This window comes from Thunnus albacares, chromosome 18 (assembly GCF_914725855.1).
Source record: "Thunnus albacares chromosome 18, fThuAlb1.1, whole genome shotgun sequence".
In the NCBI taxonomy this organism is placed as follows: Eukaryota; Metazoa; Chordata; class Actinopteri; order Scombriformes; family Scombridae; genus Thunnus; species Thunnus albacares.
Genome location: NC_058123.1, coordinates 25,140,955 through 25,285,133, shown reverse-complemented (window position 1 = coordinate 25,285,133; position 144,179 = coordinate 25,140,955). Strand labels below are relative to the sequence as shown.

Below are 144,179 nucleotides of genomic sequence, written 5' to 3'. Positions count from 1 at the left end.
AAATGTAGGAAAAATATGTTTTTCTGTCTTGGTTGACAAATCCATGACTCTTCTGAACTCAAACCTATCTTCTTGTCTTTAAACCTTGTTTTTGGCATCTGGCGTCAAGTTAACAATTTGAATACTTCCACCCATCCCTCCGTTTACCTGTTCCTGTTTTTATCTCTGTTGTTTTCTCTGATTCTGTCTCTGTCTCTGTTTTCTTCCTTCTTCCTCTTTTAACCTCCTCTCTCTCTGTCCGAGGGTGTACACAGAACAGACTGGAAGTCATTTCAGAAAGAAATTAACACAGAAGTCTAATACTCTAATGCTCCCCACACAGCAAATTGGATTCGTGCACTTCACTGACTCTGAGTATCAGTGTGTTGCAGAACACAAAGCCTCCTGCAGCAAGTCAGAAACACAGACTCGGGAGATGGTGGTGCTTCAGCACGGCTAAACTCTCTGGTTTCAGACGGTTTTTGTGCTGCTTTTAGTTGCATGAGAACATACCATACCAGGCTAAAAGTATGTGGACACCTGAACATTACACCCATAAGTATGGCTGTTTTTTTTAAATATTAAAACAAACAAAACAGAAATAATGAATTTCTGTCAAAGTAAAACAAAAGATGTCAAAACTTGTGCCATACATATCAGGAAAATAAACATTAATACAGAGAAGGATACACTTCCTGAGAGATCAGGCTGCACCAAAACACTTATTACATTTCAAAATGAACAACTCTTAACTACCAATTCAGCTGACTCAAACTGACTTTCATAAATTCTCCCTAAAGGAAAAAAAAAATCCTGTTACATCTAAACCTAAATAGGCAGCTCATTTCTCATTTCCCGCCTTATGTGGCTGTAATGTTGTAATGTGTTTCATTACTTTTTTGCCCTGCAGCTCGAATGTTAATTATGTTTGTTAGAAAACCTCTGAGACATTTCTGAAGTCACTGAAAGACATTGTTATTGTTGTTGCAGTTTTGGTTAACCTTACAGGCTTTTAGTGTCTCTGCAAAGACAATCAGTATGCACTGTATGTGCTGTGTTCTGTGTGTTTACATTTCATATTTAAAGCACTTTGAAAGGTGCTAATGAACTCATCTTGCTTCTTCTTAAACAGTATAAACAGTGTTAATCTGCATTTATTTTGATTTATCTTCCATATAAAAGTTCCAGCATTTTGTTTTCTTTTTTAGCACCTTCCTTGCATCTTAACAGACTTGACTGTGTTCATTTTTCTGGCACAATATGAACCAGTTTACAGGATTTTTAAACACTATTCTTATTGCATTTTTAACAAGGACAGGAAACGTGAATGTTTTTCTAATGTAATAATGGATTTAGTATTAATGCATGTCAGACTATGTTGTCAAAGTTAGTAATAAAACTGATCAAAGCAGTAATAAAACTGGATTTGATAAAGTAAGTTACAGAATGTTTTGAATTTTACAAAACTGTAGCCTCTTGAAACTCTGTTTCATCTACACAAACCAAAGTAATTGAAATTTTGCTTTAGGAACTGAACTTTGATTGTAGTGTGTGAAAACACAAAAGCAATACAGCAATGGTTCACTGATCTTTAACTTTAGAGAGAGAACAACTCCGGTCACAACAAAGAACAAGTTCTCAGTCAAGTTGGTAAAAAAAAAATCCTTTAACAACAATGGTACAAATCTGTACTAAATGGATATAGAACTGTGGATGAAGGCATATCACTGCTATTGTTGAATTATGTCTTACTGAAAAAGATTATTTCCATTTGTATATTTGGCTAGAATATTGGAGCCATGTAAAAGGTAGAGAAAAAAGAACTGAGCGCTCAATCAGAGATAAAAAAGAGAGCTAGGTTGTATAGAACTAATATCAACCCAAATTTCCTGTTTTTTTATATCTTATATGGTATTTTACCATATAAATTTTGTGGTACACCATGTTCCTGTGGTAAATTCTTGTGGCATTTTCTTGTGGTACAGGAAATCTAACAAATTAGATTTGTGTGGTATTTTGGGACCTTTATCACAGGACTGTACTGCAGAACATGTAGTAAAGTACAACAGAACATGTGCTAAAGTAGTATTACCTATGGTACATTGCCATAGAATCTATGGTACAGCGCTACAGAACATCTGGTTAAGTACCACAGGACCAGGGGCCTCATTTATAACTGTTGTGTACACACAAAGCAGGGTTTGAAAGATATGTACTTCACTTCTCAGGAAAAGGTTGGGATTTATAAAAACAAACTTGACAGGAGAATGTACACACCTGTGGAGAAACTCTGACACTGTGTCCTAACAGCAAGTGAGCGTCCAACTATCGCATCACATTGGACGTTCTCTGTCCACACTGAATCCATTAAATATGTATATGTATGTATGTATGTATGTATGTATATCAGTTGAATGCTTGACATCACACATCTTATCTTCCCATGTTTGTACTTTCTAAACAGAAAACACATTTTATATTGTGATATTTAGATGCTTCTTTACTGGAAATGACATACAATATAGCCAGTGGGTTATGTAGGATAAGTAGGTTGTTATTAGTGGTGGTCATTTACCTTAATAAGGCTACTCCAGCTTTTTTTTTAGGGTTTTGTACTGAAATGAGGAGGTATCTCTGGTAGAAATAGTAGCAAGGACTAGTGGTCATTAGCCAGCTAGACATTAATAGCCTATTAGCTGCTAATGCGGGGTGTGGGGGCCCTGCTTGTGATGTTGAGGCCGAGGAAGAGCAGTCCTTGTGCACTGCTTTCCCCTTATTTGCCTCACCTGGGGAGAAAAGGGGAGCGTCCCCTCTGACCCAGGTGGGACACCTCTCATGGGTAACAGTGCTAATGTCTGAAACAACCTGTGTGTCAGAAATCTCTTGGAAGTCACGTAATAGTTAGGGCGACGCCCTTTTTTGTAAAAATGTAGCTGTTGCTGTCTCCAGCCAGAGGCAGCGGCACAAACAAGCCAGACACTGTCAAGAATACGGTTGTGGCGAGGAAGCGGAAGCTGCTGGGCAGGCCCTGGATGGCTTGCGCTTGCACTGGACCTGTCCCTGGACTTCTCCCCAGGGCAGCAATGTTATTGACTCTGCTGCTGGTGCTGCTGCTGCTGCTGTTGCTGGGGATGGAGCTGTGAGGCCAGGTGCTCTAACGCCTTCAGTCGTCTCCAGACTCTCAGGCTATAGTGTCTGGATGTCTAGGCCGAAGATTGATTTGGTGGAGAGAGGAGTGTTAATAAGGAGGTGCAGCTCGTGGTCCTTTAGGGGGGACAGGCCCAGCCATGTTGTTCAGTTCCCACCATGCTATGTTCAATTCACCGAAATCCGGTAGAGTCATACTCTCATACTCATACTCTATTCCCCCTCCCTGGCCGTGACGTCACCAAGAGTATAAACACCTGAGACAGTCTCCAAACTTTGATTCCAGCTGTTTCCACAGCTGTGAGGAAGTACTCCCATACGTACGTTAAACTCTAACTAGGCCACACAATCTCAACCTTGCTGGAGACTGCTGTGCAACCTAGTGCTTTTCCTGCAGAAGTGAAGAAGGAAGAAGTGAAGAATCTCGCGGTCAGCCCCGTTGATCAGAACTGAAGCATGATGTAACTCCATGTAGTTCACGTACGCCATCCTGTTCCTCCTTCCTCTCATAGGGTAGTGCCCCATTATTATTAATACACATTAATAATTTTATTGATGTTTAATAATTGATAATTGTCTCTGATAATCATTCATTATTGCTGATAATCAAACCAATCAAATATGTGTATAAAATGAGCCACAAGACATCTGGAATATATTTCAAGAGTTTGAACAGGCTGATACACAAAATGTATGTAGGATTTTTCTTACTTTAGAGGTGTAGTTTGACATTTTGGAAATACAGTTATTCACTTTCTTGGTGGGATTTATGAGATGATTGACAGCACTCTTGTATAAGCTAACTGTTTTCTTATTATTAGCTAACAAAATCTGTTTTGACTGAAAATAACATTAGAGCTGCAGAGAATAAAGGCAAAAAAGTCAAAAAGGGAATACATTTGAACCATATAAAGCATTCAAGTCAAACCACTTTTCAAACCCACGCAGTGGTCATTTTCATTCATCTCAAACCACTTAAGATGAATCATCATGTTGTTGAGAGGGTCATGTCATTAAGAGGTAGTTAGCATACATCAGTGTTTGTCTAACAAAGCACACCAACTTTCATCGTGGAGTCCATCCAGTGACCTTTGAAAGGGTTTCATATGACCAGCAGCTGGATTTAGAGCTCTGATATTAAACCATGAAAGTCAAAGATTGGATTTACGAGGTTTCTGCAGGCATGACGGACACATTATGAACAGCATCTGCATCGCTGCACTTCTGTCGAGCTCCTTAAACAATTTCCCCACAGCTCATTTTTAACCTGCCACACAGCCGTCATCATTTAGCCCCATAATTTCCTAAATTCACGCATAATCAAACAAATTAGCCTTTATGCTAATTTCTTATGACTCAATTATGTTAAAAGCCTGGCTTGAATGACAGTCATAATTACAGTCATAATGCTGGCAGAGATATTACCGGCGAATAATACGGTAATGGATATCAAAGGAGCAGGCTTCATCTGCCATATAAAGACGCTGCTGAGTGGGTTAGCAGGAGTAAATAAACTCTGATGTGTTTGCTGATGAGCTGTTTTTGTCCTACAGCACTGCTGAGACTCCACAGAGGTCAGAGCAACAAACACACTGATGGATGGAAAGAGCTCCAGCTGTTTTTAGAGATTCGATTTCAGCTTTGTGCCCTTATTTGTCTTTTGTCTCTCTGTAAGCTTTTGATAGTGTGATATCTTAAAGATGTTTTTAAAGAAAAGATGCTTTCTTTTCCTTATTACCTGGATGAATGTGATTTCACAAGGTTTTTAATTCATCTCTCTCTCTAAACTTTATTTTAATCATGTGAAATGAATTGTTGACTTTTTGACATGCAAACTCAAGAGGATAAAGATGAATGGAATTTATATTTGTTCTACATTGGAGTGCGTACCATCTCCCTCACTGTAAATTATGTTTACCAATGACAGCTGGAATCAGCATGGAGACAGGCACAACATTAAACTCACGGATTATACAGTAAATCAAGGATTCAAGGAGCTTTCATCACATGCACACCGCAGCATGTACAGTAAAAAGCATCACAAGACAACAAAACAATACGGCTTTTGCCTTGGCATTGATTCTGCAAGTCTCTTGAACTCTTCTAGAGGGATGAACACATTCTTCAAAAAGATATTCCCTCATTGGTGTTTTGATAATGGTGGTAGAGAGCGCTGTCTGACACATCAGTCCAAAATCTCCCATAGGTGTTCAATTGAGTTGAGATCTGGTGACTGTGAAGGCCACAGCATATGATTCACATCATTTTCATACTCATCAAACCATTCAGTGACCCCTTGTGCCCTGTGAATTGGGGCATTGTCATCCTGGAAGAGACCACTCCCATCAGGAAAGAAATGTTTCATCATAGGATAAAGGTGATGACTCAGAACAACTTTGTATTGATTTGCAGTGACTCTTCCCTCTAAGGGGACAAGTGGAGCCAAACCACAAAAAAAAAACAAAATGCCCCCCACAGCATAACAGAGCCACCGGATCTCCTCACTGTAGGGGTCAAGCATTCAGGCCTGTACCAGTTTTTCCTTTAATTTGTCACTCGTCTGTATGTAGATGTGGTGGTGTGTGGTGTCGGACTAAAAAAGTGTTCTGTAATGTTCCTCAGTACTCATACATCAGTAATATAGACCTATGTCTGTTTCAATGTCAATGCATAGGCTATGCCCCCCTTCCCCCCATTCAGATGCATTCCATGGTCCTGAACAACATTAATATTCATTAATGTAACATGTTTCAGACCTGCCTGAGTCACATTAACAGCTGTATTTTGATGGAAATCTCAGTAGATTATGTTATAGATGCAAAATACTAAAGAATTACAAATACATGAAAGTTGGTTTGTGATTGTGGAGAGCTCTAGTGTGTATACATCTCTGTTAATTAAAGACACTTGCTTTTGTGCTTTCGGCAGTTTTCATTACGGACCAATCTGTGTGCTGAAATATGGAGAAAAGCCTGAAACACTGGAAACTGCTCCACTTACTCAATCAAACCCAAAACAAGGGCAAGTTGCACTGTGCTGCAAAACTTTATGGGCATGTTTGCACCAGCATATCATTAGTGCAAAGTCTTTTGTGAATAGGACCTTAAAACAAGGCAGATTGTGGGTGCAAATGCTGTGCAATTCATGGTGCTATTAGAGGGAGCAATCAATTCTTTGTGGATTTGTTGTAGATGTCTTGACCAGCTGGTGCTTTGAGAACTACTTGAGAACTGAAATCACGTTTAATTTTGATTAAGTTTGGCAAAAAGAAAACACTGAGAACTGAGAACGGCCGCCCAATTTAATGGGAGTAAATATAATCAGTTACTTCCCATGGATATTTTGTAGGTCCCACTGAGATACAAAGACATCTCAGTCATTCCTGGAGAAAAGCAGAAGAGGAAACAGCTCTTCTGGCAAACATGTTGATTGATATTTCTGCTTATTACAGCCAGAGTCATCAGGTGGATCCATGTCTGGTTTGTTTTGAAGCCTAGGAAATTGGTTCCAAAATGGGATTTCTGGCATCTAAAAATCAATGTTGAACCTCTTCCACACATGCACTGCAACCCTGAAGTTATACGAACATTACCCAGAAGAGCAGTGTGTGAGAATGCAAATGTCCAAATCAGTTGGACCAGACATTAAACAGACTTTACCCTGCCAGCTCCCTAGTACAAAGTCTCTGTAATGTCCGATTGAGCCAATGTGTGAATACAACAGGTCATTTTCTGGAGAATTCACAGCGAGTGAGTGGGCGTGTTGATGATGTTTCTATCATGCGACTGGCGCAAAACCAGAAGAATACAAACATCCAAGAGTGAAGAAGAAGGGTCGTTTACACGAAGATGCCAACAAAAATGTCTAAATTGAGAGATAATGAGATTTGGGAACTTCTTTCAGTAAGGGCCAATGCCGAAATCGTCAGACAAATTCAAAGAACGCCAAGAGACTCAGTTGTTTATGACCAAATTACGAACCGGCTATGTGGCCGCGCATACTTTTTGAGTCATGTCCTGCCTCCTGCTCGCTCTATTCAGGTGCCACCCTTCGCCTAAACCAAACAGAGTATTTCCAGTAGGTGAGAATGCATCTGACACAGACAATCTTCTGATGTGTGCGACATGTCTGAAAGGGACAATGTCCGTTCCTGATTCTGTGGACATTTTCCGTAGTTCATATGAGAAAAAGCCTTTGGACTCATATAGCTCCAAAACATGAAATCAAATCATATCAAATCAAATCAAATCAAATCAAATCGTAGTTTCTTAAAGGAAAGCAGGAGCCAAGAGTTCATGTTGATAGAATAATGACACTTTAAGAGACCTGGACATTAGATTTCTTCAGGGAATTATTTTTCTTTGTATCAGGATGGATTGATTGTGTTTTGGAAGTTGTTCATTCCCTCCTTGGCTCCTTTGACCCCTCATGTTGGGTTCAGAGGTCAAAACTGAGCACCAAGCTCTTCACTGTAGGGATTTGTTTTCCCTCCATGTTGTTTTCCAGATGTGCATTAGATGTTTGTCTTGTTCGGCATGAACAAACAACAAAACACAAGGGTCCATAACTTTCTATCACTTATTGTTGTGTTGATAAAAGTGCTGCCTTTTCTGTGCAAAGCTCTGAGCGCTATGATAGATGAATCTGGAGCAACTGCAGAGTAATTGCATATTTTAGGGCCCTCAGATGAATTATCCAGCACTGATCCGTCATTATAATACTGAAACTCAGGCCGTCATTTGCAGTGAGGAATGTTGCTCAACACTGGTATTTGCACAGCTGCAGGGGGTCATAAATTATTGCAGAAGACACGCGCACATTAGTTCAACTCTTTCATCACAAGTTCTTAAACAAGGTGCCTTCTCCTCTCTTGCATGTTGTGAAGAAATCTCTCTCTTGCTTTCCCCTTTTACTGTCTACCATTATGATTATTAGTTTCTCTCCTACTTATTCATGCAGGTTTACAATATGTGAGATTTACAGTGTAAAGGGGAATCCACGCCCAGAGGGTGTTTTTGGAGCATTTTAGTCATCCATCAGTCGTCCATTTCAAGGAACAAGACCTCATTACAACAAAACTAAGAGTCTACAGCCAATGTTAGCAGCTCTGTGAGGATGTACTGCACAGACAATGCTAACACCCTGATGTTAAGCAGCCAACTCTAGCACAAAATGGCTAGAGTCAGCCCTGCTAGTGGCTTTTACTTGACATTGTTTGGTCTACAAATGTTTCTCCGCTGGTCAAACATTTGGTCATTGTTGCAATGACCAGCAGATGTTTTGACTTGTCATGGCAGGAAATGTACAAGTGTTACAAATAACATTAATGATGGCTCAGTTCTATTCAAGTGTCCCAGTAAGCCATGACAGTGTGACAGTGACCCTGAAACTGAAGTAGCTAAATGGCAGTAAGCCATTGATTAATTTTATTACAAATAATACATTTATTTACATCTGTGCTTTTCTACTGTGACATGTGGCTTGCTGATATTCAGCTGTTTTTATAGTGTTCTCATATGCTCCCCAACATAATGAAGACCCGTGTGATGATCTTGCTGTTTAATTTGCACGTTGATATGTCACACCTGTCACATACATGGATGACCACGGAATCAGAAAGAATAATCAGAGACAGGCATGTAAATCTTTTCTTACAAAATCTGAAAGAGTTAATTTTGTCGAGTTCACAAGAAGAAAAAAAAAATTGTTTACTTGAGTAAATAAAAATTTTTTTCATAAAGATGGAGGCTTCCGTAGCACTTTTACATTGCTTCTGGTGTAAATTTCAGGTGAGGATGAATAACCATGTGCAGATGTGTAAACCAGTTATGGTTATAAATCTGAGCACACATATTGGCACAGAAGTCAACATTATACACTGGAAGTGTATGTAAGTGTCTGAATTGATGCATGTGTGTGATGCGCCTAATGTCTCTCTGTCTCTCTTAACGACTCCTCACTCTCGTTCTGAGCAGGATATGGATCACTGCTGTTACCCGCTCTGCTGCCGCTGTTCAGTGGCTGATAACTCTGTCCAATTAGATCACAGAAGCTGCTCACACTCACCGCCTCAGCTCGCATCTGAGGGTGACAAATATGACAATTACCCAAAGCACCGGGCGCTGCTGTTCATTCCTTATTAGAGAATCAATCAGGACCAGGAGTGCTGGGCCCCGAGGCACCCAGGGAAGAAAGACTGGGGGTTATTCTCCATGCCAGCTCCAGGTTTTTAAGAGTTGAAAGTGCTTGTTGCCGTTATGTAAAAACAAGGTCATATAACTGAGGTGTTTTCATACTCCACTCTACTTCAAACTTTGCATCATCATTTGGATCTTTGATTCTAGCTACAACCCCAGTGTGCAGTTTAAAATACATAAACATGAAATGGGACTTTACAGTACAAATACACCAGTATCTTGATAATCAAAAACATTTTGGACAAAATTGTTTGGGAGATACGTAGGATATATATGATATACCACCATACAGATATTGTAAATATACAGCTAAACAATAAATCAGTCAGAAGCATTACATATTTCAGCTTTAATGTGAAGAAAAGTAGGGTTTAAATGTGTCCAAGAATTAGTTCCTGGTTAAGTGTTTGTAAATGAAAGTGTAGTGATTTAAATGGAGACTACAGACACTCAGCAGTTTATATATGATAATTACACAGTTAGGGGGGCGAACACTTGTTTTTGTAAATTTTGAATCTAATTTCACACATCTAGTTATTTTATTTGTTTTTGCATAGTCAGTATTAAATTGGTTAGCAAATAATTTGTTGTTTTTTCAAATGATAAGATACTGTAGTTTAGCCAGCCAGCATACCTATATATGTGGCCCTGTTTGTCTTTTATTGAGATCATTTTTGTTTATGTCAGTTGTTCAGTTCAGTTTGCTGTATTCAGTTTTGTTTTGTTGACTTCTTTTGGGGTAAAATTCAGTTGCAATGTTTTTCTCATTTGTGCAGTATATTAAAAACCCACTTTTTTGACATCTATAACCTGCATCTTTGTGCCTACCTGCCTACCTGCATGTACAGCACAATTCATTTATCCTCATGAAATAGATGGTGTTGGATGCCCAGTTGCATAGCAACTACTTGTGCTGTTGATTATCAGGCAACAGTTAATTCAAGAGAAATATCTGTATCATCAATCAATAGCTTCTCTCACAACTGACTGATGACCATGCCTCATCTCTTTTGTGGAGCAGTTTATACTGCTGTAGAGGAGAGTTTTATAAAATTTAAAGATCCCCTCTGGACATGTTTTAAGATAAAATAAAAATAAAAATACTCTGCTTTGAATAATAATTTGTGTTCAATATGGATTTTCCACAAAAAGTTCAGTTAACTAGTTAAAATTTCTTTAAATTACATCTACTCCTCCCTGACTGAAAAATTCAGAATCTGTAAATATGCACATATTGTTCATTTCAAAAGTTTAACTGCTGGACACCAGATGTCTCCTACTTCACTGTAAAGTCCATTCTCAGTGTTTGTACACTGGAGGCTTCAAGTTTCCACATCACATTTGTGTAAGTTGCATACTGACCCATGATTGGCTCCAACCTAGTTCTGATGTCATAAATCATGTTCACAGGTACACACCTTAAACCTAGATTTATACCACTTAGCACCTTAGCCAATCAGAATTAAGTATTCTCTGTGGCCATGTTATAATGATTATTAGTATTTTAAAACATGTAACTAGATACATTTTATGTACTTTTAGTACATTGGTCATAGTGTTTTAATTTCTTACAATAGTCTTTGTTATTTTTTTACAACCCATGTACAGTTGTTAAAACGAGTGGACAACAGGCTGCTGAAAGTCAAACTTTATTTCCAGGCCTCTGAAGACATATAATGGCTCCAACAGAAAGCTTGAAATGATTAAAACTACAACCAGCTGAAGCCAAGACTATAGAGGTCAAAGCCACAGAGCTCAGATAATAGCTAGTATTTCTGTAATATTTATAAGTGAGTCTGGCAGAAAGTTTACTTTGTCATTGAGACTGCAGCAGCACGAGTAGGAAGGAGAAGTCACTGAGTAGGAGATACTGGATGGTATGAAGTGAAGTATTTCTCAAAGAGATAAAATTTCCTAATTTGACATCAGCAAACACAGAAATCACATTAATTCTGATTCGATTCAAAACATATGAAACACAACATGAAGTTCCACCTGCAGTAGAGACCTTGACCAGTCTTCATTACTCAGTGAGCTGTGAGTTGGATAAACAACTCCACATGTTGCTCTTCAGTTCAGGCCTGTAAATGGATTTGTGTATGCTGCTCGGAATTCTCTTAACAAAGATTAGATGTCCAGAACAAACATGGATTGAAATAGGGCTATTGGAATAACACATCCTTAATCTGCCACTGCACTTATGCTTTGTAATAGACATTTGTTCTTTTCTCTTGTATGTTGTTTTTTAGTCACATTTTATGCTTTTGATAAAGCTGCTTTATGTCCCTGAAAACTTTCTCATAGTGAGATACTCCTTAATTGTATACAGAAATATCAAGGCCTCAAGCTCTCACATACAATCTATTACAACCACTTCATTATTCTTTATTATCAGTTACCTTTGCTCTGTAATGTGGTCTATGGGTCTGTTGCTGAATGACATGTCTGTGCATCACAATTTTAGTTTAAAAGGATACAGGATAAAACTGAAATACAGGAGACACATACTAAGAGCAAGATTCAGTACCTATCAAATGTTTCAGTATTTTTTATTATTTGTAAAATAACCCTAAAATATAATTCAAAAATGCATAAATCAGGAAAAATGTGTTGAAAAACAATGTCACCACAAGGTCCATTTAGTCGGAAATTCCCACTAAATTCCTTCCGTAACACAGTATGCTGTAGGCGATTACCTTCAGGCCACAACCTGGCTGGCTCATCCCCATTGAAATGGAAACTTATACCCTCATGTTATTGTCTTAAGATTATGTTATACTGTCTTTATTGCCAAAGGCACATTTTAAGACTTTGTGCTCTCTGCTTCTCGTGTGAAAATGTTCCCAACAGGTATCATCAGAGGTGAACTGTGGGACTTGGTCAAGGCAACTTTTATTTCTCATTAGACAGAGGCAGAGAGGGAAAGTCCGAGGAGGAAAGGCAGTTAAGGATTCAGCCTTCAACTCTTACTACTCAGCAGAGACTGCAAGAATCACCCTAGAGTTACGGTGAATTAATTAAAAATACCTGTTAGGGTGAGGAATACAGGATGAATGTGATGCATGCGGCTGAATGTACAAATACTGACGCTGAACTTCATACAGTATCTCCTCAGCCTAGCAAACTGGGAGATCTGCATTTGCCAATGTGAACTGGTTATTGTAATAAAACTCTGAGAGACGACTTGCTCTCTGTAAATTTATTTTGAAATTTCCATGTCACATATGCCTACTGAAGTGGAGCCAGTGGAGCAGAATCTGGCAAATCCAACGGGTCTGCTAAATAATTGTGTGATTTGTGTTTCTCAGTTCTTGGAATTTGAATAATTTACAACTCTAAGAGCACACACACACACACACACACACACACACACATACTTACCAGTTCTGGTCCAGTCTCTCTGTGGTTTGTGGAGATGCACTGTGGCACAAAGTTTCAGCATCAGGAATGATTATACTTGTGAATGTCTACACAGTTATTGCCAATTTTGTCATCAACAGCAGGTGGACTTCCCTTCTCCTGTGGCACACTTTTTTTTTTTTTTTTTTAATTGAACAATTTCTTTTTAACTTCTGCTACTGTTTTGATATATGGCAAAAAAAAAACATCTAGCAGTGTGTGGGAGCTGAGTGTTGTTGCTTGGACTCTCCAGTGCACCACTTAGATAAGTAAAGGTCACTTTTACAGTTAAACAAAGCACTTCAGCAGCTATTCGGCGAAGTTAATGTCAGGAGGGAGAAAATTCAGGAAGTAATGTTCTCTCTTTTCCCATGCTGCTGCAATGCACTTCCATCTCTCAAATATAATTTAGTTTTACAGTTTTGTTCACCTCATAACTACTGTGATTATGGCTGAACCATTACTGCCATTGTCATCACGATCATCAACATCAACACCTGATTTGATTTGAAGCCTGTTGCCTGCTGGGGAACCTGATTATGTTGCTATATTTGTTAGAGGAAGTGATGAGGAGCCACTATTCACTGACATTCATTTATTTTAGATGCACATTCAATGTCATTCACTTACATGTTCTGCTCAGTAGCCAGTTTTTTGTCTCTGTAGCAGTTATGTTATGTCATCTAACAATGCTTCAGAATAGACTGCTGAGTGTTAGATGATGTTAAATTGTTGTGGACATTTCTCTGTTTAACCCATCGGGTGGGAGGACAACCTGTTGCGGCTGAACACAACACAGAAAATCACAAACTATTGGAGGAGATTACTGCCGAGGCCTACCGTTGGGCCCATGGCGTCTCAGTCCGAGATCTCCAGCATCAAATCTGAGCTGCTATCCCTTGAGAACATAATAAATTACCTTCTCCAATGGCAAATGCAGCTCAAAGTCCAATTAGAAGCTCTGGAGCCTTCATGGCATGATGAACCGTGCTGTTTGGAGCCTCTAAACAACTACTGGGCCGATGTTGTGAAGGGTAAGAGTTGGATATCTCTCCCTCTCTTTGATCCAAGAGGCAACATCAATATCCTGCCTCTCTCAAACTCCTTTGCACCATTAGCTGAGCTCGCTGGTAGCCTGACTTAAGCCAGCAGACCCACTGTGCACAACTGGAGGGCTGCGCTGCAAGTGAATACACTCAGCACCCACTACCAACTCTGCCAGCTCCCATTTGGCATCCCCAGAGGGCAAGAAGAGCCTTCACCTTTTTGGGCAAGCTACAGAAGTGACCCCTGATACCAACTGTACTATTCTGGTCTGGGGCTCGCAGACTGCTGTGCCTGCAGTGGACACACCTGTGGTCATTACTGGGAATGGTATTACAAAGAATGCTGTCCCCAGTCTTGATGGGACTCCTGTGAAACTTGCCATCTACAGTAGAGGCTGTGCAGATGGGGAACCTGAGTTTCTCTTATTTGGGGTCTCCATTGTCAGGTTTGTGGAAATTCCAATAACTGCTGGCCTGGTGCCAGATTCTGAACGTGATTAAACTCATTCCTGTTCTTATTGACATCCACCTGCCCATACTATTATTGTTCATGTGGGCACAAAAGATATTAGACTTAAGCAGTCATTTAAGCTCCGACAGGACTACGAGACACCAACTGATACTATTCACAGCTTTGGAAAGCTCTGTATTCTATCAGGCCCAATTACATCTCAGAGTAAAAGTTGTGAGAATTTCAGTCGTCTCCCCAGTGCCCACCAATGACTATTGAACTTTTGTATTGCCACTGGAATTGGGTTTGTTAATAATTTCGACTATTTCTGGACCCGAAATAACCTGTACAAGAGAGATACTCTTCATCCAAACCACAGAGGCACCACGACTGCTCATTAAAAACATTGTTCTCCATTTGCAGTCCCTATGATGTGTTGGGAGGATAGGTAGTACCAGTAATATCCCCCATCCCAATGACCAACAGACTGTATCTCTATCCCATCCCAAGGTGTGCAATCTCATTTTACTACACAGAAAACTGTACACAGGTCAGCCAACCATCAGAATCTCACTCAGATTAACACCTCTCTCTCACAGACTGCAGTCTAATCTACTGGGCTGAATGAGACAACTTTAAAACTTGCTTTATTAAATGTAAGATCTTCAGCAGGAAAGGCTGAGCTGGTTAGTGACCTAATTAGAAATCATAAGCTGGATATATTACTTTTAACTGAAATTTGGCTGGACTTTAGTGGTAGTTTTACACTAACAGAGGCATCACTGCTGAATTTTAACTTTTTACATGTTTTTAGGTCTGATAGGAGAGGTGGAGGTGTAGCAACACTCTTCTCTGATATGTTTTTATGCAGGCAACTCACTTTTGGTGAGTGCACTTCATTCAAATTATCTCACACTGACACTGAAATGCACAACTCCTGTCGTATTAATCATAGTGTATTGACCGACAAAAACAACCAGCACTTTTATTGATGAATTCAATGACCTGTTGTCCCAAACTCCCTTAGATTTTGATTTTATATTGATTTCTGGTGACTTTAACATCCATGTAGACAACACTGGAGACTATTTTCTAACAACCTGCTAGAGGCCTTTCTCTCAGCATGTAACTGGACCCACTCATAACCTAGGCCATACCTTAGACTTAATTATGTCCAAAGGAGTTAATGTCCTTTCTATGTCAACACTTGATGTTGTTTTATCAGACCATTACTGCATCTTTTTCAAAATCAATCTTGATACCCTAAGGGTCAACTCTGTCAAAACTGTCCAGAAACAGTACTTGCCTGCTAACTCAGCTGATATTTACTGGTTTGGGAGCCCTACGGTGGCCCCTTAGGGCTCTCAGCAGCTGCTCTGTTTGCTGTGACAGAAAAGTAGTAACTAATGGTAAGATTATGACAAAGTAATGATGAGCTACTTATAAACATATTTATTTGTTGGTTTACTTAACAAGGACATCACTGTTACATACAGCTCCATCCACAGTTCCATCTGTGCGCTACTCTGGTTTATTACTGTGCCATCTGGCCATTCTTAAGTGTCTTTAAAAATGTGCCATTATCCATTATACAGCTCTTGATTTTAGTTATTTTGGGAACCACTTGTTAAGTTATAGCTCAATCCTTATTAGTTTTTAACTCATTCCATGGTGACCTCACACAGTTTTGAGTATCTTATTGTTGAATATTAACAGATGAACAGTTTCATATGCATTTTACACAAGTGAGGCATAAATCAGGAAGTACATTCATATACTCAATAGGCCTTTTATGTTTGTTCCTGTAAAACATGAGTGAGCCAGCATGTACAATATCAGGACCCTGAAACTAAAGAAGCTAAATGGAATTCAGCCATCATTCATTTTATTATTTACACCTGTGCTTTTCCTATTCTGTCAATATGTCTTCCACAAAAAAGGCCTGCTGGTTTTCCACTTTTCCTCTCCTCTCTTTTCCATTGTTAAGTGTTAAAAAAGACTGAAAATATCTTTCACTCACTCTATTTTTGCATTTAAGAATATGATTTTTGTGGCTGCTCATATAATGGCAGTATTTTCTCTGGCAATACTAAGAACCAGCTGGAAAGGTCATTGAAAGCAATATCCTTGATTAACGGCAGATATAATATCCTCAATAGATGTAATGTCCATAGTTTTACTCCAGGTCAGTCTTGGGTATTTATGCAGAATGTAGGTATTATTCTTGTATTTCATATTCAAGTTATTAAGTTAAGTTAAAGTGATTAATATTCTCATCTCAAGCATCATAGTCATGTTTATAGCCCTTTAATCATTGTTTATTATGTCTAGACTTAACTGAAAACATGCTTTCTCATCAGCTGACACTTTTGACTGGCATTCACATGGACACATTATTTTCCTCTCAGGAATTCTCCCCTCCTGGCGACCTGGAGTGTCTCCTCCATGCTCACCGGATGACTGATACCCGATCCCGTCCAGGAACCTTCAAGATCTTCTTCCCAGCCAAAACGAACGCCCTGTTTAATGAATAAATAACGGTTCAGCCCCATATGCTGGATCACAGGCAAACATGTTTTGAGTTAGTTCTCCGCATGAAAAGGCGACACAGATACTGCTGGGGAAATACGATGAGAGCAGGAATAACATTTACGGGGCATATCATAGCAAGTTTGGTCGAGCTCTCGTTCACATTAAGACAAAAGGGAAGGGTGTGTGTATTTGCTGTGGAACCAAACTGGGAGGACCGGGATCAGTTCAAATGGACAGTAACAGTGCAGGAAGTGGTCACTCGTGGAGGGACGGATGATGACTTACAGACGTTCACAGTATACTACTCCATGTTTAAAAAAACAATAAAAGCAATAAAAAAAAAGCACCTAAAAAGACATGTTTCATATTTATATTTATTTTTATCATTGCTGTTCAGTGAAAATTATATTTCTCCAGATTTTAAATATAATTTAAACTCTTTAAAAACCTGTTCGATTATTTCAAAATTACATTGTGACCAAGCTTAAAGCAGTTGACATTTTGTAGATGCATGGTTTCCACAGGATAGGGAAGATCTGCATCAAAGTGTTTCACTCTGAGATGAGATTTCCACCATTTGAAAAGCACACTAAGATTTCTGAAATTACTGCTAGTAGCAAAATAAATGTAATAAACTTTATTCTGAAGAAATGACAGATACCATACTGTAGGTAGTAAATTTATTGAGTGTTCTGGTTTGTTTACCTTGACATTTTATAGTTTTACTGCCTTCCTTAAAATCAAAATTAACAAGTAATGGTCTAGCCACTTTGTTAGGACATAAACTCGAGTTTGGAAAAGTTGTTTGGCTGCTTCATTCCTGTTCACTGTCCATCTGTTTTCAGTTTTCTGTTGTCTCTTTAATCCATAGACGGCACTTGTTACTTTCAGATGTGACAGTTATGGCCCCTTCCCAATCCATGATGTGCTTCTCTCTTTTGTAATGATCTCAGATTATTGGTTTTCTCAGCTGACTATGCTCATGTGTTCACCAAATGTCTCCTTGTTATGTTCTCTTTTTTGTGATCCAAAGCCTGTGTCTCATACTGTATTGCAAAATAAAGCAAGAGATCTCTTCCAGTAGCCTACTTCTGCCCTCACATGTATGACACCCTGGACATCACAACACCACCTGTGACACTTCTTAGGAAGAAGGTAGAGCTACAAGGGAAACTGTCAGGGTAAACCAGAAATTATGCTAATGTGTCAGCAAGAAACACCTCTCAAGCTGTGAACACCACAAAAATGTGGTGGCAAGAGGTATGACCAAATTAAACAGAGTAAAAGGGAAGTTAAATGTCCATCTAACTGTGCTCTTTACTTTCAAACATTTTAGTTCAATACTGTGTCTCCTTCAGGTAAGTCTTTTGTGGTTGAAAAATGTATTTTTCTTAGTTTTCAGGAGCCTTCCAGACATTTGGCTGTCAAGATAAAAACGTATCATACATTTCCAGTGTGCTGAGTGACAAACTTGATTTGTTTAGATGTCTATGTATTGGATATATGTATGTGTTTTGGAACAGAAGTCTTGAGGTGCTCAGATGAAATATTTTGTTTGGTTGAGGAGGTTCATGCATGAGCAGAAGCCCCTGGGGCCCTCTCACTCAGTCGGCCGTGCTCCTCATGTCACGACCCTGCTGTGACCCTCATCACTTCTCACTTCCCGCTCCGCATTTTCCCACCGACATAATGACACACTCCTGATGGCCTCCCAGGCCTTTCTGATATGACCGCTGCCACCTTATTTAATCTAAACTCTGCTGCGAGCCATAGGTCAAAGTCGTTTCAAAGATGTTTTCCTAGTTGTACTTTTCAAAATAAACTCTTCCTCTCTGTTTTAGTGATACACTGAGGAGAATAAAAAGGAAGGCTTGTTCTCAAATAAAAATGAAGTGTTAAAGCTTAGACATTGTTTAAACTGCAGGTGAAGTATGTTTATAGGTCAGTGCAGAGGTTCCTTTTGGAGTGACAACCTTGTCAAATAAACATCACGCTAAGTGTTAGCGCTTGTTCCCTCATTTCCCCACAAAAGTCAAACATGCCATGGTCATATTTTATGCTACTAGCATGCACCTCTCTGGAGAGTTTGTCGCACATGTTTAACCGAATTTTAATGACCACTCATGAAACATATTTCCTGGAACAAAATGCTGAATAAGAACCCTTGTTTTAATGAAGTAGTGTATAATTTAAATGCCTGAGAAATTGCATCCTTAACCATAAAGCAAAGAGAGAAAATCTCAAGAGATGCACATAATATTTCCCCAGATATGCTTTTAAGGCTATCATACATCTGTGAGTAATGTGCTGCCTCCACAGGGTCTATCAAAGCGATTCTAAGGACTTTTTTCCCCACAATATTTATTGCCTCTTTGCATTATTCATAACACTGGTGACATGTTGAAATAAATAAATAAAAGTGTAGTCCTTGTAGATGTTATCATACATGTTCTTATTCTGTACCTGCATAATATCATGGCTGCAGGGTCAACTTAAAGGACATCTCCCCCCTCTTCTGTTTTTAGCCACACAAGCGGCATGGCTCTGGGGATGCTGGTCTGTCTCTCAGTCAGGCTTGCACATTGGTCCAGATTGAAATAAATTCATCTAGCGCTGTGAAATATCTCCACATCTACCATATGAACTGGCACAACATTTTGTGCAGACATTCATGGTTTGCTACTGATGAGTGCAAATTAATTTGGTGATCCTCTGACTCCTCCTTCAAATGAAGATGATTTAGTCTACTTACAAACATTTTGCGTGAAACTTATTTTTAGTTAATTGATTCACCGATTTTTGTTTTGCCATGGTACTGTTTATTGTTTATAGGTTATTTAGCCTAATTTGCCTGTTGCCTTGTGTGACAGGTAGAGCTGTACCTGTATAGTAGGGGCACGATTCAACTCAGTACTACACAGGGTTTACCTGAAAGGGGTTGTGGCCTAGAGTTACCTCTGTGCTTCTGCTTATATGCAATAACACCTAACCGCTTCCCTTAATCACTTCCCCGACAGTTGTAGGAATAAGTTGCTCCTACTCTGGAAAACAACCTCTTTAAAGTCAGCGCTGAAACTATTCTCAGCGAATCATGTTCAATTCAAAATAAAAATAAAAGTAAAATTAGTCTTACTCCTCTCAATCTAACTCTCACCAGTGAGACACAAATAATCTATTACCCATATCACACAACAGAGTTGAATACGTACTTTAGACACCTCCTTTATCATATAACAACAGTGTATACAACACCATGGCGCATCATGTTTCACAGGTAGAGTCTGGTGAAGTGTCCGTACATGAAACCACAAGTGTAATAAACAGTTTGCAGTGCTATTATCGTCTTCTTGCCCAGCGTCTGTGATAGAGTCTCGAGTGGCAGGAAACAATAGGCCACTCACAGTCTGCACTGAAGAATGTCCGTAGCTCGTCATTGTGGATGCAGGGGGAGAGAGAAAGAAAACGTCCACACTATCACTGTCCTTGTCCCAGCCGTGCATTTGCTGAATAAAATAAAATGGAAAAAACGTGCAACCGAAACACGAGCACGAACCGACAAACTACTACTGCTCTCTTCACCGTGCTAGCGACACAGCTTAACCATGGCTAACAGAAGCTAACAGTCCATGTACTCTTCCGAAAGTGGTTCCTCCTCCTCTTCTCACAAATACGAGTTGACCGCACTAGCAGGCACTTTGGAGTGCAAATACTGCGATTACACACAACAAACCTGACTGTACACTCAAAAGCGGCTTGAACAACATTTTACTCTGTTCATCAGCAGCAGGGGCTCCATACACAGCCGCATCAACACGCTGTCATCTACTCTCTTTTTTCCCCAACACACACACACATACTCAGTTCACCTGAGCTTCCCCCAGCAACTGACTGGCTGCGGGCTTAGACCTGCACTCAGCCATGATCATGAGGAATGTGCCTTAAAGGGAGGGTGCATGAGCATAAAAGGGGAATAAAAAAAATGTCTTTTTAATTTCCTCTATCACTTATTCTAAAATGTCTTTTTAATGTCTTCCATCACTTATTCTAAGTGTCTGGCCACATTCCCCCCATCTAAACCCTGCCACATCAGAGACTTCTCCACAACACCGGGGGAACACATTCCACCTCCAAATCTGGAAGAAAACATTCATTAAGAAAAGAAAATAACATTAACACGTTATACAATCAGTCAAACATACACCCACATACACATGCTACCTGGTAACAATCTTTATACCTAGTGGGGATCTGGCCCATCCTCCCTGACCACCTGACCATCACCCTCTTTAGAGTCATTGCTTCCTCCTGAGCTGTCTTCCATTTGGAGGAGGATAATTCCAGCAGAGTGATGTTAGCATCACTCTCACTGATGGCTGCCAGGAAAGCTTACTGTTACATTTCCGGAAGCTCCTTCAGCTGTTTGTATCTCTCATGACTCAGACTGTTGAGTTGTCTGTCTCTGTCATGCAGAGACTGCTATGTGGAGGACAGACACGACTTCGTGGCGTCCAGCTCCTGGCGTGTCTCGTCCAAAGCCCCCATCAGCCCCTCCAATTGCAATAGAATGTGGATATTCATCAGTCAGGGCGTCTTTCCTCATTTCACCTGGCACCGCCTGCTTCTGGATGTTAGGAGACTTGATTTGCCTCTCAAGATGAGCAATTTTCTTCTCTTTACCCGATCTGTCCATCTCAGCATCCCTGAACGCTGCCATTAGTCTCTCCACCTCGGCTTGTGACTTCCCAGATTCCTCTCTGTAGCAGGCCATTTCCTGCTCCAGCAGTCTCACACAAATTGTGATGTCTGGACACTCCCACACTGCTTCTTCTGTTATTTGGGTCATGGGGCTCATTGCTGGTAGCGCACCTCTCCAGCAAGCCTCTGGTTGTGGGTTGGCACAGGGTTACCAGGCTGACTCTGGGACAGTTTCTGGGGCTTCATGGCTAAGAGTTTGTCCTTTAACTCCTGGTTCTCCTTCCTCATCTGCTCCAGCTCCTCCAAATGCACCCACAGAGCATCTAGCTCTGCAGTGTACTGGCATATTGCTCCTTGGCGTCAAGTGACTCCTTTAGCACCTTGATGTGTTACCTGCAGTCTGAGTTTTGATTGGTCAGTGCTTCTATTTTAGTCTGCAGGGCCTGCATCTTGGACTCCTTCCTGTTCAGCTCCTGCTTCAGCTGCTCTATTTCTGTTTGTTCTTTGATACAGGGCTGTTGAGTGGGAGTAGGAAGGTGGGAGCTGGTCTGATGGAAGGCACACATGGTAACAGGGCCTGCTCCTTTGTCTTCACAAATTTAGAATGGCTCTTGTAGACCTCCACCTGGGACAATGTGGGTGTGATTGACTCCACTGAAGCTGTACTGACAGCTACCTGGGCCTGGCTGTTAGTGTGTTCCTCCCTTGACATATCCGATGTCATGGACGCAGCCTTGCAAAGAATCACCTCCATGAAGTCATCAACAAACAGCTCCAGGTTTGAATAAAGCCAATAAAAGATTTAATATATTAGTGGAACAATGTGGATCTAATAAAAATTCAAAAAAGTATCACTGTGACTAACAATAGCTTTGAAGTTATTCTCAGTGAACCACATTTAATTCAAAATAAAAAAATAAAAATCAAATTAGTCTTACCCCTCTCAATCTAATTCTTCCCCGTGAGATACAAATAATTTATTACCCCTATTGCAACATCACATAACAGAGTTGAATGTCTACCTTAAACGTGGAGGCTGCCTATCAAATAAAATGGAAAAAAAGGGCAACTGATATGGGAGCACAAACTGACAAACTTCTCACTTACTTTTGTCTATCTAGAAGTCGTTTGCCTTGTCTAAAAGAGTATAAATCAAACAAAATATCACTTCACCATGCAAGCAACACAGCTTAGCCAGGGCTAACAGCAGCTAGCAGGTCCTGTCCTCTTCCGAAAGTGGTTCCTCCTTCTCTTGTCATGAATACTAGTTGACCGCACTAACTGGCACTCTGGAGACTACTGCGATTGCATGCAACAGACCCAATTGTATACTCATAAAGTGGCTTGAAGATGTTTTACTCAGTTCATCTGCAGCAGGAGCTCCATACACAGCTGCATCAATATGCTGCCATCTACTGTCTCTTCTTTTTTTGCTCCTCTCATGACGCCCACCCCTCCACAACACACACGCACACATGCACACACTCAGTTCACCTGTGCTTCCCCCAGCAACTGACTGGCTGCAGGCTTAGACCTGCACTCAGCCACGATCTTGAGGAACGCACCTTAAAGGGAGGGTGCATGAGTATAAAAGGGGAATAAAAAAATGTCTTTACGTTGCAGCGTTTTGAGGCTGTGCCCTCAAAAATCTGCGGATCCAGTCGAAAGGCTCATCACCTGTGATCAGGTATGTGTGTGTGTGTGTGCTGCCAGCTGCTGTTCAGGATCAATTGGATCATGGAAATTGGTGGTCTTCTTTTTACTGTGTGGTTCCAGTATTGCTAGCAGTGTATCAAACTGGACCACTGACATCCTGAAATAGACCTGGAAACGATCAGGATAATTCCACAGCTCCTTTATCAGCAGGTGAAACTCTCCCTGCTCTTGGCGTCTTCTCAGGATTGGATGGACCCAATATTTCCTTTTTCTCTTTCTTTCAAGAAGTGAGAGGACCACAAAATCATCCTCACTGCTTGATGACTCCATTTTGCCTTGTGTTGCGAATTTTCACAACAAATAGAATAATAAAACACATCGGACTCAGTGTGCAAGGTTTCTGTGCGTAATGATTTTTATCGGATGACGGATTTAAAAAACGCATACGAAAAAAACGGACTTGGTGTGTAAAGACCTTTACTTTGTTTTCATGAACGGAACACCAAAAGAGAAATACAGATTTGCGTGATGAAAACTTTAATGGTTACCTTAAGTTTCTTGGTGATGTTTTCTTATTCATACATTGTTGAAATGCCTACATTAATAATTGATTAAGTGAAATTGTGCGCTTGACTTTATCATATTATTGTTATTGTTATGGTTCATTATTGTCCATTTTGTGCATTTAGGCTACTTTAGTAATTTAAATAACATGGGTTATTTCATTATGTGATGAATGCCATTTTATAATAATATCACACCACCCAAATATGCAAATATTTCTTTTAATACCCATTTTCAGTGTCATTTTAGACTGAATTATACTGACAATCACGCAAAGCGATTAGTGTTCCTAAAGAAATTTCTTTGTGAAAACAATGTCTTAATACAATGACAGAGTACATTTTTTGGTATTAGAAATGCAGTAGGCAGGGTAAATTTTAGGTATATAGTGACTCCTGGCTTTTCTAGTGTTAAGGGAACTGGGGCACCGCCTCTCCTGCAGTTACAATCTACTTACATATTTTAATGAAAGTTGTTTTTGTTATTGTTGTGTTGTGTATGTGCGTGTAATGATTAATGAAAAAGTGCTGCCTACCACCTCTGTGTGCCAAAGGATGTACTTTTCTCTGCCCGATGGCGGTGTATGTGTAAGATGTTCAGCTGTTTCTGGTGGTCCCTGATTTGTTGACACCACATGCCAAAAATAACTGGATCTGGGCCAGAAATTTTCACACCCACGAAATGTTGCCAGATTGGGCCATTTGCTGCTTCCTTATTAGATAACATTTACCCCCTGAAGGCAGGCAAAACATACTCGGATCATTGTGGTACAGTAGTGATAATTGTAAAGTGAAAGCAGTTGCTAAGTGACCACCAAAAGTTACTTTATTAAACTTTAAGAAACCGCTAGCCCCCAACAGCTGGCTCTCTGCTACATTGTACAACGCATGTTCACGGCCAAAATACACAGAGACAGACCTGCTAACCTGCACGCATTTTGCGTAGCAGGAACACATTTTGAAATCAAAGTACGCTTGTATGATTTTTCACTCTACGCTAAAAGCTGGTGACTCCTGTGAATTAAATTGTGCATGTGCAGTATTGAAGTCTACAGCAAGAGGCAGCAGCATCTAGCCTGCTGAAAAGCAAAAGAAGTGTTGAACCAATCAGCGTCAGATTCATTCCCCCTGCCTTCACCCAAATATAAATTCGGGATGACCATGATTGATAAATGCGTGATGTCATTTCAAGAGACTGCAAATTGCAACACGACATCGGTTTTATCCCTCTTGTTCCCCCTCCTCACTCCAGCTGGCTGCTTTCTCAAGTGAGGACGCTTCTTTGAACTCCTTTGCAAAGGTAAACTGACTGAGGTGGATGTAGAAAGTTGAAATTGGCATTTGAGTCAACTTAAGTTAACGCAGACCTGCCAACCTTGGGAAAATATTTAACGTTAGCCTAACGTTACATAATTTGCAAGCTAGCTTGCTGTTCACCAGGCATTTAAATTGGCAAAGTAACATTAGGTTATATTGTCCGCGTGCCACAGATTTACTGTATTCATAATTATTATTGCAGCTAAACCCGTAACCATAATGAGAAGAGCAGATCATGGCAAAATGAAAAAAGGGAGTGCATGTGTCACAGAAATAATGTTAGCTAGAAAGTTACCAGGAGGTGTGTGTGTGTGTGTCTATGTTCATATTCAGCCTGTATTTTTATTAGGTCATCATACCACTAAGTAATAGCCGAGCCCTAAAATATTTATTTCACCATAGCCACAAAATAGTCGGTTGAGGTTTTACAGCTACATTGTCATCATCTATTCAAATTAGCTGAAAATCATATTTTCAAAAAAAATCAAATTGGCTACAGCTTGATTATTGTGGAGGTGCAAACAATAGAAACTATATAAATGCAGCAGTAGTGGTTGGTTAGTGTGTAGTAGTAGTGACACTGTGTTCCTTGGTGAGCTGTGTTTAAGCAGCTGGAAGACAAATGGACAAACAGGCATAAACAGTATTGGCATCTGCAGATATTTTTGTAAACACACTATTAATGGTGTCAAGAATTTTCATATCAGTGCATCCCTGACTTTTTTGTCTATCTGACTGTTGCATGTATGCAAATGATGTATTGTTATACGTATGTATGCAAATTATGTACAATAATTAATTGTGCAAACAGCAGTGATTCACATCTGATGCATCTAGGGCGCTGAAGTGGTACTCAAAAAATTTGTCCAGGGTTGCCAGGTCTGCAGAGCTGCCTAGGGCCATAGCCCCACCCACTTACACACAAGAAATATCAAAATCTAAAGGACAGATTGCCATAAAATTTACAAATCACATTCCTACTCACCAGATGAACCCTTTTGATTTACACATGTATTGATGTATTTTGGCCATATTTTGCTGTGAAAAAATGATTTCTGTAAAAATTAGCCGAAGAGTACTAAGAAAAGCGTACACTAGCATTAATTTTGTTTTGTCCAGAGCTTCTGTTTGTATTTGTGTTGTTGATGTTGCTGTAGTTGCTTTCTGTGTCACTATGCATGCTCAATAATCATTTATCCCTTTCCACACAGTGGGAAAACCAGGCATCCAAAAAAGCTTACAGCAAGAAATGGCATGAAGACAGTTAACAGAGGTTAATTGTTGGTCAATTAATAAATAATCAATACAGTTTTGGACACAACATTAGATTAAATGATCATGTAGGTTGGTTGTCAAACCCCAATATGTTCAGTCAAACCCCAGTTACAAAGGTTGATGAAGCTTGTTTTCAAACATGCAGGTTATCTAAAGTGCTGTAATCATACAGCGTTGATTGCGTTGACTGTGTGATTGCTGGTGTTGTTGTTGTTGGCACCGCTGGCTTTCGTTCTCCACTTCTGCCAGACCTGGATCTAAATTTAGAGACCAGGACTATAGAAACGGGATGATAAATGGACTCAGTGAGGCCTAATTTCATGGGGCAGGAAATCACTGGAGAAAAGCTAAACTGTAGAGGCTGTAATTATCCTCGGGGAGAGATCAGTCACAAACTACAATACAGGAAATGGATGTATCATGATTCATGGTAAAGTAACATGTTGTACATTCAATCTTCCACAGTGATACCACCTTCACTTGCTTGTGCCCATTTTATGTTTGCTTTCTCAGGGGATATTTTCTTTTCTTTTTTTAAGTGATATACTATTCAGATGACCTCATCTCATTGCACTTCTCAGGAGACACTGAGACATGCACCGCTGGTCACTCACCACTGTTTCCTCTGCAGCTGTAGCCACACTGCATGACGTACATGCATATACAGTATATAATGTTATGTGTAAATAGTGTTTGTAGAGTGATATACCGTTGTGCATGATACATGTTCTTTCTCTCCGTGTGAGATTCTTTTGCTCCATGTGCTTCAGCCTGCAGAGTAAAATATTGTCAGTATGTTTTTGCGACTGTGTTCAGAGGAATGTGGAAATAAAAACCCGGTAGGGGAGACTGGGGTTGTTTGACGATAGGTCTTCAGTGTCAAACAGCTTTTATAGCTATACCAAGGGGTGCCTGGACATGAGCTTTCTATCAAATATGAAGCCGCTACAGAGCCTAGTTTGATGGAGAAATGTTTGATGAATCATTCCTTCCTAGTCATTTGTGCGCTCGATGTACATATTTCATTGCCTTAGTTTATATGCATGAATATGCTTGAAACTGACTTTAATGAAGCAGACATCTGCACTATCAAAGTATTTATGGCAACTCATCGGTTAACCCATAAAATACATTGACATGTTGACGAGGACAACACATTGTATATTTTTTATTGTCAACAAATCCAATGAAAAGACCAAAACCGAAACATATTCTCTCAATTTTGAGAGCATAAATTAAAGAGTTTGAAGGCACAAATTGTTATTTTGAGGGTACAAACGACTAAACTGAGGGCACAGAAATAAGTATATTGAATTCACCAGTAATTTGAGAGAATAATTTGTAATTACAGGATATGACTTTGAAAAAAACATTTATCTAAACTTTGTTACATGACAACTACTAATCTCCACAAGCTGTTGTTGTGGTTTCACCATTTTTGGTGTTATTCTTGAATTTCCATGTGTTGGTTCAATAATATTTATCTTATTTTTTTTATTGAATACTGTATCTTAAAAAACAGTCATTGGTGAATATTTGCACCTTGTCATTTATATATTTTGTATTGTTGATGATACTTTATCCCTTTTTTATGATTTGCAATTCACAATTACATGAGCATTGTATGTAATAGATAGAAGCGTATGACCCTGATACATACATTTGGTGTGTTCTCCAGGAAAGAAGTTTCCTCTGGTTACCTTTCAAATCAAAGATGTTGCAGAGATAGAATAAGCGGTCTCTACCGAAGACTTTAATGTGATACCATAATAATCTTCATAAATGCACTGAGTTTAAGAAATGTACAATAAAGATATAAAGTAAGTAAAGTAAAAGTTGTACCAAGCAGCTCCATTGTCATGTATTATGAAAGTGATTGTCAGTCCTGGTCCCCTTTGAATATTATATTGATTTATAGTAATTTTATTTTGGGGAGGTTTCTACTCCACCTCTTGATATGTGATCACTGATCAGTGTATGATGCCCCTGTGATGATGTGCTTATCCTGTCTCAACCAGCAGAGAGCGCCATTCTTTGCCAATTTGATGATATCAAATTCCCTCTCTGGGGTTTAACATAAGTGTCAATCTTATCTTTGCCAGATTTGTCAGTTCTGTGTAACAACTATGGTAAAGTTTTCACTCTGTGTGTGTGTGTGTGTGTATGTGTGTGTGTGTATAAACCATGTAATCCAAGCTGGTCTGGTTTGAGTGCTGTTTGGCCTTCTGATGCTCTGGAGTAAATATGAAAATAAAGCTTCATGCAGGAAAGCCCTAATTAGTCTGTCACTCCAAGCTTACCGTTAAAACTCCCCTCATCACCACCTCCTCACCCGCCCCTCTTCAGCCCTCCCACCTCCACCTCCCCTCCCAGTATTTTCTCCCCCTGTCAGAGTCGGTCATGAGTGTCAGATTTAATCTGGTGCAGGGGTCGACTGAGCCCTGGGGTGCAGGGAGAAACCCATCATTTTGAGTTTGTTTGTTTGTGTGTGTGTGTGTGTGTCTGATGGATAGAACAGATCGAGGAAAGGATTGGGCCGTGGAGAAGGAAACAGCCTGACAAATTCAATAAAACACCTCTGAAGAGTTCCCGCCACACCTTCTGCTTCACATCGTCTCAGAATAAATATGAGTTTGTCTAAATCTACCGCACAGCGCATTACCGTTGTGTATAATTGTCTCATTTTTTCCGGACTGTTCCATTGTTTCGCAGAGTGAATCCAATTACAGGTGTCACCATCACTCAGGGTGGTGGATGGAGCGGATGATGCAGGGATCTGGACGATTGATTGGTTGTTTGCGTGGTGATCACATTGATTATCCGTGAAATGCACCGACCAACAGTTTCCATCATTCACTCCCAAATGAGGCTCCAAAAAGCTAAACCCAAACGGTGGGAGGAAGTGAGACTTTATCCATGACCTGATTCTGATGACAGTTTCCTTTGAGTGATGCTAAAAGATCCCAGATCTTTGTCTTAAGGTATTTTTATCTATTATTGGAAAACACACAGGTCAATCAATCAGAAAAACATATGTAGTTTTCCCAGATGTAAATATGGGTTTATGGGTATCCCAAAATCTCTGCTTTTTGATGACCTGCAGTCATGATTCTGGAGGCTGCATCTACATTTTGAGAGCCAGAAGTTCAAATAAAGACAAGAAATCTGATAAAAGCAGGCTGTGCCCACCACAGAGACCCTGGGTTTGTAGAGATACTTGGTTGTGTATTTCAACAAACATAATCAGTTGCATTTGTGGATGGGAAGCCAGTGAGGGATTGTGTCCTTGTTTCACAACTTTCAGCAACTCCTACTGGTTCATTGGGGCACCTGCTTTGAGGGGGAAAGAGAAAAGAAGCGGTTGGAGGCACCATTAGCTGTTTTCAATGGGGAGAACTTAATAGACCATAACATGTAGCCATTGTCACAGGTTCAACTGTTGTTTTGAAGATGTTTTCCTGAAGAAAATTTCAAGTGACACTAAACTCCAGATATTTTCAGTGCATTGTGATCAGCTTGGCAGACATGTTGTCACATCACAACACAGACAAATACAACAAACACAATGTCTGATGTCTGGCAGAAATGGGGAGACAGCACACAGCTAAACAGAACAGCGACAAAATTAAGAAGATGAAAACAATATTATGGAAAAACAAAACATCACAATGCACGCAGTGGAACAAAGTGAAAACCTGTGACCTGGCAACACTGTAGCTTGTTGAATGGCATATATCTGAAACATCCAGATTTACAATATGCAAGCTGTGACTTCAAACATTTCACTAATCCAAAGAAGCATCATATTTGTGACAAGTGCATAAGCATTTGAGAGAACTCTACAACTCACAAATTTATCTACAATTTGTGACAATCATTTGTGAAACAGGATGCTGGTACCATTTGTAATATGCGTGTAAGCTGTGTTCGCAAATTGCTTTTGTGAAACAGGACCCCAGTTTGTAAAATACAATGAAAACCTCAAACAAAAGACTCCCAAGGTTCTTGGGTTCTTGCTTATGGGAAGCTGCAGGTCACAATTGTTAAGTTACTGCAGTGGAAAAAGGCAATAGTACATATGTCACAGAGTACAACTGTCTGTCTGCTGTCCTTTAGAGGCCAACTATGGGGTGTCTTACAGCTTAAAAACTAAAGCCTAAGAGAACCTCATTCTTTTGTAGAAGATAAAAAACAAAAAATTGTTCATAACACCTTCATCCACAGAAAGAAGAAAGACATGGATCTGTTCTGTGAACGTATCAAAAACACAGTGTGAGCCTGTTTTTGTGCCCTGTGGGGGTCACAGTTAAGTGGCAGGGTTAAAGGTGCAGAGAACTGGCCTGCTTTGAGTTTCAGGGGGCAAGGGCACGACTCTGTAATCAATGGGTACAAGCTTTCAAAGTCTCAGGATGAGTGTGCAGACCACAAACACATTGGATTCACAAAGTTTAGAATAAAAGTGACACTGATGATCTTCATGTGGAGTTGATTTCATGGTTTTCAACAGTTTATGTTTGCAAATTAATCAGCTGCTCTGATTCAACAACCCCAAATCACTTTAACATTACTGGTGAGATTTAAATCTTCTAGTATGTATGTAATATATTTTCACAGTTCACGAAATAACACGTCTAAGAGGAAAAAACAAAAACTTTTTATTGCATGGCTGTCAATTGCAGTAACATTTTACCAAGACTTTTTTCTTATTTAACATAAACTTAATTTATGAGGTATTTGTTTTTCTTTGAGTTTTTATTATTCTAATCACAGATATAAAGCTGGACACAAACTGTACAATTTCATTAATCTTGTATATGTTGCGTTAACTACAAGTTTTAATGGCCTTTTTTTCACAGTCAAAACATATGACTGGGACACGATATGCTCACACTGGATGTAAACACTGAACCCCCGAATGGTTTTGTTCAGTGACAGTGCCAATAACATTTTATCCAAACAAGATGAACATGTCCTCAAAAATGTTGGCAACAAAAGAGAAAAGCAATGTTACTTTGTGCAATTCTACTTTGAGCCAAAAACAACAAGAAAAAGTATAGACCCTATTTGGTCTGTCTGTTATGCAGTGAAGTTCAGTTTTCTATCACAGCACAGTCTCAGTTGAGACTAATGTTAGCCACAATATGTAAAATACCACTCTAAAATATCAGACATGCCAACGCCCAACAGCCAGACTGTTGATTGTTCAGACTATGTTTGCAAATTAATCAGCTGCTGATTCAACAGCCTTGCATTACTTTAACATGACTGGCCAGATGTAAATCTTTCTAATTATGTATGATGTATTTGCACAGTTCACAAAATAATTCACACATCTAAGAGGAAAAAAGTGATTGTGTTGGTGAGATTAAAGTAACATTATGGGCTTATGAATGCATCACACAAAATCCTTCTATTGCATGGCTGTCAATGGTAGTAACATTTTACCAAGACTTACTTTTATCATATTTAACATAAATTTAATTTATGAGGTATTTGTTTTTCTTTGAGTTTTCATTGTTCTAATCATAGATATAAAGCTGGACACAAACTGTACAATTTTATTTATCTTGTATGTTGCGCTGACTACAAGTTTTAATGGCCTTTTTTTCACAGTCAAAACATATGACTGTGACACAATATGCTCACACTGGATGTAAACACTGAACCCCCGAATGGTTTTGTTCAGTGACAGTGCCAATAACATTTTATCCAAACAAGATGAACAAAAATGTTGGCAAAAAAGAGAAAGACAATGTTACTTTGTGCAATTCTACTTTGAGCCAAAAGCAAGAAGAAAATGAAGAGAATATAGACCCTATATGGTCTGTCTGTTATGCAGTGAAGTTCAGTTTTCTATCACAGCACAGTCCGTCAAGACTAATGTTAGCCACAATATGTAAAATACCACTCTAAAATATCAGACATGCCAACACCCAACGGCCAGACTGTTGATTGTTCTCACTATTAATCAGATGTCGGATGTGTCAGATCTTCAGCACAATTCTAAAATCAGAACTGAGGCAACCAGTTCAGGGTTAAAACCAGGTTCGATCTCTACAGTTTGCCTGGCATAAGAATTCACTGCTGTACGGATTGTAAAGAACTCTGAGAAAAAGGTGTGATTTTGGGCTATACATTATAAATAAACTGACTCACTTGAGTCACTCAAAACTTTTTAATTATCTGGTGCTTAATGATCATTTTATGTTCCAAAAATAACTATGATAGTTTCCTGTTACCTAGTTTCACGTTGCGTAAAAACTCATTTCCACTGAGAGAATAGAAACCTTTGTAGATGTAAACTTAATTAAAACAATAGTTTAACACTGTCTGGATACTTCCAAACACTTCCATTTGTTCCTTTTTCATATTTTCACTTGGAGGTTTCATTTTCTCTTCCACCTGTGAATTCTGCTCAATGTGCATAAACTACCCTGAACTGTTGATAATCAATGTTCACCTATAAAAAGCTGGTTAAGCCGCTCCCCAGGGCGAGGCGTGGTGGTGTCTTATTTATGAAATTCAATATGCGTGCAGAGAGAGTGGACTGCGGTCCTCAGGGGTATCAGTAATCGTCTGGAATAACTTCCAATTAATGAGCAGATGGTATTTTCACAGTAACACCTGGGATGTCCAGGCGCTCAGCAGGCAGGAATTAATTCCACTTAGAGTAATATTTCAAAAAGTGTTATCCCCTACATCCCTGTCTCTTCTTTTTTCCACTGCTGGCGGCTTAGAGCTGTAATAAATACCCTTTGAACCTTTCTAATAGAGCTCGCCTGATTCGCCTGCACCGGCCTCTTCTCTTGTTTCTAAGAGTGTTTTTAGTCCTTGGTGATCCTGCTGAAAGACATAACTGTCTGGGACGACTTCCAGGGAGGCACAAGAGCAAAAAATGGAAAATGGCAAATTCCATATGTTGGTCTGTTTATAACTTAATATGCCACTCAGGCTCCTGCAGCGCGGAGTGGAAGCTCTGGCCCAGTGCACACGGGCTAAATCGTGTTAGTTAGGCAAACACTGCAACATGACAGGATTAACTAGGAATGTGAGTGAAGGCACAGCAGCTAGCAGGGTCCAACTCCTTGTATTTTGTCTTGAGTTAAAATGAGTAATTATGATGAAGACCAGTCAATTTGTTGACCTCATCGATGAAGACTAGCGTCATATGTAATGAATGACTCTCTGTGGGGCTATTTGGAAAGACTGATATGTTTTGGGTAAAAGGTTGTGAGTCACTGGCTTCACTGTATTGTTAACTTCATCAGTGTTTTAAAGTTTCGGTGAATCCAGTGTGATTAATTCAGATTATATGGTGGCCTCAAGCAAAGCAAAACACTTTACACTTTAAGTAAAATATAACATCTCAGAAAATACTTCACAAATAAATCACCAAAACAAATTAGAGAATGTAAATAGAAAATAGATAGATTTAAAAAAAAATTAAAGCCAGTACAACAAAAATAAAATACATAGCAAAAAAGAACCATTCAGCTATTACATTGAGTGTATCAAAGGCTACAGTATGTTCATTGCACAGAGGATACTTCAGTATGGGTGGTATGAATGTCAAAAACATTACAGACCAGACAAATATGAAGAGAAAATGACCAAGTGGAGCTCCAAACCACAGCACTGAGGTTCATGTCTGCACCCTGGGCTTCAGGCCTGCACAGCGCTGATCTCTGACCAGTAATTAAAGGTTTCATAACTGCATGATAGGGAACACTTTCTATAACATTTGTACAGTTTTATGTTTTACGACAAGCGCCAGCTTATTGCTAACGGAGATAATGTGGTTGCTTGAGTAATACTCTCAATTGGTTTAATCACAGTAGTACAGTGGTTTTAGTTTCAGCCCAACTGTAGGTAGTATTAGATATAAATCCCATGACTTATAAAAGTCTACGACATCCTGCACTTCATCTGCTTTTTTTTACGATTTATGTCACGTTTTATTGCAAAGCATTGCTACTTGCGACTCCTTGTCACCGGTTGCATCTGTCTATGAGCAGTTCACCCAGAGAGTGGTGTTCTTTTCTCACATTGTTTCACTGTAAAACTCATCAGCAATGCACAAGAAAAAAACATATTTTTGAGGAAAGTCAAAAAAAATAAATGTTGTGCAGAAATAGTTGTTTCTTTTCCCTATTTCTTTAACCGTCCCATGACCCCTCATTTATCTTATCCCTCGAGGGGCCCTGACCACCATGTTGTGATGTGAAAATAGTGAGAGAAGCTTAGAACAATGATCTGTCTGACTAAGATTCAATCTGCACTTTACTAACTGCGTCATCATCACTTGTTAAAAATTAAAATAATTTCTCCGAGGGTAAGAGATGAAGAAATGGAATAGATTACTTCTCTAAAGATATCAGCTGCATAAAGCAGTCATCATTCCAGAAGTATAATCATTAAATTTCAAAAGTAAAATTATTCCAAATATCTACACTTCTCACCAAAAGCATTTGCCCCTGCTGTGAAATTGAAATGCTTCACCACAAGAAAAAGTGAAGAAGAAATTCCAAATAATGAAACGTGGCATGTTTTGTCTGTGGCTCTTAGCGGCGACATTGAGTTTATTGTCAAGTGCACAATGGGCGTGCTGTGATGAGCTGCCTTTGATGATCATAAATGAAATCAATGCTCATTATGATGAGCTTGTTCATCATCAGCCGTCCCTTTTTTTCCTGCTCATAATGATCAAAGTCCGCTCAAAAGCTTCTCCCCGGGAAGTTCTCGTTCTCGCGGTTTCGTCTTGTTTCCAGGGGCAGAGCTGCAGCCCAGGGGCTCGGCCCTCCATATGGAAGACATATGTACCCGGTTATTTCCTCATGTAGAGACAGCCTGCCTCTCTGCCTGTACTCTATGATGTAATTAGTAGCTTCCCTTGTCAAGAATGAGGTTACTGTTTATCTTTGTCGAAGCCCGTCCATTAAATCATTATTAGCCAGCTAAATGCTGCAGGAGGAGTTCCCTGCCTGCGTGGCTGGTTCAGTGAGTTATGACCAAATATCGTCCATGTCTGACTGTCCTGTAATTGATGGCTCTGGTTAAGCTCAGGCCGATCCATAAAGAGCAGTTTCTGCACTGTGGTTAATACAGGCCTGGAAACTGAGGAAATATGAAATAGAGGAGGCAGTGAGTCCCAGGAGGACACAGAAAGTCCCCACATGAAAGCCAGAAAAGACATTACATATATCCATGTAATGTAATGTTGCTCATGTCCACCCCGAACACACTGAGTGGGTATTATTTTTCAGGAGGTTAATCAGAGAAAAACTAAGAAGCAGCTTTTCTGACTCATTTTTTATCCCTGCATTTCTTTATATTATTCTTGTGCAGCGTTCAATACATATCTAACACTCTGTTCACACTTTGCATTAACCTGTGTCTTGGGTGATCCGATCACAAGTAGACAGTTCTAAGTATGTCACTTCACACCTGGCATTAGAATGCGTCTCTACACGTGTCTCGAGTGACCACTTGTGATTGGATAGCACTTCCCCGCTTTATATGCAAATAAACATGTACATCGTTTCTCTTTGCAAAGACCAAATGCGTTATTGTTTTTAACTGGTGGGAGGCAGCAATGCACTTGCAAAGACCTTGGCGTGCGAGCAAAAACAAAACTCTTTGGCCCACATGGAAATTAGACAGCGTGTTTCGTGTGTGCTCCATCCACAAGAACCCACTTTGCCTGTTGTTGTGGCTTCTTGTTGTTTCGCACTTTAATATGACACCATTGGCATGAGTACATACTTCCGCTTACAGAGAGGACGTCAGTTAAGTAGGTGGTCCTTCAGTGTGGCCCAGGACACATTTGCGTACACACTGCTAAAAGAATGTGGCCATATGTGGCCCAGACCACCTCTGAATGTGGTTTGAGTGATCGGATCTCAATGCATCCTCAATGCATCTTGGTCTGTATTTAGGCACTTTGGACACACTCTGACCATCAGGCCAAAGTGGTGCTTTGAGCTAAATCCAAACTTTAGCATGCTAACATGCTCACAGTGACAAATACGAGCATGCTGATGTTGCATGCATTATATAATGTTTACCATATTCACCATTTTAGTTTAGCCTGTTGGCTAACATTTGCTAATTAGCACAAAACACAAAACACAGCTGAGGCTAATGGGAATGTCACTAGAATAAAACATTAACCTCTAAAACCCTTCCTTTGTTTACAGACTTATGGCATAGGCACTACATGTCTTAGCATTTCTTATATACCATCTATTTGTGATTAACAGAATAAGCTAGGCAGTGTAGGAATGTCATCATTTCACAAATCAGTGGTACAACACATGTTCTAGGATCATTTAAAAGAAAAAAGCTGCACACAATGTGAAGGTGGTTGGGTTTTGCCTGTATTACCGTGTTTTCTTTTTTATGATCAGCTATTTTATAATCAATTAAGCATTTAAATATTGATCTTTAGTTTTAACACACACAGATGACACATAAACAACCAAACAATGAAATTAACCAACACATCCAAAATTAAAATAGAATATAATGAAATAAGATTGAACAAACAGAAAAATGGGAAATATTGCTAATACATTCAGGAATTATATGCTATGATAAATGATGTTGCCAGACGAGTAAATACAGTACTGTATTCACAGTACAATAACTGTATGTACAGTACAATTTAATGCTGGGTTTAGTGTTAAGCTACTGTGTCCTGAGGTCGTTGAGATGAATTCATCTTCTTGGGAACAGACAATCTGCCTCTAAGTTTCTGATATTTGTTGTGTGTAAAGTGGAACATTTTGGCCTGATGGTCAGAGAGTGGCCAAAATGGAATTACTTATCCTCTGGGGAGCATGAATGTGTTCAGAAGATTCCGTGGGAACTTAATGGGCTCTTTAAATTTGGACATTTCTTCAGTAAAAGTGGAAACTTTGGAGTGATGGTGGTGCTAAAGAAAAGGATGGAATGTCACTGAAAACACAAGGAATCATCCTCTGGGAACATGAATAACTACAGCTGATTGTCAATCTGGTGACAACCAAAGAAAGGAGCTGTGTGTGAAGACAACGGCACATCTAAACTTCTGACATAATGTGAGATATTAAAACCTCCTCGCACTGTTTGATGTCCACAGCTCTTGGCAGACCTGCAGACAGCTTGCAGGGAAGTGTCTGTCTTCAGCAACTGTGTATGTGTGTGTGTGTGTGTGATTATGTGTCTTTGCATAGTCCCAATTTGCCAGGAAGCCTGGCTCTGTGGACAACATGCAGTGATGCATGCTGGGAGCCTGAGGCATGGAGATATTAATTAGCTCAAAGGAAACAATAGATGACTGGCTAACAGAGAGCAGGACACAATAAAGGCTCATTTTCATTTAAAACTAAACAACAAGAAACAAATCTTATAAAATGACCGAGTACACAAAACTTATATAACTACCTTAAAATGGATATTATTTGAATGAATGAAATATCTCATATAATTTGAAAAGAGTAATTTTGTATCTATTGTGATAAAAACACACCTGTCATTTATATAGTGGTATACAGTATGAAAACCTCATATTACACAAAGGAAGATGAAGGAGGAAAAATGCTGTTCTATAAAGAGATCCCTGAACAAACACACTGGCTTGTTTGGAAAGTATTAAAAACTGTCATGATGTGGCTGTGAGTGCAAGTCTTGCAGGTTTCCAAATTGTTTTCTAATATATTGCAGGAATGGGTAGTGCCGTTCAACATCAGGTTTCACATCAGGCAGTAGACATTAATTGAAATTCTTTGTGCGGTGAATTCAAACACATCGTCATATTTTCATCCACTGTGGTATTTAGATTGAGTTTTTATATTTAATTTCTGCTGTCAGGGATTTGATTTGAAATGAGAACAATGTTATATTGAATTATTACTGAATTTCTAAAAAATGATGTTTCACAAGGAGCTAGGAAACAAGGTTGAATAAAACAAATATTCTCAATTGGTTCTTGGGACTGTAATATGTTTATCAATTTATAATTTGTACACATTTTGTAAAATCAAAAAGACTCTGCTGACAGTCCTTGTTTCTTTTGCATGGAGTAAAAATATCTCTTTGTTCTTGTTTTTCTGGAACTCATGGAAGACATTGATGGCATAAGTATGGAGAGTGCTTTCAATTAACAGTCTGAGTAGTTTTTGTTTATTTTTTTTTTTTTAATTGCATAAACAGCCAAAAAATATCTTACTAGTGAATCATCAGACTCAGGAATTGATCTGAGGGTTACAGATTATTCCTTTGTTCCCTTAGTTAAGAGATGGTTATTACTTCTGTACTGCCTTAGAAAATTATATATTGGTTACACTGTAACAAATTTTCCTATAAAATTACAGTAAACTGTATTTTAATTTATTTCTACAGGGTTACCACCATAATTTATTTCAACCGTTAAGTACTGTAAAATTTATAACAGTACTCAACAGTAGAATATGAGGTTTACTGTGTAATACTGTAACAGTAGATTACTGTACACTACTTAAAAGTTTTCTTAATATCAAAAGTTGTAAAAAAAAAAAAAAAAAACTACTGAGAAATGCTACATATACTGACAATAACGTTTCTTTAATATTTGTGATCCAGAATTGAGATCTTAAAATGATCAGCTCTGTTTTACAGTTAAAAATGCATAGACACCTAACACAAAAGAGGATAAGGCAAGTGCCATTTTTATGAAATGGAATATTTAATAAAACAAAATTAAAGAGAATACAGAATAATATGGTTTGTAATGCCTTAAAATGGCAGTTGTTGTACTATTTTTTATAGTTTATCTATTGCTTATTCTTTTTATATTTTGTTTTTTGAAATACAATAAATCGTTATTTAAAACGTTATTGTAGAATATAAGACTGTTCGTAAATATTCTGTCATACCAGAGGCATCATAAAACAACTCCCAGTAGGGACAGAGAGATCAATATTACAATACCAAGTCTTGTTTTAACTATTGATGTACTGAGCATCAACAGGACTGGCAAATGATATGTTCACCTGATAAATAATGACACATTGCTCTCATGTGCACGCTAAGACATTAGCATATTTTAATAATAAAACATGTCAGTATTGTGATGGCCCCTGCCTAACCTAACCCACTGTACTGATGCGGGTGTGGTTATGAGATACTGTGTTTTCCTATGTGTCCATAAAGGTACCAGAGGTACACAGTTGTGTCAGCCAACAAGATTCAGAACATCTGGGCCAAGTGCTCCCGTAGCATAAAAGGCCAACTCCCAGCATTGTTCTGGCTCTCTCTCACCTGGACTCATCCCAGCCAGCAGCTGCAGGCTTTTGCCTTTGTTGGACCTTGGCTTTCTTTTTGCTTTACAACACCTTACACCCCACCACTCACGCATTCACATTTACATCACTGATGTTACTGACACATTCCACATTTGTAGTTATTCCTTCAGTTGTTTACTTTATCACAATAAATACCTTTAATGTATTGCCATCCACTGTGTCTATTCCCATATTTGTCATGGCCTAGGAGGTTATGGTTCGTTATGACAGTATCAACGTTGATATATGTGACTCTGGTCCTGGTTCTACTTGGGACTTCATCAGAACCACATTTTGTGGTTTTGCCCATCCCTACCTCCCAGAGGGCAGTAATTCATCCTGATGATAGAGGAGGTGATATCTATCAACATGCTGTGTTCAATTCTGATAGTGTACAAATCCCCCAAAGCTGATTCTGAGCTTTCCCAATGATTTACCAGCTCTGTTATCCACTTTAAAGTGTTTTTATATTTACAACTGAATGCCCATACCAGGATGTTCATTTGTTGGTTAGCACACTACCAGTGCCTTATAAACAATATCCAAGTCATCCAGGCTAACACTAGAGCCATTTAACCTCCTAACCAGGCATATACACTGCATACATTTTTTAAAGATATAATTATTATTGTTAGCAAAACTCAAATTTCAATGAAACTATCGACAACGTCAACACGTTGCATATTTACCAACACTGACTGTTGCATTACTGATAACTAGTTTTGTGCTTTTCCAACACACCACTTCATCAATTTTGTAGGGCTACAACATATTTCTTAGAAACTGCAGGTGTTAAGTACTTTTCATATGTATTGTTAGACAAAGACCTAGGCTACAGGTAAAATGCTTTAAAAAGCTAAATATAAAAAAGATGCAACTTCTTTAGCATATTAGCCTATTAAATTCAAATAATGAGACCGATGGAGGTCATAACACCTCTTTCACACTTCTTTCCTGCTCTACTGCTATTTTACAAATCAGACTGACACCGGACACCTATTATATGTTTCCCACTTTTGAAAAAATCACCATCATTGACACCTACAAGCAGTGGGCAGGTACTACAAAAGACGATTTACTAGCCCGCTAAAAACCTCAAAAGGTCACAGCAGGATGCAGGCGGAAAAAGTGAGCCGATGCTCCGCAGTGATGAGGTGAGAGCTGTTCTCATGAGGCGGCGTAACGAGCCGTGGCTGCAGCGGGCGAAGCTGTGATTTCCGCCCATTAAAACAGAAAAACCAGGCTCGCCTAGGCCGTCGTTAAGAGGCAGCTGTGTCTGCGAGGGTCAGCGCTGACATGGAGCTGGACTCTGATAGCGTGTCTCCGCCTAATTGTGAGAACACTCATTATGTCTGATAAAGAAGAACATAAATCATAAGGAGAGGCTTGACCTGCGGCTGGCCCCGGCCCGGACGTTTGGCGGGGGAAAACTCTCAGGGGCCCGACTCAGAACAGCTAAGATCTCATTACATCTTTGTCTTGACAGAGAGCCAGCAGCATCTTTGATACTGCCAGGGAGACATGCTTTCATACACACTGCCTCTGTTCTGTGTGGCCGGATAAAAGCAACCCGAGACTGACACCAAATCTGGCAGTGAGTCTGTGATAGTGGGGGCTCTATAAATCATCTGTTAAAGAAGAGGCTTATAATCCAGACCAACAACCAGGTGACAAGTAGCAGTGTCTCCTACCAGTTACATTCATGTGCAACTGATCTACATTAGTCATGTTTTGGGAGAAATCTGATACCTGATTCAGTGCTGTTTGACAAAAAAATAAGCTTTCATGTCTTTCAGGTGGAAGTGTACCACAGTTGACTGTTAATAAGATCCTAGTCACTGAAGATGCTTTCACACCTAACCTGTTTGGTTCAGTTTGGTGCAGTACAGTTCCCCATTTGGTCCACTTTGTTTGGGTAAAAATGACCAAGATCACATGGTACAGGTGTTTTGTGATGTCAAAGCAAAGCAGATGAAACAAAGGACAGTGACAGTGGATATATGATTTCAGCATGAATTCAAAAGCTAAACTTATATAAAATCAATCAGCTCATAATGGAAAGTCAAGGAAGTGATCTCTATAAACGATGTATATACTCTATTCATGTAAGCTCATTTGGTAACCATGGTAACATGTCAAAAGGAGTTAAAGCAGGTTGGTCATGCTTGAGTTCTATGCAGTGTATTTTAGCAGTGCCTCATTAAAAAGTGAGTGAAACGTTGCAGGCACACAATAAACACTTGCCTAGTAATATAACAGTACAAGCCGTCGCTTTTTGAATCCTGTTTCTACCTGTTCATCATTATTTATGACATATGAGGTCCAGTTGCTGTCACGACTAATAATGCTCATAATTTATTTGTGAGCTCTTTGTGACACTAGAGAACATAAATAAACACATGAAATGCAATAAAGTGCGGCATAACTGTCAGTCACAGGAAGCTGACTTCATGTTTACAGCTCTTGGTTCATTTTTAATAAGTCAGGGTGAGAATCAACTGAACCAGAACTTAAAGGCAACAATGGATGAATTATTTCTTTGGTCCGGAACAAATGAGCTGAATAACAAGTGTGAAAGCCACGTTAGTTCTGTTATTTCAAATGGTTGAATGCAGCACATATTGCAAATTGACAGTCAACCTCCTATATATTTGAATAGAGTTGTTGTTATAGTATACTTATACTTTATTCAGTAAAACTTAATTGTTGTAGAAATGTGTTTTTAACTACATATTGCCTATTAAGATTGATTTGGAAAATAATCTTTATAGCGTAATAATGATTGGCTACTAAGAAACTAGTTTTATGTGAATCATGACTGTAAAAATGTTTTGATAGCTCCCCTCCATTCAGCACCATCGAGTCTTTCCCAACACTTCACCTTTCAGCAACTTCACAGATCATTGACTTCTCTCTTGTGTGCATGGGAACACAGAATTGGGATAAAATGGAAAAACTGATGAATACACAATTCGACTCACTGTAAACCATGACCTTTGAGATGGTTGTGTTTTTCTAAGTTTTGCTCTTGAACTCTTGCCTATCAAAGTCCACGGTCCAGCCACATCTGAATGAGATACGACTGGGATTGTTCACAGCTGCATGTGTTTTCTTTCAGCTGATAGAAGATGTTCAGTCTTGGGTTGTTAAAAGAGAAGGAAAATATTTTGTTCCTACAACATCACATGCACATTTAGAAGGAAACAATATAAAATATTTTGGAAAAGTACATGTATTCTGCTTGGACATCAGAGAAAATCAAAATCAGAGAAGTAACTACTCTTTTCATGTCAAGAACAGGTCTGAGGTTCTGGCAGTCTCACAGTCTTGCAGCTTATTTCACAATGTATTTAATGTAAAGAGATCAGAGCATTTACTGAACCTGTACAAGACTTTGCCTCTACTTTTCTTCTGTCTTTCATGCCAAATTTTTCTGTCCTTCCTTCTACCTTTTTTACCTTTCTTTCCTTCCTCCTTATTTTTCCACTGTCTCTTTCCTGCTTTTGAAATCAGGTGTAGAAGGAGAGAAGCTTTCCAGTATCTCCAGTTTTCTTGTTTATTTTTTCTCGTAGTAGCAGGTGTGTACACTACATGCTAATACATCAATAATATACATCAATAATGTACCATGCTGAAAGGAACAGGTTGACGTTGATGGTGGTGAGGGAGGGTCACTGTTCAGCAGGGGGAAGTATTCGTTTGAGGAAGTGGTTGACCTCTGACCCCTGCTACACGCTACCTAACTGCCAGAGGGTTGACAGCACACGGCGTGTTTCCAGCTCCCCTTCAAACACAGAGTAGAAGGCCTGTACATTACTGCAAGTCTTTGACACGTGCTGTTATTCTAACACATGGCTAATTTTCTCCCTGACACATGGAAAGCCAAGACAAATATTCACTCTCCTGTGTGAGTTTGGATTAGCGAACGGAGGTTTGAAAGCACAGTATGGAGACAGCAGACTGGAACATTTTGCCACTGTGGTGGACTGCTGAGACTCATTGTTTCGGACATTATGTATACTTTAACTTGACATGAAAGACGTGGACATGGGTATGTCTTCAGACATTACGATTCAGAGTAAACACCGATTATAAACATTTGCAGAACATTCCAGCACTGTGAGAATCAGGGTGTAGAAACATCTGTACACCCCACACCCCTCCTGATTCAACTTTTGACCAGCAGCCTGAGCCAAATTTATTTCTAGTTTAATTTAAGGATGTGCACTAGTATTTGAGTATTTTGCTGTTTTTAAAAACTAGACTGAAATATGCTTATTTTATAAATAAGCAATTTTCTGCATGTGATAAAAGAATTTATAGGGAAGCAGAGAGACCCGTGACCCTGAGCGATATAATATAAATCATTTTGCCCTTTCAATGAACTTTTCAAAGAATCCATGACAATCTCACGCCTCCTAAAACTTATGAGACAGAGACAAAGAGAGAAACAGCGAAAGAGGAATTTTAGGCTGTGGTCCTCAAATCTTACTCAATCATATTTTGACAAACAGCCTCACAACAGAAAACAGACATTCTGTTGTGATTCTACACTGGGTGGTGCCAAATTAGGAAATTTTCACATTCTACATATATGGGCTTTAACACATTCCACAGTTAATAGTGAACTCTCTCTCAAAAGTATGGTGATACTCTCTATTTTTTGTCCACAAATCTGTGAGGGACCAAGCAACCCAGTTTAATTTAAGGGTATTTTTATTTACACAAATTTTAGTACCCATGACAAATTAATCACTTTAATTGGAATATGAACACATTTAAGAGGGCAAAAACAAACAAAAAATGCAGCTATTTTTAGCTTGGTCCAAATCAGAAACCAAGCTACAAGCATGAGCAATAAACAAAGTGAGATGACTGAAAAAGACACAAAACGGGAATATTTATATTTTTCTGGCCAGAAAATGAACACAAGAAGGGGGGACAAGGAAATACTAAATTAAAGGGATAACATTAAAAATAAATAGTTTCTCAGTTTAATCCACAATATTACTTTGCTCTGCATGATTTAACACATATGAGGTTATGACTGAAGTTTTGAGCTTGTCAATGCATCCTGATGAGTCGGTCTAGTAAGGCTCTACATCACTGGAGGAATGCCACATCAGGAAACAGGTAACAAACAGGACAGAGACCAAAACAGCAGCAGGATCTCAACTCATTACGAATGGTAAAGTTTGTTTTATGATATATGAAACAATGTGTCAAACTTAACTTGTAAATTAGTAATTATGAACATCAACTAACACCATAATGAGGGTAAAACTAAATGGTTTGGGGAAGCACAACCAAATCTATGCACCTATGAGACATGTGACTGGGCTTTCACAAAATCACATGAGGAGACAAAAAGGAAAAGTGAACTGGTCCAACTAAACTTATGTGTGTGTCCAAAGATTCCTCTCAGTCACAAAGCTCCATTCTTCTCGTCCAAAAACGATTAAAATCACATCAGTGAACTACACCGCTGTACTGAGTGACATGTTCCTTCATTACCATGAACATACACACTGTAGTTGATCTCAATCCCACAGACACTGTCCTGCTGATGGAAATACTCACTGCTTGTGCACCAAATGCGTATCAATCCACCACTGAAAATAGTCCTCAAGAAATGCACCATTACTCCTGTTTTAGTAACATTTGCTAAAAAAAGCAACAGTTCACAGCTGTTTTAGGAAATTACTGACACTTTTTAAAATTAAACTATATATTTGTAATGTGTAAATAAAAAATGATGTCTTCAGTAGGAACCAACAGGCAAATGAACACAGTTACACAGTTAGATTTGGCCTTAGGTATTTGAGTTGTTTGTGGATTTCTTTATTTGTTGTTGTCGCCTAAGTATGTGCGTTTTTCTCTCTCTCTCTATCTCTTTGTCACTGTCTTTAGGCACGATGGCTGAACAAAAATGTGTAGGAGGAATATTATGACTTGAGACAATACCAGTGACAGAATCAGAGAACAAGGCCCTGCCAGATGTCCAAACCAAAGTTTGCAAAAAATTTAAGTGCCATTTCATTTTTCATTGTTGATAACCGTCCGTCTCTACCTGACCTGTTCAGCCGTGGGAGTGGTGCCTGTTCGTAGCACCACATGACTAATGGACCACAGTTACTCATCCATCAAACCATGCAAGTAGGCGTCTGTGAGCCACCATACAACGATACATTCCTGATCCCCAGGCTGGTTAGTGGTACTGTACTGTAGCATGGGAAACAGAATCAGGTGTCACCTCACTGTAAAGCTATGCTAATTAGCCAAGCAATAAAAACATTCAGGCTAATTAACAAAGAAAAGGCATACTATAAAAAGGAAGGAATGTCAAACAGAAGAGGAGGAGGGGAAGGAGGAGGGGGGGTGGACTCAAACAACGGCTCACAAAGGAAGGAATGTAGGAGACCAAACACCAGCTGAGTGTGCGCTGAGTATGCTCCTGTCTGTCTGTGGGTTTTCATTTGTGTGTGTGCATGTTACAGTGTTTTTGTATAAGGCAGAGGTCATAATATCTGAGAATATCCAGCCTTTCCACATGGTGTCTGGGGTCTGGGTTTTAATTAAAGCCTGCGTTTTAATTAAATCAAAGCAATAGCAGTGTTTTAATTTAAAATCCAAAATACACCAGAAACATAAAAATAGCCCAAAAATAAATATCCATATCAAAATTTGAACATACAAATAAACATAACATTGATGACTCAATGATCCTATCAGTAATAGTCCATCTTGCAGATAAACCCTGATCTGACCTCTAAAAGTCCCTTTTGGTTTTTTTTGACTTTTTATCTATGTGTATTGGTTTCCAAATAAAAGTTTAAATCTCAGAAGAAAAATGAGAGCAATGATGTCATCATGGTATTTTCCCTCATTACCCAGAACAATGTTTCACATTCTGCATTACAGTCAACCTCTAAACAAAAGCAAAAGCACCAACAGTCTACAGCCACATTATGGCAAAACAGAAATTTTGACCTGATGGTGGCACTAGAGGAAAAGCCTTAAGGGATCACCCAATTCAGTAGGATTCATCGTCCTGGAACCATCAATGTCTGTACCCAACTTTCTGCCAAAACATTCAGGTTGCTGTGGATATTAAAGGGATACTCAAGAGATCACCAAAGTCTTTTTTTTATCCTCTGCGGATCACGAATCGTTGCACAAAATTTCATAGCAATCTACTCAATATTTGTTGATATATTTCAGTCTGGACCAAAGTGGTGAACCAACCGACCGACCAACATTGCCATGCAGTACAGCATGGCTAAAAATGGCCATTTTCCCTTCTTGAGCCAGACTCCAACAAATCTGGAACTTGGTCTGTGAATATCTTTATTTTATTCCTGTTATTTTAAAGCAATTACATATTTGGCCTCTAACATTTTATGTTTATGTTTCCTTCCTTTTGTTTTACTAAAATCTTGAGGGTATGTTTGTTATGTGCACAATTTTGCTTCTACAGGAACAGCACTTTGTTCCTGTAGAAGCAAGTACAAATTTGTTCATTACATTAAATCACATGAATGCACATCAATTTACAATGAGCTTACATCATTATTCTATCAGCGTCATTTCAGCTTTAGTCCTATAGATTATCACACTATAAACATGCGATACCAACTTTGGTGGTGCATGTTTCTGTTCAGAAGGCTTCCTGTATCCAAAACCCCCAAACAGAAGAAACCCAGCTGCAACAATGTGGAGCAGTAAAATGGACTGTAAAAAGTAAAAACAGGAAGAACATCCTTGCCGGATTAAAGCACATCTGTGTGTTATACATGTAAAAACGTTTTTATGAGAACAGGCTAACGGACTGAAAAACACCATCATGTTTTAACTAAATCTCTTAGTCAGAATATTAGAGAGCAGGGGACAAACAAGCACACAGGTGAACCACAGCAATCAAGACAAGTGATCACAGGTGCGTCTGTTCTGAGAAAAAAGCTAGACCCGGAATACCTGATGAATTAAAGCTTTATTTTAGCATTTCACTATAAACAAGAAAACATAATAAAATAGAACATATTTTATTTCTTTTCAATCACCACCCATAGCTTGGAGAGCTATTAACTGACTAGTGCTAGCATGTTCTCTGCTGGCTAGCATTTTAGCGGTTGTCATTACATCACAACAGATTGGAAATATTTTTCTCTCTTATGTTGCAATTATGTATTTAAAACTTGCTGTATAAACAGAATTTGCTTAATTATTCATTTATTTAACTATGAAATTAGCATGACTTTTCATTACACATTATTAAATGGGGATTTATGCAAAAGGAGCCTTCTTTCCTTCTTACTTTGTTCGGCTTGTTAGTGTCTTTCTCATCTCATTCTTTGACGACATTGTAGTAGTAGTGAGTTGCAAAGGTGTCACTAATAACATTAAAGATGGCTCCGTTCTTTTATAGTGTTCCAGTAAACCATGACAGTGTGACAGTGTGACAGTGTGACAGTGTGACGGTGAGCCAGCGTGAACAATACTAGGACCCTGAAACCAAAATTAAATTCAGCCATCACTGATCTTATTATTTACACTTGTACCTTTCCTGCTGTGACATGACAAACTGTATTTCGTGAAAACAGGCTGTTTTCTCGCCTGTGTAGGTGCAACTTTTATAAGGACCTGTGTGTTTCCTCCTCTGTGAGCCAGCCAGTGTGTCGGTGGTTTTTAGGACTTCTTTGAGCTCTGTAATAAACTCACACATGTGCCTGGAATTAGATTTATATACTCATGGTTATGTTGAGTAAAATGCAGTAAAAGTGAAGGTTTAAATATGTTTCATGCTGTATTGCTGGCTGCAGGATGTTGAGCAACGCTGGTAGGAAGCATGTCGTTCAACCAAAAAAACACACTGCAAACTGGAGCAAAAACATTTCACTATTAACCTCCTCATGTTGACTTTTTGCAGTGTTTCCTCCAGACCCTGAAGACCCAGAGAGTTGTTTAAGATCCTTAAGTGTTCTTAGTGTTTTGTCTCTTTATTATAGTGAAAATAAATGAACTAAAAATCCAAACAAACATGAGTTCTAATGAGGCTTAAACACTTAGAGACAGAACAAACACAACTGTCGAAAATGGAGCTGGGGTTGCCTTGATGTAATTGGCCATTTAAAAGCAACGGCACAATGGTCCAGCTGAGCATTAAAATACAAACACCACTTGAGCTGCTTGTCAGCTTGGCTTGTTACTAAAACTTCAACTGGATGACCAACTTTTTTTCATGCTTTATGCTCTTTTTCACTAAATATTAAGATGGCTTTTTGAGTGTGAGCCCCTAATTATCAACTGTTGATTTCGTACAGATCAGAGTGCTGTGGTGTCATGTATTGTTCTGTTAAAACTACACCAGCTACACCCTTTTATTTGTCTTCTGTGAACTGGTTTTGAAAATTGCTACATACACTTCAAAAACCTCTGTCTCACTAAGTAATGTTTGTCATTTACACTTCTAAAACACAGAATAGAAATCAAATTATCTCATTATACTGTCAGACTTTTTTTTAAACTTGTTTTAAAAACAGACTTTAGTAGAAAAAATAAATACTTTTTTGCAGTGCTCCAAAGTCATTTCTACTGATTCACTGAGTTTTTGTGCATTTCAACATCCTCTGTGCTCCAATGCAGAATTGCGTGATTAATGTTTTATTTAACAACCTAAATTTGTGTTCACTAACCGTACAGTCATTTATACATGATGAACAAAGACTAATGCAAACTCTGTAATATTACTGACAATTTTATAAAATATTCTTCAAACTGAGGGTATAAATAGCAGAACTTCCTCCAAAGGAGACACTGCCACATCACCTAGTGCCTTTTACGTACCTTAGTCCTTTTCTTTGGTATCCCTGACATTTGCAGACCTCTCACCAGTAACCAGGCTCCCAAATATTTAAACACAGTAGTCTTCAACAGTTTATTTCCAGTCGGATTTCATGAGAGGCTGGTACTTGAGACCATCGTCAAACCTCACTTTCACTGGTCCCATTAACAATAACATCAGTTGTATTTCAAAACGCATTGCTGCAGAGTTTGAGCCTGGAAGGTTTACCACAGGAATGTTCAGCCCGTCCTCACAAGAAAAGCTACAGTATTGGTCTAAAATTCAGACCAGCAAAAACGACCTATAGTTATGTTTATGCCATCTAGCAGCTGTACTGATTGTGACTCAGGGAGGTGACACAGTTAAGATGACGCTAGTATAAGGTGACTTGATAAGATTATGTCTTATTACAAGGTGGTGGGTTGGGTGGACGGCTAGATAATTAGACATTGGACTTTGCTGCAGGAGACCACTGCTCGCTTCCTGTTTCCACCCGCAAGTGTCATGTTTCCAACCGTGACCTGGGACATTTTTTTGAAAAATGTAACGTTGTGGTGTTTACTGTTGCCATGATGACAAAGGTTGCATAGCCACGTTTCAAGAGATCATTTTGACCCAAACCATGATCTTTCACTAACCTTAACCAAGTAATTTTTGTGACCTTAACCACAATGTTGTCACACCATAAAAAATTATTATTTATTTTTATATATTAACGGTTTTGGAAAGCAGCATATTATGTTTGTACAGAAGAAGGAACATGTGACCTGATTTGACCATATGACCTTAAGTAATCAAGATAAGTTCAAATTCTGTAAATCAAGTTCTGTCATGACTTTCTAAAGCTGTTTGTACAGTATACATTGAAACCATTGAGATTATTACATTATCCTAGTTACATTAATAGACACAGTACCACATTCAAGATCATTATGCAAACAATGTTGAACTGTTAACATAAGTGAAAAATGTCTGTATCAACTAAACATTTGATTACTACAACTATGCTATCAGTGTTTATGCATGTTTTTGCCCATTTAGTTAAATTTTTTTCTTAGGATTAATGAAACCTTTTTTTTTTTTACCTTCTGCAGAGTAACATCTTATGTCTATATAAATTTAACTTGCAGAACTTACACCATGTCCACTTAAAATACTAATTTCTAATCGTCTGTCTCCAAATCATGTGGACACCAAAAATCAAAAAGTAAATCTGTGCAAATTTTTGACTTGAAATTCAGCTTTGGTGAACTTTGACCTGCAAATTTAAATGGAAAGTTGTCTTGACAGCGCTGTCATTACGTTACCATAGCTTACAAACTGTGTTGCACCATCCAGTTTAATTTAACCCTTCTCTGTTAGGTATAAACCTGTTCCACAAAAGGGGACTAGTTTGCAGTGCACTAGTTAATGGGTGTTGGTCTGTCAAAAGCAAAATTAACAGAAACTGACATTCCCAGTACTAATACATGTCGGAATAAACTGATGTGCACTTATTGTCACATTATCGACAAAGCTAATGAGCTTGCTAACTGTTAAATTAGGGCAACTGCTAAATGACTGTTAGCAAGCAATTACCAAACTTGTTGGCCTGAAGAGCTTTTATTTCCTCTTAAATAAAACTCCTTGTTAAATAAAATGATATACAATCTTGAGAAGAAATGCCAGGGAGAAATAAATATCTCAGTATACAGAAAATAGACAGAAGCTATTGTTAGCTATTGTGATTGATTATCACTAGCATATTCCTGGCTGGATAGCATGTTGGCAGTTTGCTCATCAGCTACAGTCGAACCAAACCCTGTGAGAAGAGCTACAACCAAAATATTGGAACCAAATTTTATTATTTTGCATTTGTGTTTAACTTGTACAGTACATGAGAAGTCTATTTTAACAACCAAGTGATGTGGTCTTCATGAGTTTGGAAAGTTTCTGCAGTTTTACAATTTATGATATATGTTCATGTGTCTTTTTTTTTTTGTTCACTTTTAGTTTGTTGTCACCAAGCTTGCAACCAGCCGCTCTAGATTTGCTTACCAGAACTCCAGTGACTGTTCCAGTTACTTTGTACCACTTTCTCTCTCGTCTCAGAGGTCGTCTCCTCAGCGACAAGTTGTGTATGTGTGTGTTTATGTTTAAGTATGTGTTGTAGAGCTGCCCTGTCTGTGAGCTGGCTCCTGGGATCTCATACAGTTACATTGTTGGGGGAAGCGTGTTTGTCTGCATACAGTAACTGTGTGTAGGTGTGTGTGTGTGTACCTGGGTGCCAGGTGGCCTCTGGAGGCCCCGGGCTGGGAGAACACCTGCCAATGCACCGCCTGCAGCTCCGTGTGGTCCCATGTGTTTCATCTTCATGTTGTTGTTGAGTAACAGTTACTGTAACTCACTGCTGAAGGCTGCATGGAGGCATCAGACAAACCAGAAGTAGTCAATACTGTACACGACATAAACCCTGCTACTACTACGGTTATTACTACTATATCTACCATTAATTCTCCTAATATATCTAGTTAAACTATACTAAAGCCTCTGCTAAAGGGTCAATTCAAACAAAATGTATCATTCCATTTCACCTTTTATTTCTAGTGGTATAAGTCATAGTTTTGGTTTTTTGAGTCGAGGTCTTGAGATCTGAAATTTCTACCACCACCCAACTGAGGTGATGAAATTTCACTTGTGTATCAGACAACATTCAAATTTATATTTTTGCATTTTATGGGTTATTTTATACATCCTTTGAGAAATTTTAGTGAATTGTTTTATGAATAAACAAGAGCACATTACAACATTACAACTCCCCCCCCCCCACTCAGAAATGTGTACTTCTTCTTGTTTCTACAGTTGGAAGTTTGTGTAGAATAATGTTTGTGCAGAGTTTGACACTGGAAAGCTGTTTTCACATCTATCTGCTGAAAGTGGAAAGTTTCTCTGTCACTTTTTATTCGAAATTTGAACTTTTGTTCAAATATGGGAAAAAAATTAAATATTCAAACTGTAATGACCTGTTTGAATTCAAAATGTACAGTCTGTAAGCGTAACAGACTATTTGAAGTAGTTTGCCTTTTGATTCAGCAGAGGGGGTTCTTAAAATTCACTATCAGCTTGGCCTATTGGCTGCTCTTTGACCTATCAATAAACTGAGCTAATAAATAAAAATGGAAAATGACAGTAGTGATCAAAGCTTCAAAAATCATGACATTGAAGCATCTGAGAAGCAGGGTGTGGAAGTATTTTGCGTTCTACACAGTAGATGACAAAATTACCAACAAAGATATGGCTTGCCAACTTTGTAACGTGCAGCTGCTTTACCTTACAACGACAACAGATCTGAGGACTTACCAGCTAGGTTGCCACACATGTGAAGCAGTGGAGGCATCAAACAAGCGGAACGATGTTAACTCTACAACCTGTCTGCCTTCTTAAGACACAGTGCAATCTCTAGACATATAGTACAGTTGTATGACATCACACAGGAAAATATAAAGAGTGTCCTGAATGGTGAGACACTCAGACACTGATGGATGGACATCGCTGGCCACATACAGTATATGCATATGACAATCACAATAAATTGTACCTCCGAACTATTACCATATATGGATTGTGTTCGAATTAATTTGAGCAAATTACTTGTTAGTTCAAATTCATTTGAACTTGACTTTTTGCAAAAGTGACAGCCCTAGTGTGGAGCTAGTCAACTTGAACAAGTGTAATGTGAAAACCTGAAGCCTCCAGTGCACATACAGTACACTGACTTCACAATGAAGTCCTGTGTCTAGTAGTTAAGAGTTTGAGATCAACAGTATTTGCTATTCTTAGATTCTGGATTTTTCAATGAGGTAGAAGGAGAAGATGTAATTTTAACAATTTCATGGTTTCATGGTAATTGAATTGAAAATGTGCAAAAAAAAATTCAAGGTATTACAATTCATCTGTTACACATTTTTCCCTGCTGTCCCTTGTCTGCAAATACAGTTCTGCCTTTCTAAGCTGTTGTATGCTGTGCAGCTTGAGACATGCACTGTACTTAGACCCCAAAAAGTCTGGCTGGCCCTGCTAAAGCCACCGCATCAACCACTTCTAGAATATATAGCAGCTACTGCTGAAGAAGTCCTGCTGGCTCCATTTATGCAGAAACACACAGAACTGGCTCCATAATTTAATCCAACAGTTATTATTCTAAACTGACATAATACATAATAATGAGATCAACGACAGACAAAATAACATTTTGGGGCTCTAGAACAGAGAGAAATAACTAATGATCGATCATGATGCTCCAATCTGTGCTCCACAAGTACAAGAATTCATTTTGCCAATATTGATTTTTTATCCAAGGTACCCTTCAGTCCTGTATGTGTCTGAATAATAGATTTAGCCCATTTCGCTGGCCTTGAGTCAATCACAGTGCCTTGCTCTGTGTTTTCTCTGGCTCAGCTCTCTCCTTTCAGAGATCCCATTCAGCTCGGAGCCATCCGCAGCGAGAAGAGAGAGCGATGAATATGTTCTATTCCACTCAGTCTTTATTTTTAGGTTTGAGTAGACTTACAGATGGCCTACATAAAACTGAATAGGGCTTCATTTTAACAGCGGGGCAGAGAATTGGCCGGCGTGCCATTGTGTGGTCTCTGTTATGGGAACACGGGGGAGTTCAGTAATACAGCCTGTCCCTCGCTGTCCGCGCACACGGCCAACATGATTTTCCATGATGATTTTTGAAATGGGTTTGTCCTCGGGGTTTGCTGCTGCGTTGCCACGCAGTCGAAGGTCACCGCTTCTGAAGAGGTAGCGCGATTGTTTGGCTGCTGATATTACGTCTCCTTCTCCCCAAAACGATTCATTCACTGCAGCCCGTTGCTGAATTCCATCTGTTTGAGCCTTCAGCTAAATTGAAGAGGACAGGAATAAAAGTTTGAAGAGGAAGCATTGAGAATTCAAGTGGAGATATTAGGGAGGGCTCTCCCCATGAGATCAAGTTAACATGAGCCACATGAGACGTTCTTAAGACAGAGACGACAGGAAAATTAATCAAGAAAATGAGGGATTATGAATTGGAAGGTGCCAAACTGGTAACATACCAGTCTGTTAAGTATTCTAGATATTCAAAATATATTTTGACCTCAATGCCAGTCAATTTATTCCCTTAACTCTGATTTATCTTATTTTAGAACACGTACTTACATCCTGAAAATCCACTTCTATCAGCTATCTATTTTATTTTTTCCCTACAGGCGGTCCTCTAATACCGGGATCAGACTATGCAATATTTTTATCTTTCAAGATGGTTCCTGTGTCAGATTAGGCCATCATAGAGTCATATATGCTTGCTGTGACTTGGCCGAGAGCCACGACAGACTACACAACAGACCCCAACCAATCATAGCTTGCCGTCTTTCACAGCTTGCGTGATGTAGAGTACATTACACGAGGTAATCTGTTCCATCTGACAGCACCATCAAGAAATGCTTATATAAATAAACCGAGTGAAGTAAAAACTAAGTATGAATGAAAGTGAAGCTGGAAGCATCGTCACTCGGCTCTGTCTTTTCTCTTCAAAGTCAGTAGGGAAAGTCTGCGTGTAACATAAATACTGTATGTGTACAACGGTTGACGTCGCAGCTGCAGGTGTAATTAATTTGGTTTAATGCTCCTGACCCGAGGCCGAGGGTAATAATCAAATGGTTATTGGTTCACTGAAATGAAATGAAACATCATTCCTCTTTCAGTTTGCCATGTTTATGTTGCCAGGGCAGGCCTAAGAAGGCAAAAATAGGAGACTCTGACATGCTCTAGTGTTTTGTCTTTTTTTATTTAGTGCTTTTGTCTTTTTGTTTGGTCCTGAGGCGTCCCAGATGCTGCATCGGTTGTCTTTCACTAGAACACCAGCAATCGTTGTGCCTGGTGCTTATAATTATCCCAACACCTCATGTTTGTCGGTTCAAGCTGATATCATGTAGTCTAATTAAACACAAGGAAGAGCTCCATTTCATTGATTTTTTTTCTTTTTTAATGTAAAGTTAATTTACTTTATTTTTGTCTTGTAATTGATTTTTAATAACATTTTACTATTCAATTTATTTTTCATTATTCTTTCACTTCATGTAATGTTTTCTTTGTCTTATTCGGGATCTTCTTTCGAACGCCCTCTGCAGCTGCTATGTCAGTCTACACTTTATCTCCCTCTCTCTCTCTCTCTCAGACCAAACAACAGCAGCCACCAGACTCCACTTCCTGCAGCTGACATTTTCTCAAGGTGGCAGGTTTCCTCAAAGCTGAGTTAATGAAAGTGACGCGCCTCCTGTCTCCCGCCAAGGCGTCTGCTGCGTGAGGTGAGCTGCAGATGGAGAAACTGACAGAAAGCAGCTTCTAGGCTTTTACTGTTCTGAGAGAAAATGATGGGGCAGGCTTCCCGCTCAGTCCTCGCTCTCAGGTGGTTTAATGCAGGATTACGCACAGATGATCAGCCGTGAGCTCATGCGAAACACACTCCCATGATTTCACGTCGCTGTTCGGTTAAAATCTTGTATCTCCAAATGTCGTGATTTTTAAGTTTCTAGGAGTGATTAGATGTTTGTTTGAGTGATATCTTCACTCTAAAAATTCCAGCTTAAAACAAGGCTGTTTTTCTTAATTCTTAGAAAGCTGACATTTGAGACACAGTGATGTGTTGTTAGGAACACATCCCTCATGATAAACAGCTTTTGCAGTCTTAAACTGATCTATCTAACAGCAGAGTGAGTTCCTGGGTTTATCCTCCATAATCTCACAATAAGAGTCTAAACACAAGCAGAGTCCCACCGGTTAAACACTGATTAGACTATATCCTCCAGAGAGAGCAAAGATAACATTGATTGCATGTTTACTTCTTGACACTTTATTCACAACAGTCTTCTGAGCTCACATAACCACAGACGAGGTCAAGCCCCAAAGAGTCTGTGATGCAACAAAAGGCAGGTCAAGTTTTTTAACTATAAAGTTTGGATTTCAATTTTAGGCATTTTAAATTCATGTTTGTGATCTACAGTATCGAGTAGAGCACAAGGAACAGGAAGTGGAAATGTCTAACATATATTTCCCTCCGACTCAAAAACACAGATAGCAGGAGACTGGTTATCAGTGGGAAGTCCAGTTCGAGACATTCCCACAATCCAATCTGTCAACATGAAACACATACAGCAGGAAGCCAAAATAAAGGGAAGAGCTCAGGGTGAAAAGAACTCTGAAGTTACTTAATACCCGTCTATATAGGTGGGTTATTAAGGTTGAATAACAATTAGCAGCATCATTCTGTAGATTGTAAAACAGGTCTGCCATCAGTAATTTGATATACAAGTTTCCATAACAACAGGAGACAAGAGCTCAGTGAGGTCAGATGGTCTGTGTCTGAAGTGAAGGTGCATCAGTCAAAACACTGTAAATCATTTAAAACGTCAGGAACTGTTGTGTTTATGATTTTATGTTTTCACTTTACATTAAAAATTAAACTAAAGAATAAGTTTGTCCAGCTCAATTTATGTTCTTTCTTTGAAATATTTTATTTATTCATTTATGATTCTGTTGAAGTGTTTTATATAATGAATGCTCTTGTTTTTCTTAACTGTGACTGATTTGTCCCTGTGTAATGTACTTATTTTACTGTCTTTTTCTTTGCGTTTTTTTGTATTTTATCTTTATTTGATTTTTTCATTTGTTGTGTGTTTGTGTTGTATTTATGCTTTGTATAGGATTGTTGATTGTTGATTTTACACTTTTTACACTTTTTGTTAAATGGTTTTGGTTGTGTATTTGCAGGGCACCATTGGAAATGAGAGTCTTGCTCTCAATTGGTTTCCCCAAATAAAATAAAGGCTATCTATCTATCTATCTATCTATCATGTCATTTTTGTATTATTTCTTTATAGGAACAACATAATCAAATGTTACAGTAAATGTTACAGTGTTAGCCAGCTGGCTAATATTCAACTGCAGTTCTTTTTGCCTAAAAACTTTGCCTCAAATGTAAAGGTATTTAGTTTAAAGTCTATTTGTATCGCCAATTAGGTTTAGTAGGAAAACATAATTGCTGCCTGAAATATGTTCCTTGGCAACATTTCATTGGAGCATAGGAAGTTATTTACCGGCACAGGGTTCATAGGGAGGTGATTAAGGTGGATGGTGGCCATACAAAGCACAGGATTTTGGCACTGTAGACCGAGGTTCACATCCTGAATCACATGTGTGATTATGTTTAGGCAACAAAAGCACTTTGGTTAAGGTTAGTAAGACCTTAACTACGTGCTGAGAATGCATGAATGTGACCTTCAAAAAAGTATGAATGTTTTAGTTGATATGAGCAGGTATTGAATTGCAAGAGCAGATGAAATATGTTGTCAGTGAACATTTTACTGACATGTTCAGTATCAATAATTTGTGCTTTGCCAGATACGATAATTTACAGTTTCCAAGTTATGTTGATTCAAACATCAAATGTATTTGCTAGCATATAGATGTAATTTCTGAGAGACACCATTGCTTAAAAATGTCAGCGTCAGCTTTCGAAAGCCACAGTGTAATTTGTGTATTTACAGTGTAATTCGTGTAATTACAGAATGTAATCTGATTGTGTTCTCAATGGTAGCTATGGCACTGTCTTAAAACTCTTTTCTAGAGATGATTTAACAAAAAAAGCAAAATAAATGATTGAAGATCAAAAATGACATCATGAAATGATTTTTTGCAGTATCTTGCTCAAGGACACTTCAGCAGGACACTTGAAATGGCCGATTGAAAAGGCCCCTTATCTGTCTTTAACTACCGCAGTACAGACTGAGAATAAACTCAAGTGTGTGCTTCAGTTAGCACCTGACCACAGGGTCGTCTGAGAATAGACACATGGACAGCCCCCTTAGGACCAAGATGGAGGGTGGTGGTGGGTGTCTTCAGGAGTTATGAAAGAGTGGAGAAGGTCACCAGCAGCTTCTTTTCACAACGCTCTTCCATCATTGTTCACAGTGGAAAAATACAATTTACTCCATGTTCCTAACAGAGCATAGCTGCAGTCGCAAAGTAACTTGAGTAATCTTTCTTTCTTTCCATCTTCAAGCTGCATTGTGGGAAATGTAGGATGTAGTGTTTTGGGAGAATGAATCACAGGATATCTTAGCCTCTGCTGCTTCGATTTGAACCATTCCTTTATAAATCTGTCTCTTGTGGCTTTATGGAAGTGCAATACTTCCATAAAGCCACAAGAGACAGATTTATAACTGCACCTTTATGACTGTTAATAAAAAAAAGTCTCTACATTTGACCAAAGAGCAGTCTTTTTCTGGAAATGTCCCAGCATGTATGTGACAACACGGTCTAAACATCTTGTGCATCACATGTGATGTGAAAGGTGGCAAAGTCACTGGAGAGACAGAGGGAGGAAAAGAATGTCTGAGACAAAGGCTGAGAAATACAGAGAGTGAGAAATTGAAGCAGACAGCAGGAGAGGCAGAGCGGAGCGAGGAGCAAAAGAGCGTGTGAGACAAGAGTTTTCTTGGCGCTGCTCCCTGAAGTGCTGCACATTCCCGCAAGATTAATTGAAGCTGTTTCTGTTTTTTGTTTTTTCAGTCTGTGAATTACCTCCAGATTATAGAGAAACAGCTGTTCACCCACTTCCCCTGGACTCAGCCTGTGTGATTATGAATTGAGTGACAACCAAGACAAACAGGCAGGGCTCACTCAAGCTGCTCCGATGAAGCCTCCACGCCTTTTTGATGTTCTTTCCATTTCAGAAACTGTCACTCATTTGCATAGCAGTTAATACAAATCAGACACGATAATTACAACGACAAAGAAATATTTATTAAATCTTTTTTTGTTGTTTGTTTTAGTTAGTCATAGCTGCTCCAACACGTGTATTTACAAACAAATGGCCTTTTTGTAGAAAAATCTAGTGAGGGATTGAGCAGGAAAACAGACATTAGAATAGTTTAGATGAGTACAGGAGAGGATGGGGCTCATATAGGCACAAGGTACAGTTACTACAATGTTAAAAGAAATGTGCAGTTTTGTGGCACATCCATGTCTAGTTTGGGAAAAAAACACAGTTGTGGCTAAAGTAACAAAAACCTTCCCAATGCTAGATGCACTGACAAAAGCACACATCCTTTTTTTCTTTTTCTTTTTTTTTTTTTTAAGATACAAAGGATGGAGAACAGACACTGCAAACCAGGGACACAGTGGTGTTAGCTTCAGGCTACATGGTACCAAAATCAGGTGAAGAAGAAGAAGAAGACTCCTTAGAACCTGCCCTCCTCGTAGCAGTTTGTTCAAAAGACATGAGAACATCAGAATTCGACATGGAAAACAGACTTTTGTCCGCTGCAACAAACAAACACATCGAGCTTCAACACCGATAAAAGTCAATCGCGTCTCCTGAATCCTGCGACGCCGTCGTCACGGCGATCTTCACCGCAGCTCGGCACGGAAACAGCTGGAGGTGAAGATTAGCGAAGGACCGCTAACTGAAACAAACCGAATACAAGAACATCCTGCACCTTAAAGACACTTTGGATGCAACAATACAATGAGCAAGAGCGTCGTCTTTAAAAATCCATCTGTTCTTCCTTCAGGCCCTTTGATTCATGATTGTAACCCGACCACACTGCATGTTTGATATGTGCCACGTCTGCACAGATTTACAGATAGAGGGTGCAATGTTGATCCTGTTTTTTTCTGTTTCATATAAAAGACATATAAAATGAAATAAAGCATTTTTTTTTATATCAAATGTTGACTTTTTTTTTCTTGCTAATCGCCCTTCAAAAGAGGTGTGAAAAAAAGAGAAAGTATCTAACACTGTATGTTACAACAGACTAATTGTTGGATACACAGTATCCACAAAACTAACTGATTGGTTTTTCTCATTGTGGCGTGGCTGGAGGTGATGATTTCAGTGACAGTGGACTGAACTCAAATGTACAGAGGCTGGTACTGTACAGTTGGTGTCAGGAGGAAAAGGTTTTTGATAAGTCCCTCCCTCAGAGTCGTAATTTGTTTGATTTCGCACTGAGATACATGAATGTTCTTAGGATTTTGTCTGTGAAACACAACAAGGTGATAACCTGCTGTCCACAATAGAGAAGGGAGGGGAGCAAATGAAGTAATCTGAGATTATGTTACACAAATTTAGTGATTCAAAGGAATTCATTAATGCGACATAAGGAAAAATCCATAGAAGGAATACCGAGGGATTAATAATGCTACTAATTCATTCCCTTTGAATGACATAAGTATCAGTCAAGAATTCTGTCATTTGAAGAAATTATTTGTATATTAACAGCATGAATTACTATTTAAAGGGGCATTGCACAGATTTTACACATGAACTTGTGTTTATTCGCCACAGAGAGAACTACTCAGCCTGTGAGAACAGTTTTATAAAGTCTTCTGCGGCTCTGCAGGCAGCTTTCTAAAGTCTGATCATATTGTCAGAGTTACTGAAGACTACAACTTCATAACAAAAAGTCTGTGTAACAAACTGGAAGGGGGGAGTTTGAAAGATATGGGCATTTACCAGGCTGATACGGTCCTTTAAAAGACATTATTGAGTTGCATTATGGGAATTGTAGGATCCAGGGTTTTCGAAGGTTAAACCTGTACTTCATATAGTCAAGATATCTCAGCCTCTACTGCTTCAATAATGACCATTCTTTTTTTAAATCTGTCTCTTGTGACTCCCCCAACTTTATGAAAGTGCAATACTGAATCGCTAGATTGATCCTTTAAGGGGGTCATGTATGAAAAATGGTCCTCTCTGACACGGGCAGTCTCTGTACTATGACGGAGTACTAGGGACAGAGTTAAAGGGAATATATATATATATACAGAGTACAAGTCAAAGGTTGGACACACCTTCCATTCCCTTGAATGAAAGTGTGTCCATGATGTGTGTTTTGACTAGTATGTATATCTGAGAATTCAAGAGAAACGTTGTAATATTTTGAGAAAACTTTGATTTATAAAATTATTAAATTTTTTCTCATACTGTTTAATTAGAACTTTATTGTCATTATATTTTTGATTTTTTTCTTGTACACTAATATTATGACTTTCTCATTATTGTAACTTTTTTCCCGTTATATACTGCCTCTTGTAAAATTATAATTTTACTCCCACAACATCCTGGCTTTTTCTTTTTTCAAAACATGTACAGTTACAGTTTTTTCCTACTATGACTCTTTTCAAAATGATGACTTTATTCTCATGGCATTTACTTTTTTCCTCAAAATAACAACTTGAATCTCAATCTCTGTTTTTTTTTTTCTTCCCCCAAGTGTGGCCCTAATACTCTATTATACTGTACCAATGAGCAGGTACTACAGGTGTTCATTTTCAGCTGTGGTTTCATTTGGCAGTGAGTGAACGTGAAAGTATCTGTGCTGCTGAGAGTGATGGGTGGAAAGGATATGTTTACCACATGTTCCTGCTTTGCAACAAAAAAAAATGGAGAAGAACACGACTATTGATCTCAGCAGGAGCACTACAAATCCTCACATCTCACTCTCCTTCTCTTTTCCCTCTCAGGTCCACCAGTGGTAGAGTTTCAGTTTGCCCCAAGAGAACAAGACACCTCGTTCTGTTTATTCCATCTCTCCCGGTGGTCGATTTTTCATTCCAGAAATAACTGGTAGGAGGGTGCCCCCGGTGTATTTTCTGTACAGACGCCACTTTACACGGCATCAAAGAGGGCAACTGAATCACACACAAACCCCCGCTTGCCCTACACACACACACTACTACCACCTGCTCTGTAACTCGGTCACTGTCTCACTGAAACATCTTTAGCCACAGAAAACTTGTGCTGCTTTTTCAGGGGAGGAGTAACACCCCCTGATTAAAAAAGAGACTAAAATTAGGCATGGACACATCCCTGAACTTTTGTAGGAAATTTGCCTCTATATACAATAGTTGTGTTATGACAGTGATTCACAAAAGCAATAGTGTAATAGTAAAACTACATTTGTGACATTCGTTAATAACAAATTTGAAACACAAATATTCTATGATTTCTACACCCTGATAGCACATCAGACTTTTTTTTCTTCCTGGACTTTGTTAAAAACAATTAAAAACCATTCACTTAATTCAGCGACAGACAGATACATAAACTGTACTCAGTGTTTTCGTATGATTGTATCAAATGAACTGTGTGTAATATGAGCTAACTGGATGGGTAAGTGTGGGTGTTTTTTTATTGCCTTTCTACCGTACTTACAGACTAAACCAGAACAGAAAAAAACACGAGGACTTCACAATAAATAGGAAAATACATTTTGCCTGGCAAAATACCATATCCACTTCTACGCTCCGTTCAAATATTTTACTGTACACCCGTGTTGGCTGCTACAATTGAATTACGTGATTTATTAAAAAACAAAAACATTAATCGATCATTAAATCGTCCCTATCCCGATACTAAAAGATGAGTGCTTCTTTAAATTTACTTATTTTATTCTCAACGAGGGTCCTCCACTGTCTGAGACGATGCATCCTTTTTAACCTGAGAGAAAGGTTAAGTCATCAAAGTCTCGCCCCTTACCCTCATACCCTTGGCATCAGTCTCCTAGCAACAACATCCTGTTTTGTTTTTTTTTTTTACGTGTGTGATGTGTCGCTCCCAGATCTTCTTTGAAACCTCTTCTACTTTGACGTGAGATTTAATCATGTTACATGTCGGGGATTACGTGATGTTCCTGAACACAAAAAATGTTCAAAGTCTGTAAACTTTGAGGGATCCTGCTGTGCTTCTTTGCCTTTCAAGCTAAAGAGTGTGCTGATTGTGTTGTTTGTGTCTTGTGTTTGTATATGTTTAAAAGCATGTATGTGTGCTTGTCTTTAACGCAAATAAATGTTTAACATCTGCATACTGTGAACAGTAGCGAGGCAAACAGGTAAGAGACTCCGCCTCTTTCACCTCAGGGCGCCTCGACCATCAGCACCGGCCGCAAAGTCAAGAATCACACTAGTTTTCGAAAGTCACAAAAATCAACGAAGGCTTCAGTGTCAAAGTCCCTTCCTCTCTCTTTTCGCCAAGAGAAATTGTCAGTGTTTTTCTTTTTTTTTTTTTAAAAAGTGCTCCTTGAGGGGAGGGGTTGCAGGGTAGGGCGGCCTGTGGTCCAATCAGGACAGTCCATTCCTGGGGGATTCTTCAGACTGGGCGCTATAAAGACAAGATGGCAGCCAGGAGTATGAGAGCGAAGCTGAGCAGGAGGACTGAAGTCTGGCGCCGACCAGCAGAGTTCACATCCCTTCGTGACGGCTCGGGCGACTCGTGACTGATGTCATCTGAAGGGAAAGAAATGAAAATAATCAGTAATCTCAGGCAAAACGGTGGAAATATATGAAATGAAGTGAAGGTTTTGTTTTCTTTGTGGGGAAATCAGACACTGAACAGTGTTTGTCACAGTCTGGTACTGGTGCATAATGGTGCAGGCAGTAATAAAAGAACACAGGTAAATACAAACATATAGAACAAGGCTGGATTACCACCCAAGCAAAGCCCCAATTTCAGGAGCTCTAAAGGCCAAATATTAAGTGTTTATCAGGTGGTTTGTGATCATTAGATCAACTGCAAATATACACCCAGTATTAGCATTACACACCCCCTTCACAAACTTAAAAGATGCACCCAGACGTTGTGTCAACTGTAATATGAAGCTATATAGCCAGAAGACCGTTAGCTTAACATAAAGACTGGAAGCAGCAATAAGTTGTTGGGGGTTATGCAACGGAACTATTTCTTAGCAGGGTGCAGTGATGCCCTGGAGCCGTGTTGTCACAATGAGGATGTCAGACAAACACCAGAGACTCCAGGAAGCCACTGTGGTCTGTCAAGAAATAGTCCATCACATTATCCCCCATAAAACCACAAGTTCTCATTTTTACACTTTGGTTTTTGTATGTATTAAACAATAAGATACAACATGTTAATTCATTTTTTTGTGTGTTTAGATAGTACCAGGCTAGCTGTTTCCCTCTGTTTCCAGTATTTATACTAAGCTAAGCTAACCCATTGCTGGTAGTAGCTGCATACTTAATGAGAGTGGTATCCATCCTCTCATCTAACTCTTGGCAAAAAAAAGTACTTTCACCAAATTACCACTAAAGGGCATCAACAGGAGCCCACAGCTCATTTTCCCCTGGAGCTCCCTAGCATATTAAACTGGCCATGGTGTACATGCAAAATCCTAGACAAAAACACAAACTATGTACAGAAATACAAATCTTCACACACACTAGGGACAGAGGGATTATGGGTTTATCAATATGCTATTTATCAGCTGATAATGTCAAAGCCATTGACTTGTAGAGGTGACTAACCTGCAGAAAGCTACAATATTAACCTTGACAGTCTGGGACATACAATTGATAAGCGTTTTTATATGTCTGTAAATTTATACCTAAATTACTTAGTGTGCTACTTTTGTTGATAGATAAATATTATATTTTTTGTCACAAAAAATCTTGTTTTGCCAGTATTTATACATTACTGTTTTATAACATAAACACCACAACATAATGACATCTAATTTAATCTATTTTTCACTGTGAACAAACTAAATACTTAACACCTGGTTAGATTGAGTGTGTAGTATGGAATTGAGACAGGGACATTATTTGATTTTTCAACACTTTAACTCTCTGTAATGTACAAAATGAAAGAATTCTGAAGGAAATGAAAAGAAAGTCAATATTATGAGCAGATGAAGCGGTTATGGGAAAGTTAAATTCAGGATAATCTGTATTGAGCCTATCCTTCTGTCTGTAACACACACACACACACACACACACAATGTAATGTATATTCCCACCAACCTCTGGGTTCTAGGGAGTTGTGACTGTTCTCGTCAAACTCAACCCCTTCCTGTGAGCTCCCAGAGTTTTTCACACAATTGTCTTCAAAAAACAAAGAGGAGAGAAAGGGATGTGAAGATTAGTGAAGTCAAACGTCACTCGATCACAAGCTGGTGCACAGCAGAATGAAAAACTGGCAGAGTAGACACAACAATCTGCAACTCACTCTGAGGCCTGACGAAGACTTTGAGTCGAAGGCAGCTCCTTCTTCCCTTGTCATCAGTGATGGACGCTGTGAAGACATCACACAGAGTTAAGAACAAAACCTTTTAAACACGTTACTTACACTTCTCCATTTCAAAATACTTTCCTTGATTGAATCTCAGGTTGCATAATTATAGACTAACATGTATATCACCATCATTACTACACTACTGATTTTTATTTGACACATCATATCAGGTTTATTCATTATTGAGACCAATATTATCATAAAACTTTTTTTGTCTGTGCACTTATACTTTTGATTATGCAGCCATTCTGAGAAGCTATAACTGATGGTTATTGAGAACTGTTCTTAAATTTGTACTAGTTTCTGCTGACTGCAGCTCCTGCAGCAGTCAGTGCTACTATCAGTATTTGAAAGTTGTGAAGTCATTCATTTATAACAGAAGAAATTTTAATTTACACATTGTATAATAACCCTTTTCCCTGTGTGTCTAGCCCAGAGGTCTTCTTTTCCATCCAATTCATAACGGACCAGTAGAAAACCTATCCAAACTGCAAATGTTAAACTGTATTTTATTTAGGCAAAGTTCTGGTATGCCTGCTTATGTTTTACAATGTTTAACATTTGAGAACTTTGGCTTCTTTTGATAAATAAAATAAAGGGTTCTGTATAAAAAGGTATTAATATTCCTCAAGGTAAGGTATTTTAAAAAGCTATCAAGGTATCAAAAAAAATATTGTTTTGGGAATGATACTGACATCCAGATGCTGTATCAGCCAAGTATCAAAAAATGACACCAGCCCTACTGAACCAAGATGTAGACAACAACATTACATGTCCAAAATCTCCCAGCCCAAACACCTTTTCAAGTCATGTTTTTGTATCCAAAAATAATCTTGAAGAACCAAAATCACAGGTATTGTTAAATCAGTATGTGATCAGATTGTCTATATCAGTACATACTGTATATCAGTAATACTGGGTGCAACAAGTGGAAGACAAGTATCTGTAATGCCTCACAATGTCCTGACAAAGAAACTAACATGTCAGATTTAATCTTTTCTCACCTAGTTTGACAGTGACTGTGTTTCCTGACATTTCCGCTTGTTCGCTCTGTGCTCTCATAGTCACCTATGTATGCCACAAGGGGTTAAAGACTTCAAGCTATCATCGGTCGTTGTAGTCTGCCATGTCTCTTGGCCAAGTCACAGCAAGAATTGATGACTCTATGATTGTGTAATCTGGAATACCGGTTAGTCTGATCCCGATGTAACAGTCAACTTTCTGTCCCTAGTTCTGCAAACCTACTTAACATCCTCCATTACATCACAGCTTCACGTGCAACCTCTTCACTCTGTAAAATCTACCATCATTCATAGACATCAGCTAAGCAGCAGAAATGAGCAATCTGACAAGGTCGATTGTTTCCTCAGCTGAGGGATTCCACACTTATCTCCTTTAAATAGATTCTGAAGAGCTTTATCTTGCCTTCTGAACTTCCCTCTCATCCTGATGTAATAAACGTTTCTGCTCCATATTTGATGATATGAAATAACTCAATGTCACCCTCATATTTCTAAGTCTAATTTGGCCATAGGCAGTCATTTCTGCAGATGTGTGACATGCTGTTATGCACACCTACAGAATCTAATTTCCTCTGTTTCCTGATTGTGAAAAGCAAAGATTAAAACATTTTTTTTTGGCTACTGTGATTGTTTAGTGGAGCTAACAAAACTAATTAGTTTTCAAGTAGTGCTGGGGACCGAGTTGCTACAAGAGCACTGAGCGTGTCTCCAGCTGTGACGAATGACTTCAACTTCTTCCTGCACTTGTGTCATGAATATTTTGATGTTTTGTCTGGCCTTATCTTCATCCCACAATAGATTTTCTCTTTTCTTCTTCCTCATAGGCCTCAATACGCTGACCTCTGTCATTTCCTGCTGCCTGCCAAACCTCTCAAACTGCTCTCGATCTGACCACACACACACACACACAACCTCGAGTATGTCTAGATTTTCGTGACTGTGTGTTGGCTATATATGCATGCATGTACTGTATGTGGTTGTGGTTTTCCTAGTATGTGCATGTGTGCACAGAAGTGTCCATAGTTTGTCCACAGACACTTCTTTTTCCTTTTACCAAGATGCTCTGTGTGATGGATTCTGGGCCAGCGGTGAGTTCGTGATAAAAGTAAACCATGTCAGTGTTTCCACTGTCGCCCATGACTCAGGCTCTTATTTCAAAAGGCACTTTATCAGATGCTGTGCGGCTGTGAGAAGAGATAAAAATCATCTTTAAAAATTCACCATGAGAGGAATATTGGAAGTGAAGCGGCGGAGGGAGGAAATAAATGAAGAGAGAAGCGGTGTCAATCACGCTGCTTCTGTCTGTGTCAGCGGGTATCAAGTAACTTACCCCACACCCTGACGGTGGCTGGAACAGACAGGAGAACTCACTGTCTCAGTCTCTGTGTCTGAACTCAACTGACCAAAACTCTGTCTTTCTCTTCATCTGTGTCTCTCATGCTCTTCTGTCTGTGTTTCCTCAGTTATCTTGATCTCTCTAACTTTCTTCGACTCCCATAAAAAGTGTGCTTCTGCGCTCTCGCACGAATGTCTTGAGGGACAGATATATCAGGACAGATTGTAGGAAAAAAATAAAACAAAAACAAGTGGCCAAAGCTGGACATTCTATTGATCTTTTATTCAGATTAGGGCTGCGACTCACAACAACTAAACAATCTCTTGATTATTTCTTAATTAACAAATTGATTGTTTAATCTATAAAATGCCAGAAAAAAGGAGACTCCAAGGTGACTTCCTCACACTGATTGTTTTGTGTGACCTACAGTCCAAAACCTAAAAAATATTAAAGTTACACTGATATAAAACGGAGGAAATCAGCAAATTCCCACATTTCATAATATGGAACTAGCAAATGTTTGGCAGTTTGGCTTAATAACCGACCTAAAACATCAAAACTATTAAAATTCTGTGGATTGACCAATTTATTGCTGCAGTATTAATCCAGAAACGATTTGTTTTTCACATTTCTATATTTTTATATAGCTTAAAAAATATATTGATATGATTTATTGATTTTTACTGATTTTTCTTTTCCTTTTTTTTTTTTTTTTACCTCAATCCCTAATTCAGTGAACAAGATATGCAGTATTATACTGCATGCAACCATAGCAACAATGCATATGCTTCACACTACATTGCCAATTAACTCACTACTAAAATAGACACAGTTTAAACTGACTACATATGTTATCTGGCAACATATTGAAATTGCAGGTTGCAAACAAGCTATTCTCATTATTTTTATGAATAATGTAGCGCTCCTAACACACTTGAACAAGCAGTGTTTTAAAAAAAATGCAGATGATCTTTCAGTTGATACCAAATCAAATTCTGTAGGGCGAGTAGAGGTGAGAGTTATCTCTAGAATTTGGTAAAAGATCAGAGTTGTGATTTCTTTTTCTTTTTTTGTCTCTGAAAATATCTGAAGTGTCGTTTCCAGACTTTCTAAGGATGTGCCCACCATATCTGTTGGCCAATCAGCAGTGGGTATCCAAAAAAAGGAAAAAGAAGCAGCTGAGTCTGTGCTGCAAAAAGAGAATCATGGTAACAAATGGTTAAAAAAAGCCAAAGTTAAAGTATAAAACCAGTATGAAAATGTGAAAAACATCAGCCTCTGGACGGATAAAACACAGCCGCTCTTGTTTTTCATTGATAAGTAACCATGTTATATGCACAATAATGCACCTTGAGGTGTCATATATCAGGAGACTCTCAACCTCATCTACATTATCACATATATTATAGACAACCTGTTACTGCTTTGATATGGTATCCTTGGAAATGTTTATTTTGAAGACACACAGTAAATAGCCAATTATTTGTTTTGGTACATGGTCGTTATTTTCACTTCTGACACTACAATACAGTATGAGATGTGTTTTAGGAAGATCTTTCGAAATTCAAAATGTTGTCTTGTCTGTTCATAAAATGTTGTAGCTGTCAACAGTGCGCAGATTTTTTCTTTCACTAATTCTCACTCTCATTCTTAATCTTTCTCTGACATGGTGTCACACTGTCTTTCTCTAGTTTCCCTTCATCAGCCTCTTTCTCCCCCCACCATCCCTTCACAGATTCCAACACACACGCAATTACCCAACTGTCTCTCTTCCTTTCTCTCATGTCTGCCACCGAGGTCAGAGTCTGGGTTTTCTATCCTCGAGCAACGCAGCCGTGCTTCACCATGACTGTAACTCCAGCTCTGCCTGCAACTCTAGACCCAGCGTTAGTCAGGTCATCCGGCCGCCGCCTCACCATGACGACGGCAAACCCCCCGGTCACACGCTCACACACAGTTTACACGTTCAGTCATGTGCTGCCGGCCTTGTGACCGCTGCAGTCACATACAGCTCTGGCAACACATATCACAGATCACTAAACAGGCTCAGATGCCATGGAAGGCCAGGCTTTGGTGTGACTGTGAGGTGAATTAGACAGATCCTGATATAAATACTGTGGGATCAGATGTTTTTCTTGTGATGATCGGTTTATCTTGGGGAACAAAGCCCTTTGTCTTTGCTTCAGCCGTGAGAAGCTAAAGGGGAACTGTCGGGGTGCTGTGCTGGCGGGGTTCATGTCATTATCGATGTAGATCTGCACTGGCTGTACAGAGCGGGACCCGGGCGTTTGAAGCGCGAGGGCTTTACAGGGAGACAGTCATCTCTCTCACACAGGGAGAGCCAGACTCTCAACTGTCTCCTCTGAAAATTGGATTTCTATCCCCTGAGATTAGGATCAGGCTTCCCCCGCTCAACTGCAGCTCTATTAGAAAAACATGCCGCTCTCTGAGGCCACGAGAAACTTGCAGAACAGACCTCGTCGTCATCTCGGTGACCTTTGACCTTCTAGGACCAGCCGCAACACTGATCCTACACCAGGGCGGCTTTCCTCCGGGTGTGTGTCTGTCTGCCAAACAGGCAGGCCTGTAGCCAACTGCAGGTGTCATCTATTTGACGTGGCCCCACCCATTCTTCCCCCCTGCCTGGGGCAAATGACGATCACCCCGGACGAGGACAAAGGAGTGTCTGTCTTTACTGAGACAAGCAGACATGAACCCCCTTCAATATGTCATTTACATGACCACTTAACAGATTCCCAAACCATATTATATGTGCAACACTGGTATTATCTATCAGCTATTGTTTGTTAGAAGAAGACACAGCCAACATGCAATTTGACACTGATACCAGCAGCTGATAAAACATAACTTACTGTAACACAACCAGTATTTCTAGATGTGGATGTTTATGCTGAGGAAAAAGCTGCATTCATTGGAAAAAATATGTTTTTCATGTAGAAGGAGAAGATATCTTATTTACTCACTGCCATCAGTTAACAATCCTTTATTCTGTAAAATTAGCCTAAAACGCCTATCAAAGGCATACCTAAAGTAAATTAAGAGCTGATCTTGAACCATTAGGATTAAATGCATGGTTTTGGTCTCTTTTGAATATTTTTTTGCAAACAGATGCCTGCAGATGATCTATAGCTGGGACTTAGTACCTGGAATGGGATCACAGCATGTAGCCTTACCTTGTCCAAATTCAAATTTAATAACAATACCACAGGAAATGAATATTTTACACATTTTTCTAAGGGTGTCTCTTGGCATCTTCCGAAAAAAGACCATTTAGAGATACCAAAAGACCCCTACTTTGGAGTAACTGAAGCATAAACACATTGTACTGCTTTATTCTCCTGCTGAAACTAAACTTTGTGCATATAAAAGAGTCAAAACAAGTGCTATGGTGGATAAGCAGTTTATATAAAAAGCAACACACAGCAAACTATTTAAATTTACATAATTTCCATGTTGTGGCTTTATAGAAACCACTAAAGCTGCATATTGTCATTTTAGAAATTTCATTGGCTATTTGAAGCGCCAGTCATCAGCAGAATTCCTATTGGCTCAGTCTTTACACAAAAGAAGAGCAGCAGGCACCTCCTTTCAGCGTGGACTCTCATTGATTGGCTATTGTAGGCTGTGGACAGGACATGGAAGCTCTTATTGAGTCAAGTGAGGCGTCAATCAAAACATCTGAGGGCAGCTGCCATTTTGACACCAAGATGTGGCTAAAATTTACATGCTTACTGAGTTTTGACGGAAAATACATGGAAGATTAGGATATCTCCCGGTTAATTTGAAATAAGGCAACAGCCATTCATTGATATTTTTCGAAGTAATAATGTGTTTTGGACTAAATATTTTACTGGATTGGATCAACTAGACCTTTGCCAATGTATCAAAGCTGTGTCAGAGTTGTATCAGTCAGTGGAGTAATATGAGGCTTCATAGGTCAGTAGCGTGAATTTTGTAATTGTTGTTGACAGAGGTGTTGAATGTATCTTCTGTTGTGATTGTATCTTGAAATGGTTTGCATCAGTAGAAGCACAAGAATCTTAGCTTTGCAAAGATGTGGCGCATGAATACCCACTTAAGGATAGGGGTTGTGTACATAGCATAGTTGTGTTCAAACTTCTATTACTCAATGCCAGTAGCCATTTTGGTGATCCTGACTGTTGGAGAAAAAACGTCAGAGTGTTACCTTTCAAAGGACCATGCATGTACTCCTAATGGTTCAAGAACAGCTTTCGATTTACTTTAGGCATGCCTTGGATACAGGAATTTAAAGGAATGTTAAGAGGTTAAAAGAAAACCTTCAAACATGAATTTAGTGGTATACATACCGCTACACGATTCTATACAATGTTATGTGAAATGTTCTGACTATGAGGCCTTGGTATGTTCCCTGAGGTGTCATTGTGTTTTGTTATTTCATCTTGTGCTCTGATCCCATGTTCTCAGAGGGAAAAAAAGTGTCTTTGGTGAACAAGGATCTGATGGATGAGTCATAAATCTGAGTCAGCGAGAGATAGTCCATATGGCCTGAAACAGCTCAAAGCCATATGGACAGTCTCTCTGCCTTTCTTTCTCTCTCTCTGGATGATCAATCATCATCAGAGTCTCCAAGAACATCATCTTCACTCGGTTTCACATCAACCAAGGCCAACTGAACAAATAAAGGAGGATTAGGCAATTTTTTTTTAATCGATATCCAAGGAATTGCAAAAACAACAATTCTCCACAATTTTGCTAAACAATGGTCACATTTATGCAAGGGAGTCGAGTGGACTAGCCAATGAACACAGAGTTCCAACATCAACATCTAGTGAAGGATAATACATCACAAAACAAAATACTGCAACAATAACATGGATTCAGATTTGGTTTAACTCTCTTGAACACAAACTTGATGATCTTGTAATCCCAGATGCTCGCTTGTAGCACTGTCCAGGGAAAGGTGAAAGTGACACATGAGGAGACAAAATCATCAATTACTGATATTTTCTCATCAGTCTCACCACTTAATGATAAAAAATGCTCCTTGTGCTCTTTAACTGCACTGACCTGCCATTGTGTCAGTCACTACAAACCCACAGAACTTTGTTTTAGATTCTAGTGGCAAACTTTTCAAAGATACCAAATCTGTCAAGATGGATTTGGGGGAATGTGTATGAAATTATCCACACAGTAAGGATCATAGAGCCTTAATCTGGCATTAGAGCAAGCAGTTTTAGAACATATCTGATATCATACAGCTACCTAAATGAGATTTCAAAGGGGATATCATGGTTCAAAGTGTTAAATCAATGATCAAATAGTTCATATACCAAAGCCTCCTGCAATTTGGCCAATTGTGATTTGCAATTCAACATAAAAAACCTCCTGTTGAGATTAGGCAGATGAGCCAAAGTGTGTGTGTGTGTGTGTGCTTTTAATGAATTCTGATTTTTAGGCAGCTCTCCGAAACACCTGCTCTGGGTCTGGAGACACAGAAAAGCTGTATCAACACAGTCGGGGATGTTTGGGGAAAATACTGATATCTTTACTACTTTGTAATGTCAAAATTATGCTCTCTTTCCACTGACTCTTGTACTCATTATTGGTTTCTGTTAATACTCTGACCAACTAAATACTTAAGATCTACCATCAGGTGCACTGTATCTCATCTCGTCTCTTTCTTCTGCCCCTGTAGGGCACTGACTTTTCTTACAAAAACATGACTTCCCAGCTGTTTGTTTTCCCCAGTCTTCTCACGAGGAGAAGAAAGCTGAGCTCAGCCAGTCAGCTACGAAAGACACTGAAGACAAAACCTCAACAGTAGAGATGTTTTTCTCCCTCTGGCTTGTGTTTTGGCTTGGCCCTCATTCCAAGGACTTGCGAAACAAAACCATTACATTGCCGCTGTGTTTATGAAAGATTCCAGGATGAAACTGATACCTATCTTCTGATGTAACTCACAGTTGGGACTGGATATTGTTTGAAATGATCCCAGTGATGATACAACACCTGAGTTTCAGTACTGATGACAAAATGATGCTTTTAGGTACCTTACTTTGAGAAATATGATTTTTTTTTTTTTAGATAACCTTTTTTTTTCACTTAACAAATGAAGCTGAAGTTCTCAAATGATAATCAGTGCCAACTTTCAGTGCTGACAGTTTTTGATTCTCAGCGCTACAGACACATTTCAGTCTGTATAAAAAAAAAAAAATTCTGTGAATAATACAGGGTGGTAAGTGCATACTTACAGATATAATAATACTCTCTGCCAGGGCGGAACTCGAAGCCTAAGGAGAAGGGAGTAAAGAGCTGGAACTTCTCAGAGAATTTCAGTGGTCCGTTCGGCGACAGAGGCCTGTTGCACTCCCAGCGTTTGAAGCCCTTGGCGGTGTGGTCACAAGAGCTGTAGCCGTCATAGTTCACCATGTAGAGGATGTAGCGCTCAGCCCGCTCATCAGAGACCGGACCAATGTAATGTGGACAGTAGACGTCAAGGTAGTCGTTTATGCAGACGTCAATGTGGTAATCACCCCGGTAAAACCTGGAGGAGAAAAAGATAGAAAAGAGAGAAATATGAATACATGTAGAGTAGTTTGTGCAGAAAGACATCAAATCTGTATGACAACACCACTGCAACTTGAATGACTTTATTTTCAAGATTCGGGTCAACTGTTTAAGGAGTCTAAAGTAAGTAAAGTGTCAGAGCAGTCAAGTCTCAAGTTCTCATTTTTGTGACTTAAACCTCACATCTGAAGTTCTGAAAAACACATAATATAAAAACATGTCTGGGCTGAGACAGTGAGTACCCAAGAGGCATGTGACCACTTATTCTCACATGATTGAATTTGTGTTTCTAATCCAAAGCAAGGTCAGTACATGTGTGTGTGTGTGTGAGCAATAATACTAACATGATTAATCTATTATTGGTTATTATTGATTGTTCTCTGTTTCCCACAATGGCATCATATGAATCATGTGATCACTCATCTTGATCTTTTTTAATGATTAATTTACCAAACAATGAGGATATATCCGGAGCATGCATGCTCTCTCTGCAGCAGCCTGCTTTGCATTTTGAACACATTTAACAATCAGATTCCTCTGAAGGTGTGCTTTGCTCAAGGGCACATCAGCAGCAGCTGTTTAAGTGGAAAGAAAATTTGTTAGGGGAGTTTCTCGCCATCATGCTCCCCGATGATGTGTTCTCCAAAGAGTTCTGAATACTGTCGACAAGAGATGATACTTTAGGTATCTTGTTGAGGCTACAGCTGAAGAAAAGGTTACCATATGTGCTCGGAAACAGAGGATGGACTGTGGAAAGATACATCCAGGCTCCGACTCCTCTGGTTTTGTTTACAGGATCTCATCGTGTCAGTCTTAATCAACCCAAGCCTCTTGCGAGACTCAACCGAATCCCCCTGCTACACACCCACCCCCCGGCAGAAACCTCTTACGACACACGCTAGTCAGTCCTAAGCCATATATCAATGTTAGTGCTCAGCAGAGATGACTTATGCTGGTGCTGAAATTAAAGTCCCCTAGCGTTACAGGGCTAATCCCCTGGTTAGCATGTGCCTTTAGCAGCTTTAAGAGGATCCCTCTGTAGAATGAGATTTTCATTAGCCCAATATGACAGCTTGATGTAGGAGCCCCTCATGGAATCTGTGAGTCTGGGAAAATGAGGCCTGTTCTCAAGCCTTGAAACAGCCCCAAGATTTTTCGCCTGGTGTTTACTGTAAACCGAGTGGACAGGAGAAGGGGGGAAAAAAGTGCAGTGGTGAGATATGCCAGGTATTCATTCCCGAGGAGAGTGATTGAAAACACATATTCCCATAGGCGCCGTATAAGGTTGCATTTCTGAGGCTTTTAGCAGAGACAGATTAGGCTTGGACGGCCGGCTGGTTGTGTCTCTGTAGCTGCTAATGGCCCGCAGTTCAGTATCACTGACATGCTGCGGATGTCTTCAATACTCCACCTCTGTTCATTGACACAGTGACAGCCATCAGGGGAGACAGGCCGGAGACCGTGCTGGAGCATGCAGCAGGCTGATGATCTGTTACGGGTCAACTTCCCAGAGCGCCACGGGGGGTTTCTTTACCCTTACGGACCGGGCCTCACTGGCCACGGATCAGATATTACGCCTACTCCTGCTCCTCGCCAAGGGAACAACAGTAACAGTCAGCTGATCCGAGGCCAGGTGAGTCAGGGAGGGAGGGGTTGAGACGCAGCTGTTGCCGCTGACATGTACATGTTCGGGCTTCAGGAGGCGTGAGTAGCATAAAGGGAGGTGTGTGCTCGCCGTGGCCTGCTGGGGGTATCAGGTTGTCGTTACACAGATTGTAAATGTGCTGCAGGATTAGTAGCCGTCCTACTGGGTTTGCAGGGGCTGCAGATGAGCGGATGTGTGTGTGGGTGTGTGTGTGATAGCGGGGTGTGTGGGTGTCTTGTGGCATCGTCAGCCATATTCTAATCTTTTTCTCTCTCTAATTATAGTCTGGTCAAATGTGAAACCAAAGCCCTTGTTTTCTCTCCCATTTTCTTTTCCCCCCTGCAGCACCAGCTGAGCTCTTTGGCTCCAGGCAGGCACAGCATGGCCTCCCTTAGCCTCAGTTTCAGAGCTGCTCCCTGATATTATGACTACCGGGGTCAGCTGGCTCCACGGTATCAGGTCCTCAGCCAGAAGCACTGTGGGATAGCCTGCTTTGTCCTCCCGTGTCCTTGCTAAGCCTTGAATGTTAGCTTCAACCTTGCAAGTGTCAGTGGCTGTCAATCAAACCTGACCCAGGAGTAACAACTGAGATAAGCCAAGATTAAGCAGTTTCTAACTAATGCCTTTCGTAGAGAAAAGTGAGGAAAAGTTTTTTGAAAGTGACGATGGCCCTGTTTTGAGCTTGACACTTGCATTAAGATACAGCCAGATTATGCCTGGAGCGGGAACAGCGTTTACTCCTGGCATCAATACGCTTCTGGAAATCAGTCTCCAGTGACCACGTCTGATTGGATTTCACTTCCCAAAAACATTCATCACTATGTAACACTTCAGTGAAGAAAAATCAAAAGTGGCCATCTTTGCCTCTAGCAGGCAAGCATGGACTTTAGTTGTTCTAATCTCTGAGTTTCCTAATTTAGCCGCTTTCACCATTGGAACTACTTTTTACCAAACAAATAGTTCCTATAAGGCAAGTTGCTCTTGAATTTGAGATGTAATCTCAATAATTTGAGATGTCAGTGCTTTGATGCTTGAAAGCTCTAGAGATAAGTGAGAAAAGGAAAGATATTAATAAATTAAGATCAGGCAACAAGAATGACATGAGGAAGGACTAATAAAGTACTAAGAATAAAATATGATTGGAAACAATGTGCAACTCTTTCTGCCTACAGATGTAGCTTGGGTAATCAGTTTCTTATTCGTGTCTTGAATGCACATTTTTGCTGTCTCTTTACGATCAGATCACAGGACATTGAGTTTTTAATGGTAGTTCTGAATGGGGTCAAATGTGGCCAACATATGTAGCAAAGAGGATGTATGTGACTAATATCTAAAGTATGGACTGTAGATGTTTATTACAAAAGATGATAAAATGTGTAGTGAGAGTAGCACCTGGGGATGTGCAGAGAGCCCAGTATTTGTATTTGTATCTGTGTTTGTTGAGGCAGCAAAATTATTTGTATTTGTATTTGAATGAAAGAAAAAAAAAATCCAGTTTTTGTTTTATTACATTTCTAATTTTAGGATATTTAAGTGTTCTTTAATAAACTATTCTGAGAGGGAGGGCTCCCTCAGGTCCATAGGTCTCAAATCCCAATCTCCCACACCACAGACATCTGTACTGACCACTCAGCTAAACCTCAACTCCACCAGACAGAGAGATCTGGAGCTATTTATACAGCCATGACACAGAAACAGACAGTGATGTAACTTTGCTACGCTGCGAGTCCCAACCTATGTTATTTGACATGTTTGGTTTTTTTTTTTGTTCCTGAAAACAAATCATTTTTAAAATATTTGTATGAAATAAATATTCGTTAAAACCCACTATTTGTCCTTTTCTGAATACCATGTTCGGATTCGGCTCCACCCCTAGTAGCACCAGTACATGACGGTGCTCCAGCTGTTTGCCAGATGGAGGTTATGAGGAGGTTTTTGAGTGGCAGAAATGAAATATTGATAAGACACAGAGCCATAAACACAAAGCCTGACTCAAGATGTAGTTGATTAGATGAGATTTGAGCCTTTACTGTCTTTTGTTTTTTTCCTCGGAGGAAGCTGACCAGAGCTTTTCTCCTGCTGATCTGTACTCTGATCTCTATCCTGAGAGCACATCCATCACCCCCCGCCGAGGGCTGGACTGAGGCGTGAGAAACATTCATTCATTTATCGAGCTGTAAACCTTTGGCTGTATGCATGATCTTTAGCATCAGGGTTTCTTCATTTTCATTACCAGTGAGATTTATTCATCTGTGTTTCTAAATGGCTTTGTTGTTATAGGCTATTTAGTGAGTCATTAAGCCTTCACAGGGCTGATCCAGGCAATTTCAACAGTTGTGTTTTGGTCTCGGTGTTGTTCGGAACAGCAGGAGGTGGTGAGAGCTGATCGAGGGTTCGGGGGGTTTTTTGATGACGGGAGGCAGAAAGAACGATTGGACCCGGACAAAAAAAACCCTCCAAAAAACCCCCAGCACGGTTCAGCAGTTTAGCGTCAGTTATAAATGTGTCATAATGAGCCATTAGCGAATAAAAGCACCTAAATCCTAAATCCACTTGTCTTGGGGATTAATGATCCCTGATTGGCTGAATGACTCACGGCGTGTTAGAAGGGCTTATCAATGAATCAGTAACCGGAGCTCTTAGCAAAGCACACATCTATGGATAATCCTTCTTTTCAGTTAGCTCCCCCGCTTGTTTGCTTTCTTTATCCCCATCTGTTGTGTTTGTGTCACTCTTTGGTATGGACCAGGTAAGGGAAAGCAGAGCCAGAATGGCAAGAGAGACAGACACACAGAGAGAGTGTAATTAGAGTGAAGGAGAGCTGAAGGGAAAGAGGGAGTGCAGAGGAAGTGAGTAGAAGAAAAGAGAATAAAGAGAAGAGGGAAGGAGAGGAGAAGAGTGAGGAGGAAAACAAGAGGGTGCAAGAAAGTGAAATGGAGAGAAATAGAAAACAATTATTTTTCATGCAGGTCACCTCTGGAAATTAACAAGTACCTTTAAAATCAACCCGACAAACTAAAACATCTGTCTGAGAGGTCTTTATTTTTCCTTTATTCCGGGAACATTATATGCTCCTTCCAGGAAACTTGTTAGGAAATTGTTGGGAAATTATTGTAAATAAAGCGTCACCGTTCTATCGTCCAACATGAAGGTCTAAAGGCTGTTTTAAAGCCCTGCTCACACTGCCAGGAAATGCTTGTGGAAAAATAATGAATTCTATCCTTTTTTTTTCTTCATTTTGTTGGACAAAAAGTTTCAAAAATAAATACTGAGTCTAAAAATGCTGGAATCAGCCTAAAACAATTTGGCAAGTTAATAATGTAAAAACCCACTGCAGTCGAATGCACACCTAAATTCTCAGAAAACATGAGGACATGACCTCAGCATCCTCAGCGCTAGCTGGGTGAAAGTTGAGCAGTGAGAAGAGAGTAGAGGTGTTTGTTTGTTATAGTTTTGTAGTCCTTTTTGAAAATGTAGCGATAATAAAAAAGAAATATCAAAGTTGTAGGAAGCAAAAAGAGGACAGGAGAGAAAGAGGAGAAGATAGATGGACGAGGAGCAAATAAGTGGGTGGAGGAAAGATGCAAAAATAAGAGAATAAACAGGACAAAGGAGAACAGGAGAGGGTAGAAGAGTAGAGCGGAGAAGTGGGGGAGAAGAGGAGAAAAGGAAAGGAGATGACAGAGATAAGAGAGGAGAGAAGGAGTGGAAGAGGAACAGAAAAGTGGGAGAGGAGGTGAACAAAAAAGAGAAAAAAGGAAAAGGAATGTAGACAAAACAAGAGGGTAAAAGAAAGTAAGAAAGGGGGGAGGAGAGGAGGAGAGGAGAGGAGCTGGGAGAGGATAAAGCCCTCCTGTTGTTTTCCTCATGCACACAGTCGGGTCAGACGAGGGGCAGCTTCCCAGGGTTATACCACAAAGAAAGAAAAGAGGAGATACTTTCAGCCCACAGAAACACATGAAGCTTCTGTCTTCACACACACACACACACACACACACACACACACAGTGATAATGTCTGCACTGAAAGACAAGAGGGCGCACTAACCACAGGCTGCAGACCTCACGCTGCTTCTATATCAAGTCCCTCAATTTACTCCTCCGCAAAACCATGTGCACTAACTGGCTTTTTAAACAAAACACGATTGAAATGCCTCCCTGTAGTTCCCGATCACAGCCTCTAGGGGGAACTCTTCACAAAAAAGGGGTGAAAAAAAAGGCTGTGGTCATGTGATGTGATGTCACCAGATGGGGTCTGTCCTGTTGCCCTCGGGGTTGGGAGGTCTCGATCACCCTCCTTCCACCTGTCCCATCATTCATAGCTTCGCCGCTGGGAAGTTAAAGCCATTATTACTTTGTTGGCTAATTATATACACACATCTGTCCATGCGCTCACAAACACACACACACACGCACACAACATGTATTTAAACACATAATGTGTCTGCCAGGGGGCTCAGTCCGACTGGGCGTCGACAGCAGAAAGATGGGAAAAATGGAGCCTGTAAAGTATAGACAGCGCTCTGTGTTTTTTTTTTTTTTTTCTGTGCTGGGAACAAAACCAGGGGAGGTGAATAATTGGCCTCAGATTGAAAACACATTGCTGCTTGTGGGAAGGCACCTCGGATACTTAAAAAATAAAACAGAGGCTGCAGAGAGCGAGAGGAAACAGAGGAAGGAAGAATGAGAGCAGGCTGTCTGTTTATGGATCGCGGTGGTCCTGACTGTGCCAATCACTAACTCGTCTTTCAATACAGCTGCAGCCACACTGTGTGCCAGGCTGCATGAAGCCACACACTCAGTCGGAGAATGTTCTGTGCGAAGCTTCATGTATATTCTAATCGCCGTCTGTTTGCACATTAGGTCCTGTTGTTGTGGTGCCAGTGCGCGCTGTGTGACAAACTGGAAACTGACAAAATGACAACAAGCTGTTTATAGAAAAAAACAGCTACATACAAGACTTTTTAGTGTCTGAGGATCATCAGCGCTGATACCAGAGGGATACTTTTTTAATACTTTGTTTTGAGAAACCACAAAACACTTTTTTTTCGTTTAGCCAAAGTCTTGAAATTTTAAACGGTGCTAAACAAAATCACGCTAGGTCCATGATTTCCTAATGATTTAAGGTTGTTTTCTGGAAAAAAAACAATGTAATTTGTCTGCACTTAAAGTTGCATTTAAGGGACTTTCCAGTATTGCACTTCTCTAAAGTTGGAGGATTTACAAGAGACAGAGAGAAAAAAAAAAAAAAAGTTGATTGTTGAAGCAGCAGAGATAGTATTGGTCAAGCTCCAAAAATGTTCTATCCTACATTTCCCATAATGCAACTAAAAGGTGTCTTTCATTAGACCCTCTGATTCTATGGTCCCGATGTGTAATGCTTTATGGAAAATATGAAGCGTTTCTGAAAAATGTCTCAAATCCAGTTTGAGATTACACTGATGACATCATCAGGGTTATTTTATTAGACGTTAGAGAGTTCCTCCACAGCCACAGAAGACATTATGCAACTGTTTTCACAGGCTGAACAATGCTAACCAGGACAAGTAAACCAATCTTCATATGTAATACTGGTGGAGTGCCTCTTTAAATCCAAATATATATTAATTCAGTATTTCTTTATTATGGGAAACATTACTATTTGACATATGTGAATACATGTTTCACATTTTTTCATGCTCAGCTGACCTGTTGTAACTGAATAAAACTGGATACTGTTGAAACACGAGACATTTTTGGGCTGAGTACTTAATGAGTCTCCTGATTCTTCACCTAAATGACATCAAAGCTATGACTGACAATAACTCTTGACCTAAAGTGGAAGGAAAAAAGTGCAACGTAAGCAAATAAAATCTGCAAAAACTTTACTTTCTTTATTTTACAACCACGAAATAAATGAGATGTTTATTCACGCAGGACAAATACTAATCAGCTGACCTCTGTGTTTATTTCCAGGCACGCGATCTACAGTGGAATGTCATCTTTTACGCATTATGAATGTTGCAATATTTGCACAACACGTGTGACATGTTTCATTATTTTTGTAGTAGAAAGCAGCTCCTTTGTGAAACATTAAGAGACTTCTGTGGATCACCCTGAGTGACTGCTGTGAATTAGGTTATTTGAGTGACCTCACCCTTTAAGATGAATATTTCTGACCGTGTACAAACTGAGAGAGACGAGTGATTCTCCCCCTGTCTTACATGGACGAGTCCGTCCTGCGGGTTAATTACTGGCTACGCTATTCTGGTGTCAAGGAGGTCAAAGCAGCAGCAGCAGCATGGGGTTAGTGTCAGTCAACACACATGCGCGCACACACACACACACACACACACACACACTCACACACACAGCAGGGCTCCATCAGTCAGTCAGTGTAAAACCCCGAGGGGCCGACAGACCGACTCATAAAACCCCTATGTGCCAAAGATGGTTGCTCAGGTTGTCATGACGGCAGTTTACAACAATCCAATGTTCCAATCACAGAACTGTCTGCTTTTAACAGATAGTGTTCATACCTGATGGTGTATATAGTACATACAGGCACGCACATACATGGGCCCAGACATACGTATCCCCTCTATCACCTCTAATGCCACATAACTCCAGGAGGCCTGTCCTGTTAAAATAACCCCGCTAAAAAAAATGTCCCATCAGCACCTGCCAGGCAAGTGCAGAGAGGAACAATCTGCAAGATGCTTCGGTTCACTATATATAAATCTGACGGTCTGTTGGTTATGTATGAATTTTTGATTTAATTGTGCCTTTGAACTTAAGGCGGACGCTCCTGCAAGAGCACACAGACAGCGTAACCTCTGAGAGCGGCTGAACATCCCAGGATGCCTCCCGTCAGACGAGCTGCTCACCGTGCTCGGCTGATATCGATCTGACACCTTAGACTCTGAGCTGAGGTCAGGGGTTAGTGACAGCCCATTATTCAGACTGAGAGCCCGTGTTTGGTCAGTGTCTGAGCCCAGGTGATGGACTGACCTTGCTGTCGTTCATCTTGGGAGCTGCTGAGGGACGGAGGGTGAAGTTTAAGAAGTCTGTTGGAAAAAACACCAAATTCGCCATGAAATGACTTGTGCCTCGTTCACTTCCGTTATTTTCTGCTTGTGAACTTCTGCTCAGATCTCATCGTGCTCTTCTTGAAGTTCCTTGCTGGTTATACTATATCTATATTTCTTTTTTTTTTTTTTTTTTTAAATCGTTGAAACTTCCTTATATTGTTTTTGTTGCATATTGATCCCTCTTCTCTCCCCCCTTTTATTTCATCTTCATTGTTTCCTTACATTGTAACTTTTGTGCCTGTTTGGTTGTTGTGTGAAAAACTCAATACATAATTGATCACAAATGTTTTTTTGTTTTTTTTTAAACTTCCCAGACTTTCTTTAAAAGCAATAGATTAAATTTCTTTGTGAATCAAGTGAAGAACACTTTATGGATAAAATAAGCAGACAGGAATGTCTGTGTTGAGCTGATTCAGCAAAGTAAATCAAGATGCTTCCTCACATTAATGCAAAAATCTTATAAAAATCCAATACTGCCATAAAGCAAATCTGCTCAATGATTTACAAGATTGCCTACAATGAATTTCTCTTTTTCATCTGTGACTTTTTGAAAAATAACACTTATTTGCTAGAACTACTTCTGTATGCTCCACTTTTTTTGTCTTTTGTATTTTTCCTTGCCTTGATCATGCTCCGTTGGTTCTTGCTGTGCTGATGCACACATTTAATGACCACAACTGCATGTTGCTTTTTTATGACTTAGTTAAGTGTAAATGCCTGAATGGATATGAACGCAGATACATATGAGGCTTTGTTTGTACTATATTGGACACCTGTGTAGGTGGTCTTATTCACACATGGGCGCATACAGTGTATGTGGACCCTCATGGACATGGGTTTATGATCATTTGCATCTAAGCAAAGACAGAAAGTATCATTTGAACTGAAACATCTAAGTTTGAGTAAACTTAAAGTAGGTCAATAAAGTCAGAAAATGCAAATAGACGCTTCCATGTAACTGTTTTTACTGTTATAGTGTTAAAAGTTTCTATAATTCATATTCTTTATTTTCTTTTATCATTAACAAATGCACATGAACTTATTTATCTGTAGACTACATATAAGTGTAAGTACATATTATCTAGTTATTTATTTGCTGAAACTGGAATTGGAAATATATTAAAAACAATATAGTAAAATTCGGTCAAAAAAGAAATAGAAGGAGGAATACATACATGATCAAGACCACTGCACATCCCCGAACATACACACACACATACATGCACAAAATCCAGATGTGAACATGCCTACGCAGCAGTGAATTCTACAGGAAGGCCCGCACCTGAAGCGTGTTTGACTAGCATGGCCCTGATCCTCGCTCAGCAGAGCTGAGACTCAGACCTCTGACCTCCTTCCCCAGGGGCGATCCAAGCCCCCTGCACTGCCCTATCACTTTACTGCACCCTAGGGAGCCGTGGCCCCGCCAGCCCCGGGCCCGACACACTCTGAATCGACAACCGAGGGGAGGTGGGGGGAGAGGGGGAAGGGGACGGCGGTGGAGAGAGGAACCCACAACGTCTGGACTCAATCACCCGCCCATGACAAGCCTGCAAAGCTCTCACACACACACCACCGCACGCACACAAACACACGCACACACGTACGCACACACACACACACCGACACCAGCACTTATCCACCAGTGAGGTCTCACACACATCAAAGTGCGGTGGAGCTGACTTGGTTGAGTAATAGGCGTTCTGTGGGGAGATGGTGAAATGCTAAAACTCAGGCTTGGAAAATTTGTTGTGTTCAAGGTTCTGAGAAGAGAGGGGGAGAGAGAAAGGGTGAGAGACGATTATACTTAAGATATGAAGAGAGAGAGAGAGAGAGAGAGAGAGGTGGGGGGTTGAATTGATAGATTGACTAGTGAGAGAAATGTGAAAGAAGATGCCGAAATGATGTGAGAAAATTTGAGGTCTGTGATAGAGGGGAGTGGGAAAGAGCACATCCTTGATTTAGATCTCCCATAGGTCCTGTATAATAGCTAGGAGGTCGCTCTGTGTGTGTGTGTGTGTGTATGTGCTAACACTGAAAGTTTATTTGTATTGCCAGATATCACATACAAAGTCCCAACGGGTTCAACAAGCTCACAAAGTCAACAGTTCCCAACCATAAAATACAGAAATACCAAAATTCCAGAATAAAGCAAAGAAAGACAAGAAATAAAGCATTCCATTGTGTCCATTCATGCAAATATGTGTCACCAACCATATGTGTTTCAATGGAAAAATGCAACTCATAACTCATAACATACCAGCTGGGCAGCGCTGCGACATGGCAGCACAGCGGGGGTCGACAACAGGGAGTCTCTCACGGGGGCCGCGACCGCATGCAAAGCGAAGTTCACGTAACTGACTGAGGCAGCTGAAAGCATCAGCGGGCTACTTGTATTGTATAAAAAGTAAGATGTGGAGAAGTTGACATCCCAACTGTCCTTGAGGTCCAACATTTAATACAAACACTAACTACATTTCACAGCGAGGACAAAATAGGAGAAAGGTTTCATAAATAACCTGTACTTTCACCTCTATAATTTTTCCGTGATTGCAATGATTACTATAATTCGCACAGGACATGGTGGTCCCTCGAGATTTTTAGGTGAAAACAGTTTAATGAAGGGATGAGGGATCGGAGAAAAACCAAACTTCCTCTATATCTCCCTCTTGCAATGATCCTAGCATCTTCAGCACTGTGTTTAAAACAACAGCAAGGAGTTGGGTTAGTGCGGGCGTGCTGCTATAGGTACAACAACTGGATTATAATATGTGCGATACTTGAGTACATACCAATACTAATGTAACAAATGCAATAAAAGAAGTCCATTGAGAAGGACTGCAGTGGGAGAACCACTTAGGAGGTGTAGCTCTGTCCCCTTTACATCCCGCAGCAGGCCCAGGAAAAACAGCACATGTAACATCATGTAAGGGCTAAACATAGAAGCACCCTCTGAGTGCCCCACATGCCAGCGACGAGCCATGCCACCTGGCCCGCTCAATCTGCCCCTGCAGGGCCCCATAACACCCCCCCCCCCACCCCCCGCCCGCCCCTTCCCTTTGACACAGAATGTCTGTCAAAGTCTCGTCCATCAGCCGGCAAACCAGAGACTATCTCAGATCTGCACATACCGCGTTAAGAGAGACGCGGCTCGGATTTAAAAGTCCTGGGCTCAGATTTGTGCGCTCCACCTTAAGAGACTGTATTTCATATTCACACCCGCCGCAGCATTCCCGTGTCAGTGTCGGTGGAGGCCATGTTCCCCATTCACATATTCAGCACCGTGCAAGGCGTACAGTCAGAGAGGTAATGGCTCGTCTTTCGGGACTTCCAATGGGCAAATTTCAATGCATATAAAACGGTTTCCTATTGCTACAGAGGATAAATGGGCTGGAGAGGTGCTCCGAAATTTCAAGCACATGTGAATATACCTACCTATACACACACACACACACACACACACACACACACACAGAAAGAAGGAGCTAAAAGTTTAGGAAGGGGAGCTTATGACTGAAAGAATGCTGATTCTCTAACTGGGTGGGACAATATGTGATGTGGGAGGAAAGATGATTATCACACTCCTTAACAACTGGTACAAAACAGCAAAACAGTTCATTTTTCTTCCAAGGAAATCCAGTAATATCAAATCGGAATCCTTCCAAATCCCTTACCCAATTTTTCAAAAACTATAGTAAAAAAAAGTTTTAATAACTAAAACTTAGACAGTCAATGTACTAAAACTTGCCAGTTTTGCCAGATAGACTGTGTTAATATTTTGTATGTTCCTCCTTTGTGAGAGCTTAAAGGATTGTTTCATCCAAATTACAAAAAGTATATATTTCTTCAATTTTCATGTGGACTATTTCTTTGGGAGAAAGTAGTTCCAAGGAAAACTGTTCCCAGTGAAGTCTGCAAATTATCCAAAGTAATCAGGCCACAGTTGGAAAGACATGTTTAAATTCCATTTGAGTGCCATAAATTAAATTCCTTTCACTCTACTGTATCCGCACGGCTCGATAACACTAAAGGTAAGAAGAAGAGGTCTTTTGTTATTTGGGTGTATTGACACTTGAGTTAAGATCATTCTACCAGTTTGGAACCAGATCCAAAATAAAACCAGCTTCCAGAGCCAAACATTATGTGCAACAGTTAAAGCCTGTAGTGTAGGAGGTGGTAATGTGGCTAACGTTGTGAGACTAAAGCAGGGCGTTGCAAAATAAAATAAAAAAAAAACAAAAAAAAAAAACCTCCCTAGATAAATAAAAGTTAAGGAAAAGAACACACATACAAACCCGTCCGCCCACATGCACATGCACTTTGCAGACACAGCGCATATTATTCTGAGCAAAAGGCCGCAGAGAGCAGCAGAAATCTGGCCTCTAGGACAAAGCAGACCGGTCCGACAGGGTGGAATGACCGAAAAAAAAAAATATCACCAGCTGCGATCCAACAGCTGATCAGCATTAAAACAAAACCGAGCCCAGTCACATACAGAAACATGCCTTTCAAATATTTAAATAAACCCGTATCCAAGAAAGAATCATGTTCACGTCCCCATATGTTTTGCAACACCTGAAACATTTCTCTGAACTTCACAAGATCAGCTATCGGCCCGTTCCTCGTTGCGATGAGCGTCACCTCAGATGAATCCAGACTGGTTTTGAAATCGTTATATAGGAACCACATGTCAGCAGCTGCTTGTCAGTTTGAGGAAGGATTTACTGCGTGGATGTGATGATGGAGAGGGCCATAAAGGATAAAGCCGCTGCTGATAGATCACCTCACCACGGGCCGGTTTCCATCTCTCTGAGAACACGAGCAGGCTGCTTCTTCACCTCTAGAACTGGCCGACGAGAAGGAGACATAAGACAGATGTGTATCTCTTTTTCTGACAGTCTCAAAGTCCGAAACTTCCCTTTCTTTACGTTTACCATCCGCCGCCGTGTGTGTTTTTACATCTACATGTATGTGCCTGGGTTAAATTAAGCATTTCGCGGCAACCGAATCCTCCCCTCCGCCCGTCATTATCGGCGTGTTTTAGGGAGCAGACTGCAGTGATTAGCCCCAGCCGCTGAACCGTGGGCCACCTCATTTAACACACCACTTGATGTAATTGTTATTTGAGTGGAGATACTAGCCTGCTGTTCACACTGCAACACGCCACTCCTCTCCTTTCTGTCTCACTCTGACAGTCGCTTGCGACACTGTCACCGCCTGCCCTTGTGAGTCAGAAAAAACGCAGAAGAAAAAAAAAAAAAAAGGATAGAAATTAAGGTTTGGCAAAAGCGAGTTCTAACAGCGAGAGTGAAATATGTATGCATGGAGGTCAAAAATACAGTCAAATGTTGAGCCAAAAACCTGGGGAGGGATAGATTTTGGTGCAAGCGACTGTGTGGCGACTAGGTTACATATTCCTGTTGTCTCAAAAGCATTTAAATGATTATATTCATCAATGTGAAGCAATCCTTAAGACTTTCATTGTATCAAACCCAAGTTTTTAATTCTATTTATGGCGGGCATTTTTAATGAGCCAATCACTATATTTGTAAACGCTTCTCTAAACTATAATTTTCATTGTTACTGAGTCCATTTTTGTGGAGTCTGGACTCAAGTTGCGTATCCATGTAGCCTGGTTTCATAAAAAAATGTCCACATCTTCTATTTGTTTGGTGATTTGTAAGGGTTTTTTTTTGGTATTATGCTCATTTCCCCTGTTTTAGAGACATTTGACCAATCAGAGATTTTTAGGCAGGATTAAGAATGAGGACATCATCTTTTTTCATAGCGGGCTAGCTACCTTGCTACATCCAAAGAAAAATGGTGATGGGTGTTTATGAAATCGATGCAGCTTTACAGCAAAGCCAATATGATATACATACTTTTTATACATATTTTTGCCATATTGTGATACAGTATATTCATATCAGAAAAACACACATATATATTGTGATAATCACTTAATTACGGCTAAACATCTTTTGACCTGCATCAAATCAAAGCCTCCTGGTATGGCTTCACAGTGAGAAAGGGAGAAGTGTGAAACAACACAAAAAAAAGAGGGGAGAAAACTGAAATTAAAAGAAATAGGAAACTGAGGAAAGAAAGAGCTCAAACTGAGATAGAAACACGTTCAGCGGGAGTCAGTGGAATGGAGGTTAGGATAAATATACTCCTGTCCACTGAATGACAGACATTCTCGTCTCTCATCTCCCCCTGGGGAGACGGAAAGAGCAAAGCAGGTCTAGCCTTGCCATCTTAAACCTTCCTCTCTGCTCGTTTTACACTTCTATCCCTTTCTTCATCTCTCCGCCTGCTCTTCTTCCACTCACACTCAGAGCTGCCATCTTAACCCCTCATCTCTAATCGTTTTAATACAACCCCTAACCCTCTGTCTCTTCCCCTTTCTCTCTCTCTCTCTCTCTCTCCCCCCTTTCACTGCCATTACTAACCCCTCTCTCCAGCCCTAAATGGCATGTGACCGCCATTAGCGCCTCGTGGAAATAGCGGCGTCATCGTGTGTGCCATCATTTTCATCCATAACCATTAGGAACATTGTAAAAAGATACGACCACTCTCACAGTGTCTTCAAATAATGGACTGTAGGCACACGTTTGGACTGTAGCTGCCTGCTATCATCAGCAGACGCTGTCATTACATTTTATGACTTTGAGTACTTTGGCCCTTGATGTACATCCTTCCTGTCCTTCAGTGCTTGAACTCGAAGAGGGAGGGCAGATTAGTGGTGGGAGAGGCCATCTGGTTATCAAAACATCTAAGCACTAATTAGCGGAGCTCTGCTTTTGAGCTGGATCAATGCCGACGTTATTTGACCAGGGAGGGGCAGAAATTAAATTCTACTGGTGATCATGTTTCAAAATGAATGATAGATATACCAAACAAATATTGATTATTGGTGTGTTCAAGAGGAGTTGCGTTTAACTTGTCCGTAAGAATGAACCAATATTTGTTGAGACATTTCACTAAAGACCACCAATGTCAACCTCATGGTGGCGCTAGAGGAAAAGTCAGGGGATCAGTCAGTGGACCGTGAATGTCTGCAAAAAATGTCATTGCAATCTCTCTGATTGTTGTTGAGATATTTCAGTCTGGACCAAAGTGGCGGACCAACAGAGCAACAGACCGACTTTGCCATCCATAGACCCATGCTGCTAGCATGGCTAAAAACAATCAACATCTGTCACTGTTTTTGAAAAGTGAGCTGGTGGTTACAGTCATCAGTTGCTTAGCAAAGGTATTCAAATGTGTGATTGATGATTAATGTTAAACCAAAAGAATGCTGAGCATACAAGTTGTCCTGGTACCCACCATCCCATGTCAACATAACTTACAATGAACAACACAAACTTGTGATTTCTATTTGCACGCAGCAAAAAAGACTCTTAAGAATAGTTGTATACTCCATCCTGCTCAGAGCAATAAATGTTGATTTGATTACCTGTCATGACATTTTGCACATTTTGGCAGATTTGGATGACTGACACTATCAAAATTACTTGTGTCAATGGTGACCCGACCCTAGCTATGACCGCCAAAGCCTCTGTGAAGATTAAAACTTTCAGCTTTTGTTAAGACTGGTGCTGAGTCAGCAATAACCCTGGAAAGTCAAAAACATATGTCGCTTTTTCCAAGCAAATACATAAACGCAGCCATATCCCAGAGCCACCGAGAGCAGTGTGAAACACGTTAAATGTTTCCGCTGATTGCTTGACCTTCACCAAAAATCACAGAGTGACTACGATCACTGACAGAAACTGTCTGTATGTGTGAAAGAGGCAGTTTAGGTAAGAGGGCCGGAGTTTAAAATCACTCTGAACCAGCTTCAGTCAGCACGCATACACACACACTGTCGAACACACAGTACACACACTGCACTCAGCACTCACCATGTTAACACACCCCCGAACACTTCACAGATAGTGTTTACCCTCCTAACAATGACCAATTACATGGACAGGGAGGCTTTCAGCAGCTGAACCAGAGCCAATATAATCACATGGATGCAAACATTTGGACATATTCCATGTTATTCTACATATTGTTGTCTGGGTTAAATTAAATAAAGTGAACAACAAATTTCAGCGTAGAAATAAAAATATTGTTTAATCCATTTTTCAACTCAGGCTGTCATACACATTACTGTTAAACATCCTGAACTCTTGCTATTTACAGTATTGAGCAATCTGGTGAAAACTATCACACAAACAAGGCTGAAAGCTGCTGGGGGGTCCGGGGAAAAAGGTACAGCTAGGCCCCCATTAACCCCCCATTCCTCTAACTATATGCAGTGTGTGTAGTTCTTCTATGCTGAAATACTACCAGGCCCCAGATTTGGTTTGAGGTGATTTTACTACATTAATTCCATTAATGTCAACAGACTAAAGTAGTGGCTCATCTATCCAGAAACAAGACAATAAAAATGACTAACTGTCTTTCTTGATTGACTGGTTAGGTGAGTCTTGACTGAGAGGCAGCTGCACTAAGTTTCAGTTCAAATATTTGCTGAAGTAGGTTTCAAACTAGTGCTTTTACTTTTTCTTAAGCAAAATATTAAAGAAAAAACACTGCGCGCACATAAACTTAAGTGTTACTGCAGGTCATTCACATGGGAGGCCAGTTTTGTGCTGAGAGTGAAGACATCATGTCACACATTCAACTTGTCTGATTGCAGAGCCAGGTCATCACAGTTGAGAAGAGGTCTCAGTTTAACACCTACAGGTCACAGAGTGCACCTTTCCTCTGTCATTAGGCGCTAGCTGAGCCTAACCCTCAGAGTAACCGGAGCCCTGCCCTGCAGGCGGCTAATCCACCTCAACAAAACCTTTCTGCTGCTCTGACAGCCTGAGCGATCATCAGTCAGGTAAAGCAAACTGCTCCGACCTGACCACTATACACACACAGGTGGCTTTACTGACCGCTCTGTGTGTTTGTCTGGGTGTGTATTTGCGTGGGAGTTGGGGGTGCTATGAGGTCAGCGGAAACACATTTGATAAACAGCGTGTCCCCGCCCGACTGCGTGGTTGTATGTGCGTCTGTGTGACATGTCTGGACCCGTTAGGATACGACATGGGATGATCCGACGCTGCAACCGAGCCTTCAGCCGTCACAGGCAAGACAGACTGATGAGGTCTCCTTTTCTCACGGCTGGTAAAGACTCAAATCCCCATAATCCCTCAAATGATTAAGCTCAGGTCAGGAGTGACGGCACACACACACCGGCGAAAAACTCCATTAAAAACAGCTTTTTTAATGAAGCTTGACAGCGCAAGTCATTTGTATAATAAGTAATAGAGATGGGAATTTAATTCGATGATAAATGTTTAATGACTACGCTGTTTCTGATTGGTTGGCAGGTGTCCATTAAATTTGTATAGGTCTGTTGATCAATAGTGGAATGATTATCCTAAATCACAGTGTAAAATAACTGTTGGCATGTCCAGGATAACTACTACCTTATCTGCTTATTGAAAAAATATTGTATCTTATATGTTTGATTCTTGTTGATAAACTAAAAAAGGGAATATTAAATTGCAGACAAGCATAGAAACAATAGTGGTGTGTCATGCTAGAGTACAAGTCACTATAAGCAGTGAGGCTAACTTAACCACACACTTAAAGGATAAGGCTAGCAGCATGCTGTCTTTTTCTTAATGGTAATGGTATCCCATGAAAATACAACTATGTGTTAGTCAGGTTTTTAAATGTAAGTCATTTTCATCTGGTCACTGTTGTTTTTAGAAAAGGTTACTCAAACGAATAAATAATGTAGTTGGCGGAGACTATTTTCAGAAGCAGATTAATACAGAAAGACAGTGTGTGTGGGACTGAGTCAAAATAAACTACAATGTGTGTGTTCATAGCGATGACCCAGTTCAACAGTGTGTCTCACTGATGTGTTTTTAATAGATTTTGGGGCGACAATGGAGCTCTTTGACACAAAGTAATAAGATATATCAGGCTTCGGATACATAGACAATATTTGTTAGTAGATGAATTGATTGTCGGTTTTGGTCTTTTTGTGGAATTAAAAAGTATGGAATATCACTAGAGTTATCCTTTGATATAATTTAAACATCCATATCCTGTCACATTTTCCAGTTTCTCCAGTGGGAAGTGTTCATGGTATATGCTTGATAATGCACTCTGAGGTGTTCTGATATAGAAGATAATGGAGATCTTTGCATCCACCTCAGGAAAACCTTATTCATTCATCTGGTTTTTCATTCATTATTCTTAAAAGTAAAAGACATTCAGCAGACAGGAAGGCTGTGGACTTTTAAGCAAAGCGTACCCAAAGGCACCAGTTAGTTTAAATATCTGGTGTTTTTGACATAGATGATGGGACACTTGTATTTAAATAACTAGTCAGTAAATATATTTAATTCCTCATAAATAATAATTAAAACACTTAAGGACAAATAGGCAACGGGGCAACTGGTGTGACATAAAGAGGAAGTGAAAGGCTTTCTATTCAGGAGGCTGGTTAAGATTCTCAGGGTGATGCAGGTTAGCCAGAAGCAAACAAACTAGGAAAACAACAAGAATTGCCCTCAACAAGCTTTTAAGAGTAATTCTTTAATTTGTAACCCATACAGGGAATGAGAGAAACAAACACACATACAGAGAGTGTTGCTGCATTCCTGTGTGCCTTCTGGCTCTCGTCCCTCCACACTTGTCACCGGGCAGCGCAGGGCCCTGCAGTGTGTGCTGGCCGGCCTGAAGAGCCTCTCAGAGGCCTGTTAGCATGCAGATGGTGTCAGGTGACAAGAGCCGGAGCTGCGGGACACAGATGGAGGCGAGTGGCTGCTGCTGCTGCTGTCCTAAGACTCAAGAGTTTGCTTCCAAAATGTTACACCAACATCTTGAGGGGGAAAACTAAAGTCGTTTTCACATATGAACTCCAGACAATGTCCGGAAAATCAGTTCATTTTTCGGAGTTGCCCTTTCATACATGTAGCATGCAGCAGGAGATTGTCTGTGTCAGCCGCGTTCTGACCATAGACTTTAAAAAATATGGACGTAGCCACCATGATGTCACCCACTGGTTTCTGAAGAGTGGTTTTGAAGCTCAAAGTGGGCAGCTCCGGGTGTCACCGTCTTGGCAGTGCCTCACTCTGCCTCACTCCCAGCTAATCCAAAATGGGCAAAGAGGTGGAACTGAGGTGGGCCGAATAAAGCCTGGTTGCTGAAACAAGCCACCTAGCGGCTAGCGACCTGTCACTCAAAGCAGCCACGTCCTTAATTATGCATAACTTTATGGCTTAATAAAATTTAAATGGGTGAGTTATAAAAAAAATTCACCTCCCATATAGTTGTCATAAAAGGGGAAATTAGCTTCAGAGACCAAAACCATTTTTTTTGTACCAGGCTGTAAACATGTTTATTTCTGCTGTAAAGTTTAACATGGGAGGTCTGTGGGGAATGACTCGCTATAGAATACTGTACTTTCAGAAAAATAAGAAAAAATTCATAACACCTTAGAATTTAAAATATGAAAGGTCTTACATTGATAATACAGTGACAATACGTAGTCACTGGACTAATAAGTCTTAAATTCGGGGTTTAAACAGGATGTTTGACAGTAAAGTGGCAGTGATAAAATGTATTCACAGTTCAATACTTTAACAGACAAACAGTGACAACTGGGCGAGGGTGGACAAATCCAAATTCAGACAGGCAGACATGCAGTGGTCAGAGGCAGTGATGGTGGTGGTGATGTGTGTGTTGGGGGGGGAGGGGGGGGTCTTAATTGGGAGGAACAGCCTTGCTCTTTTCACCTCAGCAGCAGATGTGAAGCAGGTTTCAGACAGACAGCACATGAGGGGAATGTAAATGACCTTTCTGACCTTTTTCACCTATCAAACTGGGATGTCTGTCTCCTCTCTCTTTTTTTTTTTTTTCCCGGGGGCTCAGAACCGATACCACCCCTTAGTTTTCTGTAGTTTCTGTGTGGTGGTTCTCTGCGGTATCACAGTTATATCATATATTAAGATATCAAACTTCCTCTTGAAGCCAAAGTCAGAATTCTGGCACCTGAACACGAGTGTCTGCCTTTGTGTCCAAGTGCTGTACTCTCTCTCTCTGAAAGGTTTCCCCCAGCTGAGCCCGGTTACAAAGAGAGGAGGAACCGCGAGGGGTCCGGGGGATTCCAAGAGGAGACAGAGACCCCACTGAAGGGTCACAAACCAGCTGTGCTCACCAGGCTTCATATCACTCAGGAGGAGAACAGAAGGAGGGAGGAGAAGATTAAAGAATATAATGGACTTGTTAGCGGTTTGCACTCACAACCCTTGTCAGCTCCTGTCAACTAAAATGTTTATACAACGTGTGAAGTACAAAATCCACACAATTACAGAATATTGGATATTTATATGTAGCAGTCTATGTATAGTCTACTCTGCATGGCACAGTATGTCTTGTCATGTCCTTGTATATTGTATGTGAGGTCCGGTTTACATTGTACCATATGTTTCTGTATAAGTCCCTTAAAACAAATCTTTGCCTATTTAATGAATCCTTGTGACTAATTGATTCTTGATGATTGCTAGCCATACTGCTTTTATGCATTTCTTTAATAGAAAACGTGACCGAGATCAAATAAGAAGATCAGGACACGGATGATTATGCAGAGAAAACTAGTACATAAAAGTAATTGTTAATGAATCTTTGAGACAGTCGTTAATTCTGAGATTCTTTCCGGCGTTGTCTCATCCTGTATTTGTCTTCATGAAGAGGAATTTCCCCTGTTTGGAGTAAATATTCACCTCTCTGCTTCCTCTCTTTGCGGCGATGATCTGACACCGGAGATGAGAGCTCATACACACACACACACACACACACACGCACCTCCAGGCTGTTCTGCTTCTCATTAACACTGCAGCGAAGTTCACAGATGTATGCATACAAAGGCGCAAACCTACACAACCCGAGACATTTGCACGTACACACACATGCACACACTGAAATTCTGCAAGTTGCAAATTAGACTTCTTTCAGCGGAATCAGTCAGCGTGCACATTGCCCAATATTTGACACAATTCTTTGCTCCTGACATACACATCACAGAGGGCTGCGTTTAATCACTCACTAACCTACTCTCACAAACACTCCTCGGCTCTGCCAGCTCCGCCGTCGGGCCTCTCGTCATGACTGAAGCACTCACTGCCACGCTGTAAATGGATGAGAGCTTTGGGGTGGCCCGGCGGTCAGCGGGACCGGCCCGCAAATGACATGTCACAGATTCGGTGCCAGCGACGGCTGATCTGCGCATCTGTGGCCACGTTAAGTGGATGGTGTTGACAGTGAATGTGGCACAATAGGATGATATTACAGTCGATGAGTTTTTAAATGGCCCCAAGTGGATTTCTCAGCACAGACCGTCAGTGTTTGTCTGAAGGTTGCTCTGACACCGCGGACGGTGGTAAGAGAACACACATGTGCCTGAGAGGAAGGAACGAGCTGAAAGAATGAAAACCATATGAATTGTGATATCATCGCTGATTTAAAGACATAAAGATGCAATGAAAGAGGAGGTATTATGGATCAAGAAGCGTTGTGGCTGTGGTGAATTTTAAGAGTTGAGATATTTGTAGTTAAAATGTTATTGAAGAGTGAAGCTGGTTCTCACTGTTTCTCCAACTTGTTAATGTGACAACATCAATTAATTTGAACAAACCCTTTTGAACTGCCTCCCAGTATGACATCACTTATGGATAAACGGGAGGGGGCGGTTATTTTGTATATCATTAATTAATTATTTAGTCTATAAAATATCAGAAGTGACTGAAAACTGTCCATCACAAGTTTCAGAGACCAAGGTGACCTTGTGTTGTTTTATTGGAGGAATAGTCCAAAACCCAGTTTAGGTGAGCTAGTAAGTAAAACTTGAAATAATTTTATCTCACATATTTACTTTGTTTTGTTAAATTTCTGTACTATCAGACACATTTAAGACATTCTAAAATGCTCTTTTTTTCATTCCAATATGTTTTTATCATCACATAAAAGTTCATTAAAGTAATTAAAATTGATTTATGAAAGGTTTTCATGGGGAACTCAATTCAATCAATCAGTTTTACAGTTCTTGGGAAGTGCTTCTGCGTATGTGAAAAAAGTTGCACAAAGCCTTTTGTGGTTCCAGAGAGAGCTGTGCAAAGTCTGATAAATTGCCTCAAATGACGTCACTTGAATCAGATGGGGATAAAGACTACATGTTTCAAAGTTAAAAAAAAAAAAAATCTGGGGGTGTAGAAAGAAGTGAAGTCACCAGACCTCTGTGGCTTGATCCTCATCTCTGCATGAAGCTACTCAACGGAACTAAAGCCGGTTAAGTTGCACTATGGGCAATGTAGGATGGCAGGTTTTGACAGGGAAGAAGAATGCATGGTATAAAAAAGACAGTCCACTGTGAAAATAAGTGAATGGAAATGCACGTATGGTCTGCAAATGAACCGATCTGTAGTGTAAGTCAATACAAAGTCAAAGACACATTTTTCAGTGGAGAAAGCTATTTGGGGCACTTTTTGACGGCCCCAAGGGGCAGGAAACTTACTGAACCATGTTTAATTTAAGCCATGAAATGCCAGCTTCAGTTTCCATTCAGCTGAAAATCACCAGAATGCCAGGCACAAGGTTTTTTTTTTGTGTGTGACAGCTGCGATAAGTCCTACTGTACCCCTAAGAGTAAGGAACGGTGGCTGGTTTAAGGCAGAGGAAGGGGGGGCTGGCGGGGAATGGTGAGGGATGATAGCTGGCTGGGAGGGCGGGTGTCATGGAGGAGGGGCTTCCTGGCCCTTCACTGAGGCTCTAATCCGACCGGGCTCAGGAGAAGGTGTCGGCGTGGAGAGCGGGCCTGTCAGCACCCACACACTCCGTCCTTTCCCCTTTATCTTTTCCCCTCCCTTGATCCCTCCTTCTCTTTCCCTCCATCCCTCACCTCCCTGCATTCCCACATTCCTCAGATAAAATGGCAGGTAGAGAAGAAGAGGAGGAAGGGAGAAAGTTGAAGGGGGCAGCTGTGGCTCAGGGCAGCGGAGGTGCGTCGGGTAAAGCCCACCACTGAAGCCCTGATAAGCGTATCTCCCTCTCTCATGTGTGCCAGACAAAACCCATTTGTTTCTCATCTGTTCCCCTGATTTGGGCCTGACAGCTAGGGGTGAGCTGTGGAGGACCAGCGACAGAGTGATGGAGGAGAAGATGGGGGAAAAAAAACAAAAACAGGAGGTGGAGAAAAGGAAAGCATGTCTTTCATTTCTCATAGCTCGGCGTTTGGCATGTTGGATTTTAGGTTTGCAATAGTTGTAATAAATATAAGTTTGCTGAATTTGCCCGTCCATGACACATTTTTGAAAGGAACTTTGATACAACATTGCAGTATTTGAACAAGCTGCCCCTCAGTATGACATCACTAACGGAAAGAAAGAGGAGAGATGGAGCCAGCTACTTTTTCATTACTGTTTAATCTGTTGTTAATTTTGCAAAATAATCAGGCCTATAAAATTTTAGAAATTACTGAAAACTGCCCATCACAAGTTTCCAGAAACCTACGCAACGTCTTAAAATGTCTTGTTTTTCCCAACCAATAGTCCAAAACCCAAAGCTTGGAAAAACTGGTGAGTGTACTGTGAGTTGAGGTTACTTTGTCACATATTTACTTAATTTTGTAATAGTGCTAATCTTTTTCCCACCAAACAAACCTTAAAGCCGTCTTTAAACGTATTAAGATGATCTTTAAACACAAGTATGTCTGAAACTCTGTAGGTTAAAAGTTTTCCATCAAACAGCAGGCCTCCACAGCGTGTGCAGTTCACACACACAAAAGACATTTAGTGCAATCGTGACCGAGGCAGCTGTCGTGAAAAGCGGAGCGTTATTGTAATAATTCAAAGAAGTGACTGCGGAGAAGGAGGACTAATGAGGAGGAAAGAAGTGTGTGGTCCTGCATAGCTCAACTGGCAGAGCATGGCACCGCCACGCCGCCAGGGTGTTGTTGGTGGTGGTGGTGGTGGTGGTGGTGGTTGGGGGTGTAGCGGTGCAATCCCAGTGGAGCCACCTATGCTAAAAATGTATGCAGGCAAGGTACAGTGAAGCACTTTGGATAAAAGCGCTCGCTAAATGGCGCAGGAGAACAAAAGAGAAGAAGAGAAGAGACACGTCTGTTGTTAGTAAATGGACTTTCTCTCTCCGTCTTCTTCCCTTCATCCTGTTTTGTGTGGATGTAGGTCTCTCATCCCTCATAATCCCTTCCCCAAACACCGATGAGTAAGTCCTGACACACAGCCACATTGCCAAGCTCGGCCCTGTCTTCTGGGGATTTACTACCTAAATAAACACTCCACACACACACACACACACACACAGAAACACACACGCACGCATAAACACTAAATTGAAGCAATAAATTCATACCGTCATCTGTTACTAGGACTGGGTGTAGTTTGACATTTTCTAATATTAATGCTTGAGTTTTGGTACTGATATCAAGACAATTCCTTTTCAATACCTTATTTTGAGGAATATAAACACGTTCTTAAATAAAATATAATCAAAAATTGGCAAAATTGGGTTGGCCAAATACCTGGATTCTCTTAGATCAGACGCTAACAGTACCTTACCAAACATCTCTCCTTGGTTTTTATTATTAGTATGGCAGCTTTTTGACAGTTTTTGATACTCTATGCAATGACCACATCTTTTCAGTACCAAAAAAGTACTAAGGTTAATACTGTCCATTTTTCTTACAGACATAGAAGTTGGCAGAGGTCCTGTATTCACTCCAGCTTCCCTCGATGTTTAGCAGTCTGCACCTGAGATGTCACACCGCCTGCAAGAATTTAATAACACTGGTCTCGGTGGAGACTTTTAGTGGTGCATCAGCTCAATGCTTGTCCAGAGGCCAACATTAATTCTGAGGCAAGACCCAGACTAAAACAAAGTTAAAATCTCATCTAAGACAATATAAAGTTTTATGTTCCTCCTAATGTGATACACAAAGCTGGAGAGACGAATGGCTCCCAGGAGGTTTAGGTTTCTCTCACAGTCTTACTTCCCTCTTCCTTCCTCGTCTTTTCTCCACACCCTCTTCCCTCTAATGACCGTGCTGCTTGCTGGCACATGGCCCACGTCGATCTATAAACACCCATCTGGCCTGTAAGTGCTGTCTGTGTGGGTTTGTGATGAGCCCATGATGAATCTGAAGATGCACATGAATGAATGAATGTCTGTGTGCGTGTGTTTAATGTTTCCAGCACACCTGCTCCACATAGAACCAGCGCAAGGCCTGTTAGCTCCTCTCAACACTTTGTATTGTGCTATTATCCAGCGTGGCATTGCTAATCCATGGTGTTCGGGGTTAGCTGAAGGCTACCGCGCTGCTGTCTTTACACTTGTGTGAATGGGACAGGAATGTAGCACAGATGTTCACTGTGTGGACCTGGCTCTTGGACTGCATGTGCACTTGGCTAGGACTTGGACTATCAGTGTACTAACCTGTGTCACCGTGTTAAAGAAATGTGAATTTTTAACATGTAGCGTGAGATAGTCCATCGTATTGTTTACGAAGCCATGATTTCCCTCTTATTTGCCTATCAAGATTCACTGTAAAACTCTAAAGTTAGCTACAAGTAGCGCCTGTGTCTTACATCAGCAGGCTTATCAGCGCAAATGTTTTTCTTAATTCAAGTTTAAAATACTTTTGTTCTAGTTGTGTTTTTATTTGTAGTTATTGAATGCAATGATTTAATTTCTACTGAGGATTACGGTCGAAAATTTACTATCATCTTATAGTTACTGTTGCAGTATTTTTCATAACATTTTTTATTATAACGTATTAACATATCATAATATATTATTATATTGCAAGTGTTTGAGAAAAGAAATTATTAACTGATATGATACATTGTTTTACTTTTGAGCCTGATCAGATAAATATCAGACCACCATGGAACACCATGTTTTTTCAGCTTAAATCTACTACTGGACAACACCTCCTCATTTCAACTAAGATAAAACAATTATTTCATCCCCATTACATACCATGACTTGAGGGCAACAAACACTGGCAGTGTATAAAGCTCATCAGAACATATGGGCCTCTTAATTTCTGTCTGTCATCATGGATTGATGCACAACAAAGCATCAGGATTTGGCACTGTCCCATTTCACATCCTCATCACAAGTCATTGATCCAAAAAAGCAACCTAGTTACTATACCTTTACTACTTTATTTCTCTTTATGGCAAATCTGATGTGTGCCACAGGCATAAAAATGTCATTACGGCACGTGACACAGCTGTGAGTTGCTATGACCCTGGCATGCTGTGAAAGCCTGTAGTTGGTGAATGCTAACAAAATACTTTTTCCTTGGTTAAAATGACACGGTGTTCCTTTTTTTTACCCAAAAGAATAGCAGATACCAATTTATCTTATAAATCCAAGAAATATGCTTCAGCTTTTCAGAAAGACTAATGAAAGAATGTGCTTTGAAAAAATACAAATACAGTTGCTAGTTGAGCAACGGCTAGCTTGAGGAGATGGTAGGACTCCAACTCTGTATGCCCAGAAGTGGTATTGGAGTTTTTTTTTTGCATATCCCTCGAAAAGACACACATCAGTTATTTTCACCAGAGGGTCACACAGCCAGTCAGGAGGTTCAGTGTCTTCAGTGTCATGGTCAAGAACAATTACACACAAACTGTCACTGCAGTTGTTGCAAATAAAACCACACAAAACCCAGTGACAGGCCATCTAAACACTCCTAACATAAGCACCAACCCTGCAGCTCTCACTGCTTTCCAAGAAGAAAACATGAATACAACTTCACCAGGAAGACAATGAAGCAATAACTCTTCCCCCATAAAAGGACGGCTATTATGACAGCAGGTCCATTAGCTAAATGGAGAAAGAGCATGTGCAGCATGTAGCTCTGGCTATATAAATCTGCAACCCTCACCCTGACCTCGAGCAGTCACTCCCCTGAGGAGTCAACCTGGTATAATTCCAGACACCCCATGATGGCCTTCGTTGAGTCAGGTCACAGTAAATCTCACACTGATCAAGACCAAGTGACACCCGGGAACGTCCCTTTTCTCTATGGCAACGAGGTGTCAGCGGTCATGAGGTATGTCAAGGACTTTTGTCATGACCAAAAAGTGCTTAGCTGGGCAGCTGGTGGTCAGGAAGCGACCGGAGTCACGTGTCCTCGCTTTTAGTTTTCCACTCAGGATATTTATGTGTCTCTCAGTAGGACCTCAGCAAAGAGAGAGAAAAGAATTAACTCTGGCCAATAACCATGTTAGCTAACGAGTCACACGTGCGTAGGGGTTACAGAATGACTTCCCCTCTGTGCTTTAAAACAGATGAAGGCTACGACCGCACAGACGCACAGTAAAAAACAGGACGTAAATTAAGGCCTTCTCCTCCTCTGGTGGAGAAGTGTTCGGAGAAAATAACGGTCTTAAATCAAACGCTCCAGCAGACTTCATCCAGCTCTGGGAAGCTAAACCTCAAAAATCCTTAAGTAATGGTACAGAGAGTCATACCAAAGACATGAGCTGGTAGTTTATGGACAACACGTCCCGGCAGAGTGATGATAAGTGCCGAATTCTGATCAGTTTCTACAAACCGTGTACATTTAAATGGATTTCAGAGAAAGAAAGGCAGCACTAACAACATGAGCAATACTAATGTACATTACATCCGATGTATTTAATATAATTAGGCAGAAATCTTTAAAACTATGTTTACAAAGCGGATATTTGTTGAGTGCTTTAGGGCACAGACCCCCTTGTTTGCTGAATGAGCAGAGAGTTATAATTATCCAGTGTAACCATTTAACTGAACAGTTATTCAGTTCTCTCAGCAAATATTATACTCATATTCTGCACACATTCATTTCAATTTGATATAATATTTACATGAGGAAAATGAACTATCTAATAACGACAGCTTAGTTTGTGGTTCTATACATCAGAGATGGAGTTTGAACAAGAAAAAAGAAACATGTCAAAGTGTGATATTAATATAAAGTAAACATCATACATAACGATGAGCCAATACTTTCTCATTTACAATTAACTTAAAAGTTTTTAAATACTTTATGCACTTCACCAATCATGAGTCATGTCCAAGATCTAAGATCTTACTATCTCATCATCTTGATTTAGCAAGTATAACATTTGAAGTCCTGTAAATGCAATATTACCAGTGTTTTCGCTGCTAAAATTTCACATGATCATTAATATAAATGGGCTATAAACGGTTTTCACTCGCACAGTGTGAGCACGATAACACCCTACATTATCATGAAACTATTTTGAGTCATTGACTAGTGCATCAAATCTCCCTCTCCTCATTCTTCGAAGGACATCTATCTGAAAGGTAATGTTATAAGACTAGCACAGCTCCGTTAAGGGATAGGGCAGTGTGTAATGTGTGTGTAGCAAGTGTGTAGTTGAGGGAGTGTGAGAGAGCGAATGGCAGAAAAGTGATGGTGAATGCGAGCGGAGCAGAGGAAAAAGTTAGCAGTAAGTAGTCAATATGGCAGTCAATGTACAGTACAGGCTACAGTGTGTCAGTTGATAAATGTTGCAGCTTCTCAAGACCAAGAAAAATCTCGTCTGTTGTTTCCCCAACTGCTGGAAAAGTGGAGAGGGTCCATCCCGAAGCTAGCGACAATGGATTAGCTTAACCTGACCAGGCTCACTTATAGGCCTTTTCCATACACATGTGCTGCCTTGGCTTGTCTAAGTCTGACTAAGCATGTTAGACCAGCACAGCAGGTATTTGTATTTCCATTGCAACACGGCTACCCACTTGAAGGTGTGTCTTTAACTGATGATGCGCTTGTCTTGAGTCGAAAAGCAGTGGGCTGTATCATGGCTGTGACTAGTGGTCAAAATCGCAGCTGTAAAAGGGTGGATAGCCAGTCAGTGGAAAGCTTTTAATATGAAGAGGCAGAAAATATGTTTTCATCAGCAGTAACTTAACACGGCTCAGATACGATCAGGAAATAGTAAAATAAAGCAGATATCTGAAAGTACAAACAGAAACATAGGAGAGAAACTCAACTTTAAACCACAAAGATTCAGTTAGAAACTAAAAAAGTACTGAGAGCTGAACACACAGAGGCTTCTAAAAATGTCTTTCTCTTTGGTCTCCAACATAGACAGAGTGGAGTGGAGTCTCAAAATGTTTGAGGGGGAGAAGGAGGAGAATGGGGGTTGTCACGGGTGGGCCGCGGGTGAGTCAGGCGCACTTTGGCCCGACTCCAGAGATGGTCAATCTCGGGCATGACTCGGCACGTTTGAACTGGTAATGAAAACGCAAATCAACACGGCATGGTTTGAATTGGTGCAGCCAAAAGTGCCAAAGGAAAAACCCCATTAAGGTGGACTGACTTTAAGGTAGACTAGCTATTCTCATTTTAGTATGAATCTCAGCTGCTTCTTCAAACAGAGAAGTGCTGAATTGCTGAGTCTACACAGCGCCCCCACCCCCCCCCCCCCCCCCCCCCCAAAGCAGTCAACCTAGGGGAAACACTGATTACTATAAATCAGTCCCACTGACAGATGTGCAAGATTGCCTATAATGTCCTGATACCAGGAGAGGTATTAATACCCTGTAATGATCTTCTCACAAGATGTAAAATACATTCAGTAAATGGGATACGACATCAGATGAGAAATTTCTCACCACATTTGCAGCACAGTACTGAAATGTACAGAAGCACAAGACTCCATGCAAACCCACTACCACAGCAGGCTCTTTCCTCAAAGTGACCACAGGTCAACGACGGGACCATCCCTCTCCTTCTACCATGAACACCACTGTTTAGTCGATATCAGCTGTCTGGACAGGTCACCATACACTGGCAGGAATCCTGTCCTTTCAAAGAGCGTCACTGACGGATGTATTGAACTGTTTTGGAGCATTTCCTCTCATCTGCTTTGTTTGGGTGTGTCTGTGTGTTTGTATTGATGATCTCAAGAGCAGAAGGGGAGGTTGGGATGCAAGAGGAGGCAGGGAGACACTGTGATAAGGTCAGGCCCCCTTACATTTCAGTGTGCTGATAATGCAGGATACACACTCACACACACGCAGACGGCCTTACCAAAGCATCAAAGACTGATAACACACCTCAGCTTTATCCTCTTGTGGCTTTGTCCCTGGCTACAGCACCACACATGCTCCTTTATTTTCATTTTAAGCAGAGCAGGGCAGTGTGAGACTTCAACAGGGTGAATCCAGCTCAAAGTGTGAGATTTAAGATCAAACACATGCTTTACTCTGATGAAAAGTTTTACTCAAAAACAAGATTTTAATCAATTTTAAAAGCAGAATTATACTGATTACTGATATCACCAGCAGGAAATAAAAGATTGGTGCTTTTCAAAGAATAAATCTCATTTCGCTCTTTTGCTGCTGTCAGATGTATCACCAAAATGTGAAGTGGAGCATCTATATCTCGGGAATTTCTTCCCCCAAATCTGACATTTTGTTTGCAAATGAATTCTTCATTTGCATCCTATTATAGAACTGATACAAGATTTTTATTTGTAACAAGAAATAAAATAAGGAGATGCAGTTCTTCAGAAATCCAAGAACATTAAGTCAGACTGTCTCCATGGTGGAAACCCAGCAACTGAAACAAAGACAAGGTAAACTGAAAATCCTTGGGCATTTTGACAAAAGCTAAATCCAGACAATAGTCTTATCCCTCATCCAGTACAAAGCCCATTCAGTGAGCTCTTTCATCTGCGCAAACAAGGCAGGGGGGAACAGAAAACATTTGATCAAGTCAAAGTTAATCTTCCAACAGTTTGAACTCGCCGAGCTTTGTTACAGTGGGACCCCACTGGAGGATTTTTGCCTGAAAGAAAATATCTTCTCTGTGTTGTTACTCGGTGTCCCCGGGCGTCGGCTAATGCCAAATATACTGTATGTGCAGAAAAATGCATTTATATAAGATTGTTTTCTCCTCTTTCTAAATGTGAGTTTCTTTACATCTTCACACTGTGAACTTAAGGGGTGATACAGCCAGCACCTCTCACTGTAAAACCTTGCAGGTCTGTCTTTGAATGTCAAATTAAGTTTCCTATTGTTAAACAACAAACTTCACAAGGAGACGCAAAGAAGTTGATAAATTATATATACAGTATGTATGGAGCCCACAGATTTTCCTGACACTGCACTCAACGTACAGTATGTTAGGCCCTTCAGTCTTCTTATGTTGTCAACAAGGAAGCAATTCCTATAACGTAGTAACAGCTAATATGATTTTTCATTCTGAAGTTCATACCTGTGAAAAAAACACTTCCCTCAAACTTGTTTTTACAGTTTTTTCTATCATAATTTAAGATATTCTATTATCTTCAGTTTGATAGAAAAAAAGGTCTTTTAGAAATGATCACTGAGAATTGAATTTTTAAAACGTGTGTCTTTTGGGTAATACAAGCGTTATCAGAGTAACACAAGCACTTTGTTGATTTAATTCAAGAGAGACCTTCAAGTACCTTTGGGAAACCCGACCCTGAGCTGCATGATAAAAAATTGGCACTGATAAGGTTGATAAGGGCATAAACTCGAGTTATTAAAAGGCATAAAGTAAACAGCCATGCTGAACTCGACTCCTCGGGCCCCTGGCTGGCACACTGGGCAGCAGTGCCACCCGATCCTGGAGCCGCGGGGCCTCGCCACCGTAAATCAAGAGGCATCCAAGACGCTGAGCTCGCGGGTGAGAAGAAGATGAGACCGCAACTAGACAGACAGGAAAACTGACTCTAATAAAACACACACACACACATACACACACACACACACACACACACACACACACACACACACACACACACACACACACACACACACACACACACACATATCCCTGCATTTCCCTCAGCGTTCCCACTCAGCTCACAATAGAGCCCCACAAACAGTCGAACAAGAGGAGATCACAGGACAACTGACATAGTTGTGTACACACTAATTAGGCACACTGGCACGACCACAATAGGCTTTTTCATAGCCTGCATGCACGAATCACACACTCTCTCACACACACACACGCACACACACACAGGACGGGTATCAGGGTTGGGATCTCTGCCATGTTTGCTATGATACCCTCTTTGATCTGGGGTGAGAAGTTCTCTGCCCCTGATAGTAAAAAAAAAAAAAAAAGAAAGGAGACAGCCGGGTTTTTGAGAAGGTGGCAGGGTTTGTTGGAGTGTTTGACAGTCGCAGTGTGAATGGAGGATGCTGTGTTTTGTTCCGGCTCTGTATGAACAGGCGTTTTGTTTGCAGGATGACATTTAGACAATGGCTGCAGGACGGGTGGGAGAAAGAGGGGAGGTGTGTTGTTGGCGGCGATCATATGAGCGACGTCTGAAGCTTTTGTGAATGGCTGAAGAACAGAGGGTCAGCAGGTCAAGACTGGCTGACCTCTGCTGACATCAAGGCACAAAATAACATAAAGAGAGAGGAAACAATAATGCCTCGATGTTGGTTTTCCACCTAATGCCCCCCATTATACAGCAACATTATTCAACATATATTCAGTTGTCACGGCTACTCTGACCCTCACAAGCCTCACTACTTCTGTGTTGTTTGATTTAAGAAAGCTTATCATTCCTGTCAAAGTTTTTCTCTACAATTATTTATTCTGTACAGGAACATGAGCTAACTGTCTCAAAGGTGAACAAAAGTCTGATTTAAGTTGGAAAAAGAAAAGGAGTGTAATTATACACAACCTTGACCTGACAAAAGTCCAATATGGATTGAAATGCTGTCTATTTCAATAAATAAGTGGTTTGCCATTACTTCCAAATCATTCATTTGATCACGTTTGATAAAGTTCGATTTGACAAACCAGGATGTTTTGGAAATAGAAGCCATCAGTGGCTCAAAAGGGTATCCAGTGCATTTAACCACTTTTGGGGTTTTGCATGTGGTTGGGAAAGTGGGAAATACTCTTACTTGCTTTCTTGTGAAGAGTTAAATGAGAGGATCGATACCGATCTCTGTACTTGAAATATGAAGTTCTTGCCATCATCATGAAGTCGCTGCGCCCAGCCAAAAAACAGTCAAAGTTAGGAACAACAACGTTACCACGAATGGCAAATTGCCATTTTTACACTTTGGCCTTTGTACGGATTAAACAAACAAAATATAATGTGTTAATTGGTGCTTTATCTTAGCTTTTCTCACTTTTGGGCAAAACCAGGCTCACTATTTCTCCCTGTTTCCAGTCTTTGTGCTATGCTAAGCTAACGGCTGCTGGCTGTAGCTTTATATTTATCATATATCAGACATGAAAGTGATCTGTAATTTGAAATAAAGTACATGTAATAGTGAATAGGACATTATAAAGAATAGTACATTGAGGCCATTGTCCTTTTATTTGTTGTAATTCAGCAGAGTACTATAAGCAAGCTGAAACCAGTAAGTTCACCCTAAAGAAACTACAAGAGATTGTTACACCACCTGATGTGCACAGACAAAGGTTGCAGAAAAAAAAGAGAAAGAGCAAGAAAGAGGCGGATCAGTAAAACCGTTAACTTATCTGAATCTGTTTCTGACATTTTGTCATGGAGATTGTTTTCAGATTCAAAGATGATAAACACATCTTCGCTAACAAGCTTTTACTGCAGCGACAGAGGGTAGCACAACAAAGTGAACGCCACACAACCACCTAAAACATCACAACAAGATACAGTGTGAACAAAGGCGGCAGAAAATCACTGCCACTAACAAGGACGGAAATCAGTGCATCATCAAATCTGATAAACTCTCACAGGCACAAAGATAATACAAAGGAAACATTTATCAGAAATGCTTTCTCTTAGTCATACGGCCTTTGTGCACGCACCAGTAAACATGAATGTTCACTACTGATCATGCAAAAACACAGTGTGAACAAAACCACCATCACTCCCAACATCATCCGCTCACACAGAGAGTCTAACACTCATGTATGCAGGAGTCAGTACCCGGCTGTGTGTGTTGAGTGACTTCCTGCTGACTGTTTGTCCTCTTATCTCTGAACCAGAGGCTGATCACTGTGATAAACACACACTGAGTCATTACACACATGCACATGCGCAACATTCAGGTACCTCCAATCAGGCCAGTTTTGTTGTGTCGCTGCTATTAGCCACAGGTGGTGACTCAGGTAGGACCGCTGCTGATGTCAACAAACATCAAAGTATTTTACAGTCAGATCATCCAACAAACACATGCAGAGAGGCTGAGCAGCATGGGTGAAGTGGCGGCAGACGTGAGATTAGGTCGTGATTTGGACTCTCCGCTGAGAACGACTCAGTGTCTCAGTCGAATTGTTGACACAGTTTGAGACAAGAGATGAAGATGAAGATCTGAGTGGGTTCAATCTGCTGTGTTGTCTCCAGGTGCTGCTGTACCTGTGTTCCTCCTCTGTCTTCCTCTCCCCCGCTATCTCTTTTCCATCTTCTTGATAAAAAAAATCCAATCAGAAACCTCTCTTTTCCAGTAGAAACACAGCTGTGTGAACCAGGTTTCTCCATGATGCTTCAGAAATTAGCCTTCACTAACCTTGTTCTTTCTCCCTCTCCCTTATAAAAGAAAGTTAAACCCAAGCCATCAAGGGTACAGAGAGGCCATCACTGGCTAGGCTTGGCCTTTATCCCCACTGATTTAAACACCTCATCAAGCTGGCCTTGCACCCTCCCCAAAATAGACACTTTCCATAGATAGTAAATAAAATAAACAGTTGCGTCTCTGTCTGCCTCCCCTGCTGCCTGGCCAGAGAGAAGATTTCTGCTTCTATCAGTTGCTCCAGGGCAGCAGTTTAAAGGGAATCACATGTTTGGCGTGACATGAGAAAACTCTGTCAGATGAGTGGAGAGCAAGACGTTGAGGAATAAGTGTGAAACAGGAGGAGTGACTGGTTTTACCGGTTGCTTTCCAGCATGACTTCAACTCCCAACTCTGTAAGCTCTGACCGGTGACGTGAGGTAAAGAGAAACAGATTTTTATGGGAGGTTTTACTCTGTGTAAAATATTGGGTGTTGATGAGGCAGTGTGCGGTTGCGAGCCTGGAAAAAAAGAGCAGAAAAGCAAAGAGCCTCGGTTTTATTTTTGAGGTTAGTTTTCCCATCAATTTCACTTGAGTCTCTAAAAGGTCCATTAAGGCGAGTCGAGTAGAACGGCGACAGAGGGCAACCTGACATCCATCACCTCTGCTGCTTCAGAGCCCGGCAATGCACACCCCAAAGAAACCTAATGAAAGAAAGTTGGTGAGGTAGTGTGTGTTGGTGCGCGCACAAGCAAAGCGTCCTCTTTTGTGTACAATCCTATCAATGTCACAAAGGTTACGCTCCCTCAAGATAACCCGCAGAGATCGCTGTGGGCTCCGGCTGATTTTTTTTCACCTCTCTCTTTTTGTGATTAGGTGTCAGCAGAATTTCCTTGGTGTGCAGACGACGGCTTTCATGTTGGGGGTTTCTCATGGTCTCATGGCCTATCGAGCCACCCATTCAAACACCATGCAAAGCAGTTGCAAAGCAAAGTACACAATGTCTGTTTGTAGTGTAGTCACACAAGCGTGAATCCATATTTATCTGAGCTCGACAACGTGCACTCCTGCACTTTCTTATGTTGGTTGGCAGCAAGGAATGGCCATTTTCTTTTCTTTCTTTTTTATTTTCTTTTTTTTTTTTTTTTTTTTTTTTACAAATGCCTTAAAGTTTAGACCTTGAGGGGTCTGAAAAGTCAAAACTGCAAAAGTATAAAAGGTATTTTTTCACATAGAGAAGTCACATAATTTGAGCTGATTAATTTTTTTTATCCTAAATACATTGAGGATAAAATCTCCTCATATAGAGCTGGAGATCCTCTGATTGAAAACGTATCTACATACAGTATGTTGGGGAGAGGAATGTGGCAGAAACACTTTGAGTATGCACAGATGTGGCAGGACTGGCAGAGTGCTATTTGGCAAAGACACAGAGCCTCTGGAAACAGGATTTGTTCCCCTGCCACCACTTGGGTGGACTGTGGTTTGGTTGGTATGTACTTTCTTTTTCACATAAACTTCTCATTTAGTGCAGTAAACATTCTGCAAAGTCCAGTGGCACCGCAGGGCTCACAAAACTCAGATCAGTATCCTTCATACTTCCACCTATACCGGTGATTATAATCGTGGTGTTTCATTTACCTGTTCATTTCAATGTCTGGCAGAGCATTTTTTTAATCCTAATCAAATGTTATAATGTTAAGTTATTAGACAAATAGCTCACAAATTCAAGAGTGTGTTGAAAAGCATTATATATAAAGATTAATCAGGACCTTTGCGGGGTCGTTACAACACGTTACAACTCTACACTTCACTTTTACCAATCTAGAAACATAGGGCCGTTTTCACGTCAGAGAGCTTCCTCAGCTTCCTCTTGTTCATTTCAATGACACCACTGCGCAGGGTCATTGTCTGCAAGGTTGAACCTGGCACAACTTTTGCTGAAGTGAAGTCTAGTGTCATCTGCAAACACGCAGCATTGGCCTATCAAATCCAATAATTCAAGCACACCTTGTGTCTTCTGTAGGACTGTGTAGCTTTTTTGTTATTAGATTCTTGATATTTTAATATTTACTTCTTTCTTTATTTAATTGGCTTTTTTTCTTATTTACATTTATTTCTTTGTCGCTTACATTTGGTATTATCTTATTTCTTAGCTGACTGGACTGTAATTTCACTGTTGGAGACCATGACAATGAAACTCTATTGAATCTTGAGCTAGTTCTATTTCCCTCAAAGATATTGAGAGAGATGAAGAAATAATTGCTTTTGTAACTTTCCAGTTATAAAATTGTGTCTAAAAGGAGTATAAACTGCTGTAAAATGTATTGGTGGCTGATATACCTTCAAATTGTACTGTCTTTGTTTTTCATCTTCTCATCCATTCCTATAGAAACACCACTGCAGACCGTTATGGGTTTTTGATGCAGTGCTGTTGTGGGTCTGAACATAGCCTCTCCCATAGTATTCGTTGCATTCTAGTTGAGGCCTAAAATGTAAATGTGAATGTGATTTACCATGGGAACTTCATGGCATTCTTGTTTTTTTGGAGGACTGTGAAAGGAACCGGACTTGAGCCAGCTGAAAAGAACAGTGAGGTCTAACAGCCAAGAAGCGGCTGCAGTGAAGCTAAATTGAGAGCGCCATATAAATCTTGGCTTTTTAGAGCAACATCAACATGCCATCACACACACACACACACACACACACACATATGCAGATGCATGCGCGCACAGCAGCACTGCAGCGACAACTGTTTACAGCTGATATGTTAATGGTTCATCCGAGGCCGGTTTGGTGCCAGGGTGCCCAAACCGGCCTCTGAAAAGCTCCAGTTCTAATGAAGAGGAGTTCACAAAACTCATTTACACATTGAGGACAGAGGAGAAACACCGCAGGGTGTCCTGTAACTGAACACTAGCCTGCCAGCTAGTCAGTATGTGTGTGTGAGCATGTGTGAAATGCGTGTGCAGTATGTGCGAAAGAGAGAGCAGAGGGAGATGGTGGTAGACGGTGAGAGACAATGAGTGAGAGAGAGAGAGAGAGAGAGCAGTACAAGTGTCAGATCCAAACAGCCATCCCAGGGCTAATACGCGGCTTGGGCAGAAATGTCAGCGGCAAATGGGGGAGGAAGGAGTGCAGGGTGAAGAATGTGGGAGAGAGAGAGCAGCGTACGAGTGAAAATGAACTGAGTGAAGTGAATAGACTTAACTAGCAGTGGAGGAGACAGCGGAGAGGGAGAGCAGCTCATCTCACGGCTGGAGGAGTGTAGAGCAGCGGGTGTCGAGGAGGTGAGAGAGAGTCAGCGGCTGATGTGAGGATGGAGGAAGCCAGGGGGGAGAAAGAAAACGGGATTTCCTGGGTTGTGATGTCACGGGGCGGAGGCCTGGACTACAAAGCTAACCTCTGACTGCCCGGGCGTTTTTGATCCTAATCAGACCAGTAGTGAAGCTACACTCTGGTACAGACTCTCATACAGCTCAAGCTGTACTTAAGTAGGTAATAACAGTGGCTTTATTAACATCCTGTATATGGGGAATACGTTTTTTCACCCTACCTGTTATTACCCCAATGTTTGGCTCACATAAATCAAAACTGTGCAGAACCCAGAACAAGCTCATATTCCTTATATCATGTAGGTAATTTCACAATATTGGAGTGTTTTGTCAATATGAGCGTCGATCAGTTATTTAAATGAAACAATGAGAGGTTTTGAGAAGTAAACTCTTTTTGGTGGAACTGCTAACTACTGAATCTGAGAATCTGAAACATGACAAGAGGCAACAACTATAAAGATTGTTTGTAAGGAGTCAATAGTCAAACAGGTTTACTGTTTAACAATGCAGCATAATTTATAAGTTTATTTCATGTAAAAAAAAAATAATCTGAAAAGTAACTAAAGCTGTCAAACAGATGAAGTGGAACAATATTTCCCTTTGAATCGTAGTGGCTGCAGATCGCCTGCCCGTGTTCCAGCTTGACGCCAACCGCTGCTGCTATTATTTTAAGTCTTTTTTGCCCACTGATTACCACTATTATTATTAGTCATGTTTTATATTATTATTATTGTTGTTATTGTTATTATCATTGTTGTTGTGCTTCTCTGTGTCTCTCTCCTCCCTCTTTCTCTCTCAACCCAACCGATCAAAGCAGATGCTCTTTGTGAAAAGTGTCCTGAGATAACTTCTGTTGTGATTTGGCGCTATGTAAAGCTGTTTTCACATATGAACTCCGGACAATGTTTGGAGAATCAGGTCCAGACATTGTCCAGAGTTACCCTTTCACACATGTAGCACATTGTAGGAGGTTAAGATGCGTTCTCACCTGCTGGAAATACTCCCTTTGGTTTAGGCGAGGGGTGGCCCCTGGGTAGAGCGTGCAGGAGGCAAGACATGATGCAAAAAGTACGCTGCAGTTGTAATTTGGCATGTTTAAGCTTTTCAACAGAAATAAAACGGCTTTTGTTTTATGAGAAATCACAGGAAGTCCTCTCTCCCGTTAGTGCTCGTTTCACAGCGGAGCGTTCAGGCCCAGTCAAAACAATGCAGCTTAGCCGGCCTGCTGCGTTTATCCAGCATGAAAACATTAGCAACATGCCCACTCGTTCGCTGTGAATTCTCCAGAGAATTCACTGTTGTATTCACACGTGGGCTCAATCGGACATTTTACGGACTTGATACTAGGGATCTGGCAGGGTAAAGTCTGTTTAATGTCCGGTCTGACTGATTTGGACATTTGCGTTCACACATATAGCTCCTCTGGGTAAAGCCCAGATAACTTCAGGGTTGCAGTGCATGTGTGGAAGGGGCTACAAATATCATAAGATAAAATAAAAATAGCTTATTTGGCTGCTTTTCCATCTATTTCATGCTGTGACTGCCGGTCAAGCAGTTGTGGTAACCTCCTAATCTTGGAATAATATGTGAATGCTCCCAGGTCATAACAATGGGACTTTATTTAACCATTTTTCACATTCTTGGTTTAAACCATTAACATATTTGTTTGTTCAGTTCATTGAAACAGCAAAATTTCAAGGCCGAGGTAACGACCAAACACAAACATGTGAAACTCTGCTGCCACTTGTTTATTTATTTCCTTCTCTGGGTTTTCCCTTCATGCTCCGGCTCAGTCAGCACATGTTCACTGAAGGCCAAGGCCAAACACCCGCAGGCAGCGACCCTGTCCTCGACAACGCTGCCTAACACATCATGCGGCTTCTTTCTGCCTCCCACTTAACCCTCACCACATACACAAATATGCATCCCGCTGCCCAAAGACACAAAATATGCCGAGACCAAACAAATATGCCGCGGTGGTGAGGAAATGCTGAATAAATGCTGAAATGTAGAACAAAAATTGTACAGACGCTGAAGCCAGGCAGTCTGAAACGATGCTGGCGATGCACCAACACACACACACACACACACACACACACTCAGGTCTGCAGCAGAGCGAGGTGTCAGAGCCCGTTAGAGGCCTTTGGCTGGACGCAGCTCCAGAACAAGCTGGACAAAAGCGTTGCCTGTCTCCCCTCATTAAGTGATTTAAGATCCCGTGTTCCCTCGACTCCTTTCATCGCCGTCCAAAGTGAACACACTTAAAAAGCCCAACAAGAATGCCAGAGCCTGCTGACATGAATGGGGTGAAGAGGGGCAGGAAAGCCAAGTTCATGGCGGAGGACCAGGGTCCAAAGCTGAGCTACGCTAGCCATGCCTATTAGCCTGCATGCAGATGGAGGAAAGTGGGGGGTGGGGGGGGGGGAGGTCTAGTTTGAATAAACTGGGGTACGATCGAGGCTTGGCCCCCGGGTGGGAAACAGCAGCCACTTAATCCATTAACAGTTCTTCCTCCACAGAAGAAGCAACGTTTTCCCATGAAGGTTTAGTTTAGCTAAAATGTGCCATTTCCACATTCCTGGCTAACAAGACAGAGCTATCTAGGGAGGTGGGAGACGACGGAAAGACGGTGGAGCTGGATGGAACATCGGAGCTAGTTCCAAAATCAACCTCTTGAGATCTCGGGTTTGGTCGAGTCGTGTCATAATTATGAGTGATTAAAGCAGACTATCATATATCACAGACTTACCAGGATTTGCTATGAAAACTCCATTACTGCCTGTGATACGGGTTGGGTCTGGATTTGTCAGCATGCAGAGGGAGGGTGTATCCAAAGAATTTAGCAACTGTTGCAGAAAAACTTCCATCTCTTCAAACCACTTAGCCACATTATGAGCCCTAAACGTCTTGTAAGGTTAAAACCAAGAAAAATCTTGTTGCTACAGGAATTTTCTAGAAACAGTATTTTAATACAAAAACAAAATAAAGAAAAAGAATGTTTCTCGTCACATTTTTGTTGTCTCGACTCGTTCAAACAAGTGAACAAAATGTGTTGATGTTTTCTGGAATTCACAATCCCAGAACATGGCAGCTGTGGAACATATCAAAAGGTTTTCACAGCTGCTGCCAAAATCCTATGAAGTATTTTTTGTCAATTGTTGAATCCTACAAAGTCCTGTTTTGTTAAAAAAAGCAATTTTTTTTAGAGAATTTTCTAGAAGTGAGTGTGACTATCTCAAGACAAGCTAGTGAAAGACAGAGGGGCGATGAGGCAGTCATTTTTGTCTTATCACACAACCGTAAAATCTTGTTTTGTTAAAAACAAGTAAAACTTCAATCTCGTAAATCTTGATGTTGTTTCATGAAGTCAGTTTCTTGAAACCAGACAGAGTAAGGCTGTTACAAGACACAATGTACCAAAAGGATTTTGTAGCTGCTGCTGCTGCAAAAAATCCCCGTCTCTTGTTGTTTCCAGAATATCAGCATTTCAAAACAAGACAGATTAAGGTACATTATAAAATGAAGTAAAATAATAAAATAAAGCAAAAGTATACTTGTATATAGCACATTCAGTGGATTTGTACAGGAAACCAGTTAAAAAACAAAATAAAAGACTTTCTTTCATACTTCTTGTGTGTGTGGGTGTGTGTGTGTGTGTGTGTGTGTGTGTGTGTGGGTGTGGGTGTAGGGGTGAATCTATGGCAAAAATACACACTCAGATACACACACACACACACACACACACAAACATACCACACACGGCTTCAATTAACACCTGAAAGGCAGCAGGCTCCTCTGGGTCATTATGTCATCTGTTAGCTTTCAGATTGAAGCTTTGAGAGCGCCTTCTCAGATCCACCACCGTACATGATCTGCACTTCAGGAACGACGTTCTACAGCCGCTTTGATGAACGCAGAAATGTGTTTGATGTTGGTCAACTCTCTGAGAGACGTGACGAGCAGAGGAGAGCCCCTGACTGAGCTGACGTCAAGAAACCTATAATTCAGACTCAGTCTGATACTGTGCAGCCCTGCATGAGAGAGATTGTGGCATGGAAGAAATCTTTAACGCGTCCATTAATAGGAAGGCCCTAATTGGAGAGTGAGTGTGGTCTGAAGTGGACAGTGTACAGAGAATGCAGAAAATGCACTATTTGGATTTGGAGGGGGAAAAAAAAGATCCTCTGAGCAGCCAAGGTCCAATTAGTGTGGTATATGATGTGGGATCCAAACATTTGTTTACAAGAGGCTGTATTTTTTCCTCAGCTCTCTCTCTCTGTCTCTCTCTCTCTCTCTCAGGGACAGGGGACCCTGGTTGGATTCCACAGCGGCTCCACAACAGAGTGGGTGTGGCTACACCACACAAACCTTGGGGCCTTTTGACATTACACTGCGCAACCATGAGGTCAGAGGAAGACTCTTTCTTCCAAGGCACAAAGGAGTGATTTTTCACTCGCCCCGTGAGAACAGCGGTGAATAATGAACTCTCGGGCCCCTGGTATCACGTTCGGTTTCACACGCGTCAACTCCATTCTGGAGCGGAACAAAAGGGCAGTAGGAGAAACATTTGTGGGGAGGGAACGGCGTGCCCAGGGCATGCTATGGAGGGTGAGTTTGATGCATTTTAAGGCATTTTAATGTAAATGTTACACATTGGTTTTGTAGGGAATTATTTTGTTATATTTTCCTCTCAGACATATACCTCTGACTGCCTGGGAAACATGCACGACAAGGCTACCAGACATATGCAGATACATGTGCAGAGTCTCGTCGGAGGCACGATCTGATACCACCGCAGCTGTTGCTGAAGCTGCAAACTCATGGCAGCAATGTAGTATGAATGAAATAAAAGTTGCGTAAAAATTTAACAACCAACAAATACAGTATCTGGATCCACTGTAACCTGACGCTCCACCAGACAGGGGAGCTTTCAAATCACTGGTTGACTGCAGGATAGAAGCAGACTCACTGCACAGTCTCAAAATGTAAGCAAGTTTAGCCTCAAAGTGATTCATTTGGGAAATTACGAAAGAAAAAAAACACACAAAAAATTGTGATTTTGTCAGATTTTCACCAAATAATAACAGATTTTTAAATGAAGCAGATCAAGTTTGACAAATTTTCCCCCCCAGATCTCACTGTGTCCCCACACACCTAAATGTCTTCTGTTTCTTCTTCCACAGTAAGACATTGTTTACCACAGTTTTCAGTAACTTAGGTCTTCTTGCAGCAAGCATAGTTCCAATTATACCTCATGCAGTAGGAATCCAATGTTCAGTGGGATTTTTGTGGGATTGATTTTCACCATTTTCCGGCCCCATTTTTAAAATTACAAGTAAACATCAATAGATCCCCAGATTTTTCTTAAAAAATAAAGCCTGAAAATAACAAGCCCTACCTAAAGGAAGGAAATAAAGAACACAGACACTGCTGTTGATGGAAAACTGTGAGGCAGTGAACAAAGCAGAGTGACAATTTCAACTGTGCAGACTGCAGTGATTTAAGCCAACACAAGACATTATTTTGATTGCAAACTGACCAGCTTTCTTTAACATACTGTTAGCTGTATGTAAGTGTATTTAGTTCGTGTTGGACTGCTGCGGCATGTCAAAGTTATAGAAGCAAGGTTACTTTCACTGAACAGTGATTCAAAATCTTCTACAGAACTGAAGTTGTTACACACAGTTTAGTCCTGTGACATCATCAGTCTAACTGATTCAGTTGTGCAATCAGCTGACACACCTGGTTTCATTAGCTGCTGGTTCCCGAAACCTCTACCTGCTCTTAAGGACAGCTTTTAAGGCAAACTAAAAGCTTGAAACTGCAAATATATACGTTTATGGAGTACCTCTACTATTATATGTTCTAAATATGAGTGGATAATTTGAGACTTTTCCTTTCTCCATCCTCTTAGATTTAATCAGAGGGGCAGGAATTTATTGCGCTCAAACCACAACTGGGACTAAATCTTGCGACATTCCAGTTCTAAGACACCAGCGCCGCCACCCAGCCACCCTGCTCTGTGTCATCTGCTCTGCTCAACTATAAAGCATTTGGGAACGGCCAGACAGATTAGGCTGCAGTTACTTTGACATGAAAAGCTGCACTTAATTCAAAAGCGCTCATGGCTGGTTAATCACAAATTATGATCAAACAGCTGACTTATAGGATAAACATACGACACCCTGCTCGTAAGTCTGCGTCTGCATCTGTGTGTGTTTGCCTCTGTGTGCAGGCATGCATGGCCTGTGTGTGCAAGTGTGTGTGTGTGTGTGTGTGTGTGTGTCATAAGCTACTTTTGGGGACAAATTTCAGACTCAAGACCAGTTAATTGGGGATGACTTGTCCAATTGGGGACAAAAGCCATGTCCCCAAATGGGAAAAAGCTGATTTTTGGGTCAGTGGTTAAGGTTAGGGTTAGGGTAAGGGTTAGGCAAGTAGTGTTTATGGTTAGGGTTAGGGTACGTCTCCAGGAAATGAATGTAAGTCTATGTAATGTCTCCAAAAATGACCTAGGACAACATGTCTGTGTGCATGTGTGTCTTCCCAAAGTCTGCAGACTCATTTTCTACAGCAGATTAAAGGTGTGTCTGTGCCCACAGAGCACACCACCAAATTAAAGTCACCAGTGCACTGTCTTGACATTCATTTGTGCTGCACCTGAACCCTTTCTTTACGAGATCACAGCATGAAAACCAACACATGAAAGATAAAGGAGCTGCAGTACACTCAACCTTTTTGTGCGTCAACTGTTTTCAATTAACCAACCAAACCAATTCTCTCAAAAGAGGAACAACCACAATCATAAGACTGATCAGACGCTCAAATTCATAAACAAGCACAGAAAAGCGGCTTTACAATGATCTCAACCTACAGCGAGCGTCCAGTGCTTGTATGTTGAACACATGGAGGAAGTGACTCAGTTGAGCGGTCAGGGGTGAAGATGGGGGGTTTTTTGGGGGGGGGTAGAACAAAGCAGTGATTTCAGAGAAGCCTTAATCGCTCTTCTCATATCTGATAGCAGAGCCTGCAGGAGACGAGCTTAGAGAGAGTTTAGAGCTCCGTAGCCACCAGGGGGGCCTTGAATGAACTGAAAACCTAAGCTGTTTCTGGGTTAATTGTTTGTCATAAATTAAAAAATTGAAGATAAGAATATTTAGAGATATATAGATATATGCTATAGCATAATAGCATTTGTAAATTGGGGCTCTTAAACATTTTTTTTGGATTACGTCAACAAATTTTAGGACGCTTCATTACATTTTGAAATTTTATGGTGCTATAAAAAATTATGTTTTATACAAATAACACATTTTTGGGGCCCTAGAACGAATTTCGGCATTGTCACAAATACATTTTGGTCGACTACAGTAATTGGGAGTGTGTGTTGCTATAAGAAATGTTGATTTTATTAAAATTAATACATTTTAAAGGTCCTGCACAAAATGTTTGGAGCTCTATAACAAAATTTCGAACCCTCACAAATACATTTGTGGGATTTGCACACACTCTAGCACATTTTATAATTACAACAAGAAATTGTAATGGGCCCTAATAACAAATTTTGTGATTATAATAAATCCTGGAGCTGCTATACAACATGTTTGGATTCTTTCAACGTAACAAATTTTGGTATTATCATGAATAAATAATGTCAGGGTCACTACATCAGATTTTGGGAGTTGTGAGCACAAAAACATATTTTAGATTTATGACAAGAAATGTTGGTAACCCTACATCAAATTTAGGGATTATAACAAATACAATTTGGTTACACTACAACAAATTTGGGGATTCTGTGGTTACAAACGTAGCTATTTTCACAAATAACAAATTGTTGGTACACTTCAATAACTTTGGGTGATTTGCATTATGTCAAGAAATTCTTGTCTGCCAACAGCAAACTTTGTATGACAGATTTAGGGCCACTACACCAAATTTGGAAAGTATCATACATTTTTTTTATAAATGTGGCAGGTATGGCAGAGTACTATGACATGATATGTCATGACATGTCATAGTACTAGTCATATGACTATGACAGAGAGAGAAATGAGAAGCACTGGGAGAGATAATGAGCCAGCAAGACAGAAAGCAAACTCAGCTCTGTGTAACCTTCTAACATTTATACTGTGGCGGACACTGCAACAGTGTGTGTGTGTGTGTGTGTGTGTGTCCTTGCCAGGATGCACGGACACCATACAGATAGTGATTTATTCACATAGCTGTTGGCATTTTATTTTACATCCCCGAGAAAGCTGCAGCATGAATTCAACATGCTGCATTAAGAGCTTTGCTCCCTTCAGGCGACAGGAATTCTGGGTTATTTCTACCCTGGTGTATCTGGCACAGTTTTGGTTATCTGTGCTCAACAGGCCAATGAAAGCACAGCTGCTCCATGGCTCATTGGCTGCCGCAGGGTTATGGGTTAACCCTGATTGGTGACTTTCTGAGAGGACACACCCCTGTTTTTTTTTTTCTTTTGGGCTTGGAACAAATTTGCATATTTATCCATTTTCACTGTAGTGTGGAGGATTTGTAACCTAATTTTTGAACATTTTGGGCTCCAAATGACAAAGATGTGATATCACCAGATGTAGGAAAGACCTCTCAGCTGGTGATTCAGCGTCAAAAGTTGCTCTTCAAACTATTTAATTGAATGAGAATATTAATTAAAACCACTTTAATTATTTCAAAACAAACTTTATGCTCGCACAGAGTCTTAAATCTCTTGCCTGTACTTTGAAATAATCACAAAAAAATGTGGTTTCTGATCAGAAATGGTCAAAACTGTGTCAAACTGTGGTGCTGCACCATAGCGCCACATCTCCCACTACACTGCTGGGTTGCTGGGCAAAATTTAGAACGGGCCTGCCTCCATACAGGAGTGGCTTGGTGGATGGTAAATGTGTATGACGTCTTAGCCGGCGTGTTTCTCTAACCCCCCTGTGTATCGCGTGTCTAGACCTCACCAGCACTACTTCTGGAAGAACCATGTGACCCAGAGGAGCAGTCACAGGACTTCAACATCCACACATCAGGCCTTTTTTTTTTTTCTTCTTCTTCGATCAATTCTTCGCTTTTATTCCAGCCTATAATCAGACAGACTCAAATAAGTGAAACTGACAGAAGTGGAACCCCGCGCCAACGACACATGGCTGCATCAAAGCGAGGTTCAACCCTGCAAATGCCAGCTCGCCTTTGAGAAGATTATTTTTTACCAGTAATTTAGGTGAAACACCAGTCATAAGACACAATATAAGATTAAATTTCATAACTATGGCTACATCGAGCAAAAATATGTTACTGGACATTTTTAAAAATATATAAAATTACAACGAATGTAAAATCAATAAATTTACTTTTCTGATTTTTTATTTTGAAATATTTTTCTTACTGTGAAAATGCAGTTTGATTAATTAATTCTGCACATTTTAAGACAATATACAAGATTTTCTTCATTTTCGGTTTACAAAGTGTAACTTAAAGTCATATGACGCTGTAAAAAAGTTGTAGAAAACAATAATAATATTATATATTAATGCAAATGCATATTTGCACATACTATGGATAAACACATAGAAATAATATATCAATATTATTATACTGTATTACATATTTTTAAAAAATACAAACTATGAATTTGGGTGTGGTGTATCTTTATTTCAAATAAAACTTAAATTCTAACTTTTATGCTAAAATTAACAATTAGTTTTCAAGAAATTCTACTTCAAATAAATTTTAAATAATTAGCATTTTAAAAATGTCTAAGTCACTGTGAATAAAACTGTATTTTTAAACATTGTGTATAAGGCGTGACATACGAAAAATAAAATAATATGTATTTAGATGCAGATAAAGATGATTTGACTATACTGATAAAAACATAAGTTTTATATTTACTAACATCGCTGATACAAATAATTCGCTGTAAATTGAAGTTATTTCTATTTACAATGGAATTTTTTCCCTGCCATAAGATCACACTGCGTAACAGATATTCATGAAAATTCCTCAGTTTAAGAGAGTAAAAAAAAGAAAAAAACATCCATTAAGAAGAAGAAAAAAATAATTAGTGAACTTTTGGTGACCAGGCTTTTGCTACTTACAAAAGTCCACTAAAACTTAATAGCCACCTGCATCCAGAGACAGAAATATGAGCACTGAGCCATAAAGACTTCTGATGGAAACCTAAGCAGCCGGCACACTCAGGAAACAAATAAAACATCTTTATGAGCGGGATTTTATGATCTTAATAGGCACAGTCCCGGTCCAGTGGCCTCTAAGTGCTCTGCTGGACAGGTCTGTGTTTCAGAGCCGACTTCAGACACCAGCTACTGTCTGCGGAGCCACACACAAAACTCTGCACAACTTACTGTTTGCATTACGCTGGCTGCTGGATAATTACAAGAACACTGTCTCTGTCCGTGAAATTATAGTAAATTCCCATTAGCTGTGTCCAATGCGCATTCTGCACTTTAATACACAAAATATAAAGTAATTGGTACACAGCAAATACTGTATTAAAAACTCACATGGCCTGAATAATAGCAGATAAAATAAAGTAAACAAGTTCTATAAGTTTTTTAGATTTTTTTCAACACTTTATTTTGGAAGTGAGGTGATTACACTGCAAAAACTCAATATTCCGAAATACATTTTCTTAAAATCAAGTAGAACATTTTTCTTAATGAAGTGAAATTATTTACCTTCCATCACGAATGAACATGTTTTACACATTTTCTAGATTGAAAAGTAATTTTTTTTTAACCTTTCTTGACTTAATTCTGTCCTTTTCCAAAATAGTGACTCTTATTTCTGGAAAATTCCAAATGATCTCACCACTACGAGAAGATTTTCCTCTTGTTTTTTTGGGATTTTGTAGATTCATGAGAACAACATGAGAACAACATGAGATTAAATGACTGGTTAAGGTTTTTGTTTGTTTTTTGCAGTGCTCTGTGCCTTAAGTTCTTATCGGAAAGTGATAAATTCAGTACCAGAGTAAAGAAAGTTACTGTAATTTATTTGGCGCATTAAATCATAAATATACACATTAAGTACTAACTAATGACCTTTTTTTGATTCTTTTAAAATGGTTATTATACGTTTAACTTTTTCCTTTCTCAGGAAATATAGTTCACATACATACAATGTTTTGCAATTATTCAATATTTTTCTGGTGTCATTTTTCCTGACATTATTATTTTTAAACATATTCTTCTCTTAAAGAAAAAGAACTTAAAACTCTAGAAACTTTGGGGCACAGTGTGAAACCCGTCTCCTTTCCTGGTTTTTATTTGTTCCCTCAGAGTTCATCAGTCTCTTTGAAGCAGGACGGGACAGGTTATCTGTAACCTTGTCTCTTTTGTTAAACAGACAATACAGGCTTGTTGGACCATTAGTTTCTCTTTGTAGGGGTTGGTCTAGGTGTGATATCCACCCTGCCACTGCTGATACCGCAAATACATCCCCAGAATTCACTAAAGGGACAAAGAAAGCTTTCTGTGGCCAAAAATACCCCAAGGTCATTTATAACATTCCTTTCTAGTCCAAGTGCAATCTACACTAAAATGCTAATTATCTCAATTATACTTAAGTTTCAACCTGAAGCTTTAATGCCACAAATAAGAAGGAATATAAGCCGACAAGAGCTCTGAGAAGCACTAGTCTCTCGTCTGATTCATGAGAGCGTAGTACTCCGCTCAAGCGGAGACATCTGATTGGTGGGGAAGAGGGGCGCCGCGATTGGCTGCGGTGGTGACATATTCTGTGTCGACTCAGCGCTGGGACCTGTTACGCCAGATGCCCTCCTCTCGTCCCCTGCAATGTTTGCAGCCCCACGCACGCGATCCCTCGCTCCGCTTGGCTGCACCCTCTCATCGCATTACTTCTGCTATTCTAACTCCTCCATCAATTATGCACTAGAATAACTCCGGGCCCTGATGGAGCCAAGACATAAAAGGAGATCATCAGCACGAGCGCTCGCAGCGTCTGCCTGCGTGTTCCCACCGTGCTGCTGCTGCGACCAGTGATATGAGCGCCAAGGTACCAGCCTGTATAGGGCAGCAGTGATGGCACACACCAAAAACAAACATCAACAGCTACAAATCATCATGTTAGTAGGTCAATCAGGCTGACAGACAGACCTCACTGCAACAAAGTCATAAGATCTGATTTCAGGACGATTAAATCTCTTTACTTTTCTAAAATAAATAATCTTGTCAAGAAACATTTGCATTAGATTATTAAACTTGATTCAAGGCACCTGTTTTTGATTTGCAGCTGGAGCTCATAAAAAAACAAGTCTGAAAAATGGATTGCCTAGTCGTCGCCCTCATATCTCCAACATCTGTTAAGAGAGAACTACATGGCTTTACTAGTTTCAAGAATCAGACCTTGAAACTAGACTAAATGAAAAACACAGTGCAGTTACATAAATAACTTCTGAATGGAGCTGAAATACAAAACAATTTTGTGTAAAAAAAAAAAAGATTTTCTTGAATTTCTGAAGTTTTATTGCTTTTATCAAATCTTTTTGACTTCTTTTAAGGTCAGATGGTTTTAAGATATTATAGACAGTGTAGTGGCCTGATTTTCATGATAGTTTCAGAGAATCTTTTGAAGTCATTTTATCTTCATAACTTGCAGACATTTTGTTTGACATTTCTGTAGATAACAGAATATTTCGCTTTTTTCTAGAAGAGTATTTTTTGCAGTGCTGCTCCTTGCTTGTCCCTTGTTGCAGTCTTTGATCTACCAGCCAAGTAAAAGACTAGTTGATGAAATCTGAAGTTTCCTATAATAATAATAAGCTAGATTTAATTAGCCACAAATGTAGGATGATCATCATAATCTTCAGCAATAAAAAAATATAATAATTGTCTGCAATACTGAATGGTAAAAACTTGATTTTCTACAAACAAGTGAAAAATCTGCCGGCGAAAAAAAACAATATTTCAACTTATTTTCATCAGAAAACAATAAAAATGTGCCTGTTGTCTATCTTAAAACAATAAGGAACAAAGCAGGTCACTGCACTGAACTCAAGAAAGACATGATAGAAGAAAATACTTGAAATATTCTGATCTGAACTGATAACAGAATTTTACTTCCAGTTGTTTCAGAAAAAACACACTTTAAGGAGTCAATTACACACAAATGACTTCATACAAAGGAGTGGTCTTTTTAAGTAGTTGACTATCAGATCAGAAAAGATCAGAAACTGCTCAAGTGATTTCCCAGGATTCGTAACCTACTTTTATTCCTTGAAACAAAATGGAGTCGAATTTGGAAAATGGCTGCTTGTGCTCCCCGCTCCGCCACACACCACAGAGAAAGGGCGAAGAGGAGAAGTCAGCCATGTCTATGGAAAGTGTACAGATTTTGGCAGTCTGAGATTTCAATTAATGACCCTCGTGCTCGTGTTGCGCTATGATAAAATACCAAAAACAATTTAATCGCAGTCATTCATCACCAAAGAAACACAGGCCAGGAAAGGATTTGTGAAAAAAAAAAAAAAAAAAAAAAAGAAAGAAAAGCCGACATAATGTCGACCCCTCTATTAAAGTCATGGCGGTCCTGACCTGGATTTCTCCTGGTTGCGTGTGAAGGTTTGTCCGGGCTCTATCGTGAGATCACAAACAGCTTTTTAAATATTTCATGGGTCCCAAAGCTGCAAGTGTGCTGAAATCCAACAGGAGGAAACACTTTGAGTCTCAATGGACCAGATAGCCACACGAAAGGTCCCGCAAAGTCAGACCAAGTTCATGAAACAACAACTGTTTTTCACACGCAGATAAATCACATTTTGTCCTTTTAATATTTTTCACTACGGGAGTCTGAAAATGGCAAATAAGCGAAAAACTTCTTCTGTGTTGTGGTCAGCTCCAAACCACCATCAGATAAACCCTCATACCAAAATGATTGCTAGAGATATTTGAACTTGAGAAACAAAAGCAATTAGGCGGAACTGGTGTCTCCCACAATAGCATATTTCGCTTCATCAAGAGATGTTTTGGTTTGTCTTTGCGGCTAAAAGAAAAACTGGCTGTCAGACGTGCTGTTCAGTCACTGCAGAGAGTCTCAACACTCCGTGAATCACACAATGATTCACAAAAGTCTTGACTGGAAAAGTAACACACTCACGTATCAGCTTTGTCTAATTTCTTCCAAAATACACAAAAGCTTGAAAGTCAGCAGCCATTTAAAATCAAGAAATATCACCCTGATGAGGAGGTACACATAGTTTTTGTTTCAGGCCTCCCTCCAAAGCCGCACTGACCCAAATATATTTCCAGAAACATTTACTGGGAGGTTTGGCCCAGCTGTCAAAATGATCACATTTGCTTTTTATCAAGCATATATAGTTCAAGCCAATTTACATTACAGCTGTAATCGCGTATATGATATGAATCCCGTTTCGTGCCAATTTTCTTATTTCATTACTTCCATTTGTCTTAAACCAGAGGAGACAGCGAAGCCGTCCGTGTCAGGATATCCACTTCAGGTATTAAACTACTGACATCGCAGCTAACAAGTCAAAACCAAAAGGCTCTGAGCTGACAGTTTTTAGTCCAAAATAAAGCTTGGTAATCTCTAAAACAGAGTTATTCACCTCTAAATAATCCAAACATATGAGATAAATCACTGCTGATACTTCTGATTCTGCTCTCTCCCTGTTTTCAATCCTATTAAAACAACTCATCCCACACATTTACTCCACCTTCACTGGTGGAGTCACACTGCAAAAAAACCTCCCTGTTATCAAGTCATTTTATTCTATTATTGACTCCTTAAATGTTATTTCAACCTGTTTCTGAAACAAACCAGTTTTCTAGAAGTGAATCTTCAAACAAAACTCAATAAATGAGGCCAGCTGTCGCACAGGAATCAAGAAAAAAATCAGTAATACACAAAACTTTCTTACTAGATAGAGATTTTTACAGTGTAGTCTTGCACAGAAAAACACTTTTTTTTTTATAGAAAGGCACATAAGAACGAACATCCTTTGCAGCTGACACATTTTCTTTTTCTTTGACTCTGTTTCAGGTCTTGACAAACAATCTAAACTCATGTTTCATTCGTTTCTGGTGTTGAGCAGAATATAAAGGGAGGCGAGGATGACCAAGCATCCACCCTGCCATCTTTGATACTGTGTGATGCCCTGCAAACAGCAGCAGCAGCAGCAGCAGCAGCACTGCTCAGTCTGTTAGCAGCTTAGTGGCTCTTTTTGGACCTTTTTGGAAGCAGTTTTTAGAAGCTTTACTGCAGTCATTAGGAGCTAAGGCTGATTAATGTGAATGGTCAGGCAGGGCTTGGCTTTCTGAGGGAAGAACAGAGAGGGGTGAAGGGTCCCACAGGAAGTGTTTTGTGTCTTCGCACAAAGGGAGGGCTGACCTCTTAAGCCCCTTAGAGCCTCTTTGCTAATACCCTCACCGGTGCCTACAAAGACACAGGGGATGCCATTTCACCACTCACATTTAAACAGCATACACAAAAAAAAAGCCCCACTAAGATTAAAACGGCAGAAAAGTGAACCTCTGTGCAGCGGAGTGAGACCGCGAGATTAGGCCCGAAGAGTCCCCCCCCCCCCCCCTCCCCGCTAATCCATTGACTGTCGCGCATATCAAACAGAAGAAGCCAAACTCACACGCTATCTGATCTGGACACAGAAGGAATGTTATCAGGTCATTTTTGTCAACTGATGAGTCATAAAAGTCTTATCTTCTTAAACAAGTGAAAAAACCTGCTGGTGAAGAAAAACTATTTCATCCTGTTTCTACTTCCTGTTTTTTCTAGATTCATGTATCAGTTTCCCTCATTCTATTATACCTTCTATCAAAATAATGACTCAGTGGTGGAAATAGTGTTGAAATAATCACACTGCTGATGTTCTCTTCTTTCTTCTTTCAACTTACTGAGACTAGAACATTCTTGAAACAGCTCGATTTGAATCAGAAACTGGCTGAAATTATTTAAATTACAAATTAAATTAATTTTTTCACTTATTTTCAACTAAATTTCCTTGTTCAGGAGTCATTTTTATGGACTCTAGTGCTGCCATGTGCCTTATTCTTTCTTTTTTCAACATACTGACACTCAATTCCGCAAAATTCTTGCAACGAATTGACTTCTTTTAGGATCTGGTTGAAGTAATTGTGCCACACTGGTAGATATATTTCTCCTATTTTAGGAAAACAAGAGTTTGGAGCTCAGTAATAGACATAAAATGAGGGGAAATGTTTTATAGTGATGAAAAACAAAACAAAAAGAAAGAAAATGCACCAACTCTTTGTACCCACGTTGAATGTGCTGTGGCAGAACTTGAGAGAAATATTGCTATAAACCAATAATCCTGCCACACTTATTAGTAACCTCTTGTCCTCTTGTCCTAGCTCCTGTCAATCAAGCGCCGGCAGCCTGAGGGCCTCGCCTTATTAGTCAGAGCGTAAAGAGAGTGCTGGGGCAGCTCCTCTCTGCAGGCAGGGTCGTAGAGAGCATGAGGAATGACGGGCGACTCCACAGGGCGACTGTTCCCCCTTCTGCAGAAGGGCTCAGTATATGAAACTCACAGCTTAATTGACTTGAAGGTTCAGTCTTTTAAAGTACATTCTGTAAGGTACAACTGATTAAAGTACCAGTGAGTGGTAGGAAATTGACACGATACAAGAAATTGAATATGGCAGATTTCCTATCAGAGATGCGATGCTCTTTCATTTCATGCACTGAAAGCCTGAAGTGCTGCGAGGAGGCTTAATGCTCCTGCACTTTGTAATAAAATAGAAGGTAAACCACAGATAAGAAACCTCTCATCTACAGTTTATTGATACTTTCTGCACCCTCCTGGGCAGGAAATCACATTCAGTCAGCTTCCCTTTGATGCCTTTTGAGATTGACACTTCCTCAGGGTGGAAACACTGGTTCTGACCCCACCCTGGGACTCGGCGACCTGGACACTCTTCCCCCCCCGTCGTAGCCTCTGGCCTCTTCCACGGAAGTTTCTCTCACCCCCAGTGACTGTGTGTAGTCCCTCCCGTTATAATTCCCCTGCCCCACCTCAGATAACATATGCACACTCTCAACCACCACCCCTCTACTCCTTCTCTCTGTCTGTCTCTCTGCATAGCTAAAAGCCGGCTATGGGCCGCTGAGTACGAGCGGAACAATAGCGGCCTTTCAGGCGGTCTGGCCGGCGCTGGGAGAGGGCTGCGGTCCTGAGACCCAGTCAATATTTGGACGTGGTTGCCTTTTTGTGTCCGTTTTTAATCCAAGCGGAACCGAGCGGCAGGGAGCCGGGAAAATGCTGAGAGGGGAAAGCGAGGGTAAACACTAAGAACAATGCAAACGGGGCAACTCACAATGCCATTGGGAAACTATCACAACATCAGCTCGCCACCAAGTGAAAAATGGAGCATTGTTTCTTTAAGTGGAGATTAAAAAGAGGGCAGTGTAAGAAAAGCAAATAGCGGAGGTCATACTGCTATCAGAAGAAATATGCACAAGTGTCAAGTAGAGTAGTTTCCTATCATCTGAGGCTTTCACTCCACACAAAATGATCAAGTATGCACAGAAAACGGAGAGGGAGAAGACGACATGGATCATCAGAGAGGCCTCTTAAATCAATAACAACATTTGTATCAAACATGGAAACAGGCCACTGAAAAGATTCTTTGATTGTGTTATGGAGAAATATGTTGCATCTGCTGTGGAAAGCTTTGGATGGGCATTATCAGGGATTAAGGGAAACCCCTGGGGTGACAGTGCTCTCGCAGAATGTTGGAATCCCTCTCTCCCCAGCTGTCAGGTCGTTAGTCCCACCCAATAAGGTTCTTTGATGACGAGGGGTATCAGTTTCCATGGCGTCTGAGACACAAACAGCTTGGGAGATTAGGGACGGAACTCAGCCCTGATTCTCCGTTGATCCCACCTATCAGCAACAAATAAACACCTTGGGCCACGGCAACGCCTGCATGCGGACCATATGGACCCGGGTGTGTTTTAATGAAGCAGCTAAATAGCTGGTGAGCAGGGAATTCACTAATAGCTCCTTGTCAGAGAAGCAGTAAATACCCCACTCACACATTTTATTCCATCATTTGGTTACTGAAACAGACGGCAACGCTGGCAATGAACATCTGTGGCTCATTTTTCTTACATGAGCTTTTCCACTACGAAACGCTGCACTTTTTATTTTCAGGGTTTTGATCCCTTGCTGTGATTGGGATATATCTGTCTTGGTGTCACTTTCTAATGACGTATACTTAATATAGATTTAAAGATTACAACTAATGACTTTACTAATGGTTAATACGTGCGCTAATAGTGCTTTATAGATCACACAGTAAAAACAGTTCTTGGATTATTTTAATCTTCCTATCTAATCTGTTAAAGCACACTTAATAAAGAGTTTATAAATTATAGCAGATGGCTTTAATGATGTTAATAAATCATTTATTAATACTTTATAGATCATGAATAGGCTATTAATGACTGTGTGTGTTTTAATCTTACTCACAATAACTCATCTGTACCAAAATCCAGTTATTGACAACTTTTCAATATATACAACTGCATTTATACTTTATAAAGGTTTATATGTCATAATTAATTATAAATAATGATTAATAAGTTAATTATTAATGCTTTGTAAATTACTTCTAGATAATTAGCAAGTAGCTAATGTTACCATAAGCATTAATCATATGTTATTTATTGACTTTCAATTAGAACTTGTCAACTTAATACTTATACTATTAGTATACAAGTACGTTTGTACTTTGCTACAAACTGAATTATCTGTTACATTGCTACATTTTTTAGTTTTTGGTCATGTGTGTCTCACTTTCTAATAAGCCATCAGATGTGTAATTGTAAATGTTAATGAGTCATTAATAAAGGCTTCTTTCACTACCATAAACCATCAAGTAATTGAGTGGGTTTTGGTTCAGATATTCTGCAGCCATTGGATGAGTCTACCTTTACACAACCTGGTAACCCAAAAGTTGTTGTATAGCTTATTACTGATCTATAAACATGAACAAATCCTTTATTAATATTAATTAAACCATTAGTTACAATTTATAAAAAACAATAAATATGCCTTATGCCTTGTGGAACCAAGTACTTGCGTCTGTATTCTGCTAACAGTGGCTTGTAAATGTGGGGAATTATACCACGGCAACTACGCATTAGTCTTCATTGTTCCTATACCACAGAAACATGTGAAAACAGTGCTTTGCCACATTCTCTTTACAAATTTTTGTACAATTCCTACATTTTTTTATGATTATACCCAAGTAAGGACCATTCCCAGCCTTTTCAAACCTTAACAGCAATATTATGTGTCCCTGACTAATGGACTGACTCTGACCGAACAATGTGCAAGATTTTACTGCAGCCTCTTCACTGAGGAAATTATGCTTGACTGAGAAATAACAAAATAGCACAATTATTTGCAGCCTTTTGGGTACTTTTGAGGGTATCTGGCATCAAAAACAACCACGAGTCATCACATCAACTGTGCCTCAGCAGTTTCTTTCTGACAAGGCTCCCCGATACTGGAGTTTCATTTAATTTCATTAAGTAGCTTATACGAGCACAGCTACTCGCTTTCACTATAGAAGCTTTTCAAACTCCAGGCGAGGCTGAACCATCCTCAGGGCTGTCCTGAGGATGAAATCCCTCCTCCAACGCTCTTGAGTCCTGCTCGTCTGAGCCTTATCAGCAGCGAGCATCAGAGCAGAAAGATGTTTCCCTCAGATGAAAGCATAGCAAATATGGACGTACGTTTATCTAAATTACAAAAAGGCTCTTCGCAGCCCCTTTGAAACAACAGAAACATATGAAAATGTCATCGCATTTCCATTTTTCACAACTCACTTCCCCTTTCAATTCCAGAGCTCCTGTAGGGGATTTCATGAATGGCTGAGTATGGACTGCTGCTCCGGATGCCATTTTTTCCCACTTTGGTCAAATATGCAGCAGAGAGAGCAGAAGAGGGGGGTAAGAAAGCTCATCTGGAAGTTGGGACTGTACCGCAGCAGGTTCCCAGGGCTCCAATACTGAGTATGGTTACATTAAACAGCAGGGATCCGGGGCCCGCAAGCTTGTATGGAATACTGTTAGGTTCTGCTGCGGGTCAGGGGGCCCCCAGCTTTAAGCACAGCCCCCCTTACATTATACTGCCAGGGTCAGGTTTAGATTAAAGTCATGAATGAGAAAAGGAGACAGTCATTTAGAGTTACTCATTTATTTAGCCTCCATTCTGCCGAGACAAAGCCCAGGCGGGGTGCCGAGCCGTGGGCCGTCACCGGGCCCCATGGCCAGCGGTACTGCCCCGGTTTTGACCCTGACAACAGTCCCCTCTGTGCTGCTTAACCCGCAGCTCGCCTGGTTACTACAAAGTGTGTGACCTCAGCATGTGTGGATCTCTCACAAGACCCAGCACCACGCTGTGCCTTGGCCGCTGCTGAAATACCCCTGTGTACCCCGTCATTGTCTGCCCCAGCGTGGGCCGGGAGGGAGGCAGAAGGGGTGGAGGGGACACTTGGACCGGGGGAAGCATGGCAACCAAAAAACCAGACTTGGGAACTGGGCACTGATTGAAGGCCAAGAAAGAAAAACACAAAAACCTGCAGCCCGTGAGTGGGACAGAAAGCTGTTATCAGACTCAGATATCTGCATGTTAGCGGCCGCCTTTGATGTCACCACGGCATTTGCATTTGTATCATTAACATCCTGTCAGTTCGACTCTGATGTAGCAATCTCTGCACATGCTTTGCCTCAGGGTCACACTAGTCACAAAAGACGCACAGCAGCAGCCTTGTTGTGTGGGCTGAAACTGTGGCCCGCTAATACCTGACAAAATTAAAGTGGATTCCTGTTTAACTGAAACAAAGTGACACACACTCATTATATCACTATGCGCTCAAGAGCCAAGAGTGAAGCACTGAGTCACCAGGGGAGGTGCCCCAACATATACACAGGAGGGAGTGAAGATGCTGAAATGTCAGTTTAGTATCTCAGGTAGAAGAATCTGGGCTCCTACTGCAATATTTTTAAGGGGCAAACATCTGATAATTAGAACCAGGAAGCAACCTAAAGTTTTTAACTGCAGGGTTTTAGTCACCCAACACAACAAAATACACTTTATCAGCACTAAATGAGCAAAACAGTGAGTCGTTGGAACACTAAAATAAATAATAAACCACACAAACTCTCTCTAGGGAAACAAACTTCCAATGTCTCATTGGATGAGTCGCCATTTGGCACAAAAACGATTGTGTCAATTCTCCACGATGGCAACAGAGTGGAGGCGACTCAGCATTATTTCAACGCAGCAGACTCAGCTCAGCCGAATGTATTTCTCGCAGCGCGTGTAACACAGCTCGTGTATTTCATTTGCGACCTGAATGTGGAACAAACACTAATGCGTAATGGCGCGTAATGGTGCGTAATAGCGGACAGCCTGTGTGAAAATGCCTTGTTGTTCCAGTGTCAAGTATGATTTATGCTGCTCAGTTCGTACAGTTGATTGCAAAGATGATTCAGATATGGCGGATTATTAAACTGTAATCATCACAACAATCCATCAGTGAGGTCAACAAATAAAAGGTTGTAGTGAAGAGTGAGCCTGACAACACTCAATTTATCAGGCTTGTGTTAGACAGAGAAGCGTTCATAATGGTGTTTTTGACTTTTAGCACTTGTAATGCTTCAAATGGAGCTAAGAGTGTACAGATTGGATAACAAAGGGAACAGAAACTGCTGCACACCTGGTTAGAGCAGGGAACAGAAACTGCTGCACACCGGTTAGAGCGCAGCTTCAACCGGGCAACGTCAAGGGTGAAGTCCGCCGCCTCATGCGGGCGGAGACAGCCCCGTATGCCGGTGTGTCCCTGCAGGAGAGCGGGCGGGCGGGATACTTACTTGGGGTTGGTCCGGTTCCAGTAGACGGCGTAGCGGTCGGACACCACCTTGGAAGCCGGGTCCTGGCCGTACACACACATCCCAATGATGAGGATGAGGAAGATGATCATTTCCACCTGCGGCATATTTGCTCTGGAACTCCGATGAGGCCAAATTGATTACAGTCCCTCCTGGTTCGAGTTTAAAGATTCAGATGGATGTGTTGGTGAAATCTTGTGATGAGAAGGGATGAGGAACTCTGAGAGTCCACTCTTTTTTTTTTTTTATCTCCTCACAGATGCAGCTCTCTCTTCGGTGTTTCTAACAAAATTAAAGCTGGACTTTCTTTCTTTCTTTAAACGAGAGGTTTCTGTTCAGTCCGCGTTTTAAGTCAGATCGTTTAATCTGCGCCGAAAGCTCACTCCTCACTCGCTTGAATGAGAACCAGATCTACTTCAAGTAGTAACGGACAGTGAAAATCCACAATATGTACGCCTGAGCCACGACTCAACTCCGCGCAGCGCAGCGAACAGTTTCTCCAACTCGCACTGAATTTCCCAGAGAGATGGCAACGTTGCGTACGCAGAGGAAAAAAATAAAAATCAGAGACTAAATGTTCCTCAAAGCAGAGATCAAGAGAGTAGAGATACAGTCTTTGTAGAGTCGCTTTATCTCCGCTGTCCTCTCAGCTCGGGGTCTCTCCTCCTGTTCGGTTTGAATCACCAAGAAGCCAAAAAGAAGAAGAGGAAGAAGACTCAAACCAGCAGCTTCAGCTCCGACTGAACACGCAGATTTCCAAGCAGCTCCAGAAATGCACGCAGAAAATCGAAGCACTCAGCCTCGCGCAAACGCACAATCTCCGGGTTAAATGTCCCCTGACGAGCGGCTCCGCCACACAACCGAGAGAGCGCGAGAAGCTGTGTTATCAATCTGGATGAACCAATACAAGTCAGCGCTCTGGCTCCTGCGGCCATGCTCTCCCGGACCAACCCCCCTCCTCCAACCCCTCCACTCCCCCCCCCCCCCCCCCCCCCTCCCCAATCCTATTCTCTCTCTCTCCCTCTCTCTCCCTTCCTCCCTCCTACTGTGCCAGCCGGAGCACACTGCAAAAAATGTCCGTCTTGACAGTCCAGGCGTCCAGCCACAGAGACTGTTGAATCTCCTGGAGCTCGTTTTCTGAAGTAAAATGCAAAAAAACAATAATCACTTCCGCTTTGTTTCCACTTTGAGACGCACCTTGTTTTCACAGGTTGCAGAAAGTCTTCTCAGATCAGATCAGTCCGCTTTGAAAAAGACAATAAAATCTCACCGATGTGTGCAGAAAACAATACATTTGTTCACCACACAGGCAGGCAGTCATCAGGTTTCTCATACGGGATTGTGAGTGCAGCCGCCTGCAGCATTGTTTGTTATTGCGGATATTTCTTGCAGCGTACAGTTTCGCGGGCGCGCACAGTCTCATTGGCTTGGATTTTGAATGACGGCCGTTTCGCTTACAAAAACAACATCCCTCCTCTTAGGGGGTATCTGTGCTTCCCAGGCCAGCAGACATATCCGAGATCATATCTTAAACATACTGCACAACAAGCTCCTTTCACTGGCTGAACTTTATTTTCACTTCACTTTGTACTACAAGTAGTTATGATTTCACTCTCAGTTTCACTTTTTTATTTGTCCTCATAAAATGCATATAAAGTCGTTATTATTTAAATGTGCCATAACCGAATTTAAGCCGTTTTTAATGCAAATTAACTCATTTTTGAAATTATTCTCATTAATGATCTTGTCAGCAAATGCAGTGTCCTCTCAGTTTTCTGTCCTGCTTCAAAACAGTCTGCAACTGGTTTCAAAACAGTCCTGTAACTGGTAACATTGTTTTGTATCTCAAGTGTATCTGCTGGCAGAGTTTCTACTTGTTATGGGGAAAACATTTCCGTTCTGCACTAAATGGCCCAACAGCCACACATTTTATCGTCAGTACAAAAGCAAAACCGGTTTCTTTTTTTTACTGGCTACACATTTGTCTCACGGACATTATAAAACTTTGCCTGTTACAGGTTTCATAGCTGTACATCCCCAGTGTGCTGCACTGTGGTTTGGGTTCACGGCCCAGTGCGCCACGTAGTGGTGGCCATGGGAAAACCATCATGAGTCGTCTGCCTCTTTCAGGAATTCAATACTCTGCTCACTGAAGAAGATCATTTTTAACCATTTCTCTGCTGGATAGAATAATGTTATGAAATATAAAGTACTTAGGCTGCATAAACATCGCCAGGTGTTGTTTAGAGATTGTCCATTAGTGAGTCAGTGCAGAGACAGACAGAGTTCAGCCTGCTAGTTGAGCTAATCCTCATCATAACAACAGTACCACTGAGGCAGCTCATCTGAGGGCTGCTGGGCTCAACAGGAGGATTGTTAAACATTACTGAGACACTGAACAGTTAAACTGTGGCTTCTGTTCACAAACAGCCTGATTTATTCCACCTGAACAGGCCTGTTGCCCTTCATCTCACTGGGTTCAGAGTTCTTCTCCATCTGTTTAGCCACAGTGTGCCACACACAGTGTGTGCACTCATTTCAAAACTATTGGGTTTACTCAGAGGACAAAATGAAATAGCTTCTATAGAAGCAACAGTTAAATGCTGAGTAGAAATACTTCTTCACATGATGAGATTTTTTATTCAGGGGCGAGCACCTGCAAAATGAAATGAAATAGAGAGGGCATTGGCTAGATATCACATCAGATGCTTCATATATCAAATGCTTTATTGCCTGTGACTGAGCAGTACAGTGGTTTACACTGTTGCCTCAGAGCAAGATAACTGTAGTAGGTTTGTAACCAACAATACTACTTTTGTAGTAAAAATGTTAACACTATCTCAGTGTATGTGTTTTTTTTTCTCCAGAAGCTCCAGTTGCATCTTAAAGCCCCAACAAACCAAGCAGACTGTTAGCAGGAAAATCCATCCTCTGAGAAGCATAACATTACCCCAGAAGCACCTGAACCCACCTACACCAGGGGTAAAATGACTGTGACATGCACCTGCTGTACATCATGAATCCTCAAATCACTGATGAGCAAGCTGAACCCAAACCCGACGGCACCGTGATCATCTTCCTGTGGGCTTTGTTTACAGTAAATCCCCTTCACACTGTGTTTGTTTGGGTGTCATGGTGAGGTCACTGCGTGTGTGGGTGCATGCACGCACGTGTGTGTCATGTAAATGCGTGAATGTGTATACACAAACCCGCAGGTCCGAGTGTTTGCGAGCCGGCGCGCGTGACTCTTTTTGTGCACATTTGTGTGCGTGCGTGCGCGTCAGGCCGATCATCCACCTCACCCAGGCAGACTAATCCATGAGCTATAATCACCTCATCTCCCCAGCTAAAGTGCCTGTCCTACTTCATTTACGCCTGATATACGTCTGTGTTACCCAAGACAATGGAGTCATTATAAATTAGGGTCAGTGGGGCTGCCAGGACAACACACAGCCGTGCATCCTAATGTTTCTCATGGCCTTATGATTCTAGTGTCACACACAGGAGGAGTTGAGATCTCCATATGAAGCATATATCACACTGTTTAACCACAGGACACACAACCACAAGTGTGTGAGCGCAGCCACGAGGCGACGAGAGCTGAAGATTGTTCTTTACAGTCTGATTTCTTTCCCTGTTCTTTGTGAATGCAATCTGTAATAAAGCAGCGCCATCAAAGTGACACTGAGTGTTTATGTTGTGACACAGGCATTACAACCTCCCAGTGCTCAGCCATCAGCAGCTGGTAAACAGACCGTAATCACATTCTGCACTGCAAAGAAAAATCCACTTCATTATTCCTATCTTGTGCTGAGAATTAAACATATTTGTTTTTTTCTTAACACAAGTTAAATATCTGCTGTAACCTCTTGAGTTACAATATTCTTGATGAATTTGTCAAGATTTCACTTTCTGTGCTACAAGCAGTAAGTTCCTGGGGAATCAGGAAGTGTCAGATATTTAACAAATCACATTATTTGAATAGTACGAAGGATGAGTACAGCCACGTTGGGGGCGGGGGTGGGGGGAACTGCTAAAGAGAGCCATGAATTCGGATTATTTCACTGAATTACAAAAAAAAGAACGATATGTTAGTATCATAACATTTGGCTTGTTATGAGTAGTTAACCTTTTGCATTTCCCTGGCACCTTCCCAGGGGTTTGCTTTCTGTTATTGTTTTTTTTTTTTATGGCTGATTGCTTGGTCTGTTGGATTGGTTGCTGTCCTTTAGAGACATATCCCTAATATTTTGTTGACCCCATTAACATACATGAGGGGGGCAAAATATTAGGCACACTTTTCAATATAATGCACTCCACTACACCACCACCCACTATGACCTCAATAATAAACATAAAGTAGAATTATAAAAACTGAACATGTATTAGCTTCGTAAAAGTAGAATTTATGTGTTTATATATATATATATATATATATATATATATATATATATATATATATATAGCATATAGCATTTCTTTTCCTACAAATGTAATTTCTGGATCAGGCTTGGCTGCTATTTTATTTTTTCATGTTAAACAAATCAAAGCTTGCAGTGCTTCCTCCATCTTCCTCAAAGCCCTGTGTTCTGGTAACCTGCCTGAACTGTAGATTAATGTCTGGTTGTGGTTATGGTCACTTAACATTCTCCAAGCCCTGCTCTGCTAGTTTTCAAGAGGGTTTTAGAAAAGAGAAAAAGGTCAGGCATTGTTATTGGAGTAAATTGCGCGTTAGATACGGATTAGTGAGTCATGTACTTCCCTCTCTATCTATCTCTTTTTCTCTCACTGTCCATTCGACTTCCCTTACTTTCTCCTCTCCTCTCTTCCCTTCATTTTCAAATTGAGTGTAATGCTATCGCCAACTACTCATGGAAAAGTAAATGTTTATCTCTCCCCCAAAAGAGCAGTATATTCTTCTGTCTCTCCTTCTTCATTGCTCTGTCCAAAACTCCAGTGTGAACCTTTCCAGCTGGCCTCACATGCAGCTGTGTTCAGGTCGTAGATGTTGAGGTTAGAAGAAGAATAGCCTCTAAGAAAAGATTTGGCTGTGGTAAAAAAAATATTAAAATTAAGATGAAATAGGGGTTGAGAGAGAAGAGGTGTGAGGAAGATGCACGATGACAGACCGACTCAGACCCAGAAAGATGTGGGAGGTCTGAGTTATTCCTGTCGAATCCGCACTTGTAGGTCTGTGTGTGGCACCTGGATGAACTCTTTTTGTATACATGACCTCCTGCAAACACAAATACACAAACTCACACTTGCACCCAAAAGCCAGAGAGTGTGTGTAAGCTCACACAAAGACAGGCACACACACATACACACACACACACACGCACGCACGCACATACACACACACACAAACCCCATGTGTTTTTTATGGAGAAAAAACATCTCTCCATCCATGTTTTCATAGTGATGTTTCCCTGCATGTAGGTAAGTAATGTCTGTGACCCGTGGAGCCTGCCCTGCTTAAAGTCATTCAAACTGAGGACTGCTGACACTGGAATGCTAACTATGTAGGTGGGGGGAGGTTCTCACCAGATTTGTGCATTTATACCAGTGGTGTGCACAGAGGGTGGAAGGACCAAACCACCCCTTTATTGTAATCTTTATAAACCCAGGATATGTTTGTGTCCTGATGGGACAGTTTCATGCTTCATTTTTGCCCTATTTTCACACCAAAAGCTGTAGTTGGGGAGCCCAAATACAAGTCTGATTAACCAAAGCGCTTCTCTTTTCAACCAAATTACCTCCCAAGAACCCCTCTATTTGGCCGAAGTGCTGTTCTGGTTGAACAAAGTGTCCCTGTGGTCAAGAAAAGTACCCTGAACTGCAGCCTTCTCATTCATTTGAATGATGTCAGTCTGGTGATGCAGTGGCGTGTTGCAAAAAAAAAACTGAACCAGGCTCAACTTTTGTCGCAATGCAACATGACGTCTTCTGGCAAGGCACTGCATTGGTCAGTCACATGCAAGTAGACAGTTCTGGTGGATTACTTTGTAACATGAACACTGTCTACTGTTTACCTCGTGATCATTACAGCAAATCGATGAAATAGTTGCCACTGTGATAAATTTCCAGAGTTGTAAAGCTGTCTCTGAGTATTATTAACTGCTGTGCAGTGTTTTGTCCAAGAAGCCTTCAAATTCAGGGATCTGTTACTCAAACTGGACTTCTTGGATTGTATTTCATGTTTCACCAGTCCCTGAAGCAACTCATCCCTACCAATGCAGCCTCTTGCGTTATTTTAGGTTTGATTTTGGTCTGAATGTCTGCTAATATCATCCAAAAGCCCTGCTGGTTGACCAACATCCCTCTGAACATTGAAAAATCTCTCCCCTCTAGTTGACCAGTGTGTTCCTGTAGTTAACTAAAGCATCCCCACATGCCCTTGTAGTCGAATCAACTGGTCTGGTCAACCAACATGCCACAAAATCCTCCTCTGGTTGAATGAAGTGCCTCTCTGGTCAACCAAGTTGCCCCTTTGCTTCATAAAAATGCCCCAAGTGCTGCTGGGTTTACCTATAATGCCTTTTTTGTGATACCTTAGGATGGAAATAAACCCTAAACCTGCACAAAGAGGAAGAGGAAGAGGTGCCCCCCCCCCCCCCCCCCCCCCCACCCCCTAAATTTCCTGTGGAGGCGAGCCAGACCAGCCCATCATCAGACCTCTGAAAGCCTCGGTCGAGAGCCAATGAAGAGCCACAGCTGTGAGTGACCGCCCCAAAGACTAAATGAGAGGGTGTCATCCAAATCGAAGCCAAATCTGCCTCGGGGAATGAATAACTGTGGAGATGAAGGTCCAGCATTCATCTGCTCATTGATTGGCCCTTATTGCCCTTTCAATCAATCCACTCTCCCATTCCCATAATACAATTTTGTCAGCCTGAAATTAGCTTATTTCTAAAACCATAGGAGTCGAGATTAGATTTAGGGAAAGTAATAAAGACAGAATGGAAAATTGCTATAGAGATTTACATATATTGAGTCGTATTTTTGTCCCAGTGCTGAGTCTTAGTCTCCTCTTGAAAAACAGAAAAACATCCTGTACATTATGTGGGACCTGTAAACAAAAGCAGAAGGCCTTTAGAAGTAGCTCTTTCTGTTAATCTATATCAAAGTGATTAATTATACACCCAGCACTTATACCTTTCACTTCTTCGAATGAAAAACTCTGGAAATTAGCTTAGCCAGCTTTTCATTCATTAGCCTTTGATCTGAGGCATTTCGAGCTGAAGTGGGTACTTGATCATAACAGGACATCGGGGAGCTGTGAATCAGACTGGTAAAACAAAATAGCTCCAAGCACAGTAAAATTGATCCAAAGCCAATGACCGAAAGGACTCATCAGCTCATGTGTCTCTGGCGGGTCAAGATCTCGACCTGACAGGGTCCTGGAAGGGAGGGGAGGCCGGGGGGGCGGGAGGCCAGAGGGGCGGGGGACAGGGGCTGTGGTGGGGCAGGAGGGAATATATTGTTGGGCTTGGCTTCCGACAGATATCTGATCCCCCTCTGGGAAGGTCTGTGTGAAAATGAAACACACACTGAGGCTGGTGGCCTTTAATATGGGTTTTGAAAATAAATAACTTGTCGGCTTTAGGAAGAACCCCAAAACTCTAAATAGAAACATCTAATAATTTGAGGAGTGATTTCATGTTAGAATATACAAAGAAACTCAATAACACAAATAAACTATTGAGTTACTTAATGTTGATGTAAGTATGTGATACTTCTCATACAATTGACATCAGATTCAAACATAACCAGGCCAGACATTGGCGAACAAACTTATCTACAAGATTTATACTAGGGCTGCAACTCGTGACTATTTTCTTTATTCATTCAGCTAATAATTATTTTCTCAATGAATTATGAAGTCTAATTTACAAAAGCCCCAGTTGCAGCTTGTTGTTATAAAAGACTAAAAGAAACAGCAATATTCACATTTGAGAAGCTGGAACCTGTGAATTTTTTATCATTTTTGCTTAAAAGTGACTCAAATGACTATGTGATTATAAAAAACAAATTACTAATTCAATTTAACATCAAAAATGACAATATTTTTAAAACAGGTATTTAGAGTACAGGATTATTTGCCTGTGTTTCAGTTAATACATCTTCAGAATAACTTTGCAGAGTCTTTTATTTTTAATATTCTTGGCTGAAATTTGCACTACAAAAAAATAAATAAAATGCAACCTAAATGAGATAATACTTCTCATAGAAATTAGATTTGGGCATCACAGCCTGGCCATTGGAAACAGCTCATAGTGAAACATATCAAAACATACTTTTAAATGTGTTTGTGAACTGCAAGTTTGAGCAAGTCTGATGTTTCAGTATGTTTTATTTAATGAATCCCAAGAAGACTCCCAATGGGTTTTTTTCTCTATTCCCAACAAAAATTCATAATATGAAACCCACTATATTTCCAAAAATATGTGGTTATACTTTAGTGCTTTCTGATCTGGGGCTATTCTTCACTGTTTGAGTAAGACCAATTAGTTCCAAAGAAGGAAAATCTTAATGCTACACCTCATATGTATATTTTAAGACAATAACAATAGTGTGCTTCCAACTTCACTTCCACAATTGCTTTATGATCTACTTTACGTCTAAAATTACATCTAAAAAGTTCGAGTTCACCTCTTTAGAGCATTTTCCAAACCCATTTATGATGGATGTAGTAGTTGGTGTGTTCACATAGTAAACCAAACATGAAGTCAGTTTTCTATGTACATCGTTATGACCAAAAAAATTGATAAACGTTCCTTTAGGGTCAAATTAGGGCAAGTATGTTGAGACAGTATTGTGATGTAAATCAGTTGCTCAGTTGCTAATTGCATCACTGTACTACCTAACATTTAGACCTGACTTCGACCCTTATGGGGATTGTAACACAATTTAATCAAATCTAATGAGCACCAAATATGACTTGTCAGCTTTACCCTTCCTCTCTTGTATATCCGTGGCTTTCAAAGTTTGGCTTGGCACCAAGAATTCTTGCACAGCATCCCGCGAGCAACCAAATTCATGAAACTGTCAGAGCCAACAAGAACCAGCTGCCAGGTGTAGCACCAGTGGCATTTCAGTGATTGGTGGGACATGTGGTAACACCGGTATGTAGGCGATACGGGCAATGTCACTCCAAAGATCACCTGAAAGCAGTCAT

General features: G+C 40.4%; 1 protein-coding gene across 1 annotated transcript; it reads right to left on the bottom strand.

The window, feature by feature from the left end:
• Positions 1-59,273: 59,273 nt before the first annotated feature.
• LOC122968400 (ephrin-A5b-like) lies at positions 59,274-135,949 on the bottom strand. The gene is made up of 5 exons (XM_044333594.1): positions 134,984-135,949; positions 74,123-74,415; positions 65,445-65,510; positions 65,240-65,320; positions 59,274-63,709 (listed from the first exon to the last, which is right to left on the bottom strand). Exons 1-5 carry the CDS (start codon positions 135,106-135,108, stop codon positions 63,585-63,587), a joined length of 690 nt encoding a protein of 229 aa, XP_044189529.1. The 5' UTR covers positions 135,109-135,949; the 3' UTR covers positions 59,274-63,584.
• Between the last annotated feature and the right edge of the window lie 8,230 nt (positions 135,950-144,179).

What these genes read in the sequence shown, in the direction of transcription:
- LOC122968400 (XM_044333594.1), bottom strand. Translation starts at nt 135,108, where the DNA reads ATGCCGCAGGTGGAAATGATCATCTTCCTCATCCTCATCATTGGGATG. An exon ending in CAGAGAGTATTATTATATCT is followed by an intron (nt 65,511 to 74,122) that starts GTAAGTATGCAC and finishes ATGTCTTCACAG; the next exon opens with CGTCCATCACTGATGACAAG. An exon ending in AGTCTTCGTCAGGCCTCAGA is followed by an intron (nt 65,321 to 65,444) that starts GTGAGTTGCAGA and finishes TGTTTTTTGAAG; the next exon opens with ACAATTGTGTGAAAAACTCT.